The sequence below is a fragment of the Apium graveolens genome, chromosome 3 (assembly GCF_009905375.1).
Source record: "Apium graveolens cultivar Ventura chromosome 3, ASM990537v1, whole genome shotgun sequence".
In the NCBI taxonomy this organism is placed as follows: Eukaryota; Viridiplantae; Streptophyta; class Magnoliopsida; order Apiales; family Apiaceae; genus Apium; species Apium graveolens.
This window is the reverse complement of record NC_133649.1, coordinates 156,999,879-157,144,057: the sequence shown is the minus strand read 5'-3', so window position 1 is coordinate 157,144,057 and position 144,179 is coordinate 156,999,879. Positions and strand designations below refer to the sequence as shown.

At 37.5% G+C, this 144,179-nt stretch overlaps 1 protein-coding gene across 1 annotated transcript; it reads left to right on the top strand.

The window, feature by feature from the left end:
• The first annotated feature begins 88,548 nt into the window (after positions 1 to 88,548).
• Positions 88,549 to 89,772, top strand: LOC141714666 (uncharacterized). Its single transcript, XM_074518171.1, has 3 exons — positions 88,549 to 89,016; positions 89,083 to 89,277; positions 89,356 to 89,772. The coding sequence occupies exons 1-3, from the start codon at positions 88,549 to 88,551 to the stop codon at positions 89,770 to 89,772; spliced, it is 1,080 nt and encodes a 359-aa protein (XP_074374272.1).
• The last annotated feature ends 54,407 nt before the right edge of the window (positions 89,773 to 144,179 follow it).

The window sequence follows — 144,179 nt, the reverse complement described above, 5'->3', positions numbered from 1 at the left end:
GGGAGTTAGTTCAGTAGAATACCATGTATAAGTCTTGATTTAAGTATTTAGTTGTTGTTAGTTGGGTTTGTCAAGTCAAAACCTTGGAAAATGAGAGTTATAGTTTCTGCAGAAAAATCAGTATAGCACCCTGAGGTTTAGAGTGAGTTTTGACCATGTCATTGGTGTGCACTTTGAGGCCCAAGCTACCAGAAGTTAGTATTGGGAGTATACAAAAGGTTTTAGGAGTTGGTTGGAGGTTTGCATGTCATTTGGTTAGGTGCACAAGTAGAATCACAAAATCTGTCCAGCAGGGGACAGTTTTGTTGCAACTTAGAAATAGGGAGATTTGACTATGTCATGGGTAGGCCCTCATTAGGCCCAATTGGGCCTTAGTTAGAGGGAGTGTCAGAGAAGTTTTTCCAACCATAGTTCATAGGATATGAGTTAGAACCATGTGTCACAAGTTAATTCAAGTCAGGGCATTTTCTGCCCAGAAAAATAGGGGAACCTTGGACTTTTAGCTTAGGCCTAAGAAGGCCCAAGCCAGGCCCTTGAGCCAAATCAAGTTTGTGAGATGCCCTTAGGTCAGGAGAGTTTTGTGTAAAAGTTTTGAAGGAAAACCTGTAGTTTAAGAGTGTCTAATGTACTCAAGAAACCATAGTTATCATTCTGAAATTTGCACCAGTGAGCACTTTCACTTATCACATAGTTTTAGAACACTTAGAAGTGAGTATTAGGTCGACCACCATAGTTGTAAGATAGTATAAGGTCAGTAGAGCAAAAGGCACAAGTGAGGGTAAATAGGTTTTGGATAATTTAGAAAAGGCACATCGAGTTAGGAAGCCGAAATTAGAAGACCTTGTCTAGTTTAGCGACCAAGTGACTTAAGTTGTGAGTCGAGATCATCCAAGCCTAGTGTTGCATTATGGTATATATGGTGTTATTTGGTGTTAATATATGATATGTGAATATGTGGCTATGTGTGTGCAATTATAATTTAAAAGTGAATATAAATTAAGTGCATATAGGCCTAAGTGCCATCTGTGTTTAATTTCGAGTTGTAAATAGGTTAAGTTGGTGAGAATATATATTATAATGAGGATTATTAATATTTATGTAGGATCTCGAGATGAGGGAAAACTTGCCATAAAAGTCGAGTGAAGCTCCAGTTGTTGCTCCTACCAGTCAGACCAGACCAGCCTATCTCAAGGCAAGTAATTCAACTTGACCTTCGTATTTACTACGAATTGTTCTTATATATTGATGCAATTATCCTGAGTCATTTGATATATTTAAATCAAGCATATCTTTTGTTTATCTTTGAGTTACATAGAGATGCCATGAACCCTCGAGTACGTATTGCAAGTAGTTCAAAAGTCTTTCATGATAGTTTAATGCCATGATAAAATGAAGAGTTGATATATTACTTGATGGATCCTCTTGATTAACATGTTGATGTTTCCTAAGTATTAATATCTCATCCTGATACTTGAACCCCTATAGAACCTTACTTTGAATTCTGATAGTCAGATACTTACCAGCTTGATTCCTCATTGATTGATACCCTCTTTCTTATCCTAAAGCTTGAGAATTCTGATATGTCCTGAGTTAAAGATCATTCTTCATACCTTAACACCCTTAGTATTCATGAAGCTTACCTTCTTGATGATCCAGCACTTGAACCTTGACGAGAAACCATTGCTTTGAGCCCAAATTGGCATTACCCTTCATATTATCCATTAGCCTCACTAAATCCTCTTGTTCAATCTTTGCTATATAAAAACCATTCAATTACTTGAATAGAGAATAGTCTTGTGAATCATGGCTCTGAAGTTAGCACCAATTCCCCGTATTTCGAGTTGGTCTATAATCCTTTGATAAAGTTGTCTACTGTAAAAAGAGATTTTGTCATATTTCGGCATCGGTTTTTGAAATAAATAAAATATGGGTTTTCAGTCCCAAAGGGGGATAAATGTTTTCTTGAATGGTGGATCTGGACTGAGACGCGAGTCCTTTCCGCACTTATATTAGGCTTAAAAGTTGCCTAGGGATTCCCAATAATGTTTTAGAACCCAGCGAGGTTCGGGATTACTTCGCGGCTGATCACCGGCTGTAATCCGTAGCGTCATAAAATGATTTTGATTAAGACATGATATTAAAATTGTTTTGATGCAAGCAAAATGATGCCATCTCACATAGTTTTTTTTTTCTCTCGTTACCTTTGGTTATGTCTTTCCATTGTCATTCTTAAAAGTATATCTCAATTTATGTTTTGTGTCGTACTGTTAGCACTTGTTGAGCATTTGGCTCACTCCTTGCTTTACCCTTATATTACAGCTAGTAGCTATGGTTAGATTCAAGCAGACTGCCCGTAAGACCTGTGATGCTGATGCTTATGTTCGAGCTCATGTAGAATAAGTAATAATAGTTGTGTGAGGACTCGGTATTTGTAAACAGATGTAATAGTTGGTAGTGTTGGGCTGTTCCAAACCCTAAACTGCAAGATCTTAGATTTTGGTTGTGTATTCTTCATTAAAAAGATGTAATAGCTATATTTATTTTGCTGTTTAAGTTGGGGGTGTGACAGTGTATCGATCCATAAAGTGATAATTATTACAATCCCAAAAGTAATTAAGTCTCACCACGGAAGTAACCTTTAAGTAAGGTTAGTTCGTCGGCCAAATATACATTTCTTGTTTGTTATCTTACATAAGGCATACTTGTAAATAAGCCGGACTAAAAATAACTTAAAACCAATCCAGCTTCCTCGGTCTACATGAGGTACAACACCAAACATCCTACGGAACAACTGACCGTTTTCTCCCCATTTCCTGGCTGTGAGTTTCATGATAGGCATCTTAATTCACTGTTGTGTTGTGTCGATTTAAGAAAACAAGTGTGAGCTATAATGCCCAGCATAATAATGTACAGTATGAAAATATTGTATAAGAAATTCATGTATAATTCCATATACGATAAGTATGTTTATTTAAAGTAGTTTTCCTCGGTGATACAGACCTTCTTTCGAAAACAATTCTTTTGTTGACTTATTATCCCGCAAATACCTTAATGGTAAACCCAATACCTAGGCTTGGGTTACGGTATAACATCATAATTCCAATTGGAAGAATTTGAGACATTCACTGGAGCCACCGCTTACGATGATCAGTCGTAAGATGGAAATTTGTAATCTTTTCTACTAGTAGGGGATGACTTCCAAACTCCTTGTTATCCCCTGGCCGCATACGGGCTATGTGTCCCATTTTAGGTATAAACACACTTCGCAAATCCTTAGGTACACGTAGTACTGTCTCCCACGGTACTGGCAGTCTCCCCAATACACGGAGTACTAGATATCTACCACTCCCTTGTCCCATAAGAAATCCTATCATATCTCAAGAACTCGAATCACATCGAAGTTCTCCAAGCGTTTTGCTTGGTGATAGGTACAACTCATCTCATATGTATATATATATATATGTACTTCCGAAAATTTTCGGAGGAAGTACTAAGGTAATGTGAGTTGACCGTTGTCAACAAATAATTAAATAAGGGGGTGATTCTTTGAAACTATACTCGAATATTTAAAGCATGTCGAGATAATATTCTTCGACATTCTAAAAGTATTAATATGATTTTCTGAAACTCAGAAAATATATTAAATTAGGTTTTATGATTTTTAAATCATATTAAATCATTAAATAAATATTTAATTATTAAATATTAATTATTAAATAATTAGACCTCGACTAATTACATTTTAAAAGAATATTTTAAATAATATTCCTCAACTAATTTATGTTTAAATAATTAAAGTAATCTTAAATAGATATAAGTAATCGAGTTTGAAATAAATAATTGTTGTAGAATACTTCTCTTATTTAAAATGAATATCTGAAATAATATTCATTGTTCGAGTGATTAAATATAGTTGAGGGAATACGATCTTTGAAAATCTTTTTAAATAAATTCGAGGTATTTAATACATCGCAAGTGGACATCGAGTCCTTTAGAATAAAATAAGTACGGACTTTTGATTGTCCAAAATATCACCGGGGTGACTCCCAAGTTTTTATTTTAAAACTCCGACCGACTCTCGGTCATATGATTTATACATCACGCTTATGGTAGTGCTAACATATTCTACAATATATACATCATAACACAATTCCTATTGATGTGAAAACTCAAATTGCTGTTATCATGGCAAGCATGGCATATATACGAAGACTGTAAAAATATTTTGAAAACACAACAGTATATGGAGTTGCGTTTGTAAACTTGCCTGGGTACTTTGAGGTGGAGGATGCTCTGGGATCCACGAAAATCTATAATCATAAACATGTATCGTTTCGTTAGATCCCGTTCTCATTTATGGTGAATCGTACATACGTGATACGTATTAATCGTTCACGCAACTCACTTTACTCTTATTATTTCATTAAGTACCAGTGTTCATTATGTTCACTTTCTTTTCGAAATCCTTTATGTCCATTTATGCCTTTTTAATTTCTATTGTCGGTTTCACTTATGATTCTTAATGGTTTTCTAACCGCGCGATCTCGGCTCTGATATTTTTATAAAATTGAAAAATCCATATTTTCAATTGAAATTCTTATAGAAGATAATAAACTCTATTTATTACTTTTTGTAAATATGTCATGATTTTAATATTTTTAAGTCGGTCATTTCTATTTCCAAAGTTCGTAATTCGTAGCTGTTTTGTCGCGTAAATCACTTTTACTAAAACGGTCATAAATCGAAATCAAGCGATTCAAGTGCCTAAACGATCCTCATAGCATTATCTATCATAATAAAGTCTTATTTTTCAAGAAATTACAGTTTATACAGTCGGGAACTTCTACAAAAACTTTAAGTTGTGTTTTGTTCATTTTAACGAGATTACGATTACGATTCGAGTTTCGTTTACGTCTTAAATCATCATTTAATCACCAACAACCATCATATCATCATCTTAACACTAACTTCTCTCAATAACATCATGTTCTTGAGGCGAAAATCATCAACATTAAGACTAACTAACTAAACATCAAGATAATAACAAATCAACTACTAAAACTAGGTTTATAGCTAAGATTTTAAAGTTTCTTGAAACTTAAACCTTAAATAAAGTTTGATCAAAGATTTATACCTTTCTTGAAAGCTTGTGATGTGTTCTTGTTGATGGTGGAGTCTTGGGGATTCTTGGTCGAGTTTTAAGGAACCTAAATCAAGCCATAAAAATCAAGAAACCAAGAAGAGTTATTATTCATTACTATTCATTATCACTTTTCTGGAATTTATTTCACCCATCAAACCTTAATATAATGATCTCAAAAATTTATCTTACCTTAGTTTAGGATGTATGAAGCTTAGGATTTACTGGTGGAATTTTTCCATGGATAGAAGTTGGATTTTTGAATTTGGTTCCTTGCTTTTTCTTGATTTGGCTGAATGTAAGAGCTTAGAGAGAGAAGGGAGTGTTTTTGTGCTTTCTTGGAAATGTTTCTTGTGAAAGATTGTGATATATGATTTTTTATATATCCTAGTACTAGTAAATCAATAAAATATTTGCTAGCCATCCTAGGTTCCAAGCTATACTACTTAGCTTAGGTACTTGGTTACTATTTGCTAGCTTTTAGGTTATCATTCCTATTTAGCTAAGTTACTATTTGGATACTTAACCATGGTTAGTTTCTTACTCTAGTTAGCTTGTATGGTTAGCTTAGTTTGATACGTTTATTTATTCGTTTACGCGTTCGCTCGATCGCTTATTCATTTTCGTAATAAACTCTTGTAAACGGTTCACGTTGTAAATCCTTTCTTATACATTCTTTATTTTTTGAAGTATCGTACTTGGATTTGAATTTGTAGGATTTTAAATTTGTAATTATATTGTGATTCTCGTAACCTTGATGGTTCAAAGGTATGGTCATTTTTCAATGTTCGTTTTCCTCGAAAACTAATAGCGTTTACATACACTCATTTGGTACGTACATGTTATCGACTCCGAATCTCAATTTCTCATGCACAACATAGCGTGGGCTAAATGGTTTTCCCCGATTGTCAGGGTTACTATTCATCAAGCATTTTACAAAGTCTCAAAAATTCGAGTTATTACAGTCTTCCCTTATAAAAAGGATTCCATCCCGAAATCAATTAGAAAATAGGCGGGGATATCTATTTTTCATTGCGTCTTCTAGTTCCCAAGTTGACTCTTCAACATTCTGATTTGATTCTGACCAGCTTCACAGTCTTGTTCCTTAACACTTGTTCTTTTTGGTCCATCACTCTTACTGGTTGCTCAACGTAGGTCAGGTCTGGTTGTAAGTCTACCTACTCATACTCTATTACATGTCGCGCATCGACATGTTATTTCCTTAGCATCGACACATGGAATACATTGTGCACTTGTTGCAGACTAGAAGGCAAGGTGAGATAGTAAACTAGAGGTCCTATTCTCCTCAAGATCTTATGGGTCCTATGAATCTGGGACTTAGTTTCCCTTTCTTTCCAAATCTCATCACCCCTTTCCATGGAGATACTTTCAACAACACTGAATCTCCTACTTCATACTCTCTATCTTTCCTAGTCTGGTCGGCGTACTTCTTCAGTCTGTCTTGAGCCGCTACCAACCTTTTTCTGATGAGTCCCACCATCTCTCTGGTTTGCTGGACTAACTCAGGTCCTATTATTTTATGTTCCCCAACCTCATCCCAACTTAAGGGAGAGCGACATCTTCTTCCGTAAAGAGCTTTATACGGAGGCATTCCTATTCTAGCGTGATAGCTATTGTTGTAGTCAAACTCGATCAGGGGTAAGTGGTCATTCCAATTCCCTTTAAAGTCAATGGCACATACACGCAATATATCTTCTAGGGTCTGAATAATCCTTTCGCTATGCCCATCTGTTTTGGGGGTGGTAAGCGGTACTCATATTCAATCCAGTGCCTACACACTCTTGGAAGCTTCTCCAAAATTGGGAGTTAAACCTTGGGTCTCTATCTGACACTATGGAAACGAGAACACCGTGCCTCACCATAATTTCTTTCAGGTAAATGTCCACTAACTTATCTATGGTGTACCTTTCGTTGATTGGCAGGAAGTGCGCAGACTTGGTTAGTCTATCTATGATAACCCATATGGAATCATGATTGGTTTTAGTCCTTGGTAGGCCTGTCATAAAATCCATGGCTATATGCTCCCATTTCCATTCCAGAATTTCCAGGGGCTGTAATAGTCCACTCGGTCGCTGATATTCAGCCTTCACTCTCTGGCATGTCAAGCATTTGCTGACCCACTCTGCTACTTCTCTTTTCAAGTTAGGCTACTAATAATATTCCTTAAGATCACGGTACATTTTTATACTCCCTGGGTGGATTGAATACATGGAGTTTTGCCCTTCGTGCAGCAGCTCATCTTTTAGTTCTTGCACACTCGGAATCCAAATACGGGATGCATACCTCATGATCCCTTTCGTATCTTTCTCGCATCTGACCTCTTCACCGGTCAATGTTTCTCTTTCTTCATTCATCTTCTTTTCCTGACACACTTGTATCTTTTCAGCCAGTTTTGGTACTAACTTGATCTCGAATAGTCCTTCTGATCTCTCACCGGTTATTCTCACTTTGATCTCCATCCTTTCAAATTCCTTAACTAACTCCTTAGATGTCATGATCGCTTTGAGTCTCTCTTTCCTACTAAGTGTATCAGCCACTACATTAGCTTTACCTCGGTGATACAAAATTTCACAATCGTAATACTTAATCAGCTCTAACCATCTCATCTGTCCCATATTTAACTCTTTCAGAGTAAAAATATACTTTAGGCTCTTATGGTCTGTGTAAATGTCGCATATTTCACTGTACAAGTAGTGTCTCTAAATCTTTAGGGCGCTGCTAATTCTAGATCGTGGGAAGGGTACCTAATCTCATATTCTTTCAACTGTCGAGAGGCATACACAATAACCTTTCCATGCTGCATAAGCACACATCCTAGCCCTTAGTGTGAGGCATCGTTGTATATCACAAACTCTCCCTTTCCATCGGGAAGAGCAAGCACTAGGGCCGACACCAGTCTCCTTTTCAGTTCCTGTTGTGCATATGTTGTGTACTTGATGATTTCATGAACAAAACACCTTAGTAGATTTTACTTAGTGAAATAATGCAGCATTCGACGGATAAGAATTATAATCCCGACGGATGACTCAATATAGTCCCGGCGGATGATGACTTATTTATCCATTGAGTGAGTAGCTTATGTAATAATAAGTCTGTAGCACATTTCTGCATTCACCATTGTATAAATTATGTAAGTAGTATTCAAGTCATGTTGACTTTAATTAGATATGCAGAATAGGTTGATTAATTGTACATAAATGATGTCTTGTAATTCTGCATAAGTAAAATGAAGTCAAGTGCTAGTTTGCTACCCGACGGATAACCTACAATGAAGTCGACGGATGATCAAATAGACAACCTGATGGATGATCAATATCTCAACGGATGATCATGAACCCGACGGATAAAGAATTCAAATATCAGTTGATAGTGACAACACAGTCACATGCGTCGAGTGGATGCAAATAGAACGTGGTATTATGAAGATATTCAAAGATGCTGGAATAGAGTAATGAAGTAGCATTGTAATAGATTAGATAGTTTTTGTTTCTATTATCTTGTCTTATAACTTTATAATCTTGGTGATATATAAACCAAGAAGTAGCAAATAGAAACAAGTATCTGGGAAACAACAAGAGAAACATTTGTAAGCAGAATTCTTAGCATTTCTCTGTATTCTCAGCAGTTCAATTTTTGTAAGCAGCTGTGAGCATTTTTGCACACAGGGTTCTCTCGATATATAATATATATATCTCTGGCGGAATCATTCAAATCCACCAGAAAGTTTTTAAAGACTCTTGTTTTTAATTACTTGTGTTTTGATTCACTTAAGTTTTATTCCGCATTGTGCTAATCAATACACTTATATTTATATTTGAGTTAGAACATTTTATTTCAAGAAAAAGTTTCAAGAATTCCATTCAACCCCCCTTCTGTAATTCTTGTCATATTGTTAAGGGACTAACAATTGGTATCAGAGTAAGCTCTTAACTTACAAAGAGTTTAAAGATCAAAACAATACAGCAAGATGAACAAGAAGGATGTTGGAGTCAAGATTCCTAATCTGGATAAAGATAATTACCATCATTGGAAGGTAAAGATGCATCTTCATATGCTTTCTCAAGATGAGGCCTATGTGGACTGCATAGAAAGAGGACCTCATGTTCCAATGAGAGCTGCAACAGGAAATGAGCCATCTGATAGGGATAAATAAATCCTGATTGTATAATTAAATATTGCATTAATTATACAAGGTATGGGCTGCTGGGCCCAATAAGAAGATGTATGACATTCAGACCAGAAAGGTTAACATGCTGATCAGGTCTGATGGACCAGATCAGGCCCGATGAAACAAAGAAGGCCCAAAAACCCTGATTATTAATTAATTTCGTAATTAATTAATAAGGGAAAAATCAGCTATCGAGAAGAGTCCCGATAAGGATATAAATCCTTACAGATTAGCCTCAAGGGGACCTAAAAGGATAAGAAATCAGTTTCCTACTATCTAGGACCCCAAAGTCCATTCTAATTATGAGACTTGCCCACCAAGTCTCCTATACCAAGTCCAATTCAAGGACTCCCAACATCTATATAAGGGGCCTCACCCCACACATCAGAACTACATTTTTTGACTTGATCCTTGGCAATCAGCAAGGTACGTAGGCATCTTGTTAAGGCAGATTGAGTCACGAAACACAAGAGCAGTCAAATCGAGCCTTGAAGCTCACGTTCCTTTTTATTAGATACAACAATTATATATATTAGTTTTAATCCATAACATTTGGCGCCGTCTGTGGGAAAGCACAACAACAACCATGGAGAGAACACAGAGAACAATTAGAGCTCTGGAGGAAGGAACACCATCAGGGATAACTCAGGTGATTTCGTCAACCGTGGAGATTCCTCCCCATTCAACTTATGCATCTACTCAAGGTGAAGCCCAGATAGGGGCAACTCAACCTCAGCCACAAGGGACAACTCCCCCGACTATTCAAGGTACGAATCCTCAAGTTCAACAAGTACATGTACCTGTGAATTCTCGACCCGTCGGGTATGAATATTCAACTATTGTTACTACTAACCCCCCTTATGGGATGCCCCTTCACCCTGAGGTTGGAGGAAGTGGATATGCTGGGCGAAGTGAAGCACGAGGGCAGTCGCCCCCCTATATACGAGGTTTGGTTTCTATCCCCGAGGATCGGGAATTTTCTGGTCCTTATACTGAGAGAGACTCCGAATCTTCGGATGATGAAGTGGCCCCGAGAAGGAGGCGTCCTGGAAAAGAGCCAATGGCCAATGAAAGGCAACGCCCTCAAAGCACCCCAGGGGCGAATCCCCAAGAAGTGCAGGAAAGGATCAGGGCTCATGAGGCTGAGATCCAAAGGTTGAGGCGTGATTTGGAGGCTCACCAGGCCACCAGACCCCAGATACCTCCTACGGGGAGAAATCCTCCTCCTGTCATAGACCTGGATAGTCCGGTATGAAGAAGGGCTGTCGTCCCAAGAACTGATCCAAGCAATCTCCTTCCCCTTGAAGATCCTGATGATCCAACTCCACCCTTCACAGAAGAGATAATGAATGCACATATCTCAAGGAAATTCAAGATGCCAACTATCAAAGCCTATGATGGCACGGGAGACCCCGCTAATCATGTTAGGACATTCTCTAATGCACTGCTGCTGTAACCCGTGAATGATGCTATAAAGTGCCGGGCCTTCCCTCAAACCCTGTCGGGTATGGCTCAAAGATGGTACAGTCGCTTGCCCCTAAACTCTATTGGATCGTTCAGAGAATTAAGTCAGGCTTTTATTAAGCAATTCATCAGTGGAAGAGTCCATGAGAAAAGTTCAGCATCTCTTATGAGTCTTGTGCAGGGAGCTAAGGAATCCTTGAGAGATTACCTGAATCGTTTCACAAAGGAGGCTTTAAAAGTCCCGGACCTTGATGATAAGGTAGCCATGATAGCACTGCAACAAGGAACTAGGGATGAGTTTTTCAAGATGTCCTTGGCCAAACATCCCCCCTGAAAGCATGTTGCAGCTCCAAGAGAGGGCAGGGAAGTATATCAAGGTTGAAGACAGTATGAGGAAGACCGTAGTAAGTAATGAGCCCACTGGAGGCAAGAAGCGGAAAAGTGATTTAGAATATATTGCAAAGGACAAATATCCTAGAACCGAACAAAACCCTGATTCAACCCCCAAGAAGGGAGGACCTGGGCAAAAGTTCACTGAATACGCTAAGCTGAATGCTCCTAGAAGTCAGATTTTGATGGAGATTGAGAAAGATAGAGATATTCGCTGGCCTAAGCCCTTGAAGGCTGATCCCGCCAAGCTAGATAAGAGCAAGTATTGCAGGTTTCACAAGGATGTTGGCCATAACACCGATGAGTGTAGGCAGTTGAAAGATGAAATTGAGTTTTTGATTTGAAAAGGAAGATTGAATAAGTATACTGGAGATGGAGGGGACAGAAATAATAATGGAAGGAAGAACTTTGAAGATCGTAGGAGGGACCAAGACGATCAGGGGCGGAATCCCCAACCTAGAGGGCCGGTTATAAATGCAATTTTTGGAGGACCGCGACGCCCTCGAGGACCTGTGATAAACACGATCTTTGGAGGTCCAACTGCTGCTGGATTGTCCAAAAATTCCAGAAAGGCATATACTAGGGAGGTTATGCATATTGTTGGAGAAGCCCCGAAGAGGGCCAGGACAGAAGTAACATTGGCTTTTGATGATTCCGACCTAGAGGGTGTGAAGTTCCCTCATGACGACCCGCTGGTCATAACACCGATAATAGGAAATAGCCCGGTTAAGAGGGTCCTTGTGGATAATGGTGCTTCTGTGGATATCTTGCTCCATGACACCTTTTTAAGGATGGGGTATAACGACTCCCAGTTGACACCAACCGACATGCCGATATATGGATTTGCTGGAGTAGAATGTCCTATGGAAGGGATAATCAAATTGCCAACCACCATAGGTACGGAACCAAGGCAAGCAACGCAGATGCTGGATTTCGTGGTGGTAAAGGCTAGTTCAACTTATAATGCTATCATGGGGAGAACAATAATACATGCCTTCAAGGCAGTCCCCTCTTCCTACCATTCAGTCATGAAGTTTTCCACCCGAAATGGGATTGGAGAAGAGAGAGGAGATCAAAAAATGGCTAGAAGCTGTTATGTGGCCTCTTTGAGAGCAGATGGAGTCGGGGGGCAGGTTCTTCCTATTGAAGATATGGATGTCCGAGAAAATGACGAGAATAGAGGAAGGCCAGCAGAAGACTTGGTTTCCGTTCCTTTAGACCCCGAAAATCCTGAGAGGATGACTTTCATTGGAGCCACATTAGAGGAGCCCCTTAGAGGGCAGTTGGTGAAATTTTTGCAAGAAAATAATGATGTGTTTGCATGGTCAGCAGCTGATATGCCAGACATAGACCCGGAATTGATTACTCACAGGTTAAACGTGGATCCAAGCCGGAAGACAGTAAAACAAAAGAAAAGAAATTTTGCCCCAGAAAGGCAAGAGGCTATAAAACAGGAAGTAGAAAAACTCTTAGAGGCTGGTTTTATTGAGGAGATTCAATTTCCGGAGTGGTTAGCAAACCCTGTAATGGTGAAGAAGGCTAATGGAAAGTGGAGGATGTGTATAGACTTCACTGATCTGAATGATGCATGCCCCAAAGACTGTTTTCCGCTGCCAAGAATTGATACTTTGATTGATGCCACTGCTGGACATGAGATGTTGAGTTTTATGGATGGATTTAACGGATACAACCAGATCAAAATACATAAGGATGACATTCCAAAGGTATCATTTATCACTGACTTTGGTGTTTATTGTTATCTTGTTATGGCGTTTGGTCTCAAGAATGCAGGAGCCACCTATCAAAGGTTGGTGAATAAAATTTTTAAGGATCTTATTGGTAAGACTATGGAAGTCTATGTTGATGACATGTTAGTCAATAGTCTAGAAAAGACTGATCATATAACCCATTTGAGGGAAGCTTTTGAGGTCCTGAGGTACCACAAGATGATGTTGAATCCTACGAAGTGTGCTTTCGGAGTAGGATCTGGAAAATTCTTGGGATTGATGGTCTCAAAGAGGGGAATTGAGGCTAACCCTGATAAAATAAAGGCGATCCTGGACATGGAACCACCAAAAACTGTCAAGGATGTTCAGAAGCTCACAGGAAGGGTTGCTGCACTAGGACGATTCATCTCCAAGTCGGGAGACAAGTGTTTGTCATTCTTCAAGTCACTAAAGAGCATCAAAGACTTTGTATGGAGTGAGGAAAACCAGAAGGCATTTGAAGAGTTAAAGAAGTATATGGCCCATGCCCCGTTGTTGGCCAAGCCAGTTCTAAGTGAAGTTTTATTCTTGTACTTGGCTGTTTCAGAGAGCGCCTTGAGCGCGGTGTTGGTTAAGGAGGAGCTAAAAGTCCAGAAACCCGTGTATTATGTCAGCAAAATTCTGCATGGTGCTGAATTAAATTATTCAACTATTGAGAAATTTGCTCTAGCCTTGGTAATGGCTTTGAGAAAACTGCGTCCTTACTTTCAGGCTCATCAGATTGAGGTGCTAACGAATCAGCCACTGAGAAATATCATTCACAGTCCCAAGGCAAGTGGGAGATTGATTAAGTGGGCAATAGAGTTGGGAGAGTTTGATCTCAAGTATAAGCCACGTACGGCCATAAAAGCCCAGATACTAGCTGACTTCGTGGTGGAATGTACCATACCCAACCAAGAAGTCGGGGGGCCAGAAGATACCATACCTCAAGACAAGGGAGTCGATAACGGGGACAGAGAGAAGGATGATAAGGAGAAAGAATATTGGGTTCTCTATTTCGATGGAGCATCAAAAACAAATTCCAGTGGAGCAGGGTTGGTTTTGCAAAGCCCTGTTGGGTTCTTAATTGAGTATGCTATGAAGCTAGACTTCCCAACCATAAACAATGAGGCAGAGTATGAAGCCCTGATAGCTGGCCTTGGTCTAGCTGGGACACTTAGAGTTAAAAACTTAAAGGTCCTTGGAGACTCGAAGCTGATCATATCCCAGGTAAAGGGAGAATTTGAGGCAAGGGATGATACGATGGCTAAGTATGTCCGCCTAGTAAGGGCTGTGATGACCCAGTTTAATGAATGCCATGTTGAACACATTCCAAGGGAAGAAAATGCTAAGGCAGATGCGCTATCAAAGTTTGCTTCATCTGAGATTGAAGAAAGTTCAGGAAGTGTGTACTTCCGTGTTTTGAAGACACGAAGCATAGATGTTAAGCTTGTGCCTCCCATAGGCCTGGGGACATCATGGATTGATCCTATCAAGGCTCACATTCAAATCGGTTGGTTATCAAGTGATGCAACTGAGGCACGGAAGTTAACTGTTCGAGCACTAAGGTACTCTTTGATAGATGGGATTCTTTACAAAAGATCTTTCGTGGTTCCCTACTTGAGGTGTCTCAGGCCCGATGAGGCACACTTGGCTCTTGAAGAAGTGCATGAAGGTATTTGTGGACAACACTTGGGGGGCAGGGCCTTGGCTCATAAGATAACTCGTTTAGGCTTTTATTGGCCAGAAATGATGGCTGATGCCAAAGAATACGTGAAGAAATATGACCGCTGTCAGAAGCATGCACCTGTTGTTAGACAAACCCCCGAGATGCTAACCTCTATCAACTCGCCCATTCCTTTTGCTATGTGGGGAATGGATATTTTGGGGCCTTTTCCCATGGCCACAGCACAAAGGAAGTTTTTGATTGTAGCCATTGATTATTTCACCAAGTGGATCGAAGCCAAACCCTTGGCCAAGATCACAACTAAGCAAGTTACACAATTCCTGTGGGAAAACATTATGTGCCGATATGGAATTCCCCGTATCCTCGTCACTGACAATGGAGCACAATTCAACAATGAGGAATTCAAGAAATATTGTGAAGAAAATGAAATTGAGTTACGGTTCACCTCTGTGGCTCACCCGCAAGCCAATGGGCAAGCGGAGCTAGCAAATCGGATAATCCTGGATGGACTAAAGAAGAGAATCGAGAAGTCAAGAAATAATTGGGTGGATGAAATACTTCCACTAATATGGGCCTACAGGACTAACTATAGAGTCACGACAGGAGCAACTCCCTTCATGTTGGCATATGGGCCAGAAGCAGTAGTTCCAGTAGAGATATCACATTCCTCTCCAAGGATTCAGGCTTTCAATGCAGAAGAAAATGAAGAAGGGCAGAGGTTAGCCCAGGATTTAATCGATGAAGTGCGAGATAAGGCACATGCAAAGATAGTAGAATATCAGAAAAAGGCTTCATTCTACTACACCCTAAGGGTTAAAGAAAGGTTTTTCAAACAAGGCGATCTAGTCTTGAGGAAGATAGAAGCATCTGGTGTAGGACAAAAAGGGAAACTTGCCCCAAATTGGGAAGGGCCGTACAGAGTCAGGAGTGTTCAGGGTAGAGGAACCTACAAGCTAGAGACTATGGATGGTTTTGAAGTCCCGAGAACTTGGCATGCACAAACCTGAAGGTTTACTATGTGTAGGATAGTTGAAGTACGATTCTCACTTGTCAGTATGACAAGTAGGTTTAAAAGCACCTTGAAGCTTTGCTTGTGTAGGATTTTATATTCCAGTAGAATTTATATTATCGAGTTATTATTGTTAAGGGTCGAACCCATACCATGTAAGGTTTTGAAAAACCAGACTTCATGTTAAAGAGTTTGAAATTATTTCAACCTTTGGATGATTAAGTTATGATAATACCTTGTGTGGGTATAACAAAAATTCATGCCTAAACGCGTATTAAGTATTGGAAAGAAAGGCGAGTAAGAAAAGCAGCATATGAAATATAACCCCGAAGGGTAACAAGTTCTAATATGAATAAAGTTCAAAAAGAAGATATACATAAGAAAACTTAGGCCTTGGAAGGCTGGGATTCCTCGGAACCACTATCCGAAGTCTCCTCGAATGTCTCAGTCGTCCCTTCGGACGTCTAGGTCGTCCCCTCCGAAGTCCCTGTAGAAGTTCCCTCTGCGGGAGATGTTGGTTGCTGAGGCGCTGCTCTTGAAAGCTCTTCCACCCTGACCTTCTTAGTGGCAGGCTCAAACTCCTCTTCGGAAGAATCTTCCTCCTCTCCGTCCTTGATCATATCACCAAGCTTTCGAGGACTTCTGGAAATTCATCTTGTATGGCCTCCACAGCAGCATCCCAGCCTTCTTTATAGCTAACTGGGTGTAGGAGGGCATCGTGCTCCACCATCAAGTCCTTGAACTCCTGGGTGTCCATCCAGCCGTCAAAGGCTTTATCCTTCTGCGCCTTCAAGATAACATTTTCAGCCCAGGCCGTTTCCAGGTCAGAAGTGGAATAGGCCAGTTGAGCTTCAAGGGCCTCTATTATCTGGTTGGCCTCCTCCAACTTCTTGTTGGCATCCTCCAGGCCAACCTTCCAAGCCTTAGCTTGGTGAATCGCCCCTTGGAAATGGGCGTTAGCCTGCAAAAGAAGCAGCAAAAGTATGAGAAAAGAAACGTGAAAAGGCAAGTATAAAGGGCAATAGGAAAAGGACGTACCGTCGCTAAAGCCTGGGCTCCAAAAAGCTCATTCCCCTCTAAGTCCTGTTGAAGGACAAAATCTTGATAGTCCACTGGGGAGATGGAATGCTTAGACCATTCCTTGGACAGCGCCATGCTGCCCACGATTGAATCCTTGCCCCGGATCCCCCAAGCAGGTTGAAAATAAGCCCCTGGCCTCTGCTTGGTGCGTAAAACTTGGTTGGGGCCTTCCTCGCCTGGTTCCATTGCTTGAAGGAGGAACTCAGGGAAGCGGTCACCAAGGCGTGGGTCTTTAAAGACCTTTCCGGCCCTCTTCATCCTGGTTGTCTCCAGGTCTTTAGGCTTGGTAGCCTCCTCAATCTTCTCAGCCACTGCAACAAGCGAAGTAAGTTGAAAAATCAGCGGAATAGAAAATGACGGAAATAAAAAGGAGGTAAGGAAGGGAACTTACTTTTCTTAGGGACGGGCGAGAGGCCGCGTTCTACCAGGATGGTCTCCCGGATAAGGTCCCAAGAATGGGAAGTCCCATTATCTTGCTTAAGGAGGTTGAAAGCTCTAGCCTCCTCCTCAGACAAAGTTATATCATTTGGGCTCCCATCGACGGCCAGCCCAAAAGACGACCGAAATAGGGTGCCCCAATCTCCACCCTCCCAAACGACGAACAAAAAATCTTTTTTCCACCCCAAGTTGTTGTCAGGATGGACTTCCCATTCACAATATGGGGAATAGTGGGGCGCTGGTTTAGAGAAACCCAACCCGGACTTTTATCAGGGCTGTTTTTGAACTGGAAAATTTTCCTGAAAACAGCAACAGAAGTAGGGACCTTGTGCTTGCCCACATCAGCCAGTAACAAGGGAATGAATGGATGAAAATGAAGTCTGATACCTGCCCTTAGAGTATCCCTATAGACGCATAGTGCGTCCTTTTTCCACTGGCAGGCTTTGTCGGCCGGACCCGCAAGAACCAGCTTAAAAGGTTCCTTGATTTTGAAGCAGCTGCTCAACTTTTCCAGCTCCTTGGGATCCCGTAAAGCACTAATATTATCGTGCGCATCCTGATGCGCATCAGACGGGTACTCGTCCCCTCGAGTGTTGATCATGTCGATCAAGGAAGTGTACCTCGATCGAATAGGAAATTCATTGGACTTTCTAGCCACGTTCATCTTGGCCAAGCGAGTCATTTTTTTATCAGCCATCTGAAAAAAAGGGCACGTAGACAGGCTATCTTAAAAGGGCACACAATGGAAAAATAGACACGAAAAGTAAATGGAGGGATTTTACCTGAAGAAGCGCTCCTAAAAAAGGCTTTGAGCTCCGACTTGCTGTTATTGCTCTGAGAATCTTAGCAGGAGGAGAAAGAAGAAAACTTAGAAATGAGAAGGTGAGGAGTAGTAGCCTCTCCTCAGTCATTTATATAAGAGGAAAAGGAAGTTGAAGGGACGAAAGCCCATTAAGGACAAAGGCCCATAGGAAAAAGCCCAGAAAAAGGAATATTTCAGAATATTCCTAGGAATTCTAGAGGATTCTAAACAGGGTATATTAAGCCCAGATCAATGTTAAGCCCAGTAAGATTTGGAAAAGCCCAATAAAAGAGGCCCAGTAAGATTTGGAAAAGCCCAATAAAAGAGGCCCAGTAAAATTTAATAAGGCCCAATAAAGAAGGCCAGGCCCAAATCCAATTAGGATTTGGAAAATACAATACCCTAAATTAAAGCCAAATGAAGAAGGCTAGTGGAAGACCAGAATCCAGGTCGAAATCCAGGTCGTGAATCCTGCCCGAAATCATTCGAGCAGACACCCGAAAATAACGGGTAAAAAAGACCAGAATCCAGGTCGAAATTCAGGTCGTGAATCCTGCCCGAAATCATTCGAGTAGACACCCGAAAATAACGGGAAAAAAGACCAGAATCCAGGTCGAAATTCAGGTCATGAATTCTGCCCGAAATTTTTTGAGCAGACACCCGAAAATTACTGGAATAGCAGGACTGAATTGAGGTCGAAACCTCGACCAGGAACGAGGTCAAAGGAATCAAGCATTTTTCAAAAATGGGGATTAAAAAACACAAAAAAACCCCTGATCGAAGATCGACCAAGATCCTGGTCGAAAACCAGGTCGTGGATCCTAGTCGAAATCCTTCGACCAGGAAGCATACGAATCAAAGAATTCTCGAACAGGATCCAGGTCGAAGTATCGACTAGAATTCTAGTCGAAATCCTAGTCGATAGACTCAAGTCCAGGAATAAAAAAGGGGGTATATATTCGACCTAGATCCAGGTCGAAAGTTCGACTAGGATCCTGGTCGAATTCCAGGTCGTGGATCCTAGTCGAACTCCTTCGACCAGGATTGCAAGGCTGCCCCTTACTTCGACTAGGATCCTGGTCGAAATTTCAACTGGGATCGTGGTCGAAAAAGGGCTGGAAATCTGAAAAATCCCAGAAAATTAGGGAAAATCCAGAAATTAAGGATAAATCCCAGAAAATTAGGGAAAAATTCAGAAAATAAGGATAAATCCCAGAAATTAAGGGAAAAATCCAGAAAAATAAGGATAAAACCTAGAAATTAAGGGAAAAATCCAGAAAGTTAGAGAAAAATCCCGGAATTAAGGGAAAAGTTCCTGGAAATTAAGATAATTCCTGAACAAAAGGAACAATCGTTGTAAACGTGTAGGTCGCTCCACACTTTACGCAAAAATGAAACCCTGCAAAGGAATGAACAGACTTAACTTTTGCGAAACCTAATCAATGTTTCCCAAAAGTTGGGGGGCAAATGATAGGGATAAATAAATCCTGATTGTATAATTAAATATTGCTTTAATTATACAAGGTATGGGCTGCTGGGCCCAATAAGAAGATATATGACATTCAGACCAGAAAGGTTAACATGCTGATCAGGCCTGATGGACCAGATCAGGCCTGATGAAACAAAGAAGGCCCAAAAACCATGATTATTAATTAATTTCGTAATTAATTAATAAGGGAAAAATCAGCTATTGAGAAGAGTCCCGATAAGGATATAAATCCTTACAGATTAGCCTCAAGGGGACCTAAAAGGATAAGGAATCAGTTTCCTACTATCTAGGACCCCAAAGTCCATTCTAATTATGAGACTTGCCCACCAAGTCTCCTATACCAAGTCCAATTCAAGGACTCCCAACATCTATATAAGGGGCCTCACCCCACACATCAGAACTACGTTTTTTTACTTGATCCTTGGCAATCAGCAAGGTACGTAGGCATCTTGTTAAGGCAGATTGAGTCACGAAATACAAGAGCAGTCAAATCGAGCCTTGAAGCTCACGTTCCTTTTTATTAGATACAGCAATTATATATATTAGTTTTAATCCATAACACCATCAGTCCCCAAGCCAATGCATGAATGGTCTGATCCTGACATTGAACAAGTCAGGAAGGATAAAAAGGCCATAAATATCCTGTTTCATGGAGTTGATGGATTTATGTTTGACAACATTATCAACTGCAAAACTGCCAAGGAAGTTTGGGATACAATACAGATCATCTGTGATGGCACTGAGCAAGTTAGAGAAAATAAGATGCAGCTCCTAATTCAGCAATATGAGCATTTCCATAATGAAGAAAGTGAGTCTCTCACTGACATCTTTAGTAGGTTTCAGAAACTACTAAATGTTCTAAAGTTGCATGGAGGGGTCTATCAAACTAAATATTCCAATCTGAAATTCCTTAGATCTCTTCCAAAGGAATGGAAACCAATGACAGTCTCATTAAGAAACTCACAAGACTATAAGAAGTTTACTTTGGAGAGACTGTATGGCATCCTGAAAACCTATGAGCTTGAAATAGAGCAGGATGAAAGGATGGAGAGAGGAAAGAAGAAAGGAGGATCCATTGCACTAGTTGCTGAGGTGGAAAAGGAGAAGGAAGTGAAGATGAAAGCTGTTGAATCAACTTCAAGGGTCTGTGAGAACAAGGGCAAGGGGCTTGCAGTAGAAAGTGAAGATTCATTGAGCCAAGATGACATGGAGGACAATGATGAACACCTAGCTTTTCTTTCCAGGAGATTTGCCAAGCTCAAGTTCAAGAAGAACTTTGGAGCAGCCAAGCTAAATAGAAACATGGTGGATAAATCAAAATTGAAATGTTTCAAATGTGGCTTGGCAGGGCATTTTGCCAGTGAGTGTAGGAAGTCAGATTCCAGTAAGAAAAAGTTTGAGTCTGTGGATTATAAGCAAAAATACTTTGATCTACTCAAGCAAAAGGAAATGGCTTTTATTACACAAGAAAATGACTGGACAGCAGATGGTCTGGATGAAGATGAAGATGTCAGCTATGTCAATCTAGCCCTAATGGCCAAGTCTGATGAGACAGAAACAAGTTCCTCAAGCAATCAGGTAATTACTACAAACCTTGCACATTTATCTAAGGCTGAGTGTAATGATGCCATTAATGACATGTCTACAGAGTTATATCATTTGCGTCTTACACTTAAGTCTCTTACTAAAGAAAATGCTAAAATTAAATAAAACCATTTATTTTTGAGTGAGAGGAATAATGTGCTTGAGTCTCAGTTTATTGATTTTGAGAAATTAAAAATTGAGTGTAAGATTGCCAAAGAGGAATTAACTGAGTCCTTGAAAAATGAAGAAATTTTGAAGAAGCAGCTCGAGTGTGAACAAGAGGTGATTAAGGCATGGAAAACATCAAGGGATGTCCATGCTCAAATCACTAAAGTTCAAGGAATTGAGTCCTTCTATGATGAAGCATGAAAAAAGAACAAAGAGAAACTAGAACCTAATTTGGTAGATGGACTGCTAACAGATGTAGACTCGACAGATGATGAGGATCATCCGTCGGATAACAAAAAGTGCTATCCGTCGAATGATAAAAATCATCATCCGTCGGCTGTGAGCAAGCCCATCAGTAAAGCCAAACTAGTTAAGCTGAATGAGAAGTATGGGTTTGTTTCCAAGAACTTTGTTTCAGGAGAGTCGAGTAAAGTTAAGAAAGGGAAATAGGCTAATGTTGGTCACATGACTGTCAAACAGTTAAGTGACAGACTTGAAAAGATTGAGGTAAAAATAGACACTAAAAGGAAAAACAATAGGAATGGTAAAGTAGGGATTAAGAAACACAATAACTACACACCTGATTAATATGCTCCTAGAAAAATCTGTGTCAAGTGTGGTAGTGTAAATCTGCCATGCCTACTTCCATGTCTGTGCAACCTCAATTTCCTATCATGAATGCCATGCCTCCCATGTCTGTTAATGTTATGTCTACATAGAACATGAATGCACAGTTTGCTAATATGCCATTTTCACCTAATCCTTATTATGCTGCATATAGTATGCCACAAATGCCATTTAGCATGCCTTACTAGAATAACATGTTTACACATAGCATGCCATTTCCTATTAGTCATAATATGCATGACAATTCTGTTGCAATGAATGGTTTCAAAGGCCCAACTCAAATGACTAAGGATGAATTTGAAATCCCTAAGCCAAATGAGATAAAGCCTAGGAAATAGAAAAAGAAAGCTAACAAGGCAGGACCCAAGGAAACTTGGGTACCAAAATCAACTTGATTTGATTTTGATGTGTGCAGGGAAACAGAAAGAATCTTTGGTACTTGGATAGTGGTTGTTCAAGACACATGACTGGTGATTCTACCCTACTCACAGAGTTTAAGGAGAGAGCTGGCCCAAGTATTACTTTTGGAGATGACAGCAAGGGTTATACTGTGGGATATGGCTTGATTTCAAAGGACAATGTCATCATTGAGGAGGTTGCTTTAGTGGATGGTCCTAAACACAATCTGTTGAGTATCAGCCAGCTTTATGATAAGGGCAATTAAGTAACCTTCAACTTAGAAGCCTGTGTTGTAACTAATAAAAGAAGCAACAAAGTGATTCTCACTGGTGTGAGAAAAGGAAATGTGTACCTAGCTGATTTCAACTCATCTAATGCAGAATCTGTAACTTGTCTTCTCAGTAAAGCAAGTCAGGATGAAAGTTGGTTATGGCACAAGAAGCTATCCCATTTAAACTTCAAGACCATGAATGAGCTAGTAAAGAAAGAACTGGTCAGAGGCATTCCTCTAGTGGAGTTTTCTAAGGATGGACTGTGTGATGCCTTCCAAAAGGGGAAGCAGATTAAAGCATCATTCAAGAAGAAACTTGATTCAACAATTGAAGAGCCTCTGCAACTGCTTCACATGGATTTGTTTGGACCAGTCAATGTATTGTCCATCTCAAGGAAAAGATTTTGCCTAGTAATTGTAGATGATTTCTCAAAGTTCTCTTGGACATATTTCCTAAAGTCTAAAGATGAGGCTAGTGAAATCATTATCAATCACATAAGGCAAGTCAATAATCATCCTGATTTCAAGGTTAGAAGAATCAGGAATGACAATGGAACTGAGTTCAAGAGTTCTGTCATGAGAGCTTTTTATGAGGAAAATGGGATTCTGCATGAGTTTTCAGCAGCAAGGACTCCACAACAGAATCGAGTAGTGGAAAGGAAGAACAGATCACTTATTGAAGCTGCAAGAATAATGCTTGAAGAATCAAAATTACCAACATATTTCTAGGCTGAAGCTATAAATACTGCATGATACACTCAAAATATTTCTCTGGTTAATCAAGCAAGATGCATGACTCCCTATCAACTGTTGAAGAACAAGAAGCCAACTCTTAACTTTCTTCATGTCTTTGGCTGTAAATGCTATATTCTGAGAAATCAAACTGATCAAAATGGGAAGTTTGATGCTTAAGCAGATGAAGGAATTTTTGTTGGATATGTTGTTGGTAAAGCATATAGAGTCTACAATCTAAGAACCAACATTGTTGTGGAATCAATACATGTTGTGTTTGATGATAAAAAGATTGAAGGACTGAAAGATGGAGATTACCATGAGAGCCTCAAATTCGACAATGTGGAGATGGTTAGTGATGACAGTGATGATGAAAGTGATCAAGAAACAGTGTCTAAGGATAATGTAGATAAATCTACTACCAATGAAGCACAAAACTCAACATCTGTCGAGTTGCATAATGCTTCATCCGTCGGGAGGCAATCTGTGTTATTCGTCGGGAGACAACCAGCTTCATCCGTCGGTACTCATAATTCACCATCCATCGGGTTATTAAAAGGAGCAGGAAGTCAAGATAGATCACCTATAGAAAGTTCCCCTTTCTCAAATCAAAGATCCACAAACTCAGGGGGAGTTTCTAACAATCAAAACTCAATCACAAATCAAGACAACAATGAGGTCTCTTCATCTAGAGCTAATCTACCTCTACAAAGGAAATGGACAAAAGTTCACCCCTTTGAGCTTATCATTGGTGATGTTTCTTCTAGATTTCAAATAAGAAGAGCAACTCAGGAAGAATGTCTATACAACAGCTTTCTTTCCAAGGAAGAACCAAAGAAGATAGAAGAAGCTTTGTTGGATCCTGATTGGATTTTAGCTATGTAGGAGGAGCTAAACCAATTTGAAAGGAATAATGTATGGAAGCTGGTGCCCAAGCCTAAAGGAAAGAATCCAATAGACACCAAGTGGGTATTCAGAAACAAGATGGATGAAAATGGCATAGTTGTCAGGAATAAAGCTAGATTGGTTGCCAAAGGCTACTGTCAACAAGAAGGAATAGATTTTGATGAAACATTTGCTCCTGTTGCAAGACTTGAAGCCATCAGAATCTTCTTAGCCTATGCAGCTCATGCCAATTTCAAAGTCTATCAAATGGATGTCAAAAGTGCCTTTTTGAATGAAGATTTGGAGGAAGAAGTTTACGTCAATCAACCTCCTGGTTTTGAAGATCCAAATTTTCAAGAACATGTCTATTACCTTCTAAAAGCACTTTATGGACTGAAGCAAGCACCTAGAGCCTGGTATGACACTTTGTCAAAGTTCCTTTTGGAAAATCACTTCACAAGAGGTACTGTAGATAAAACTTGATTTTTCAGAAGTGTTAATGGCTCTAGTATACTTGTTCAAATTTATGTAGATGATATTATTTTTGGCTCTACAGATGAGAAACTTTGCAAAAAGTTTACCAAATTGATGCAAAGCAAGTATGAAATGAGTATGATGGGAGAACTAACTTACTTTCTTGGTTTACAAGTTAAGCAAGTTAGTGATGGAATATTCGTTAGTCAAACTAAATATATTTTGATCTTTTAAAGAAGTTTGATCTAATGGATTGCACATCTGCAAAAACTCCCATAGCCACTGCAACTAAGCTTGAATTAAACACTACTGAAAAGTCTGTGGATATTTCAAGTTATAGAGGCATGGTTGGCTCACTTCTGTACTTAACAGCTAGTAGGCCAGATATAACATTTGCTACATGTTTATGTGCTGGATTTCAGGCTGATCCTAGAGAATCTCACTTAATAGCTATCAAGAGAATTTTCAGATATCTCAAGGGAACACCAAACCTTGGCATTTTGTACCTTAGAGATTCTGGTTTTGATCTAACTGGTTATTCAGATACAGATTATGCAGGTTGTAGAATTGATAGAAAGAGTACAACAGGAACCTGTCAATTTCTAGGAAACAAGCTTGTTTCCTGGTTCGGTAAAAAGCAAAATTCAGTTTCTACTTCTACAGTTGAAGCTGAATATATTGCTGTGGGCAGTTGCTGTGCACAGATTTTATGGATGAGAAATCAATTGCTAGACTATGGTTTGCAGGTTGAGAGGATTCCTATTTTCTGTGATAACACAAGTGCAATTGCCATCACTGAAAATCCAGTACAACATTCAAGGACAAAGCACATACATATCAAGTACCATTTCATAAGGGAACATGTAATGAATGGTACTGTGGAACTACATTTTGTTCCTAGTGAGAAGCAGCTTGCAGATATCTTCACCAAGCCACTGGATGAATCCACCTTTTCAAGGTTGGTAAGTGAGTTAGGTATGCTTAATTATTCTTAAATCTATCTGAGTAATTTGCAAGTTGAAATGCAGCCAGATATTTAATTGATTTTTCAGTCTTGGATGAAATTTTGGCTAAGTCAAAATTTATATCTCGACGGATGACCCTTATCCATCGAGTTTGGTCATCCGTCGAAATTCAATTTGCTAATAAAAATCAATTACTTTTCTGGAATATTTTATGTCTCGACGGATAACAGTTTATCCTCATCCGTCGAATTATCTTAATCTCAGCCGTTAATTCCCTGTACATTATCCATCGAGTATACTTATAGTTTGTAAGCATAACACGACGGATAATGAGTGGAATTTTTATAGTTTATTTTTAAACGGCTATTTCAGGCAATTTCTATTGGTTATTTTATTTTACTTTATCATTTTTATCAGTTATTTTTGAGATAGTATAAAAGCTTATTTCATTGCAATTGCTTTTCTTTTATCATTCTTAATTCAACTGCTCTAATTTCATTCTCTCTCAAAGCACTTATTCTCTTTCTCTTCAAGCTCTTATTCTCTAACAATGGCACCTGTTATAAAGATTATGTCTCAAACTGGGTTCATTTATGAGAAGAACAATTTCACTGCATTAGTGAACAAGGGTATTCACCAATCGGATGATTATCACAAGATGATGGACTTTATGAAGAATTGCAAGCTCAATTATGCCATGCTGGAATCACCCACAATCTTCTGTGAAGTTGTTGAAGAGATGTGGACCACTGCTACCTACAACTCTACTGACAAGACCATCACTCTAACCATTAAAGGTAAAGAATTCTGTATAAATAGTGATGTGATAAAAGCATGTTTCAAAATTCCTGATAACAATGTGACTTCACCACACACTGGCACTGATATAGTCAATATGCTCAATTCGATGCACTATGCACTTCCTACTTCTAAACTGAGTGATATTAGGAGAATGGGTCCTAGGAAAGAGTGGAGTTTCTTGTGTGATATAGTTACAAAGGATTTCTCTGGAAAGATCAGCAATTTTGATTCAGTGAATATTTCCATGCTTAACATGCTATACATGCTAGTTACAGATAAATTTTATAATTTCAGTGATCTTGTCTTGTTTGAGTTAGGTTTTAAATTAGGGGAGTTAAATAAAAGAGGTAAAAATGTGTATTATGCTAGATTTCTTATGTTATTAGCTAACCACCTCTGTGAAGAGATTGTGCTTGAGAACCCTAACAACAAACTGGATTGTTGGGTTCAAGAGAGAAGGCTCATTGTAGATTTGAACAGGGCCAATCATCACAAGGATGTGCCAATGTTCTACTTTCCTGTAATGCAAGCACCTCAGGTGAGTGAGGTAAGTTCATCCATCCCTACAACTATTCCAACCTCCACAATTTCTTTGAGTTCAAGAGTAGCTATGGCAACTGTGCCAGTGACCAAACAGTTGCCTACCAAAGCTGCCAAACCTACTATTATTTCAAAATCCAAATCAAAGAAAGCCCCCTCTGGTATCTCCCAAAAGATGCCAGTTGAAAAATCCACTAAATCCAAAGAGGGGAGTGTGAAGGAGGGTAAGTTAGGTGAGGGAAGGGGTGAACATAAAAGAAACCCCAAGAGTAAGGTTGGAGAGTTGAGTGAATCCCAGCCTAGCCACACTGCAGTTTCCCAACAAACTACAGTGCTTAAAAAGGACAAAAGCTCATTTCTAGTTGCATCCTCCCAAAAGGATGTAGCTATTAAACAAAGCTCTCAACCAAGAGCACAGGCCAGGAGGGTTAGGGACACAAGCTCACCCCAAACTTATGCCAGAAAGAAGAAATAAAAACCTTTGGGGATTCACAGGGTACACACACTGTGCAAACTGGTGCTATAGACACAGTCACTGCACCTTCACAAATTCAGCTTGATGTGACTCCAATAAATGTGGAGTCACAACCAAAATCTCTAGTTATAGAAGCACCTCAAACACCATACTCACCAACAAATTCTCTGGATATGGATATGATAAACACATCAGTTCCTGATTCGCATTCTTTAACTCTGTTGGGGAAGCCAAAATCTAATGCAAGTGAGCATCATCTTTTAGATGATTTGTTGGCTCACTTTCCAATTCTTTGAGGAACTGTTGTGTCATCTGTGCCTAAAATATCTTCAATCAGCACAGAGTCAACAATAGTTTCTATTCCCAGCTCATTCATTTCTACTCTCTCGACGGATATTGCTCATCCATCGAGTAGTGATTGTATCATGATGGATAAGCCTAACAGCAGTTATCCGTCGGATAGCAAAACCACTCACTTGATGGATATCACTCATCCGTCGAGTATCTCTGCACAGCTTCAAACTTCAATTCTTTCAAGTGCAGAAGATTTAGTGGTTGTACAGTCACTCTTAGGATTGAGAGAGAAGAGTGTTTTGAGTGAGAGTCTGGGTTGCTCCCAGAAAAAGGAGAGGAAATGAGTGAAATTCTGCAATCCATTTCTTCAGGATTGGCAAAAGGGAGTGAGAGGAAACCCACCTTAGTAGGTGAAGGTGAGGGTGTGAGGGTGGGGAGCCAGCATGAGACCCTGATGCAACAAAAGAGAGAAAATGAGAGAAATGCAGGTACTGGAGCAATAAGGATGGATGTCATTGCTAGTGTAACACCCCCAGATCCGGGGTCGGGGATCCGGGTCGTCACGAGTTCCATTTCCCTTAATAACACCCAATCTTAATAATTACTCAACTACTCTGTACTGTGACCCCACAATAAACACACACACCACACGTTATAGTCTCAGAGATGAACATCCAAAAATAACCACAAGTCATTTTATTCCACAATTATCTGCCAATACACCTTAAAAGGTTTTCTGAATAAATTTACATTTCTTTGCCATTATTACAATTCATAAATATAAATAAATCTGGTACATCAAAAGTTGAAAGCCTAGCCTATTGGTAGTTCCTACCTCAGCTACGGCGGCATCAATGCTTCTAGAAAACTGTGAAACGTCTCCTAATCGCTTGCGAATCGGGAGCTTGGTTCTGTTCATCTTTTCTATCTGTTGTTGTGTGATGAAAGAAGAAAGCAAGGGTGAGCAGCAAGCCCACCAAAATAATATGTATAATGATTAATAGTATATGAGCCTTCTCATAGTACTCATGAAAGTCTTGGTCAAAAGAAATGAACCAAGTTGATATCTTAATGCGATGAAGTCGCAAAATATTCAGTATATATACATATATACTTTTCAAAATCTTGGAAGTCCTCTTCCATACATAATATACACAGAGTTCCAGTTTATAACTGTATAAAAATATTATTGCAAGGTGATCTCATATATCTAACCTTGTCTCAACGTTTTTTTCTGAAAATCTTTGTCATTCATAAGACAATTATTAATTAGATATAAGTTTAAAAGATGAAGTTACAAGATACCCCAATATACTTATATCTTTCCCAAATACTACTTGAACTACCACCGTTCAAGTTATAATTAGTTCAAAAGTTCATCACATAGATGAGACTACAAGACCAGATTTGAATAGATTAAATCTTTTAAAATATCATCAAAATAAAATGAAGTTACGAGATACTTCATTTGATGTAAACATCATTTTGAAAACTTGACCCTGCCAACACTCAACAATCGCCCAACCGTAGCCTTTCTATCGAAGTGCTCTGGGTAGTGTTGCAGAAATTATCCAATTGGATGATGAACTCATTACGGGAGTTTGCCGCGCCAGGAAGACCACTTACGATGATCAGTCGTAGTAGTACAACCCCACCATTTTCTACATGTAGAGGAGAACCTGTCGGATTTACTTGTCAACCGAACACTGAACTCCTAAGGAATGGACCGCCTTAGCGGAACTTCCAGGCCATTTGGGCCAATATAATAAGGCTGGGCCGGCGCTACTCGGCCACTTACGCCACTCCTAGTTCAGATGAAATCCATGACTCTGAAACGTAAAGCTCGTCCCCACTTTCCCCAAGTAGAAACTTGTTGATACGGCTCCACCAAGAAGTCGTATCTATTTGGAAAGGAGAACTCACCGATATTTCCCAGGCGATGCCTGTTAATGGATTAACTTATTCCAAGAATTTTACTTCCCGAGTGTTGGGTAAGTAATCGATTCATTTAACAAAACAGCAACCTTGTTGCGAATATAAAACACACCACAGAGCCGGATCCCTTAGGTTTTGAGCGAGTATTTAAATCCCCTTCGAAAGGAGAATCTTAAACATAAAAATGAGTTTTAGGATCCGCTCTAACTTTTAAAAATCATTTTAAAGACTCGCAAAATTTTTTTAAGAATGTTTGGAGTGATGCTGATTTAATAAAATAAATCAATCCCCAGAATATTTAGAAAATGTCTGAATATTATTATTTAAATAATATTCCCATAAAGAATAATCTTTATAAAAATAATCGAAGTAGAAGTATTAAAACTTATACTTGAAATGGATATCAAATAACCAAAGATATACTTATATGAAAGTACTATCTTTATTTGAATAATCAAAAATAAGTTTGACTATTGACACCTTATTCTTTAATAAAATAAGGAATATATTTCAGTAATAAGCGGAGTCATAATACCTCGAATGAATATTATAAATAATATTCATTAAATAAAATAAAGGAGTCATACATCCTCAAATGAATATTCAAATAATATTCAATAATAAAATAAAGGAGTCATAAGTCCTCGAATGAATATTCAAAATAATATTCATTAAATAAAATAAAGTTATCGAATAAACCTTATTCGATTAATAGTTTTGAAAACTATAACCATATATTTATATAAATATATATGTATATATATACATATATACAAAATCTACTCGGGATCCTCGACTCCCGGTTTAGAAAATATTTCTACCTTTTGGGTCCCTATACTAAGGGTATATGCAAGTTACCGCTATCCTCTAGCATAGGTATTATCAACTGAATCAACAATTATATATGGAAAGAATATGAAACAGGCATGCATATATATACCATAGCAGCATGCTTCAATATATTGCAACATTTGCTAAAATAAACATCATGCATCTATCGCAAGATAATGCATATACATATATACATCACAACAACAGTATAACGGGTAGAAAACTTGCCTGAGCGACTGGGGGTTACGAATGGCTCGGGACGAGTCTGGTAACCTATAAACAACAAGTAAGTTGGAATTAAACCAAAGTCACTTGTAAATCTATACTTTAACTAACTTAGACTCTAACGCTTGTTTTGCGCTTACTGATTCTCTTAAGTCACTCGAGTACCCTCGGCTCCACCATTTTTAATAATTTAACCTTAACGAGTTTTAAGGCGATTCCTTCGCGAGTGTCTTACCAACTTCCTAACACACTTACCATAAATGTTTCATACATTAATTAACCCTTTTTGGTCTTTAACCTATGTTTCAAAGTAAGGCGAGGGGAAAAGTTTCGTTCGCGAAACGCCATTACTTGAAACGGTTGTTTCTCCTAAACCGCGCATCGGAATCGAACGAACTACATATCAAAACGAAGCTCGTAACATGAGCTATCTAAACATGGCAGTGGTCATAATCTAGCAGGGGGTTCTCGGGTCCTAATTTTATGACAAAAACAGTCCAAAGAAAATCGGACGTTACGACGGCTATGTTTACGCGATTACCAATGTTTAAACTACTCCAATTAACCACCAACCAACTCATAACCATCAATACAACAAAACTTCACCTAAACCATACCACATCAGTCCATAATCTCCAAGGTTTTCAACTCAAACAACCACAATCAAGACCTATGAACTATAATCAAGCTTCAATTACCAAAACACTTCCAAATCAAACCAAACTACTAATAATCACAATCCATGCTTCTCATTTCACAACACCAACCATTAAACTTACTAACAAATAAAGTAAAGGCTAGGGTTTGAAGTTTATACCTTCCTTGGGAGGTGTTAAGTTGCTAGGAAGCCTTAGGGAGCCTCCTACAAGCTTGATCTTTCCAAAAAAATCAAGAACACAAAGTTAGGCTTTGAAGTTTCTAAAAGTCCGATTTAAAGAACTGTAAAAATGAGGGTCTTACCATGATTATTTGGACGAGACTTGTGAACAGGAGTTGTAGGCCATCTCAATACCTTTCCAATGAGCTATAGAACACAATATTTGAGTGAGAAATGAAGGAGATACAGCAGTTTTAGTGTTCTGGTTCTGTTTTGGCCGAGAGCATGAAGAACAATGCCTTGGTTTCTTTTTGATTTTGATGAAAAATGATTTGCTTGGCTTGGTTTGATTTTTGTGTTTGTTTTAGTAAATTACCTAGTTGCCCTTGATTTTGTGTGGTTAAAAAGCCACCACATCTCCTTCCTTCCCATGTCATGCTTGTGTCATCCTCATGATGTCATCCTCCCCTCCTTGTCCTCTTCTCATTGGTTGGGTGACATCATCCTCTCTAATCCCTTTGATTAACTTCCTAATTGTTTGCCTAATGACCGCTGATCTGTTATACGGTTCGCTTAACTTTCGTTTTCGTTTATCGTTTGAAGGATCATACCCGGGATCTTATTACTTAGGTTCCCTTAACCTTTCTCAATATATTATATTCCTTTTATGATCCTCTCCTATAATCCTTTAATTTAAATCCTTTTTATCCTGTTACCTTTTTCTCAAATCTTTCCGTATCTAGTGTATTTCCGGGAAAAATCAAAGTGTTCGGATTTGGATTATGACGATCTTTACATACACTTATATCACATATAAAGTACTAATAAAATCTCAGAATATCCATATCAGAACCCCTACATAGTGTGGCATGAAAAGTTTTCTCATTCAGCAAAAACACTATTCATAAGGGTTTCAAAAATTTCCCAAAAATTGGGGTTATTACAGTCTCCCCTCCTTAAAAGGATTCCGTCCCGGAATCAAATAGAAAACAAACGGGGATACTTTCTTAGCATTGCCCTTTCTAACTCTCAAGTAAATTTTCCCACATTGTGATTCTACCATCAAACTCTTACTAGTTTGATAACCCTTCTCCTAAGCACTCGTTCCTTCTTAATCTATACCCTTCCTGGTTGCTCCATATAGGTTACGTCTGGTTGCATGTCTATGCGCTCATATGCCCCTATTTATCTGGCATCTGAATTACACTTCCTTAACATTGATAAGTGAAACGCGTTATGACTTGCTACATGTTCTGGGGTAAGGCTAGCTCATATGCTAACTTCCCAATACTTCTTAATATATCCAAGGGTCCAACAATTTGGTGGACTTAGCTTTCCTTTCTTTCCGAATCTCATTAATTCTTTTCAAGGGAATACTTTTAACAATACAAGGTTGCCTCCTTCCTATTCTTTGTCCTTTCGTGTCAAATCGACATACTTCTTATGTCCTTCCTGGCTACTACCAGTCGTCCTCTGATTAGATCTATTATATCCCTGGTCCTTTGGACTACTGCGGGTCCGAGCATCTTGCGCTCTACAACTTCATCCTAACATAAGGGAGATCGACATTGTCTTCCCACAAGGATCTCATAAGGCGATACCTCAATACTGACATATGATCTATTATCGTAAGATAACTTAATCCGCGTTAAGTGATCATTCCAAATTCTTTCAAGTCTATTGCACAGACTCTCATTATAGCGTTTAGCATTAGAGCTTTTGCTTCTCAATACCCATTCTTTTCTAGTTCGTAATCGCTACAACCTTCCGTTCCTAATATTATACTAGTTATACTTTTGCTCGTTAGCGTTCTATGACCTTTTAATGACCACGACAACCTTAGTATCACGAATGTGTTTCCATTCCGCATACTACCACCACTTTATTACTCCTTTTTCGGTTGTTTCTATTTTCCAAAATTTGATCAATCAAATAGAAGTAAAGGAATTTGTTGAGAGATCACTATGATCATGAACACTTGTTATATCGCATAGTTAGTACAGAAGGTGGCCAGCCTTTAGTACTTGACAAGCAATTAAACAACATATGGTATCCTACTAGGCTTCTATCACAAAGATAGATAGTCATTCGGCAATACCTCCCCTTCTGGAAGGGTTGTTCTTCTCAGATTACATGAAATGAAAAGAAGAGAAAAGAACGAACTGAAGAGAATTGTATATATAAAAAAAATATATACTGCCACAAAATATCTGGCTTGGAACCTACCTCTGAATTATAGAGGTTTGTTATAGGAGAACAAAACATAAACGTATTTATATCAGCATCAAGTATTATAGCATCGTATTTCCCATGCCTAAATATTTCTATTCCGTTCATCATTCTATGGACCCATGCTCTTCCTCGAGCTTATACACAATCACCTTTGAAACTCCCTCGACATCGAAAATCGAATCTGGGATCTCATTCTAGACCTAATCGTTACTAGAACCCATTTCTATACCGCAACCTTCTTCGTATAATAATACGACTCTCTATTGATAAGAAAGAATAAATATTCACTAGGTAGATACTCTACTTAATTAGTCTATCAATGATAACTTATACACTACCACGACCCGATTAGTGGTACTCAATCTCAACATCCATTCCAATACAACTCTCACGGTTGTAATCAGCTCGTTACTCGCAGAATCATTGCTGCCTTACTATGGTCCACCACTGACCCACTGTCATCATTCACTTTCCATGAAATCTTAATAGCTAACCATACGGAGTCCATACATGTCGTATCAAATCCTTCTAAGGAGGTAACATAATCACCATTCATGATTCATGGAGTACACTTCTGATTCTGACATACATACATGACATGAAGCAGATAAAATTTGCAGAAGAGTTTCGCTCAAAGCAACGATAGCAGGTTAATACCATTCTTAATCATATGCCTTCAATAGAAGACTTAACTCAAAGGTTTGTTTAGTCCTTTTTGAAATATGGTCCTGGCTTATCTCAAGATAGTATTTTCTGAGATAGATAGCCCGCTCATGGCGATTACACGAATTAAACCTTTACTAACTACTATTACGGCTGGGTATTGCACAGTCATCAGAAGGAATGTCAATCTTCCAAACCATAATACAACCTTCAGCTTTTAACCATCATCACTGTATCCTTTGGCACAAGCGCCTACAATTATCCTTTTACCGTTAAAGTGTCGGCCACCTCTTTGGCCTTTCCTGGTAGTAATAGTTCCTTACAGTCAATGTCATTTTAACCACCTCCAAATAAATTTTCTACCTTATTTCAATCACAGCTTATGTGAAAATGCTTTTCTTTAATATCTGATGAGTAAATAAAAAAAAATATCACCATTTTTCCATAAGTTATTGCCTCAATCTTTAGAGGCTAATCACTGTCAAGACTGACTCTTAATCATACTTAGAACATCTTTTATCCTGGGCCCTAATTGCCCTGAACAATTTCGACCTTTACTGGTTCGATTCATACTTTCTCGTGGTTCAACACGTGCCCCACTTGGCAATATTATAATTACGTCATATTTCCTTTATCAACATTTCTATTCTTGAGAATTTTGAATATTACCTTTCTCCTTGTAAAACCTCTAAGGTTATCCTTGAATCGTTCCTCCTGTATTCCCTAGATACCGGGCATATCAAAATACCATATACTAATACTAGAATCATTGTCTATATACTTTTGAAAAAAATTTCTCCACTGATCCTTTAAAGGTTGTTGTTACCTTAACCCTTTCCCAATCATACTGTCAAAACTCATACTGTCCCTATTAAGGGTGAAATGCCAACCTTTATGCATTCCCCTAGGATTCATTTTAAGTTACCGATGTTCTATCCTTAATTCCACCTTTAAAAGGTACCTGCATCCTTCCATGGATAAATCAAGTCATATATCCCTGATAAGGGTGTCTTATTCAATCATTTCCACCTCGATAGTCTATACCGAATTTCACAATAGCATCCTTATTCAAGTTAAGTTCAATCCACATGGCCTCCAAAAGATAAAAATGGTTATCCGCTTTTCTTTCCTGATTTGGTAATGATCACATGGATGATCTGGAAGTTTTTCTACTATCCCGTTTATTAGATGGTATTGAGAGAGTTACCGTGTTCAACGTGAACTTCTTCTTAATAAATCCTTATTTACTTTTGTTTTTTATCTCAACAGTCATCTCAATGTTGGGATATCTTTCATACCTGGCGTCTCCCTTCCTGGGTATCAAGCCACCGGTCTTACACTTCACATTCTTGAAGGTCACTTCCTTCATCCAATTTTCCTAATTTCTTACTTCCTTGTCTCCTCAGTCTATCCGCGTCTCAATATTTATCCTTCGAACTATCTCAAGGTTTTCCTCGAATCCTCCCAACTTAAAGGGGATAAAATATACATAACTCTTATGCCTTCAACCATCAATTTTAACTCATGGTGAATCACCCTCATCCTGGCGATTACATACTCTTCTATTTCTATTTCTACGAGTCTTTAGGGTTTCCTCATACCCAACTCCCTTATCATTCCTCAAACTCTATTGCCTTTATATTCCTTTCCACTTCAGTTTCTTTTTATTTCCCTTTCTCTTATCATTATTTCATGAACCAACACAACATAAGCATTGATTTCAAACATCCCGTCATTCTGGATTCGTGTCCTTAGAACGAATCTTGACAACTTTCACATTTTAGATTCATAATTCATCATACTCGTCTGCCTTTGTTCTGGCTCTAAAGCTTTTACACTATCTCCTTATCTTTGGGAATTACTTTCCCGAAAACAATTGACTGAACTTTAATCAGTTTATTATAATCTCTTGCTCCGTGCCTTCCTTGGCCTTTCACCAGCAGGTGGTCTCTCTCTTAGGAGGGTGAGTGATAAAAACAGTCTTTTGTGATTCGTCAATCATTTAGAATCTTAAATGATTCCTATATTTCCTTTAGCCAGGCTCTTGCCTCGACTAGGTCAACCTGTTCCTTGGAACTCTGAGAACTTAACGATTTAAAGGTCATGAAAGAATTTCCTGCCGCATTGTCCCCTCAGGGTGGTGGTTGGGGATAATAGTCTAAGTTCTGTCTAGACAGGTCCATAAATTGCCATATAGGAGTACCGTCTCGGGTCTCCTTTCCTTACTCGACTTTCTGTTTCCTTAGTATGAAATGTTTCAACCTTCTCCCATAATCGGGGTTATCTTATACATTAAAAACCATGTTTTCCACTCTATTATGTTATGGGTTCTTTCTTTCTTGATGGCAACCTCCCTGACTATCACACTCTGGGTTTGCCCTAAATCCTATTCCTCAACTATGGCTCTCATCTAAGTTCTCATCCTTAAGCTCTTGAACTTTCGGAACCCAAATTCTATAGGAATACCTCATTATTCCCTTATCATCTTTCTCAGTATTAATCTCATATTTATTTGTTGGCTCTCTGCCTTCATTCATCACCTTTTTCTGGCACAATATGCTCTTTTCCAATAATTCGGTCTCTATTGCAATCTCAAACAGCTTTTCGGTACCGGCTCTGGTTACCTTCACTACTATTTCCATTTTCTCAAAATCTCTTATCAACTCTCCCAAAGACATTATCATCTTGAGTCTCTCCTTTTTACTAATGGCATCAGCCACCACATTGGCTTTCCCCGAATGATAAAGAATCTCCCACTCATAACTCTTGATTAGCTCCAACCGCCTCCTCTGGCGTATGTTGAGCTCTTTCTACGTAAAAAGGTACTAGAGCTCCTATGGTTTGTGTAAATCTTGCACTTCTCTCCATACTAGTAGTGCCTCCAATCTTTAGGGAAAAACTATTGCCACGAGCCCAAGCTCATGGGTGGGGATATCGAATTTTATATTCCCTTAATTATCTTGACGCGTACGCGATTACCTTGGTGTGCTGTATAAGAAGCACCCTAATTCCTTATGCGAAGCGTCACTACATTTCACAAAATCTCATTTTCCATCCGGCAACGCCAACATAGGGAACGTCACCAACCTTTGCTTCGGTTCTTAAAATTTGTTCTCGCATTTCTCTGTCCATTCGAACTTCTCAGTCTTACGAGTAAGCCGCGTTAAAGGGGCTACTATCTTTACAAACTTGAACGAACCTCTGGTAGTGACCGGCCAATCCTACCTCTGGTAGTGGACCCAACCAGGGTCATCAATTCATCAGTGGTCCTTTATCCAATCTCGTCAGGATCCTCCATGGGATCCTCCTCAGCAACTATCCCTTCTAGGACAACATCCTCAACCGCTACATCCTCAATATCAACATCATCCGGTCCTGCGTTAGGACGCTCTATTGGATCCACAATCTGATCTCCAATTAGTAATAAAACATCATCGCGTTGATGTTCCTCAACTTCAGGGTTCGGAGTCCCGCTACCATATACGATAACGAACTACGCTTCTATCGCTACATTTATAAGGGTTCCCATAAGGGTTTTAACTGTCAGTACTACGTTAGGTAGTCCGACTATGAACTTGGCAAGAGTTCTTATTATCTTAGTGAACTTATTATCTTAACGTCCCATCATCTCTGAGGTTTATAACGCTTAGCTCTGATACCATTTCTGTAACACCCCCAGATCCGGGGTCGGGGATCCGGGTCGTCACGAGTTCCATTTCCCTTAATAACACCCAATCTTAATAATTACTCAACTACTCTGTACTGTGACCCCACAATAAACACACACACCACACGTTATAGTCTCAGAGATGAACATCCAAAAATAACCACAAGTCATTTTATTCCACAATTATCTGCCAATACACCTTAAAAGGTTTTCTGAATAAATTTACATTTCTTTGCCATTATTACAATTCATAAATATAAATAAATCTGGTACATCAAAAGTTGAAAGCCTAGCCTATTGGTAGTTCCTACCTCAGCTACGGCGGCATCAATGCTTCTAGAAAACTGTGAAACGTCTCCTAATCGCTTGCGAATCGGGAGCTTGGTTCTGTTCATCTTTTCTATCTGTTGTTGTGTGATGAAAGAAGAAAGCAAGGGTGAGCAGCAAGCCCACCAAAATAATATGTATAATGATTAATAGTATATGAGCCTTCTCATAGTACTCATGAAAGTCTTGGTCAAAAGAAATGAACCAAGTTGATATCTTAATGCGATGAAGTCGCAAAATATTCAGTATATATACATATATACTTTTCAAAATCTTGGAAGTCCTCTTCCATACATAATATACACAGAGTTCCAGTTTATAACTGTATAAAAATATTATTGCAAGGTGATCTCATATATCTAACCTTGTCTCAACGTTTTTTTCTGAAAATCTTTGTCATTCATAAGACAATTATTAATTAGATATAAGTTTAAAAGATGAAGTTACAAGATACCCCAATATACTTATATCTTTCCCAAATACTACTTGAACTACCACCGTTCAAGTTATAATTAGTTCAAAAGTTCATCACATAGATGAGACTACAAGACCAGATTTGAATAGATTAAATCTTTTAAAATATCATCAAAATAAAATGAAGTTACGAGATACTTCATTTGATGTAAACATCATTTTGAAAACTTGACCCTGCCAACACTCAACAATCGCCCAACCGTAGCCTTTCTATCGAAGTGCTCTGGGTAGTGTTGCAGAAATTATCCAATTGGATGATGAACTCATTACGGGAGTTTGCCGCGCCAGGAAGACCACTTACGATGATCAGTCGTAGTAGTACAACCCCACCATTTTCTACATGTAGAGGAGAACCTGTCGGATTTACTTGTCAACCGAACACTGAACTCCTAAGGAATGGACCGCCTTAGCGGAACTTCCAGGCCATTTGGGCCAATATAATAAGGCTGGGCCGGCGCTACTCGGCCACTTACGCCACTCCTAGTTCAGATGAAATCCATGACTCTGAAACGTAAAGCTCGTCCCCACTTTCCCCAAGTAGAAACTTGTTGATACGGCTCCACCAAGAAGTCGTATCTATTTGGAAAGGAGAACTCACCGATATTTCCCAGGCGATGCCTGTTAATGGATTAACTTATTCCAAGAATTTTACTTCCCGAGTGTTGGGTAAGTAATCGATTCATTTAACAAAACAACAACCTTGTTGCGAATATAAAACACACCACAGAGCCGGATCCCTCAGGTTTTGAGCGAGTATTTAAATCCCCTTCGAAAGGAGAATCTTAAACATAAAAATGAGTTTTAGGATCCGCTCTAACTTTTAAAAATCATTTTGAAGACTCGCAAATTTTTTTTAAGAATGTTTGGAGTGATGCTGATTTAATAAAATAAATCAATACCCAGAATATTTAGAAAATGTCTGAATATTATTATTTAAATAATATTCCCATAAAGAATAATCTTTATAAAAATAATCGAAGTAGAAGTATTAAAACTTATACTTGAAATGGATATCAAATAACCAAAGATATACTTATATGAAAGTACTATCTTTATTTGAATAATCAAAAATAAGTTTGACTATTGACACCTTATTCTTTAATAAAATAAGGAATATATTTCAGTAATAAGCGGAGTCATAATACCTCGAATGAATATTATAAATAATATTCATTAAATAAAATAAAGGAGTCATACATCCTCAAATGAATATTCAAATAATATTCAATAATAAAATAAAGGAGTCATAAGTCCTCGAATGAATATTCAAAATAATATTCATTAAATAAAATAAAGTTATCGAATAAACCTTATTCGATTAATAGTTTTGAAAACTATAACCATATATTTATATAAATATATATGTATATATATACATATATACAAAATCTACTCGGGATCCTCGACTCCCGGTTTAGAAAATATTTCTACCTTTTGGGTCCCTATACTAAGGGTATATGCAAGTTACCGCTATCCTCTAGCATAGGTATTATCAACTGAATCAACAATTATATATGGAAAGAATATGAAACAGGCATGCATATATATACCATAGCAGCATGCTTCAATATATTGCAATATTTGCTAAAATAAACATCATGCATCTATCGCAAGATAATGCATATACATATATACATCACAACAACAGTATAACGGGTAGAAAACTTGCCTGAGCGACTGGGGGTTACGAATGGCTCGGGACGAGTCTGGTAACCTATAAACAACAAGTAACTTGGAATTAAACCAAAGTCACTTGTAAATCTATACTTTAACTAACTTAGACTCTAACGCTTGTTTTGCGCTTACTGATTCTCTTAAGTCACTCGAGTACCCTCGGCTCCACCATTTTTAATAATTTAACCTTAACGAGTTTTAAGGCGATTCCTTCGCGAGTGTTTTACCAACTTCCTAACACACTTACCATAAATGTTTCATACATTAATTAACCCTTTTTGGTCTTTAACCTATGTTTCAAAGTAAGGCGAGGGGAAAAGTTTCGTTCGCGAAACGCCATTACTTGAAACGGTTGTTTCTCCTAAATCGCGCATCGGAATCGAACGAACTACATATCAAAACGAAGCTCGTAACATGAGCTATCTAAACATGGCAGTGGTCATAATCTAGCAGGGGGTTCTCGGGTCCTAATGTTATGCACAAAAACAGTCCAAAGAAAATCGGACGTTACGACGGCTATGTTTACGCGATTACCAATGTTTAAACTACTCCAATTAACCACCAACCAACTCATAACCATCAATACAACAAAACTTCACCTAAACCATACCACATCAGTCCATAATCTCCAAGTTTTTCAACTCAAACAACCACAATCAAGACCTATGAACTATAATCAAGCTTCAATTACCAAAACACTTCCAAATCAAACCAAACTACTAATAATCACAATCCATGCTTCTCATTTCACAACACCAACCATTAAACTTACTAACAAATAAAGTAAAGGCTAGGGTTTGAATTTTATACCTTCCTTGGGAGGTGTTAAGTTGCTAGGAAGCCTTAGGGAGCCTCCTACAAGCTTGATCTTTCCAAAAAAATCAAGAACACAAAGTTAGGCTTTGAAGTTTCTAAAAGTCCGATTTAAAGAACTGTAAAAATGAGGGTCTTACCATGATTATTTGGACGAGACTTGTGAACAGGAGTTGTAGGCCATCTCAATACCTTTCCAATGAGCTATAGAACACAATATTTGAGTGAGAAATGAAGGAGATACAGCAGTTTTAGTGTTCTGGTTCTGTTTTGGCCGAGAGCATGAAGAACAATGCCTTGGTTTCTTTTTGATTTTGATGAAAAATGATTTGCTTGGCTTGGTTTGATTTTTGTGTTTGTTTTAGTAAATTACCTAGTTGCCCTTGATTTTGTGTGGTTAAAAAGCCACCACATCTCCTTCCTTCCCATGTCATGCTTGTGTCATCCTCATGATGTCATCCTCCCCTCCTTGTCCTCTTCTCATTGGTTGGGTGACATCATCCTCTCTAATCCCTTTGATTAACTTCCTAATTGTTTGCCTAATGACCGCTGATCTGTTATACGGTTCGCTTAACTTTCGTTTTCGTTTATCGTTTGAAGGATCATACCCGGGATCTTATTACTTAGGTTCCCTTAACCTTTCTCAATATATTATATTCCTTTTATGATCCTCTCCTATAATCCTTTAATTTAAATCCTTTTTATCCTGTTACCTTTTTCTCAAATCTTTCCGTATCTAGTGTATTTCCGGGAAAAATCAAAGTGTTCGGATTTGGATTCTGACGATCTTTACATACACTTATATCACATATAAAGTACTAATAAAATCTCAGAATATCCATATCAGAACCCCTACATAGTGTGGCATGAAAAGTTTTCTCATTCAGCAAAAACACTATTCATAAGGGTTTCAAAAATTTCCCAAAAATTGGGGTTATTACAGCTAGTGAGTCAATGAATGCCCAGGATGCATACAGGGAAGGACTATCTCAGCATTCTAAAGCTGTTATAGATTTCACTTCTCTTGATGCTGAGGTATTTACTCACCCTGTTCCAGCTTATCAGATTCTAGCTGAACAGGGCAATGACAATGCAGAAATGATGCTCAATCTGGTGTATACCACCCAGTCTATGCAAAGGGCTAAGGATGCCATCACAGCTTTTCCTTCTACAGCTGGTGATGTGGACTATGAGACTCGGGGTTCTGCTGATTTCTTTGGAGATGGGAGTGGGGATAGTGAAGATGAAGCAATGGACATAGGGGAGAAGTAGGCTCAAGCTCAAGGTCAGGTATGCCATCATGGGCATTCTTAAAGCACTGTGATGAGCATTACTTCTAGACAACCCTGATCCAGTTAATTAATCAAACTCACACTGCTCTTCAAACCACTACCAATTCTAGCACCAAGGAGCTCCTTCAGGCACATCTAGCCTCCCTGCAACTTCAGCAAATCCAGGGCTTCTAGCATGCTAGAGATATGAACACCATGAAGGGTGATATTGAGGAGATGAAGAAGGCCATTTCAGATAAAATAGACTCTACACTTCCAGACACTGCAATGATTGACATCAAGAGGCAATTAAGAAAAAATTCTGTTCTTGCAACCAAGATAGAATCATTGGATACAAGAGTGTCAGCTATGGAAGCCTCTTTGACTACCATTCATCTCCATCAAGCCCAACAGACTGATCTACTTCAAAAACTGGTGGCAGTTCAAACCCCCTCCACAACTCAACTTGATGATAACAAAAAGGGGGAGAAAGGACCAAGTGTGGGGGAGAAGCTTAAGATACAAATCAGTATAGTAATTGTGCCTTCAATTACTATCTCAAAGCCACCAGTCATAGATGGTATAGATCTGATTTCAGCAGCAGCAGCCAACTTGAAAGTTGCTGAGAAGGAAAAGTTGAGTTTGGTCAACTGGGAGAAGATTGATGAGGAGATACAGAAGAAGTTTGAACTTGTCAAAGAGCCAGTTAAGTCATCCATCCATCACTCTCAAGTCAAGCAAATTAGTGTGAATGAGATGAGCATAAACTATCTGGAAAGAGGACAATCTTCCTGCATCAAGTCTCCAAAGGCTAAAATGATTTTTAAACCAAGGGCAAACTACTCTAAATCATCTTTGAAGAACCCCTTTGACACTGTGTATGAGACACCCAAGCCTGATGAGAAGAAGCTTCTGTCAAGATCAATTGCCTTCTATAAAGATCCAGATGATTCAGCTTCTAAAAGGAGGATTGCTAAGATTTTCAGAAATGGGAAAGAAATTTGTGTGATGGCTGGACACCCTCAATTTGCTCAAGCAAAGAGAGAAGAAAAAGCTAGATTGAAGCAGAAAAAGAAGTAGGCTGCTCTAGATGCTAAAAAGGCTAAACAGAAGAAAGAGCAGATTGCTATCTTGGCCAAGCTACATGCTGTAAATTCATCACAACAAATTCTCTCTCAACCATCTGAAGCTACTGAATCAAGGAAACAAGTTGAAGAACAGAAGAAATCTCCAAGAAAGAAAGAATTGGCTAAAAGAACTAAAAGGAGACTAGATATTATTGACAAGGAATTGGAAGATCAATTTCCTAAGGAATCCACACCAGCTACAACGCAAGCAACAAAGCCCTCTGTGGTATTTGAAGACATAAGGGTGGTGGATCCCTACAGGAATATTCATGGTGAACCTATTGTGCCCAAGGATGAGCCAATAGAATGGGAGAACATGCCAATTCCAGATTTCAATCTACCAATCCTTAGCAAGCCAAAAAGGACAAAGTCAAGAGCAGACAAGAAAGTGAAGCTGTCACCTCTCAAATCCAAATCTATAGTCAAAGTTCAGCCCAAAGTCAATAGGGGAGACTATCTGTACTTGTATGACATCAAACAATTTTCTGATCTAAATCTCTATCTGGATGAACTAGATGAAGTAAGAGGTATTGATGCATACAGAAACCTACCTGAAAGGTTAGTGTTCAAGTACAAAGGAGGAAAGGAGATTCAGTGGCCACTTCACAAGATTCTTCAAGAGAGCCAAGTTGTATTGATTAAAGTTTATTCATCCTTCAAGAAGAACTTTGGGTTCAATGTCATTGCAAGAAGACTAGAATTGAAGAAGATTGAAGAACTAAGGAGTTTTAGAGCTAAAGATGCACTCCCAAAGACTCTAGTCATCCCATACACAGGGAGAAGAGTGCATCTAAGGCCCTACTGGCTGATAGAGTTCATAGATGACAAAGGTGTGAGAAGATTCTTCAGATTAGAAGACCAATTGAGCATCTCTAGCAATGAGACTCTTTTGGAAATGCAAGGAAAGCTAAATCTCTCAGAATCTGATGAACTGGAATTCCACAGGCAGCTCCAAAATCAGATTGATGAAAATAACAGAAATCTTGGAAGAAAATCCAGACCTTCAAGAAACTAGATAAATCTGCTCAGGCTAGAGGAGCAACTTGAAAATGACTTTGAGCAAAACTTTGTACATTTTGTTATTTGAAGCACTTTTCACTATTATCTACTTTCTTTTAAAGTTGTATGTTTAGGGTGTTTTGTTATCATCAAGTATCTCTTAATTTATGGCTACAATTCCAGTAGACATAAATTGGGGGATATTGTTATGCATATGTTGTGTACTTGATGATTTCATGAACAAAACACCTTAGTAGATTTTACTTAGTGAAATAATGCAGCACTCGACGGATAAGAATTATAATCCCGACGGATGACTCAATATAGTCCCGATGGATGATGACTTATTTATCCATCGAGTGAGTAGCTTATGTAATAATAAGTCTATAGCAAATTTTTGCATTCACCATTGTATAAATTCTGTAAGTAGTATTCAAGTCATGTTGACTTTAATTAGATATGCAGAATAGGTTGATTAATTGTACATAAATGATGTCTTGTAATTCTGCATAAGTGAAATGAAGTCAAGTGCCAGTTTGCTACCCGACGGATAACCTACAATGAAGTCGACGGATGATCAAAAAAGACAACCCGATGGATGATTAATATCTCGACGGATGATCATGAACCCGACGGATAAAGAATTCAAATATCAGTTGTCAGTGACAATACAGTCACATGCGTCGAGTGGATACAAATGGAATATGGTAGCCTATTCAACTGGGTTTTCGAGAACAAAGAAGCATTGCCATTTCCATGCTATTATGAAGATATTCAAAGATGCTGGAATAGAGTAATGAAGTAGCATTGTAATAGATTAGATAATTTTTGTTTTTATTATCTTGTCTTATTACTTTGTAATCTTGGTGATATATAAACCAAGAAGTAGCAAATAGAAACAAGTATCTGAGAAACAACAAGAGAAACATTTGTAAGCATAATTCTTAGCATTTCTTTGTATTCTCAACAGTTCAATTTTTGTAAGCAGCTGTGAGCATTTTTGAACACAGGGTTCTCTCGATATATAATATATATATCTCTGGTGGAATCATTCAAATCCACCCGAAAGTTTTTAAAGACTCTTGTTTTTAATTACTTGTGTTTTGATTCACTTAAGTTTTATTCCGCATTGTGCTAATCAATACACTTATATTTATATTTGAGTTAGAACATTTTATTTCAAGAAAAAGTTTCAAGAATTCCATTCAACCCCCCTTCTGTAATTCTTGTCATATTGTTAAGGGACTAACAGTTACTAAAAGCTTTCCTCACATTTCTCTATCCACACAAACTTTTCTGTTTTCTGGGTAAGTTTAGTCAATGTACCGGCTATCTTGGAAAAGTCTTGCACGAATCTCCAGTAGTACCCTGCTAAACCCATAAAACTCCTAACCTCGGTTGGGGTTAGTCGGTCTTTCCCAATTAGACACTACTTCTATTTTGGCGGGGTCGACTAAAACTCCTTTGCTACTCACCACATTCCCTAAGAACTGAACTTCCTTTAACCAAAACTCGCATTTCGAGAACTTTGCATTCAATTTCTCATTCCTCAAGATTTCTAAGATTATCCTCAAATGTTCTGCGTGTTCTTGCTCTGTCTTTGAGTAGATTAGAATATCATCTATGAAAACTATCACACATATGTCTAGGTACTTCTTGAACACTATGTTCATCAAATCTATAAAAGTTGCGGGTGCATTGGTTAACCCAAATGACATGACTAAGAACTCATAATGTCCATACCAAGTGCGAAAGGCAGTCTTTGGTATATCCTCGGGTTTAATTTTTAACTGGTAATATCATGTCCTCAAATCTATTTTGGAAAAGTGCACAACACTTTTGAGCTGGTCGAATAGGTCATCAATCCTAGGGAGAGGGTACCTATTCTTGATAGTCAGCTTATTCAACTCTCGGTAGTCTATGTATAATCTCATACTACCATCTTTCTTCTTTACAAACAGTATTGTGCACCCCATCATGACACACTGGGTCTTATCCTCCCGTTATCTAATAATTCTTGCAGTTGAGAAGCTAGTTCCTTCATCTCAATTGGGGCTACCCTATAAGGGGCCTTGGACACTGTTGCCATCCCTGGTACTAATTCTATAGCGAATTCTATTTCTCTGTCGGGTGGAAATCCTGGTAAGTTCTCTAGAAACACATCCTCAAATTCATTTACTACGGGTATGTCCTGTATTTTGGGAACTTCCTTATTAGTATCCATCACATAAGCCAAGTAACCCTCGCTATCTTTCTTTAACAATCTCTTAGCCTGAATCATGGTCAGAAATTTCTGAGTCTGTCGTTGACCTTTAAACACTATTTCATTTCCATTCTGCGCTCTTATCTTTACTTTCTTTTGCTCACAATCTATTTGAGTTACATTACTCAATAACCAGTCCATTCCTAGGATTACATCGAATTCTCCTAACACAAATGGGATGAAGTCAACTTCAAAGACTTTCCCTTCTAGCTTCAACTTGCATTGAGGGAGTACTTGCTTTACAGGGATTATTTCTCAGTTCACTATTTCCACTCGTAATACTTCACGTAAGGGTACAACGTTAAGATTTAACTTCTTAGCAAAATTTTGAGATATAAAGACTTGGTCGCTCTAGAATCAAATAAAACATTTGCACGTTAAGAATTTAACAAAAGGGTACCTGCTTTCACATCAGTGTTCTGGACAGCATCTTGAACGATCATGTTGAAAGTCCTAGCAGCTGGGGGCCGGTTGGAAGCGGCTCTGCTCATTCCAGAGGCCGGAGGTCTAAACATGTGGTAATATTTCTTCATATGACCCATATTTCCATACTAGAAACATGTCAATCCCGGTAGTGGGCAATTTGGAGCAAGGTGTCCTAGTTGGTTGCATCTGAAGCACTTCAAAGGGGTTCTGGCCTGGACACACACCCCCTGGTGTCTCTTTCCGCATGTTCAACATTCTGGTATAGGGGCGTGGTGTTGGCTGTGAAATGTCGCCCTAGATGGTCTACCGCCCTGGCCAACGCTCTCACTTGGGGCCTTTCTAGATCTGGGGCCTCTCGCGGGTTGGGACACCACTCCCTTGACAAACCTGCTTGGAAGGCTCCTGTTCCCTATTCCTCCTCCTCCTCCTCCTTGACTTTCTATCTTCCTTTTCCTATTTTCCTTTTCCTTCAAACTTTGTTCATTATGTGTTTCAACAATCGATGCTTGCTGCACCAAGATGGCATAATCTGTCAATTCTAGCACTGCTACTCGGTTCTGGATCCACTATTTCAGACCAAGCTGAAACCTTCATGCTTTCTTCTCTTCAGTATTCACAAATTCCGGTATAAATCATGACAACTCAGTAAACTTGGCCTCGTATTCCGCCACAGTCATTTTATCCTGTTTCAGCTCTAGAAACTTAATCTCCATCTGAGTCTCCATGAACCTAGGGAAGTACTTGTCTAAGAACAGTCGGTTAAATCTATCCCATGAAATTACAGCATCAGTCTCGAGGTTACGTTTAGACTCCCACCAGTGGTTAGCTTCCCCCTTTAGCATGTAAGAGGCGAAGATGGTCTTGTGTCGCTCTTCAACACCTAGTATTTTGAAGGAATTTTCTATTTTCTTAAGCCAGGCTCGTGCCTCAACGGGGTCGGCAGATCCTAGAAAGTCTAGGGGTTTCAAGGATTTGAATGCCCTAAAGACAGTGGCAGCAGTCTATTAGACAATATGCGGCTGTGGTGGAATGGGCTGTTGGTTCAGATTGGCCCTTAAAATTTCCATAAATTCATTCATGGGGTTCCCTCCTTGATGGGTATCCTCAGCTTCTTCTTCTACATAATCCTCTTCATCATACTCATTATAGTCTAGGTCTTCTTCAATTTCCTCATTTACTACGTGGTCAGGTCCATTTTGTTGTTTGACAGATTCCGCTGGTTGTGCCCTGGTTCCTCTTCTACGGGGTGACATTGTTCTGATAATGAAAATATGTCAATACAGTTGCAAAATTTTACATTTGGAGTAACTTATTCATAGGTAAGCATGTTATTAATTATCTAGCATGCTTTTATCAAGTGCAATAATATGGTAAACAATTTCTTAATAACTACTAGATATATATCATAGGGTCTCCCAGAATATATCTTGTGGACAAAACAACCATCTGAATTCATACATGGTCCTGAATATAATACATCAACTACATGATCTTGAATACTGAAATACAAATACATACACTGGGTACCCTGAAGGGCTAGGAATGCTAGCTACTTCTAGCTATCCTAACATAATTGGTGATAAGTCACCCAGCCCTTTACAAGGTCCATATGTAGTCACTGGCCTCTGAAGGGTTTTTAGCACATAAACACAACAAAAACGTAAACTTAAATCTTAAAAAAAACCGAAACCCTCCGCAGGATCCATGCGAAAATAATATTTAATTCGTAGTTCAGTATGTTTACCTTAAGAAGCTTTACATTAATGGAAAGATGGAGGTCTTTAATAGCGATCCAAGAACTACGAGCGGAGATCCTTAGCAGCTGCTCCTCAAGTGTGAAGCACTCCACCGGTATCCAGCAAGAAAATGATGTAATGGAGAAGGAGGAGGTGGAGATAATTAGGGTTTTGTAAAATTTTTAGGTTGAGGCAAAAATAGGGTTTATAATAGTATATTTATAGGCAAAATTTTCAGCTGAAAATCTTCCCATAAAATATTATTATTATTAACCCTTTATTATTCTCACTAATAATTAAAACACCTTTTAATTATTAATCCTTTTTCTAAACTCTTTAGAAATAATTCTCTCACTTGATTTAATTTCCAAATATTAAATTCTTAATTAATTATATTAAGAACCTTTTCTTAATTAATTTATAATCAATTAAATCTCATTTAATCAATTATTAAATTTGCCAATTAATTATTTATTTCATAAATAAATAATTATCAGCCATTATTAATTAATTCCTCCACCATTAAATCATTCTCTTTTATGGTGTGACCCTGTAGGTTCAATATTAAGCCAGTAGTAGAAATAAATAATAATAAAACTATTTTATCATTATTTATATAAATTCTCTAATTCATTAAATATGATTAATTAATTAATCATATTTATTCTACATCGTGAGGGATACCTCTCAGCATATCGCGACTATCCGGATAATACGAATTCACTATTTAGAATACCAAGAACCTATTTAGTGAGTAGTTACCGTATAATTAATTCCTTCTACCCTGCAATGTCACGATTAAATACAAGGCATGGAACTTGTGTCAAGCCTATCTGATTTAATCACTTGCTTTCCCATTCACTATGCTTAGTTCTATTTAATGTAAATTAGAAACTCCTTTCTAATTTCATTCACTCTGGCCGGAGATTCCTAAACTAACATAAGTGGATCAGCATTGAACATTCTCTTCCTTCACTGGAAGGGGTAGATCCTTTATTGATCATGCACTATCTTCGTGTACAAATTCCTATACCCAGTAGAGCCCTTATAATTGTCTCTGGAGACTAAGAACTAAACCAAAGCATAGTTCTGTGTACACAAGATGACTATGATGACCTCAAGTCTAAGGATACTTGTACAACTATCACTATGTGAACAACTGCTGACACGTGAGTGAACTCCATCAGTTGTTCAGCTGTGTGAGTCATGTTCAGTGAACTTATTCTATAATAAGCACCTACATACTAGCTATAGTGTCACCACACAACTGTCTATGAGAACAGACATCCTTCATAATGAAGCAAGCATAGTATGTACCGATCTTTGCGGATTACTAATTACCACTTAGTAATCCTACGACCAGGAACTATTTAAGTTTAGAGTTATCATCTTTTAGGTCTCATTATTATGATCTCATCACAATCCATAAAAAGCTTTACTCTAAACTGTGGTATATCTTATTTAAACATTTAAATAGATACAGCCCGCAATAAAAAACAAAACAAGTCTTTTATTATTATCAATGAAATCAAAAAAAGATTACATAAAAGTTATTCCTAAATCATCATACATGATTGGACTTAGGACATATCTCTTTCAATCTCCCACTTGTACTAAAGCCAATCACTCTGGTATCTAATACCCATCTTATCTTTATGACGATCAAAATGACTTTGAGAAAGTGGCTTTGTGGGTGGGTCTGCTACGTTGTTATGTGTCAACTCTCTTGACGTTGACATCTCCTCTATTTTTAACTCAGATTCACCACCAAAAACAAGAAAAATGTCTTGAGTCCTTCGCAAGTACTTAAGGATGTTTTTCACTGCTTTCCAGTGGTCTTCACCTGGATTGGACTGATATCTGCTCGTCACACTAATTGAATAAGCAACATCAGGCCTTGTACACAACATTGCATACATGATAGATCCTATTGCTGAAGCATAAGGAATCTTACTCATACGCTCTCTTTCCTCAGGTGTCTTAGGAGACATTTTTTTTCGGAAAGGGGCACTCCTTGGCTCATCGGTATGAGACCTCTTTTGGAGTTTTCCATGCTAAACCTTTTAAGCACTTTCTGGATGTATGTACCCTGGGTAAGACCTATCATTCTTCTAGATCTATCTCTATAGATCTTCATACCGAGAATGTAGGATGCTTCTCCCAAGTCCTTCATGGTGAAGTTCTTTGATAGCCATACTTTGACTGATTGTAGCATCGGTATATCATTTCCTATAAGAAGTATGTCATCCACATACAATACAAGAAATGTTACCGCGCTCCCACTAACCCTTTTGTAGACACATGGTTCATCTATGTTTTTGATAAAACCAAACTCTTTGATTGTTTCATCAAAACGGATGTTCCATCTACGAGAAGCTTGCCTTAAACCATATATGGTTCGCAGCAGCTTACACACTAGGTGTTCATTTCCCTTGGAAAGAAAACCACCCTCTGGCTGTGTCATATACACTTCCTCCTCAAGTTCCCCATTGAGGAAGGCCGTTTTCACGTCCATTTTCCAGATCTTATAGTCGTAGTAAGCAGCAATCGCAAGAAAAATCCGAATTGATTTTAACAGGGCTATAGGAGAAAAAGTTTCATCAAAGTCAATCCCTTGCCTTTGTTTGAATCCTTTTGCCACGAGCCTGGCCTTATAGGTCTCCACCTGGCCATCTGCTCCAATCTTTCTTTTGTATACCCACTTGCATCCAATAGGCTTAACACCTTCAGGCGCCTCAACCAGAGTCCATACTTGGTTGGTATACATAGATTCCATTTCGGATTTCATGGCACTATGCCATTTCTCTGAGTCAACACTACTCATAGCCTCATTATATGTCACAGGGTTGTCATCATCAATGATTGACAACTCATTGTCATTCTCAATGACAAGGTCATAATACCTCTCACGTTGGCGAGACACTCTCCTTGTCCTACGAATGGGCTGTTCCACAGAAGGTTGTTCAGTCTGAACAGATGTTTCCACTTGATCCGTAGTAGTTTGTGCTTCTTGAACTTCATCAAGTTCAATTTTGCTCCCACTGTTTCCTTCAAGGATAAACTCCTTTTCCAAGAAGGTAGCATGTCTGGAGACAAACACCCAATGATCGGTGTAAAAGTAATACCCCAAAGTCTCTTTAGGATATCCCACAAAATTACATTTTACGGATCGAGATTCCAGCTTATCTGGGTCAACTTTCTTGACATAAGCTGGATATCCCCAAATCTTAACGTGTTTAAGACTCGGTTTCCTTTCTTTCCATATCTCATATGGTGTTTGAGGAATAGATTTGGAAGGAACCTTATTCAGTAAATATGCTGAGGTTTCCAATGCATAACCCCATAGGAATACTGGAAGATTCGCATAGCTCATCATGGACCGAACCATGTCTAACAATGTTCGGTTTCTCCTTTCAGATACCCCATTTAACTGGGGAGTATGTGGAGGAGTCCACTGGGAGACTATACCATTTTCTTTGAGATAATCTAGAAACTCTCCATTCAAGTATTCACCACCTCGATCTGATCGAAGAGTTATAATACTGTGTTTGGTTTGTTTCTCCACTTCACGTTTATATTCTTTGAACTTTTCAAAGGCTTCAGACTTGTGTTTCATCAAATACACATATCTGAATCTAGATCTATCATCTATGAAAGTAATGAAGTACGAAAATCCACCCATGGCTTGTGTGTACCAATCCTAGCAAATCTGCAGCCCTCTCTCAATGTCTACTAAATAAAGATTTGGTCATTTTACCCAATAGAAAAGACTCGCATGTAGGATATGATTCAAAATCAAAGGGGTAAAGTAACCCTTCCTTATGCAATGTCCGCAGTCTATTTTCACTAATATGACCTAGCCTACAGTGCCATAAATAGGTCAGATTTTCATCATCTCATTTTCTTTTATTAGTTTGTTCAATCTAAAGTAAATCATGCTCTACGTCACATACATACAGACCATTATTTAAAATGCCACGTCCGAAAAGAATATTATCTCTAAGGATAGAACATTCATTATTCTTAATAATAAATGAAAAACCATCCACATCCAATATAGGAATATAAACAATATTCCTCACAATAGAGGGAACGTAATAACAATTATTCAAAATAATAGTCTTGCCCGTAGGCATATGTAAACTAAATGATCCTACAGATATGATCGCAACCCTTGCTCCATTGCCCTATACGTAGAATCACCTCATCTTTTTCAAGAGTCCTACTTCCCTTTAGTCCTTGCAACGAATTGCAAATATGAGAACCACAGGCGGTATCTAATACCCAAGTAGAAATTTGACTTAGTGACATATTAACTTCGATCATGAACATACCTGAATCAGAAGCGGTAGTCTCACTACCCTTCTTCTTCTTCAATTCTGCAAGGTAAACCTTGCAGTCCCTCTTCTAGTGCCCCACCTTGTTACAGTGAAAGCAAACAGCTTTGCTCTTGGGGTCTTCAGCTTTTGGTGGAACCGGCTTTTTCTCACCTACTTTCTTCTTCTTGGAAGGGTTCTTCTTCCTTTTCTTAGGATTGGAACCTTCACCAATTAGAAGAACAGAACTCTTATTAGGGGGGAAATTCGATTCCGCAGTCTTTAACATGTTGTGGAGTTCAGGGAGGCTGACATCCAGCTTATTCATGAGAAAGTTCACAACAAACTGCGAGAACGAACTCGGAAGTGATTGCAAGACCAAGTCTTGGTTCAGCTCCCCATCCATGGCAAAAACAAGTTGTCCAAGACGTTCAATCAAATTGATCATCTTAAGTACATGGTCATTCACAGATGATCCCTCAGACATCCTACAACCGAACAGCTGCTTCGATATCTCATATCGAGCTGTCCTCCCTGCGACATTATACAACTCTTGTAAATGCATAAGGATAGTGTTAGCATCCATATGCTCATGTTGCTTCTGTAGCTCAATGTTCATGGAAGCTAGCATGATGCATTGAGCAACATTTGCATCATCTTTCCACTTACGATACACAATATGTTCATCATTATGTGCATCGCTGGCAGGTTTAGTAGGCTTAGGTGAGTCAAACACATATTCTAGCTTCTCAACCCTGAGACCAATTCTCAAGTTTCGAAGCCAGTCGGCAAAATTAGGAGCAGTCAACTTGCGAGCATCTAGTATACTCCGGAGTGATAGTGCAGAAGACATGACGAATATAGTAAATCTGTAAATGATAAACACATAACAACACTTAAAAAATATTTAATTTCATTTCAAAACACTATATGAATCGGGTCTTTATTCATAAGTGTCTCCCACTAGTTTATCTAATTTTTTCAACCCCCTAAGTGAAAATTAAGCATTCATAATACTAGTGGGAATAGGGATCCTACATTCCATCACACAACCTCGGCTGTGGCACGAAACATCATGTGATGTTCAATAGGCAGACAACTCTTGTCAATTACATCTTATGTTATTCCCTAATATAAGTTTAGCCTCTTGAATAATTGAGTCACGGCTGTGGCACGACAAACTCAATATTCTAAGTCAAGTCTAACCCAACATTTCGTACAATTGAATCAGTCTCCAACGGCCCACGGCTGTAGCATGTACCGACCTTTAGATTCTAATTCAATGTACACATCTCAATGTAATAGACAAGTATTTCTTATTTCGAAATCAAAGCCCTCGGCTGTAGCACAAAACGAGAATGATTTAAAAATAAGAACCAATTTCTACCATGTTGGAAGGCTATGACCGACACAAGCCCGTTGTGTCATTGGCCAATTACTACTTGATATTATTTAATTTTAGAGGGATTATATTACGTTACAATCATAATCATATTATAAAGAGATTTTTCCTTTTAAATTAAATATTTCAAATCAATAATCGATAATCAGATGATTCCCAGATTGGGTGGAGCATTGTCAAGAGGCATCACTTAATAACCCTTTCTTACAAATATAAATCTGTTGTTGATAGAATCATCCTTTCTCTCAATATTGAAAATTCATATTCAATTACGTGTTTCATAAACAGAAGAATGTCATGATCGTATTCATAATATTTATTGTTAAGGCAAGAAACGATTCATATTCTAGATTTTCTAGAGCACGCCTTATATTGATTTAAGTTCACCTAAATCTATCATCGCTTGGTAAATATAGGCATATATCTCATATATAAAATTAAATAAACAAGTAAATGTAATGTGCAATAAAGTAAATGTGTTTGGTTATGGCCCCATCCTATGTGATCTTTATCAAGGTCAATCTAATATGGTGATGGAAATAAATACAACTACTTATTACATAAGTCTTCTTCTTTGTTTAGACTTCTTGTATGCCTCGTCTTCTTCTTTGTATCACCTCCATTGGATAGCCTTCTTGAGTCTTCAATTACATTACATGATTGAAAGTAAAACTAATCTAATGAACTTACAAGAATAACTCGAGTTACATTCGAGATTGTTAGTCCCTTAACAATATAGCAAGAATTACAGAAGGGGGGTTGAATGGAATTTTTGAACCTTTTTCTCGAAATGAAAATGTTCAACTCGAATATAGATATAAGTGTTTTGATTAGCACAATGCGGAATAGAAACTTAATTGAATCAAAACATAAGTAATTAAAAACAAGAGTCTTTAAAAACTTTCTGGTGGATTTAAAGAATTCCACCAGAGATATATATTATATATCGAGAGGACTCTGTGTGCAAGAATGCTCACAGCTGCTTACAAATTGAACTACTGAGAATACAGGGAAATGCTAAGGATTCTGCTAACAAGGATTTCTCTATTTTTGTATCTCAGCTCTCTTGTTTTGTTTATTTGCTACGTTCTTGGTTTATATATTACCAAGATTACAAAGTCAAAAAGATTGAATAAATATAAAAACTATCAGTCTTAAGCTTTGCTACTTTTCGTCCTCTATTACCCAGTTAATGGGCTTCCACAGTAGATTTGTATACATCTCGACGGTTGTGCTCAGTTTTCACTGTTCAACTGCTATTTGAATTCTTTATATGATCGTCCGTTGGACTTTATGAATATCCGTTGGATATATGATCATCCGTCGACTTTCTGAACATCCGTTGATGGCTTCATTGATCATCCGTCGACTGCTATATTAAACATCCGTTGATAGTCATTTGATCATCCGTCGATGGCTTTGTTAATCATCCGTCGGTAGCTATTTTGGCACTTGACTTCATTTCACTTATGCAGAATTACAAGACATCATTTATATATAATAATCAACCTATTCTGCATATCTAGTTAAAGTCAACATGACTTATAGGCTACTACAGAATCTATACAAAGATGTATACAGAACTGTGCTACAGACTCATTATTACATAAGCTACTCACTCGATGGATAATAAGTTAACATCCGTCGGGACTATAATGAGTTATCCGTCAGGACTATAATTCTTATTCGTCGAGTGCTACATTATTTCACTAAGTAAAATCTACTTAGATGTTTTGTTTATGAAATCATCAAGTACACAACATATGCACAACAATCTCCCCCAATTTATGTGTGCTGGAATTGTAGCCATAAATTAAGAGATACTTGATGATAACAAAACATCCTAAACATACAGCTTTAAAGATAAGTAGATAATACTGAAAGTGCTTCAAATAATCAAAATGTACAAAGTTTGGCTCATAGTCATTTCAAGATGTTCTTCTAGCCTGAGCAGATTTTTCTAGTTTCTTGAAGGTCTGGATCTTCTTCCAAGCTTCCTGTTGTTTTCATCAATCTGATTTTGGAGCTGCCTGTGGAATTCCAGTTCATCAGATTCTGAGAGATCTAGCTTTTCTTGCATTTCCAAGAGAGTCTCATTGCTAGAGATACTCAATTGGTCTTCTAACCTGAAGAATCTTCTCACACCTTTGTCATCTATGAACTCCATCAGCCAGTAGGGCCTTAGATGCACTCTTCTCCCTGTGTATGGGATGATTAGAGTCTTTGGGAGTGCATCTTTAGCTCTAATACTCCTTAGTTCTTTAATCTTCTTCAATACTAGTCTTCTTGCAGTTACATTGAACCCAATCTTCTTCTTGAAGGATGAATAAACTTTAATCAGTACAACTTGGCTTTTTTGAAGAATCCTGTGAAGTGGCCACACAATCTCCTTTCCTCCTTTGTACTTGAACACTAACCTTTCAGGTAGGTTTCTGTATGCATCAATTCCCCTCACTTCATCTAGTTCATCCAGATAGAGGTTTAGATCAGAAAATTCCTTGATGTCACACAAGTACAAGTAGTCTCCCCTGTTGACTTTGGGTTGAGCTTTAACTACTGATTTGGATTTGAGAGGGGACAACTTCACTTTCTTGACTGCCCTTGACTTTGTCCTTTTTTGCTTGCTAAGGATTGGTAAACTGAAGTCAAGAATTGGTATTTTATCCCACTATATTGGCTTATCCTTGGGCACAATAGGTTCACCATGAATATTCCTGTAGGGATCCACCACCCTTATATCTTCAAATACCACAGAGGGCTTTGATGCTTGAGTTGTAGCTGGTGTGGGTACCTTAGGAAATTGATCTTTCAATCCTTTGTCAACAATATCCAGTTTCCTTTTTGTTCTTCTAGCCAATTCTTTCTTTCTTGGAGATTTCTTCTATTCTTCAATTTTCTTCTTTGATTCAGCAGCTTTAGACGGTTGAGAGGGAATTTGTTGAGATGAATTCACAGCCTGTAGCTTGGCCAAGATAGCAATCTGCTCTTTCTTTTGTTTAGTCTTCTTTGCATCTAGAGCGGCTCGCTTCTTTTCCTGCTATAATCTGGCTTTTTCTTCTCTCTTTGCTTGAGCAAATTGTGGATGTCCAGCTACCACACAAATTTCCTTTCCATTTCTGAATATCTTAGAAATTCTCCTTTTTGAAGCTAAATCAGCTGGATCTTTATAGAAGACAATTGATCTTGACAGAAGCTTCTTCTCATCAGGCTTGGGTTTCTCATACACAGTGTCCAAGGGGTTCTTCAAAGATGATTTTGGATATTTTGCCCTTGGTTTAAGAATTATTTCAGCCTTTGTAGACTTGATGCAGGAATATTGTCCTCTTTCCAGATAATTCATGCTCATCTCATTCACACTAATTTGCTTGACTTGAGAGTGATGGATGGCTGACTTAACTGGCTCCTTGACAAGTTAAAACTTTTTATGTATCTCCTCATCAATCTTATCGCAGTTGATCAAACTCAACTTTCCTTTCTCAGCAACTTTCAAATTTGTTGTTGCTGCTTTAATTAGATCTATTCCATCTGCAACTGGTGGCTTGGAGACAGTAATTGAAGGTATAATTACTTTATTGATTTGAACTTGAAGTTTCTCCCCCTCACTTGGTCCTTTCTTCCCCTCACTTGGTTCTCTCTCCCCCTTTTTGTTATCATCAAGTTGAGGAGTTAGGCCTTGTGCTTTAGCCAGTTGGATGAGAACATTTGTCTGAGACTGTTGATTTTGAAGAAGGGTGGCAACTGAATTCTCAATAACTTAAACTCTACCTTCAATCTTGGCCAGCTTCTTTTCAGAATCTGATTCTCTCCTCAGTCTCAGTAATAGATCCTGCATGGTACCAGATGGCATGACTGAATCCAGCTTCTCAGAATTGTATGTCTTCAAGTCACCTATATCCTTTTTGAGTTCATCCACACTCAGATTCTGTCTTAATTGCAGCATCTTCATGAGATGTAGAGAGTCTAGGTGAGCTTGAAGAATAGCCCTGGTACCAGCATCTGAAGTTTCCTGAAGGGCCTTTTGAATAGCCATAACCTGCTTGACCAAAGAGACACCAAATTGTCCTGGTGTGGATTCCTTTGTCCATGTCCATTCAGGTAAATTTGGAACAGAACTTGGGCGTTCATCTCCCCCTAAGTTCATGCTTCCATCCAAAGAAACAGAGTCATCATCATTAGAATTTACTTCAAATTCTTCAGATGGCTCACCAGCTTGAGAAGGCATCCTATTGACAGCAACTTTATCTCTTTGAAGAGATTCTGAAGTGTGTACTAAGTTCAAAGTCTTTTCTGCCTCCACATTGCCCTGAGCAGCCAACAGTTGATAGGCTGACACAGGGTGAGTAAAAGTGTCAGCATCCAAGGATATGTTATCAATTACAGCTTTGTAATGTTGCTGAAATTGTCTTTCCTTTTCAGCATCATCCACAATCATTGACTCACTAGCAATGGCTGGATCCACCCTTATAGCTTCTGTACCTGCTTTTCTCTCATAATCTCTCTTTTGTTGCATTAGGGTCTCACCCTGGCTCCCCACCCTCACACCCTCACATTCACCTACTAAGGTGGGACTCCTCTCACTCACTTTTGCCAATCCTGAATAAATAGATTGCTGATTTTCACTCTTTTCCTCTCCTTTTACCTGGGAGCAACCCAGTCTCTCACTCAATACACTCTCCTCTCTCAGTCCTAAGAGTGACTGTACAACCACTAAATCTTCTGCACTTGAAATAATTGAAGTTTGAAGTTGTGCAGAGATACTCGACGGATAAGTGATATCTGTCGAGTGAGTGGTAATGCTATCCGACGGATAACTGCTGTTAGGCTTATCCGTCGGGATACAGTCACTACTCGACGGATGAGCAATATCCATCGAGAGAGTAGAAATGAATGAGGTGGGAAGAGAAACTATTGTTGACTCTTTGTTGATAGAAGATATTTGGGGCACAGATGTCACAATAGAATCTGAAAGAATTGGCAAGTGAGCCAACAAATCATCTAAAAGATGATGCTCACTTGCACTAGATTTTGGCTTCCCCAATAGAGTTAAAGAAGGGGAATCAAGAATTGAAGTGTTTATCATATCCACTTCCAGAGAGTTTGTTGGTGAGTATGGTGTTTCAGATGCTTCTATTATTAGAGATTTTAGCTGTGACTCCACATTTATTGGAGCCACATCAAACTGAATTTGAGAGAGTGCAGGGACTATGCCTTTAGCACCAGTTTGCACTGTATGTGTGCCCTGTGCATCCCCAGAGGTCTTAGATTTCTTCTTTCTTGTGTAAGTTTGGGGTAAGCTTGTGTCCCTAAACCTTTTGGCCTGTGCTCTTGGCTGAGAGCTTTGTTCAATAAATGCATCCTTTTGGGAGGATGTAGCTAGAAGTGAGTTTTTATCCTTTTTAAGCACTCCAGTTTGTTGGGAAACTGCGGTGTGGCTAGGCTGGGATTCACTCAACTCTCCATCCTTATTCTTGGGGTTTCTTTGATGTTCACCCCTTGCCTCACCTGAATTTCCCTCCTTCACACTCCCCTCTTTTGCTTTTGTGGATTTTTCAACTGGTATCTTTTGAGAGATACCAGAGGGGGTTTTCTTTGATTTAGATTTGGAAATTGTAAAGGGTTTGGAGGCTTTGGTAGGCAACTGTTTGGTCATTGGCACAGTGGCCATAGCTACTCCTGAAGTCAAAGAAATAGTGGAGGTTGGAATAGTTGTAGGGATGGATGAACTTACCTCACTTACCTGAGGTGCCTGCATTACAGGAAAGTAGAACATTGGCACATCCCTGTGATGGTTGGCTCTGTTCAAATCTGCAATGAGTCTTCTCTCTTGAACCCAACAAGCCAGTTTGTTGTTTGGGTTCTCAAGCACAATCTCTTGACATAGATGGTTAGCCAATAACATGAAAAATCTTGCATAATACACATTCTTTCCTCTTTTAGCTAACTCACCTAGTTTAAAACCTAACTCAAACAAGACAAGGTCACTGAAATTATAAAATTTATCTGTAACTAGCATGTATAGCATGTTAAGTATGGAAATATTCACTGAATCAAAATTACTGACTTTTCCAGAGAAAACTTTAGTAACCACATCACACAAGAAACTCCACTCCTTCCTAAGATCCAATCTCCTAATATCACTTAGTTTAGTAGTAGGAAGTGCATAGTGCGTGGAATTAAGCATATTGATAATATCAGTGTCATTGTGTGGTGAAGTCACATTATTATCAGGGATTTTGAAACATGCTTTTATTACATCACTATTGATACAGAACTCATTACCTTTGATGGTTAGAGTGATGGTCTTGTCAACAGAGTTGTAAATAGCAGTGGTCCACATCTCTTCAACAACTTCACAGAAGATTATGGGTGACTCCAGCATGGCATAATTTAGCTTGTAATTCTTCACAAATTCCATCATCTTGTGATAGTGCTCTGATTGCTGAATACCCTTATTGACCAAAGCAGTGAAGTTGTTCTTCTCATAAATGAACCCAGTTTGAGACATAATCTTTACTACAGGTGCCATTGTTAGAGAATGAAAGCTTGAAGAGAAGGAGAATATTTTCTTGAGAGAGAATGAAATAAAAGCAGTTGAATTTGAGAATGATAAAAGAAAACAATTGCTATGAAATAAGCTTTTATACTATCTCAAAAATAACTGATAAAAATAATAAAGTAAAGTAAATTAACCAATAAAAATTGCCTAAAATAGCCGTTTAAAATTAAACTGTAAAAATTCCACCCATTATCCGCCGTGTAATGCTTACAAACTGTAAGTATACTCGATGGATAATGTTCAGGGAATTAACTGCTGAGATTTAGACACTTCGACGGATGAGGATAAACTGATATCCGTCGAGACATAAAGTATTCCAGAAAAATAATTGACTTTTATTAGCAAGTAGTATATAGATGGATGACTAAACTCGATGGATAAGAGTCATTCGTCGAGGTGCAAATTTTAACTTAGCCAAAATTTCATCCAAGATTTAAAGATTAACTAAATTTCTGGCTGCATTACAACTTACAAAATAACTCAGATAAATTTAAGAGTAATTAAGCATACCTAACTCACTTACCAACCTTGAAAAGGTGGATTCATCCAGTGGCTTGGTAAAGATATCTGTAAGTTGCTTCTCACTTGGAACAAAATGTAATTCCACAGTACCATTCATCACTTGTTCCCTTATGAAATGGTATTTGATGTCTATGTGCTTTGTCCTTGAATGTTGCACTGGATTTTCAGTGATGGCAATTGCACTTGTGTTATCACAGAAAATAGAAATCCTTTCAACTTGCAAACCATAGTATAACAGTTGATTTTTCATCCATAAAATCTGTGCACAGCAACTGCCAGCAGCAATATATTCAGCTTCAGCTGTAGAAGTAGAAACTGAATTTTGCTTTTTACTGAACCAGGACACAAGCTTGTTTCCTAGAAATTGACAAGTTCCTGTTGTGCTCTTTCTATCAATTCTACAACCTGCATTATCTGCATCTGAATAACCAGTTATATCAAAATCAGAATCTCTAGGGTACCAAATGCCAAGTTTTGGTGTTCCCTTGATATATCTGAAAATTCTCTTAATAGCTATCAAGTGAGATTCTCTAGGATCAGCCTGAAATCTAGCACATAAACATGTAGCAAACATTATATCTGGCCTACTAGCTGTTAAGTACAGAAGTGAGCCAACCATGCCTCTATAACTTGAAATATCCACAGACTTTTCAGCAGTGTTTAGTTCAAGCTTAGTTGCAGTGGCCATGGGAGGTTTTGCAGATGTGCAATCCATTAGATCAAACTTCTTTAAAAGATCAAAAATATATTTAGTTTGACTAATGAATATTCCATCACTAACTTGCTTAACTTGCAAACCAAGAAAGTAAGTTAGTTCTCCCATCATACTCATTTCATACTTACTTTGCATCAATTTGGCAAACTTTTTGCAAAGTTTCTCATCTGTAGAGCCAAAAATAATATCATCTACATAAATTTGAATAAGTATACTAGGGCCATTAACATTTCAGAAAAATAAAGTTTTATCTACAGTACCTCTTGTGAAATAAATTTCCAAAAGGAACTTGGATAAAGTGTCATACCAGGCTCTAGGTGCTTGCTTCAGTCTATAAAGTGCTTTAAGAAGATAATAGACATATTCTGGAAAATTTGGATCTTCAAAACCAGGAGGTTGACTAACATACACTTCTTCCTCTAAATCTCCATTTAGAAAGGCACTTTTGAAATCCATTTGATAGACCTTGAAATTGGCATGGGTTGCATAGGCTAAGAAGATTCTGATGGCTTCAAGTCTTGCAACAGGAGCAAAAGTTTCGTCAAAATCTATTCCTTCTTGCTGACAATAACCCTTAGCAACCAATCTAGCTTTATTCCTGATTACTATGCCATTTTCATCCATCTTGTTTCTGAATACCCACTTGGTGTCTATTGGATTCTTTCCTTTAGGCTTGGGTACCGGCTTCCATACATTATTACTTTCAAATTGGTTTAGCTCATCCCGCATAGCTAAGATCCAATCAGGATCCAACAAAGCTTCTTCTACCTTCTTTGGTTCTTCCTTTGATAGAAAGCTGTTGTATAGAAATTCTTCCTGAGTTGCTCTTCTTGTTTGAACTCTAGAAGAAACATCACCAATGATAAGCTCAAAGGGGTGATCTTTTGTCCATTTCCTTTGTTGAGGTAGATTAGCTCTAGATAAAGAGACCTCATGATTGTCTTGATGTGTGATTAAGTTTTGATTGCTAGAAACTCCCCCTGAGTTTGTGGATCTTTGATTTGAGAAAGGAGAATTTTCTATAGGTGATCTGTCTTGACCTCCTGCTCCTTTTGATAACCCAACGGATGGTGAATTTTGAGTACCGACGGATGAGGCAGGTTGTCTTCTGATGGATAATACAGATTGCCTTCTGACGGATGAAGCATTATGCAACTCGACGGATGTTAAGTTTTGTACTTCATTGGTGGTAGATTTATCTGTATTATCCTTAGACACTGTTTCATGATCACTCTCACCATCACTGTCATCACTAACAATCTCCACATTGTCGAATTTGAGGCTCTCATGGTAATCTCCACCTTTCAGTCCTTCAATCTTTTTATCATCGAACACAACATGTATAGATTCCACAACAATGTTGGTTCTTAGATTGTAGACTCTATATGCTTTACCCACAACATATCCAACAAAAATTCCTTCATTTCCTTTAGCATCAAACTTCCCATTTTGATTAGTTTGATTTCTCAGGATATAGCATTTGCAGCCAAAGACATGAAGAAAGTTTAGAGTTGGCTTCTTGTTCTTGAACAATTGATAGGGAGCCATGCATCTTGCTTGATTAATCAGAGAAATGTTCTGAGTGTAGCATGCAGTATTTACAGCTTCAGCCCAGAAATATGTTGGTAGTTTAGATTCTTCAAGCATTGTCCTTGCAGCTTCAATAAGTGATATGTTCTTCCTTTCCACTACTCCATTCTGTTGTGGAGTCCTTGCTACAGAAAACTCATGCAATATCCCATTTTCTTCACAAAATGCTCTCATGACAGAATTCTTAAACTCAGTTCCATTGTCACTCCTGATTCTTCTAACTTTGAAATCAGGATGATTGTTGACTTGCCTTATGTGATTGATGATGATTTCACTAGCCTCATCTTTAGACTTTAAAAAATATGTCCAAGAGAACTTTGAGAAATCATCTACAATTACTAGGAAAAATCTTTTCCTTGAGATGGACAATATATTGACTAGTCCAAACAAATCCATGTGAAGCAGTTGTAAAGGCTCTTCAATTGCTGAATCAAGTTTCTTCCTGAATGATGCTTTGATCTGCTTCCCTTTTTGGCAGGCATCACACAGTCCATCCTTTGAAAACTCCACTTGAGGAATACCTCTTACCAATTCTTTCTTTACCAGCTCAATTATGGTCTTGAAGTTTAAATGAGATAGCTTATTGTGCCATAGCCAACTTTCATCCTGACTTGCTTTACTGAGAAGATAAGTTACATATTCTGCTTTAGTTGAGTTGAAATCAGCTAGGTACACATTTCCTCTTCTCATACCAGTGAGAACCACTTTGTTGCTTTGATTATTAGTCACAACACAGGCTTCTTTGTTGAAGGTTACTGAATTGCCTTTGTCACAAAGCTGGCTGATACTCAACAGATTGTGTTTGATACCATCCACTAAGGCAACCTCCTCAATGATGACATTGTCCTTTGAAATCAAGCCATATCCCACAGTATAACCCTTGCTGTCATCTCCAAAAGTAATACTTGGGCCAGCTCTCTCCTTAAACTCTATGAGCAGGGTAGAATCACCAGTCATGTGTCTTGAACAACCACTGTCCAAGTACCAAAGATTCCTTCTGTTTCCCTGCACACATCAAAATCAAATCAAGTTGATTTTGGTACCCAAGTTTCCTTGGGTCCTGCCTTGTTAGCTTTCTTCTTCTGTTTCTTAGGTCTGAACTCATTTGATTTCGGAATTTCAGATTCTTCCTTAGTCATTTGGGTTGGACCTTTGAAACCATTTGATGCAACAGAATTATCATGCATATTATGGCTAACAGGAAATGGTGTGCTTGGTGTAAACATGTTATTCCAGTAAGGCATGCTAAATGGCATTTGAGGCATACTGTATGCAGCATAATATGGATTAGGTACAAATGGCATATTAGCAAACTGTGCATTCATGTTCTGTGTAGGCATAACATTAACAGGCATGGGAGGCATTGCATTCATGTTATGAAATTGAGACTGAACAAACATGGGAGTAGGCATGGAAGATTTGCAATTAACAGACAAATGATTTACACTACCACACTTGACACAGATTTTTCTAGGAGCATATTTATCAGGTGTGTAGTTATTGTGTTTATTAATCCATACTTTACCATTCCTGTTGTTTTGCCTTTTAGTCTCTGTTTTTATCTCAATTTTCTCAAATCTGTCACTTAACTGTTTGACAGTCATGTGACCAACATTAGCTCTTTTTCCTTTCTTAACTTGACTTGACTCTCCTGAAACAAAGTTCTTGGAAACAGACCCATACTTCTCATTTAGCTTGATTAGTTTGGCTTTGCTAATGGGCTTGCTCACAGCCGACAGATAGTCCTCATCATCTGTCGAGTCTACATCTGTTAGCAGACCATCTACCAAATTAGGTTCAAGTTTCTCTTTGTTCTTTTTCCAGGCTTCATCACATAAAGACTCGATTCCTTGAACTTTGGTGATTTGAGCATGGACATCCCTGGATGTTTTCCATGCTTTAATCACCTCTTGTTCACGCTCGAGCTACTTCTTTAAAATCTCTTCCTTTTTCAAGAACTCAGTTAATTCATCCTTGGCAATCTTACACTCAATTCTTAGTTTCTCAAAATCAACAAACTGAGACTCAAGCACATTATTCCTCTCACTTAAAAACAAGTTGTTTTCTTTGATTTTAGCATTTTCTTTAGTAAGAGACTTAAGTGTAACACGCAAATGATATAATTCTGTAGACATATCATTTATGGCATCATTACACTCAGCTTTAGATAAATGTGCAAGGTTTGTAGTAATTACCTGATTGCTTGAGGAACTTGTCTCTGTTTCATCAGACTTGGCCATTAGGGCTAGATTGATATAGCTGACATCTTCATCTTCGTCCAGACCATCTACTGCCCAGTCATTTTCTTGTGTAATAAAAGCCCTTTCCTTTTGTTTGAGTAAATCAAAGTATTTTTGCTTTTAATCCACAGACTCAAACCTTTTTTTACTGGAATCTGACTTTCTACACTCATGTGCAAAATGCCCTGCCAAGCCACATTTTAAACATTTGAATTTTGACTTATCCACCATGTTTCTATTTGGCTTGGCTGCTCCAAAGTTCTTCTTAAACTTGAGCTTGGAAAATCTCCTGGAAAGAAATGTTAGGTGCTCATTAATGTCCTCCATGTCATCTTGGCTCAATGAATCTTCACTTTCTACTGCAAGCCTATTGCCCTTGCTTTCACAGACCTTAGAAGTTGACTCAACAGCTTCCATCTTCACTTCCTTCTCCTTTTCCAAATCAGCAACTAGTGCAATGGATCCTCTTTTCTTCTTTCCTCTCTCTATCCTTTCATCCTGCTCTATCTCAAGCTCATAGGTCTTCAGGATGCCATACAGTCTCTCCAAAGTAAACTCTTTATAATCTTGTGAGTTTCTTAATGAGACTGTCATTGGTTTCCATTCCTTTGGAAGAGATCTAAGGAATTTCAGATTAGAGTCTTTAGTCTGATAGACTCTTCCATGCAACTTAAAAGCATTTAGTAGTTTTTGAAATCTACTAAAAATGTCAGTGAGTGACTCACTTTCCTCATTGTGAAAATGCTCATATTGCTGAATCAATAACTGCATCTTATTTTCTCTAACTTGCTCAGTGCCATCACAAATTATCTGTATAGTGTCCCAGACTTCCTTGGCAGTTTTGCAGTTAATAATGTTGTCAAACATGTCTGCATCAACTCCATTGAACAAAATGTTCATGGCCTTTTTGTCCTTCCTGACTTGTTCAATGTCAGGATCAGACCATTCGTGCCTTGGCTTGGGACTGATGGCTCGTTTCCTGTTGCAGCTCTCATTGGAACATGAGGACCTCTTTCTATGCAGTCCACATAGGCCTCATCTTGAGAAAGCATATGAAGATGCATCTTTACCTTCCAATGATGGTAATTATCTTTATCTAGAAAAGGAATCTTGACTCTAACGTCTTTCTTGTTCATCTTGCTGAACTGTTTTAATCTTTAAACTCTTTGTAGATTAAGAGCTTGCTCTGATACCAATTGTTAGTCCCTTAACAATATAGCAAGAATTACAGAAGGGGGGTTGAATTGAATTCTTGAACCTTTTTCTCAAAATGAAAATGTTCAACTCGAATATAGATATAAGTGTTTTGATTAGCACAATGCGGAATAGAAACTTAATTGAATCAAAACATAAGTAATTAAAAATAAGAGTCTTTAAAAACTTTCTGGTGGATTTAAACAATTCCACCAGAGATATATATTATATATCGAGAGGACTCTGTGTGCAAGAATGCTCACAGCTGCTTACAAATTGAACTACTGAGAATACAGGGAAATGCTAAGGATTCTTCTTACACGAATTTCTCTATTTTTGTATCTCAGCTCTCTTGTTTTGTTTATTTGCTACGTTCTTGGTTTATATATTACCAAGATTACAAAGTCAAAAAGACTGAATAAATATAAAAACTATCAGTCTTAAACTTTGCTACTTTTCGTCCTCTATTACCCAGTTAATGGGCTTCCACAGTAGATTTGTATACATCTCGACGGCTGTGCTCAGTTTTCACTGTTCAACTGCTGTTTGAATTCTTTATATGATCATCCGTTGGACTTTATGAATATCTGTTGGATATATGATCATCCGTCGACTTTCTGAACATCCGTTGATGGCTTCATTGATCATCCGTCGACTGCTATATTAGACATCCGTTGATAGTCATTTGATCATCTGTCGATGGCTTTGTTAATCATCCTGTCGGTAGCTATTTTGGTAATTGACTTCATTTCACTTATGCAGAATTACAAGACATCATTTATATACAATTACTCAACCTATTCTGCATATCTAGTTAAAGTCAACATGACTTATAGGCTACTACAGAATCTATACAAAGATGTATACAGAACTGTGCTACAGACTCATTATTACATAAGCTACTCACTCGATGGATAATAAGTTAACATCCGTCGGGACTATAATGAGTTATCCGTCGGGACTATAATTCTTATCCGTCGAGTGCTACATTATTTCACTAAGTAAAATCTACTTAGATGTTTTATTTATGAAATCATCAAGTACACAACATATGCACAACAGAGATTTATGATTACAAAGATTGACGACATGCAAGTCGCATTTAAAACCAAAACCAAAACCATTACACTAAGGTCGAAAGGCCATAACCATCCACCATGCTCATACAACACATAAAAGCATGTTAAAACAAATAATCTGATCTTAACATATCATGTTATCCATGATCTAATCATTAAAAGAAAATATGACAAAAATCAAAAAAACCAGAATCAAATCAGAAAAAAAAATCACTGTTTACGGGTAGTAAACGATGTCAAACGCCTTACAGACGAGTCGTTGATAGCTTTATCTATCAATTTTGTTCAGACGCTCGTTTACCTATGGAATAGGGTATTCGTTTGCGTAAATCGGACACCAGACCCAGATTTCAGCAAATCTGCAGCAGCCAATTCAGAATCCGTATCTAATATGATTCTCATAATTAGAACAAACATAAATCATGTATATATCAGTTTATATACATATTACATAATCATCTTATGATTATACAACTCACATGAATATCATATATTCAAAACCATACATATATAAGCATATTATATCAACATCAAATCATGGCGAATCACGTACATGCTCATATATCGAAAATAGTTAAACACATAAATGAATTAAAAACTTTTCGCAAGTAGCTCTGATGCCATTGAAGGGTTTTTAGCGCATAAACGCAGCGAAAACGTAAACTTAAATCTTAAAAAAAACCGAAACCCTCCGCAGGATCCATGCGAAAAATAATATTTAATTCGTAATTCAGTATGTTTACCTTAAGAAGCTTTACATTAATGGAAAGATGGAGGTCTTTAATAGCGATCCAAGAATCACGAGCGGAGATCCTTAGCAGCTGCTCCTCAAGTGTGAAGCACTCCACCGGTATCCACCAAGAAAACGATGTAATGGAGAAGGAGGAGGTGGAGAGAATTAAGGTTTTGTAAAATTTTTAGGTTGAGGCAAAAATAGGGTTTATAATAGTATATTTATAGGCAAAATTTTCAGCTGAAAATTTTCCCATAAAATATTATTATTATTAACCCTTTATTATTCTCACTAATAATTAAAACACTTTTTAATTATTAATCCTTTTTCTAAACTCTTTAGAAATAATTCTGTCACTTGATTTAATTTCCAAAAATTAAATCTTAATTAATAATATTAAGAACCTTTTCTTAATTAATTTATAATCAATTAAATCTCATTTAATCAATTATTAAAATTGCCAATTAATTAATTATTTATTTCATAAATAAATAATTATCAGCCATTATTAATTAATTCCTCCACCATTAAATCATTCTCTTTTATGGTGTGACCATGTAGGTTCAATATTAAGCCGGTAGTAGAAATAAATAATAATAAAACTATTTTATCATTATTTATATAAATTCTCTAATTCATTAAATATGATTAATTAATTAATCATATTTATTCTACATCGTGAGGGATACTTCTCAGCATATCACGACTATCCGGATAATACGAATTCACTGCTTAGAGTACCAAGAACCTATTCAGTGAGTAGTTACCGTACAATTAATTCCTTCTACCCTGCAATGTCATGATTAAATACAAGGCATGGAACTTGTGTCAAGCCTATCTTATTTAATCACTTGCTTTCACATTCACTATGCTTAGTTCTATTTAATGTTAAATTAGAAACTCCTTTCTAATTTCATTCACTCTGGCCAGAGATTCCTGAACTAACATAAGTGGATCAGCATTGAACATTCTCTTCCTTCACTGGAAGGGGTAGATCCTTTATTGATCATACACTATCTTCGTGTACAAATTCCTATACCCAGTAGAGCTCTTATAATTGTCTCTGGAGACTAAGAACTAAACCAAAGCATAGTTCAGTGTACATAAGATGACTATGATGACCTCAAGTCTAAGGATACTTGTACAACTATCACTATGTGAACAACTGCTGACACGTGAGTGAACTTCATCAGTTGTTCAGCTGTGTGAGTCATGTTCAGTGAACTTATTCTATAATAAGCACCTACATACTAGCTATAGTGTCACCACACAAATATCTATGAGAACAGACATCCTTCATAATGAAGCAAGCATAGTATGTACCGATCTTTGTGGATTACTAATGACCAGTTAGTAATCCTACGACCAGGAACTATTTAAGTTTAGAGTTATCATCTTTTAGGTCTCATTATTATGATCTCATCACAATCCATAAAAAGCTTTACTCTAAACTGTGGTATATCTTATTTAAACATTTAAATAGATAGAGCCCGTAATAAGAAAAACAAAACAAGTCTTTTATTAATATCAATGAAATCAAAACAGATTACATAAAAGTTATTCCTAAATCATCATACATGATTGGACTTAGGACATATCTCTTTCAGCCTCTCAGTCACTGTCACTGCACGTGAGGTCTCGAACCTTCCTCATCACTCCTGCCAACATCAGCTCTGCATCAACTACCGGGATGTATCCCCCCATCGTCATCATCCTCATCTGTACTCGGGTAAGGAGCTCAATCCCATCATATCCCGATGAGCTATAGCTGGGGAAGCAGCTCTAAAGTCCCCTAGGTATCCTAGCCTGATGGCTCTCTCGGAGGTCAGCGCTTGTCGTAGCTCTAGAATATGGGCAGATGCCACAGTGATCTCAGTGTTAAGCTGGGCCACTATCCAGTCAGGCACGGCTACATGTATGGTCGCTGGGGGTGGTAGAGGTGAGTCCGGGTCACTAGAGGATATGTCATGAACCTTGTAGGTATATGCTTCCATCTCATCATCCTCGTCTTCATCAGTGTAGGGCCAAGGGATCAGCATCCCTGGGTGAGGTGTAAGAGGGTGAACGATCAGGAGAGGGTACATCTTTATATCTGTCCAGTCTACGCCATCGTCTTAGGGCATCTCAACATCATCATCTATGGGGGCAGGGAAGTCAGTCTCCTCCTCCGGGGGATCCTCCGTAGGGTCATCATCTGAGTCATCAATAGGTGGGTCCTCCGGCTCAGGAGTAGGGTCACGCTCAAGGGCCATAACATCCTTAACAGGGTTAACCTCCCCCACAGGCTCCACTGGTACCTGACATAATAGACAAGGTGTTACTAACTTAGAGTCGGAATTCCCTTGAGGGTAAAACTATCAAGACCACCCATGTAGTCTGACGAAAAACTCGACTTGAGTTCTAATTGATTATTATTACTCTTATGTCTACATATTTTATGTCCTATCATTTCCAAGATTTGATAACCTAAGGCTCTGATATCATTTATGTGGCACCCCAAAATCCGGGGTCAGGGATCTAGGAGGCCACGTCAACCTGAATCTTGTTCAACCCTTATCTCATACAACAATATATAAATACTCACACCTTTATAACCCCACACTTATCAACTCACATACATTTACAGGTTATTGTCTTGGAAACGAACCATGCATTACTAGAGTGTATCGATCTATAAAGTATAATTATTATAATCCCAAAAGTAATTAAGTCTCACCGCGGAAGTAACCTTTAAGTAAGGTTAGTCCGTCAGCCAAATATATACGTTTCTTGTTTGTTATCTTACATAAGTCATACTTGTAAATAAGCCGGACTAAAAATAATTAAAAACCAATCCAGCTTATTCGGTCTATCTGAGGTACAACACCAAACATCCTACCGAATATCTGACCGTTTCCTGCCCATTTCCTGGCTGTGAGTTTATGATAGGCATCTTGATTCACTATTGTGTTATGTCAATTTAAGAAAACAAGTGTGAGCTATAACGCCCAGCATAATAATGTACAATATGAAAAGACTGTATGAGAAATTCATGTATAATTCAATATACGATAAATATGTTTATTAAAAGTAGTTTTCCTCGGTGATACACACCTTCTTTAGAAAACAATTCTTTTATTGACTTATTATCCCGCAAATACCTTAATGGTAAACCCAACACCTAGGCTTGGGTTACGGTATCGCATCACAATTCCAATTGGAAGAATTTAGGACATTCACTGGAGCCACCGCTTACGATGATCAGTCGTAAGATAAAAGTTTGTAATATTTTCTACTAGTAGGGGATGGCTTCCAAACTCCTTATTAACATCCTGGGCGCATACGGGCTATCTGTCCCATTTCGGGTATATACACACTTCGCAGGTCCTTAGGTACACATAGTACCGTCTCCCACGGTATTGGCAGTCTCCCTAGTACACGGAGTACTAGATCTCTACCCCTCCCTTGTGCTTTAAGAAATCCTATCATATCTCAAGAACTTGAATCACATCGAAGTTCTCCAAGCGTTTTTCTTGGTGATAGGTATAGCTCATCTCATATGTATATATATATGTACTTCCGAAAATTTTTGGAGGAAGTACTAAGGTAATGTGAGTTGACCGTTGTCAACAGATAATTAAATAAGGGGGAGTTTCTTTGAAACTATACTCGAATATTTAAAGTATGTCGAGATAATATTCTTCGACGTTCTAAAAGTATTAATATGATTTTCTGAAACTCAGAAAATATTTTAAATTAGGTTTTATGATTTTTAAATCATATTAAATCATTAAATAAATATTTAATAATTAAATATTATTTATTAAATAATTAGACCTCGAATAATCATATTTTAAAAGAATATTTGAAATAATATTGCTCAACTAATTTATGTTTAAATAATTAAAGTAATCTTAAATAGATATAAGTAATCGAGTTTGAAATAAATAATTGTTGTAGAATACTTCTCCTATTTAAAATGAATATCCGAAATAATATTCATTGTTCGAGTGATTAAATATAGTTGAGGGAATACGATCTTTGGAAATCGTTTTAAATAAATTCGAGGTATTTAATACTTCGCAAGTGGTCATCAAGTCCCTTGGAATAAAATAAGTGCGGACTTTTGATTATCCAAAATATCACTGTGGTGACTCCCGGGTTTTTGTTTTAAAACTCCGACCGACTCTCGGTCTTATGATATATACATCACGCTTATGGTAGCGTTAACATATTCTATGATATATACATCATAACACAATTGTTATTGATGTGAAAACTCAAAATGCTATTATCATGGCAAGCATGTCATTTATACGAAGACCGTAAAATCTTTTCACAACAGTATATGAAGTTGGGTTTGTAAACTTTCCTGGGTACTTTGAGGTGGATGATGCTCTAGGGTCCGCTCAAAATCTATAATCATAAACATGTATCGTTTCGTTAGATCCAGTTCTCAATTATGGTGACTCGTACATACGTGATACGTATTAATCGTTCACGCAATTCACTTTACTCTTATTATTTCATTAAGTACAAGTATTCGTTATGTTCGCTTTCTTTTCGAAATCCTTTATGTCCGTTTATGCCTTTTTCATTTTTATTGTCGGTTTCGCTTATGATTCTTAAATATTTCATGATTTTTGAATATTTTTAAGTCGGTCATTTCTATTTCCAAATTTCGTATTTCGTATCGGTTTTGTCGCGTAAATTACTTTTACTAAAACAGTCATAACTTTTGTTCCGTAAATCGAAATCAAGCGATTCAAGCGCCTAAACGATCCTCATAAGATTATCTATCATAATTAAGTTTAGTTTTCAAGAAACTACAGTTTATACATTCAGGAACTTCTGTAGAAACTTTAAGTTGTGTTTTGTTCGTTTTAACGAGGTTATGATTATGATTCGAGTTTCGTTTACGTCTTAAATCATCATTCAATCACCAACATTCCATCATATCATCATCTCAACACTAAATCCTCTCAAGAACATCATGTTCTTGAGGCAAAAATCATCAACCTTAAGACTAACTAACTAAACATCAAGATAATAGCAAATCAACTACTAAAACTAGATTTATAGCTAAGAACTTAAAGTTTCTTGAAACTTAAACCTTAAGTAATGTTTGGTCAAAGATTTATACCTTTATTGAAAGATTGTGATGTGTTCTTGTAGATGGCGGAGTCTCGGGGATGCTTGGTTGAGTTTAAGGAACCTAAATCAAGCCATAAAAATCAAGAAACCAATAAGAGTTACTATTCATAACTATTCATTATCACTTTTCTTGAATTTATTTCACCCATCAAACCTTAATATAATGATCTCAAAAATTTATCTTACCTTATTTTAGGATGTATGAATCTTGGGATTTAATGGTGGAATTTTTCCATGGCTAGAAGTTGGATTTTTGTATTTGATTCCTTGATTTTTCGTGATTTGGCCGAATGGAAGAGCTTGGAGAGAGATGGGAGTGTTTTGTGCTTTCTTGGAAATGCTTCTTGTGAGATATTGTGATATATGATTTTGTATATATCCTAGTACTAGTAAATCAAGAAAATCTTTGCTAGCCATCCTAGGTTCCAAGCTATACTACTTAGTTTAATTACTTGGTTACTATATGCTTGCTTTTAGGTTATCATTCCTATTTAGCTAGGTTACTATTTGGCTACTTACCTATGGTTAGTTTATTACTCTAGTTAGCTTGTATGGTTAGCTTGGTTTGATACGTTTATTTATTCGTTGATGCGTTCGCTCAGTCGCTTATTTATTTTCGTAATAAACTCTTGTAAACGGTTCGCGCTGTAAATCCTTTCTTATACATAGTGTGGGCTAAAAAGTTTTCCGATTGTCATGGTTACGATTCATCAAGTGTTTAAAAAGTCTCAAAAATTCGAGTTATTACATGTAAGGTACCATTTTATTATAGAACATGCTGTAAATGGTATTATTGAGCTTATTTTTGTCCCAACAGAAAAACAATTAGCTGGCATTTTCACTAAATCTTTGGATGAAGCAACTTTCACTAGACTTGTAGGTGAAATTTGTATGTTAAATTCTTCATCCTAAAGGCAAGAACCCAACTAATATGTTGCAGTAGATTAATTCCCGATAAATTAAAATTAATTTGATTTAATTAGAAATTAACTGGAATATGATTTATAAATATTTCAGAATTTTCTGTATATTTATTTCTCAAAAAATTCAAACTTAACTTTTCGAATTCTAAGAAAAACTGTCTAATTATTAATTCACATTTATAATATGTGAAATTAATATAAGGCATAACTGAAAAAGAACAAAAGTATGTAGAGAACTGAGTTCTCAATAAGTTTAAATGACTTCTCGACAAGTCATTTTGAGAGTTCTCGATAAGTCTTTTTCATGACTTCTCGATGGACTTCTCGACCAGCCTCATTGTTACTTCTCGATAAGTATTGTAGAGATCTCGATAAAAGAATAAATATGGAGTTCTCTACAAGTATTAATTTGAGATTTATCAATAACTCTGAACTGGAATTATTTAATTCAATAAATTATTTCAGTAAATACTTTTGATATAAAATCATTCTACTTTTATGTTGATTTACTCAATATAAATTGGAATAATTCATTGTAATTAGGACAAACTGGGTATTTGTAATAACCCCAATTTTTGGAAAATTTTTGAAACCCTTATGAATAGTGTTTTTGCCGAATGAAAAAACTTTTCATGCCACACTAGGTAGGGGTTCTTTTATGGATATTCTGAGATTTTATTGGCACTCTATATGACATATAAGTGTATGTAAAGATCGTCAGAATCCAATTCCGAACACTTTGGTTTTTCCCGGAAATCCACTAGATACGGAAAGAATTGAGTATAAGGTAACAGGATAAAAAGGATTTAAATTAAAGGATTATAAGAGAGGATCATAAAAGGAATATAATGTATTGAGAAAGGTTAAGGAAACCTAAGTAATAAGATCCCGGGTATGATCCCTCAAACGATAAACGAAAACGAAAGTTAAGCGAACCATATAACAGATCAGCGGTCATTAGGCAAACAATTAGGAAGTTAATCAAGGAGGTTAGGGATGATGAGGTCATCCAACCAATAAGAAGAGGGCAAGTAAGGGATGATGACATCATAAGCATGACATAAGGGGAAGGAGATGTGGTTGATTTAAAACCACACAAAGTCAAGGTTAGAAAGGTAATTACCCAAAAACAAAACAAAAACAACCAACCAAAAAACAAATCAAAGCAAAAAAACACAAAAATCTCTCTTTCTTCCAAGCTTGCTCTCGGCTTTTCTTCCTTTTCAAAGAAGAAATTTCCAAAATTCAAGATCCAAGGCTTGTTAATTAGTGAGGTAATTATCTAAGGTTCCTTGTACATAGATATGGATGTCCTATAAGTTTAAGCTTCTAATTCCTTCACAATCTCTTCCAATAAATCATGGAAGAAGATGGTGAATAGTGTTTTTCAAGAACTAAAATTTTTGTTCTTGAAGTTTTGTTTAGTTTAAGCTTGGATAAGGACTTTAAGGGTGATTCCAAGCCATTCTCTTGATTCTCCACTCTCCAAGGAAGGTATAAACTCCAAACCCTAGCTTTAGTTTTGAGTAATTAGGAATGAATATGATTGATATAGTATATGTGAAGCATGATGCTTGTTTGTTTAAAGTTTGGTTGAGTTTGTAGAGATTAGTTGGTTTTGTGGTGTTTTTGGAGTTGTAAATCTTGATAATTAGTTAAAGAACTTAAGTAAAGCTTTTAGTTCATGTGGGGAATAAGTATAAATTGTTAATGTTGAGTTGTTGGGGCTGTTATGATATAGTTTGGATGGAGTTTTGATTTGGTTGTGAATTGGGGTTGAATTGTGGTGGATTTGGAATGGTATAAATTTGGGAAATCGCGTAAACATAGCCGTCGTAATGCCCGATTTACCGTAGACTATTTTTGTTCTTAACATCAGAACCCTTGAACCTGCTTGATTTAGATCGGAAAAATCATGCGGTTTTATGATAGGTTTTGACCATTTCCATGTTTAGATAGTTCATGTTACGAGCTTCATTTTGATATGTGGTTCGTTTGATTCCGATGTACGGTTTAGGAGAAACGGCTGTTTTAAGTAACGACGTTTCGCGAACGAAACATTACCCCTCGCCTTACTTTGAAACCTTGGTTAAGGACCTTAAATGACTAATTGGGGTAAGAAAAAATTATGTAAAGTGGATTAGGCAGTTGGTAAGGTACTCGCGAAAGAATCGCCTTAAAAACCTTAATGCTTAATTTATTAAAAATGGTGGAGCCGAGGGTACTCGAGCGACTTAAGTAAATCGTTAAGCGCGAAAGCGAACATTAGGACTCTAAATGGTTAAAGTCTAGTTTCTTAAGCGACCGGGGTCTAATTCCGACTTATGTTGTTGTTCATAGGTTATCAGACCCACTCTAAGCTTAAGTCTATCCGGGAGCACTCAGGCAAGTTTTCTACCCGTATAACTGTTGTTGTGATGTATATGTGTATATGCATGATCTTGTGATAAATGCATATTTGTTATTAGCAAATTCTTGCGATATATTGTAGCATGTGATATGGTATATATGCATGCCTGTTTCATATTCTTGAATTATGTATCTGTTGGTTAAAATGCTTATAGTTGCATAATACCTATGCTAGAGATAAGCGGTATTCGAGTTTACCCTTAGTATAGGGGATCAAAAGGTGAACATATTTCTAAACCGAGAGTCGATGTTCCCGAGTATATTATATATATTTTATATATATATGGTTATAGTTTTCAAAACTATTAATTGAATAATGTTTATTCGATAACTTTAACTTTATTTTATTTATTGAATATTATTTCGAATATTCATCCGAGGACTTATGACTCCTTTTATTATTTATTGAATATTATTTCGAATATTCATTCGAGGGCTTAAGACTCAGTTTATATTATTCAATGATTATTAATTGGATATTCATTGAGGATGTATGACTCCTTTATATTATTTAATGAATATTACTTGAATATTCATTCGAGGACTTATGACTCCTTTATATTATTTAATGAATATTACTTGAATATTCATCCAAGGGCTTATGACTCAGTTTATATTATTTAATGAATATTATTTGAATATTCATTAGAGGATCTATGACTTCGATTATTTGCTGAGATATATTCTTTATTTTATTAAAGAATAAGGTGTCGATAATCACACTTATCTTTGATTATTCAAATAAAGATAGTACTTTCGTATAAGCATATCTTTGGTTATTTAATACTCATTTCAAGTATAAGTTTTACAACTTATACCTCAATTATTTGTATAAAGATTATTCTTTATGGGAATATTATTTAAATAATAATATTCAGATATTTTCTAATATATTGAGACTGATTTACTTTATTAAATCAGCATTACTCCAAACACTCTTTAAAGTGTTTTCGAGTCTTTAAAATGATTTTTAAAAGTTAGAGCGGATCCCAAAACTCCTCTTTATATATTTAAGATCTTCCTTTTTAAAGGGGATTTAAATACTCGCTCAAAACCTGGGGGATCCGGCTCTATGGTGTATTTTATATTCGCAACAAAGTTGCAATTTTGGTAAATGAATTGATTACTTACCCAATGTTCGGGAAGTAAGTCCATCTATCGAGTCGGCATAAGCAACATGGGCTCAGTGGGCGTCCATGATAGTGTAAGTGGCTCAGTGGGAGTCCATCAAATGCATAAGTGGCTGAGTGGCAGTCCAGCATAAGGTCCTATTGCGGCCAGGGTGATGACCAGTGGGGAATTCGTCCATCTACTAGTAGAAAAGGTTACTTATTGGTATCTTTGCCTGATCAGCAAGATATCGGGTTTATGCCACAATTCTTTTTCCTTTCCAAAAATTCATTGGATGTTACAAACTCTGTTCATACCTTACATGACAGAGGTTTTCAGGAAATGTATGAAGAAGATGTATATGTGGATATATATATATATATATATTTCAGAACTTAATGAAGTATATCATAACTTCATTTCCTTCAAAATATTTCAAAGATTGAATCTATTCAAGTCTTATATTGTAGTCTCATCAGTGTGATGAACTTTTGAAACTAATTATAACTTGAACGGTGGTAGTTCAAGTAGTATTCGGAAAAGATATAAGTATATTGGAGTATCTTGTAACTTCATCTTTTAAACTTATACCTAGTAAATGATTATCTTATGCATGTCAAAGATTTTCAGAAAAATGTTGAGACAAGGTTAGATATATGAGATCACCTTGCAACGATAGTTTTATACAGTTATAAACTGGAACTCTGTGTATATTATGCATGGAAGAGGACTTCCAAGATTTTGAAAAGTATATATGTATATATACTGAATATTTTTGTGACTTCATCGCATTAAGATATCAAACTTGGTTCATTTCTTTTGACCAAGACTTTCATGAGTACTATGAGAAGGCTCATATACTGTAAATCATTATACATATTATTTTGGTGGGCTTGCTGCTCACCCTTGCTTTCTTCTTTCATCAACAACAACAGATAGAAAAGATGAACAGGACCAAGCTTCCAATTCGCGAGCGGATGGGAAACGTTCCGCAGTTTCCTATAGGCATTGATGTCGCTGTAGCTGAGGTAGGAACTACCAATATGCTAGGCTTCAACTTTTGATGTACCAGATTTATGTATATTTATGAATTGTAATAATGGAAAAGAAATGTAAATTTATTCAGAAACCCTTTTAAGGTGTATTGGCATATAATTGTGGAATAAAACGACTTGTGATTATTTTTGGATATTCATCTCTGAGACTATAACTTGTGGTGTGTGTGTTTATTGTGGGGTCACAGTACGGAGTAGTTGATTATTTATTAAGATTGGGTGTTATTAAGGGAAATGGAACTCGTGACAGCCCGCATCCCCGACCCCGGATTTGGGGGTATTACAGTATTTATTCTACATCTTGATAAGTCACTATCTAGTTCTCGATAAGAGTCAGGATAGTGATATCTCGACTTGTGTTTTCTAATTCACGTGACTTCTCGATAAACAAATATCAACCGTTTATTCTTACTTCTCGAAAAGTCACATCTCTAGCCTATAAATACCCAGACATATCAACATAACCCCTCTTTAAGCTTTCGAGATCTCAATTGACCTAGTTTCTGCAAATTTTCACCGCTCTCACTCATTTTAAATTTTTTCTCTCTCAAATCTTTTACTCACTCAAACTCAAACACTTTTAATGACTGCTAACAATGTTAGAGATGTTATCCCCAAGGATGGAACCAACTACCTAGCATTTGTGGATGCAAATCAAGCACCTGATAATTTCAAGTGTTTTATCAAATTTCTTTCTGAATCCTATCTTCCAGGAGCCTTGACTGCTAATTATGTGCTCTATTTGGATGTGCTCAATGAGTTTTAAAATTAAGCTGTTGTGAACATAATTGTTAATGAGAATCAAGCAGTCTCCATGGTGGTTAAATGCACAATTCAAGGTATTACTGTGGAGTTTGGTGCTGATAATATCAACCAGGCCTTGGGCATGCCTACAGACAACTTTGTGGAGGCTCCAACAACATAGGAGTGGGATGAGTTTATGGATTTCATAAACTACAGTGAGGAGATTGACATGGCCAGGCTGAACAGGAAGAATCTAAAGAGAGAATGGTCATTTATCTTTTACTCCATCATTAGAGCTTTCACATGCAGCAAGATTGGATATGACAACATCTCAACTGTGGTGTAGAAGCTGGTGCATTCCATAGCATACAACAGGTACCTTAATGTTGGTATGTTGATCCTGGAAGAAATCAGCACAAGGCTGACCATGCCTTTGGTAAGTAGAGGTAAAGAAATCTTATTTCCTAGATTTATAATGTCAACTTTAAATCATAAAGTAACCGACATTTATATGCTTGAAGGAATAGATAGAAATCAGATAGGCAATTGTAAACAGGTTTCCAAAAAATTATTTGGTTCACTAACTACAAAGAATCAGGTAAAGGTAGCTCTAAATATCACTGACTTCATGTTGGAGAGATTTAGAACCTACCCTTACCCTATTCCTGACATGAGGTCTAATGCAATTTCTAGTACAGCTATGGGCCCTGCACCTGTAAAAGTATAAAAACTAGATAGCACATAGGGGTCTTCCACAACTGAGACCCTTCCTTCTCAACCATTAGAAACTAGGAAGCCAACTGCTTCATCCTCTCAAAAGGACGAAGTTAGTAAAAAAGAAGAGAAAAAAACACCAATGGTAATTGTTACTGAGAGTAGTGAGGACCAAACATAAATAGAGTCAAACCTGGTCAGAATGCCAAAGAAGCAAAGAAAGGTTGAGTTGACCACTTAAATAGCCACCTATGCATCTTCTCAAAAAGATGCAGTTGTAACACATGGGTTACAACAGACTATAAGGGCACCTTCTCAACAAGTTGTCACTATTGATCAAATCATTCTTCTCAATACATCCTGTATAGAGACTCCACCACCTCTTGAGCACTCTCAAGAGGTTGAAAGAAGTCTTTTGGTTGGCACACACAATGAGAGCACATCAACTGAAACTCACACATCCATTCAGAAGGAGGTGCCAAAAATCAATTCTGAAATCTCTAATCTTATATCACAAATTTCTTCTTCATATAATGAAATGCTTGAATCCAACTCTCAAACCTTTCCAACATCATGTGACATAGTTCAAGAAACTGTGGTCACCACTCAGAAATAATATTTAGATGGTGAGAGGCTATATGCTAAGGTAGACCTTGATGACCGTTAGTGTGTGTGCCTTATAGAAAACACTATTATGTTTATGAGACATTTGGATTATTAATTATGATTCTATGGATTATTCTTCAAAAATTTAATATATCTTTATTTTTGCGATAAAATGTTAGATTAATAAATATCCTTGGTATATGATATGTAAATCTATATCTCTAAGTACGTGACTTAAAAATGAGATTATGAGAATAGTATTGATATTCCTAAAGGCCAGTCATATAACGACTCGTATATTCTCGCATTATTTAAATGTATAGTTATTACATAATTAAATGAATAAAATATGTATATGGGTTTTTTCAGCAGGTTATTGCTTTGTTATGATGTATATGTGATTACTAGTGTATGGGATTGAATTGCGTAGTTAATTATAGGGTTGTATTGTTTTGTTTCACTTTTAAAAGTGATTCTATTGCAGTTTTATTTTTCATAAATATCTGGGTTATCCCTAAAACTGTTTTTATGACTTTATAATTTTAATAATAATTTTTAGGATTTATAAAATTTAGAAATCAATATTTCATTAATTATTTAACCCTGAATGATTTTCTGATTGTATTTTATTGTAAATTCGATATTAAAATCAGAAATGTTTCAAAAATTACGAAATTCATATTTTTTAAAGTTTGGAATATTTCAAGAATTTTAAAATTACTTTGGAGATTTTTGGGATTAAATTCACTCGCGCGATGTTTCTTTTAATCGTTAAATGCGGGTACGAGTTGCGTTTCAAAAATGCTTTAAAAATTATGAAAATTTTATTTTATTAGTTTCGGGATTTTTTAGAAAATTTTAAGACTATTTTGATAATTTTCCAAATTTATTTTGTGTGCAACTTGGTTCGATAAATTGCGAAACGCGAGTTAGAACCGGGATGCTATAAGAATATCATTGTGCAACGTGTTCATTTCTCAGACCTTCACTGCCACGTGTCGAGTTATTGTTTGTTAAAAAAAGAAATATAAATAAAAACACACGCACATATGCATACCCACCCTCCCCTGTTGATTTCTTGACACTCTTGCTGGAATCTCTCTCTCATATCTCAGTAATCCCTCTCGTTTCCACCTTTCGCTGTTTCCGGTGGTTTCTGTTGCCGTTGCTTGGTAGTTGCCACCGCCGGTATTTGTTTCACTCCGATCTGCTGCTCGGTAACAGCCTCGAATTGATTCCAGTTTGGTTATGTATGTATATATACATAAATATATGCCTCTGTGTGTGTGCAACTTAGTTATCCTCTTCTGTGCCGCCTGAGTTTCTCCATTCCTATTGTGTTTTTCGGCCACTGCCGATTTGCTCTTCCCGGCCAACCGTGCGTGTATGCGCGTAATATTGGCTTATACATTTCTGTTTTCCGCAAATTATTTTGTGATGATAAATTTCGGTGATAATTATTTTGAAATTATTCAAATTAATTTATAAAAATTCGAGTAAATTCCTTGCGGTTCTCTCAGTTGTTTGATTAATTTCCGTTAAATAAATTTAGTTGCGTGCAGGAATTTTAATTATCGGTAAAATCCGTGATTGGAAACCTGAATAGGGTACCTCCGGATTTTTACCGCCGTTGACGATGAACTTCGATGAGTCAACGGTGGACTGTGATGATTGTTATCCCAGTCCTAATTTTTTAAAATAAATAATTAAATTCACATATTATTATTCGAAACGAAAAAGAGTTAATTGTTTTAAAAATTATTTTGGAGGTTGGGCTATGAAATTGGTTTGGTTGTGATTGATTGGATGATTGACGTCAAATTATTTCGACGGTTAGTCCGATAAACAAATGAGACACTGCCCGATTTTTCGGGAGATCAATTCCAAAAATTCAGGAACGTATCATGTAAGTTATCGGGAATATCGGTCGAGCGTATATACTTATATAACTATACATATTTCGCGAGATCTACTTGCATGTCCTGATCAACTATTTTGTATAGTAACTGACAACTCTGTTTTCTGAAGCGATGAGTATATGTATTTTTCAAAAATGATTACAGAACCGGTTTTTGGGCACGTGAACCCTGGTTGTTATGTGTATTATAATAGTATGTATAATTACGAGTCAGGTTGTGATATCGTACGGGTAGATTGTTTGCGAGGATATGTCAAGCATAATCGAATGTCTAAATTAGGGTATTTCGACTCTATAAGTTATAGTCGGAAGGCCCGAGAGTTGACATTGGACTAAAGATAATCTATCGATCACTCGACAAGCGCAGCGAGGTTCCAAGCGAAGGACATGCGCGTTAAAGTCAGATCCAGGATAGTCTGCTAATTAGGTGATAAGCCGAATGTCCGAGTCGATCCAATATCAGTCAGTGATAGTTGTAAAGCTCTGCAAGGCAAGTACCCTTAACCATACTTTTATGGTTCAGTATATATGAATGAACTGTTATTTTATTCTCGTACAGGAACAGAAACGTTTTAAGTTACGTATCCCCTGTATATGAAAAATGTTGTTTAAAATATGTTTTGGGGAGAAGTAACCTTTGAAAATACCTATCTCTAAAATATGATTGAAATGGAAAAGAAGTTTTGAACAGTGTGTTGTGACAGAATTATTTTTAACAAGAGATAGCTAAAAATGATTTTGAAAACTGGATGAGACGAATAAAATATTGGATAACGTTGCGTAAGTGGCTAATTCGGTTGCACACCCTATCTTCACCGATTAGTCCAGCATAGTTAATTAGAGACCTAGCTAGTCTCTGCGGATCCGGTTAATTTGTGTGAAAGTCCGATCAGCTTTCCTAGACAATTTATGTGATAGCCCAACCACCTATCCTAGATAACTTGTGTGGAGGCCTGATCAGCTATAACGATTCGTAAATTTCTGTATTATTTAAATGTGTAATTATTGAATAATTAAATAAATAAAATATATGTGTGGGTTTTGTCAGCTGGATATTACTTTGTGCTGAGTCATAAGTGATTTTTGGTATTTGAGATTCATTTGAGTGATCATTTGTGAACTATGTTGTTTTATTCTTATATTTAAAGGTAATTTTAATATATATTTATTTCCATAAATACTTGGATTATCTCTCAAATCATTTTTATTACTTTATAATTTTATTTATTATTTTTAGGAGTTTATAAAATTTAGAAATCAATATTTCATTGATTATTTAACTTTAAATGAATTTCTGATTGCATTTAATTGAAAAATCAGTATTTAATTCTAGAATTCTTCAAAAATTACAAAATTCATATTTTATAAAGTTTGGAATATTTTGAGAATTGTAAAATAATTTTGGAAATTTTTGGGATTAAATTAATCCGCCCATTATTTTGTTTAATCGTCAAAATACGGGTCCGATTTGTATTTCAAAAATGATTTAGAAATTTCGAAAATTTTATTTTATTAACCTCTAATTATTTCGAGACCTTTAAAACTATTTTTGTGAATTCTCGGGTTATTTTACTCGTTAAATACTCGTTGAATCGATAAATTGCGATACCAAAAAAATCCAGTTTTTCGGGATAGTAATCAGATAAAAGTTATTCTCTTATCATTTTATTTTTCTTTCTCTGTTTTTCTCCAACAACCGCCTGTCTCCCTCTCTTCGGGACCTCATCCTCTCTTCAATTCTTTTTCTCTCGAATCTCTCTTCTCCTCCTCTAACCTCTTTTGTTCTAGTTCTTTTCGATTTCTTCTACTCCCATCCGAACCCCTGTTCTTGGTAAGTGCTGCCTTCATTTCTGTTCAGGCCGCCCCATTGCCGCCGGTTCTCCGGCGAAGTAACGGCGGTGGCGCGTGTTTCATGCCTCGCGTGTGTTTAGTCTGTATATATATGTGTTCCTGTGCAGCCGTATATGTATATATATTTGTGTTTATGTTGGGTCTGTACTCTTGTTTTCTACTTTATAATCGCCGCCCCTCATCGTTTTCCGGTGAGGACGGAGGCTCGTGGTCGCTAATCCCCCGTGAGTTGTTGCCCTGTGATGTTGCCTGTTGTTGCTGTTAATTCATATCGAATTGTTGGTCTTAAAAATTTTATTGATTTTAATTATTTTATTTTCAGCAAGAAAATATTTCAGTTCTTCTAGGTTCCGGTCGAAATCCCTAGCATCCCGGTTAGTGCAAAGCTAGCCGGTGATAGTTGTTAAAGCGTATCAAGGCAAATACCCCTGATCATATTCTTATGGTTCAGTAATATATGAATAATTATTGATTTAAATTACGTAATGGAACCGAACGTTTTAAGTTACGTATCCCCTATGTTCAAATTGTTTTGTTAACTTGTGTTTTGGGGGAAAAGTAAATTCTGAAAGTACCTATCTCTAACCTTTGAATAAAATGAAAATGTTTTGGAAAGTGTGCTGTGATAGAATTGTTTTGAAAAGAGATATGTAAGTGATTTGGAAAACTGGATAAATTGATCAGATAATTGGATGAGCGTGCGCAAGGGCCCGTAACGGCCAGGAAGATAACATAAGAAGCGAAGTGGTTGCGCACCCTATTATAACCACCAGCCCAGCGTGACAGGGACATAGCTAGTCTCTGAGTTCCGGAACAAGTTTCATAGGATGGACAAGATAGAGTTGTCCTATGGAGATAGCCTGATCAGCTATCTCACCAAGGATCATCCAATGTTTTTATATCTGAGCGAGATTTTTTTTTATGGTTCCCGTAACGGAACAAACGGTCTGGGTCCTTGTAACGGGACAAATGGTTTTATGGTTCTTGTAATGGAACGGAAGATTTGGAAATGAAAGTAGCAGGCTAAAATTGAACTCTAGTATTTACACAACACAATTAATGAGATGTTTTATAGAGCATGCTAGCTATTGATATCCAGTTTTTATCAGTTTTCATCGGTTTTCATCTGTTTTCACCTGTTTTACTTATTTTCTATAAATGAGATTGATTTCTGTTCCTACAATTGTTTATCATAAACTGTTTTGATTACTACTCATATAGTGGTACTGCTGAGCGATTGATCGCTCACTCTTGTAAATATTTTGTATATTTTCAGTTCCAGTAAGGGCCAGTTTCCAGTTTCCAGTTTCTCTTGTGTTGAGCTCCTCTGCGTGTGTTGTGTCAGACCAGGTGTGGTCTGTGAGTTGCTGTAGAAAGTTAGAAATGTCTGGTTGTTTTAAATAAGTTGGTTTGTAATAAGTGTGTAACCTAAATTATACTTGAACCTGGAAAAGATCTTGAGAAGGGGTTGTTTATATTTAAATAAAAGTGAGTGGATTGCGTTATAATTGTAATTTGATATTATTAGTAACGTCAACTCCTGACCCCGGGGTTGAGGCCATCACAGGTTGGTATCAGAGCTACAGGTTTACGTCCCTGATTTAGGTTAGGAATAGAGTTAGGAAAGGTAGAATTGGTGTACAGGGTGTGAATCAGCAACTCACATCTAGAGAAGTAAGTTTAAGAGTCTAGTCGAGGGTTCGAAGCTATAACCCTATCATATTTTGATGATCCTGGAACTGCCCTAATCTTTAGTGTGTCTCCCTGGTATAGGTGCCATTGGTAATGGCCGATAGAGATTCCTAGACATCCCTTCCGCAAGAACGAGTCTGATCGTGTAAATTCAGTTAGTAGGTTTTGATATTAGTTAGCGGTTGTTATAAGTATTGGCGTATGTTGTTAATGTCACGCTGTTATTATTGTTGTTACTTTTATTGTTGCATTTGTTGCTAATTTTGTTAAATCTAGCCACTCATTACAGTCGAAACCCAACTAAATGAGGGTGAGAATATTTTATTGCGGCATCATTCTCTTGGCACATGGAAATGTTGCTACCCCGGGGCAAATTTTTTAAACTAAAACCATTTGTTATGTTTCAGGAGAATGCCGCCCAAGAAGAATATCCCGTCCAATTCCTCTAGTAGAGCTTCCGAAGGGGGCCCAGTTATGGGTGAGTTGCTAGATTTTCTGCGCCAACAGTTTAATCAAATGGCTCAGCAGCAAGAACAATTTCAGCAGCAGCAACAACTTCTGCAACAACTACAACAATTCATACAGCAGCAGCAACAGCAAATTCAACAGTAACAACTGCAGCTTCAGCAACAACCTCAGCAAAGAGAAGTAAATCAAACTGTTAGTTTTAAATCTTTCCAGTTGGTATAACCCCTAGAGTTTAGGGGCGAGGTGGACCCAGTTGCTTCCAAAACTTGGCTAAAGGAAAAGGTGAAAGCTTTCACCCTCACACAAGTAAGTGATAATCTCATATCAGACTGTGCAAGGTATTTTCTGAAGGGTGAAGTGAATTATTGATGGGAATCCACTCGTGCCTTGGAAGGAGAAGGTCTTGTTTCTTGGACCAGGTTTACAGAATTGTTTTTAGAAAAGTATTTTATGGCTTGTTTGCAAAACCAGTTGGAGGTTGAGTTTCTGGAATTAAAGCAGGATGAAAAGAGTGTGGCCGAGTATGAGGCCAAGTTTACGGAATTGGCCCGGTTGGTACCCCTGTATGTGAGTACTGAAGCTCAGAAAGAGAAAAGGTTCCAGCAGGGGTTGAAGCTAGAAATCCGTAGTGGGGTTGTAGCCTTGCAGCTCAAGACATATCCCTCTGTAGTTCAGGCCGCCCTAGTAATCGAAAGTGATCAGAAGTTGGCTGCTAGAGAAAAGGGTGATAAAAAGAGAAAGTCTGAACGTATTACTGGTGAGACAAATCCAGGAGGATCCAGTCAGAGGTTTCAGAAGCGATTTGGCCAAAATAGGAACAAAAAATTCAGAAGACAGAATTTTCCTCAGGTTAGGCCCACTACCACCTCAGTTATCTCCACTCCAGCTCAGTCAGCGAACTCAGTGATGGATTGTAAGGTATGTGGGAAAAGACATAGTGGCTCATGCAAAAGGGATGTTTAATGTTTCAAATGTTATCAAAAGGGCCATTATGCATATGAATGCAATTCAGAGAAACCCCCAGTTACCTGCTACAACTGTGGAAAGGTGGGGCATCTTACTCGGAATTGTAAGACAACTACTCAAGGTACTGCGTCTCAAGGACCGGCATCCAACACAGCTAAAGCCAAAACCTTCCAGATGACAAAAAGGCCCAATGCTCAGGACTCGGACGTAGTGGTAGGTACGCTCTCTCTCAACTCCATACCTGTTAAAGTTTAATTTGATTTAGGAGCATCTAAATATTTTATATCAAAGGATTATGTGGTTAAAATGGACTTAATATTAGAAGATTTAGCTGAACCTTTGACTATAGAAGTAGCCAATCATGATAGAGTTTCAGTGAGTCAGTTCTACCCTAGATATCAATTGGAAATCCACGGGCATTCCTTTTCAGCTGACCTAATACCCTTCGATCTAGGAGAGTTCGACGTGATTTTAGAAATGGATTGGTTGTCCCAGTATAAGGAAAATATTAAACGTAAGAAAAAAAATATTGTGGTGTCTACCAGGGATATTGTTATGGTAAATTATCAAGGACAAAGGCAGGAAATGAAACTCCTCTCGATACTACAGGCAAAGAAATTGTTAAGGCAAGGATGCGAGGATTACTTAGCACATGTAGTGGACACTGAGAAAGAAGTACCTAATCTTGTTATTCCCCTAACAATATAGCAAGAATTACAGAAGGGGGGTTGAATGGAATTCTTGAATCTTTTTCTTAAAATAAAAATGTTCAAACTCGAATATAAATATAAGTGTGTTGATTAGCACAATGCGGAATACAAACTTAAGTGAATCAAAACACAAGTAATTAAAAACAAGAGTCTTCAAAACTTTCTAGTGGATTTAAACAATTCCACCAGAGATATATATTATATCGAGAGAACTCTGTGTGCAAGAATGCTCACAGCCGCTTACAAATATGAACTACTGAGAATACAGAGAAATGCTAATAAATCTGCTTACAAATGTTTCTCACTTTTTGTATCTCAGATCTTAGTTTCTATTTTCTACTTCTTGGTTTATATATTACCAAGATTACAAAGTCAAAAGACAGGATCATTATAAAAACTATTGGGTCTAATGCTTTGTTACTTTATTCTCTATTACCCAGTTAATAGGCTTCCTCATTCCATTTGCATACACTTCGACGCATGTGACCAGTTGTCACTGTCAACTGATATTTAAATTCTTTATCCGTTGAGTACATGATCATCCGTCGACTTTATAATCATCTGTTGATGGCTTCATTGATCATCCGTCGACTGCTATATCAAACATCCGTTGATAGCTATTTGATCATCCTTCGATGGCTTTGTTAATCATCCGTCGGTAGTCATTTTGGCACTTGACTTCAATTCATTTATGCAGAATTACAAGACATCATCTATGTACAATTAATCAACCTATTATGCATATCTAGTTAAAGTCAACATGACTTATATGCTACTACAGAATCTATACAAAGGTGTATGCAGAAATGTGCTACAGACTCATTATTAGATAAGCTACTCACTCGACGGATAATAAGTCATCATCCGTCGGGACTATAATGATTTATCCGTCGGGACTATAATTCTTTTCCATCGAGTGCTACATTATTTCACTAAGTAAAATCTACTTAGGTGTTTTGTTTATGAAATCATCAAGTACACAACATATGCACAACAATCTCCCCCAATTTATGTCTACTGGAATTGTAGCCATAAATTAAGAGATACTTGATGATAACAAAATACCCTAAACATACAGCTTTAAAGAAAAGTAGATAATACTGAAAAGTGTTTCAATTAATCAAAATGTACAAAGTTTTAGCTCACAGTCATTTTCAAGATGCTCCTCTAGCCTGAGCAGATTTTTCTAGTTTCTTGAAGGTCTGGATCTTCTTCCAAGCTTTCTGTTGTTTTCATCAATCTGATTTTGGAGCTGCCTGTGGAATTCCAGTTCATCAGACTCTGAGAGATTTAGCTTTTCTTGCATTTCCAAGAGAGTCTCATTGCTGGAGATGCTCAATTGGTCTTCTAATCTAAAGAATCTTCTCACCCCTTTGTCATCTATGAACTCCATCAGCCAGTAGGGCCTTAGATGCACTTTTCTCCCTGTATATGGGATGATAAGAGTCTTTAGGAGTGTATCTTTAGCTCTAACACTCCTTAGTTCTTCAATCTTCTTCAATACTAGTCTTCTTGCAGTGATATTGAACCCAAAGTTCTTCTTGAAGGATGAATAAACTTTAATCAGTACAACTTGGCTCTCTTGAAGAATCCTGTGAAGTGGCCACTGAATCTCCTTTCCTCCTTTGTACTTGAACACTAACCTTTCAGGTAGGTTTCTGTATGCATCAATACCTCTTACTTCATCTAGTTCATCCAGATAGAGGTTTAGATCAGATAATTCTTTGATGTCACACAAGTACAAGTAGTCTCCCTTATTGACTTTGGGCTGAGCTTTAACTACAAACTTGGATTTTAGAGGTGACAGCTTCACTTTCTTGACTGCTCTTGACTTTGTCCTTTTTGGCTTGCTAAGGATTGGTAGATTGAAGTCTGGAATTGGTATGTTCTCCCATTCTATTGGCTCATCCTTGGGCACAATAGGTTCACCATGAATATTCCTGTAGGGATCCACCACCCATATGTCTTCAAATGCCACAAAGGGTTTTGATGCTTGAGTTGTGGCTGGTGTGGATTCCTTAGGAAATTGATCTTCCAATTCCTTGTCAACAATTTCCAGTTTCCTTTTAGTTCTTTTAGCCAATTGTTTCTTTCTTGGAGATTTCTCTTGTTCTTCAACTTGCTTCGTTGATTCAGTTGCTTCAGATGGTTGAGAGGGAATTTGTTGTGATAAATTTACAGCATGTAGCTTGGCCAAGATAGCAATCTGCTCTCTCTTTTGTTTAGCCTTTTTAGCATCTAGAGCAGCCTGCTTCTTCTCCTGCTTCAATCTCGCTTTTTCTTCTCTCTTTGCTTGAGCAAATTGAGGGTGTCCAGCCACCACACAAATTTCTTTCCCATTTCTGAAAATCTTAGCAATCCTCCTTTTAGAAACTGAATCAGCTGGATCTTTATAGAAGAGAATTAATCTTGACAGAAGCTTCTTCTCATCAGGCTTGGGTGTCTCATATACAGTGTCCAAGGGGTTCTTCAAGGATGATTTTGAGTAGTTTGCCCTTGGTTTAAGAATCATTTCAGCCTTTGGAGACTTGATGCAGGAAGATTGTCCTCTTTCCAGATAGTTCATGCTCATCTCATTCACACTAATTTGCTTGACTTGAGAGTGATGGATGGCTGACTTAACTGGCTCCTTGACAAGTTCAAACTTTTTATGTATCTCCTCATCAATCTTCTTCCAGTTGACCAAACTCAACTGTTCTTTCTCAGCAACTTTCAAGTTAGCTGCTGCTGCTTGAATCAGATTTATACCGTCTGCAACTGGTGGCTTTGAGACTGTAATTGAAGGTACAATTACTTTGCTGATTTGTATCTGAAGTTTCTCCCCCTCACTTGGTCCTTTCTCCCTCTTTTTGTTATCATCAAGTTGAGGAGTCAAGCCTTGTGCTTTAGCCAGTTGCATTAGAAGACTGGTCTGAGACTGTTGATTTTGAAGAATAGTGGCCACAGAGTTTTCAATTACTTGAACTCTGTCTTCCAATTTGGCCAGCTTCTTTTCAGCTGACTCTCTTCTCAGTCTCAGGAGTAGATCCTGCATGGTACCATAGGGCATTATTGAATCCTGCTTCTCAGAATTATAGGTCTTCAAGTCAGCTATATCCTTTTTGAGTTCATCCAAACTTAGATTCTGTCTTAATTATTGTAGCTTCATGAGATATAGAGAATCTAGGTGGGCTTGAAGAATAGCCTTGGTACCTGCATTTGAGGTGTTCTGAATGGCCTTTTGGATAGACAAAATTTGTTTTACTAAGGATACATTGAATTGTCCTGGTGTAGACTCCTTTGTCAATGCCCATTCAGGTAGATCTGGAATGGAACTTGGGCCTTCATCTCCCCCTAAGTTCATGCTTCCATCAAATGAAACATAGTCATCATCATTAGAATTTACTCCAAATTCTTCAGATGGCTCACCAACTGTAGAAGGCATTAAATTGACAGCAGCTTTATCCCTTTGTAGAGATTCTGAAGTATGTACTAGATTTAAAGTCTTCTTTGCCTCCTCATTGCCCTAAGCAGCCAACAGTTGATAGGCTGACACAGGATGAGTAAAAGTGTCAGCATCCAAGGAAATGTTATCAATTACAGCTTTGTAATGTTGCTGAAATTGTCTTTCCTTTTCTGCATCATCCACAATCATTGACTCATGAGCAATGGTTGGATCCACCCTTATATCCTCTGTACCTGCTTTTCTCTCATGTTCTCTCTTTTGTTGCATCAAGGTCTTACCCTGGCTCCCCACCCTCACACCCTCACCTTCACCTACCAAGGTGGGACTCCTCTCACTCCCTTTTGCCAATCCTGAAGAAATGGATTACAGATTTTCACTCATTTTCTCTCCTTTTGCCTGGGAGCAACCCAGCCTCTCACTCAAGACACTCTGCTCTCTCAATCCTAAAAGTGACTGTACAACCATTAAATCTTCTGCACTTGAAATAATAGAAGTTTGAGGTTGTACAGAGATACTCGACGGATGAGTGATATCCATCGAGTGAGTGGTTTTGCTATCCGACGGATAACTGCTGTTAGGCTTATCCGTCGGGATACAATCACTACTCGACGGATGAGCAATATCCGTCGAGAGAGTAGAAATGAATGAGATGGGAAGAGAAACTATTGTTGACTCCGTGCTGATTGAAGAAATTTTAGGCACAGATGACACAACAGTTTCTGAAAGAATTGGAAAGTGAGCCAATAAATCATCTAAAAGATGATGCTCACTTGCACTGGATTTTGGCTTCCCCAACAGAGTTAAAGAAGGGGAATCAGGAATTGATGTGTTTATCATATCCACATCCAGAGAATTTGTTGGTGAGTATGGTGTTTGAAGTTCTTCTATAAATAGAGATTTTGGCTGTGACTCCACATTTATTGGAGCCACATCAAACTAAACTTGAGAAGGTGCAGTGACTGTGTCTTTAGCACCAGTTTGTACTGTGTGTGTATCCTGTGCATCCCCAGAGGTTTTAGATTTCTTCTTTCTTGTATAAGTTTGGGGTGAGCTTGTGTCCCTAACCCTCTTGGCCTGTGCTCTTGGTTGAGAGCTTTGTTCAATAACTACATCCTTTTGGGAGGATGCAGCTAGAAGTGAGCTTTTATCCTTTTTAAGCAATGCAGTTTGTTGGGAAACTGCAGTGTGGCTAGGATGGGATTCACTCAACTCTCCAACCTTATTCTTGGGGTTTCTTTGATGTTCACCACTTCCCTCACCTAACTTACCCTCCTTCACACTCCCCTCTTTGGCTTTGGTGGATTTTTCAACTGGCATCTTTTGAGAGATACCTGAAGGGGTTTTCTTTGATTTAGATTTGGAAATAGTAGTAGGTTTGGTAGCTTTGGTAGGCAACTGTTTGGTCATTGGCACAGTTGTAATAGCTACTCTTGAACTCAAAGAAATTGTGGAGGTTGGAATAGTTGTAGGGATGGATGAACTTACCTCACTTACCTGAGGTGCTTGCATTACAGGAAAGTAGAACATTGGCACATCCTTGTGATTATTGGCCCTGCTTAAATCTGCAATGAGCCTTCTCTCTTGAACCCAACAATCCAGTTTGTTGTTAGGGTTCTCAAGCACAATCTCTTCACAGAGGTGGTTAGCCAATAACATAAGAAATCTAGCATAATACACATTCTTACCTCTTTTAGCTAACTCACCTAATTTAAAGCCTAACTCAAACAAGAAAAGGTCACTGAAATTATAAAATTTATCTGTAACTAGCATATATAGCATGTTGACCATGGAAATATTCACTAAATCAAAATTGCTGATCTTTCCTGAGAAAACCTTTGTAACTACATCACACAAGAAACTCCACTCCTTCCTAAGACCCATTCTCCTAATATCACTCAGTTTAGAAGTAGGAAGTGCATAGTGCATGGAATTAAGCAAAGTTATGATATCAGTGTCATTGTGTGGTGAGGTTGCATCGTTATCAGGAATTTTGAAACATGCTTTTATCACATCACTATTGATACAGAATTCTTTACCTTTGATGGTTAGAGTGATGGTCTTGTCAATAGAGTTGTAGGTAGCAGTGGTCCATATTTCTTCAACAACTTCACAGAAGATTGTGGGTGATTCCAGCATGGCATAATTGAGCTTGCAATTCTTTACAAAGTCCATCATCTTGTGATAGTCATCCGATTGCTGAATACCCTTTTTAACTAATGCAGTAAAATTGTTCTTCTCATAAATGTACCCAGTTTGAGACATAATCTTTATAACAGGTGCCATTATTTAGAGAATAAAAGCTCGAAGAGAATGAGAATAAGTGCTTGAGAGAGAATGAAATTAGAGCAGTTGAATTTGAGAATGATAAGAGAAAATAATTGCAATGAAATAAGCTTTTATACTATCTCAAAAATAACTGATAAAAAAAATAAAATAAAATAAATTAACCAATAGAAATTGCCTAAAATAGTCGTGTAATACTTACAAATTGTAAGTATACTCGATGGATAATGTACAGGGAATTAACGGCTGAGATTAAGATAATTCGACGGATGAGGATAAACTGTTATCCGTCGAGACATAAAATATTCCAGAAAAATAATTGATTTTTATTAGCAAATTGTGTGTCGACGGATGACCAAACTCGATAGATAAGGGTCATCCGTCGAGATGTAAATTTTGACTTAGCCAAAATTTCATCCAGGACTGAAAAATCAAATAAAGTTCTGGATGCATACCAACTTGCAAATAACTCAGATAGATTTAAGAGTAATTAAGCATACCTAACTCACTTACCAACCTTGAAAAGGTGGATTCATCCAGTGGCTTGGTAAAGATATCTGCAAGTTGCTTCTCACTTGGAACAAAATGAAGCTCCACAGTACCATTCATTACATGTTCCCTTATGAAATGGTACTTGATATCTATGTGCTTTGTCCTTGAATGTTGCACTGGATTTTCAGTGATGGCAATTGCACTTGTATTATCACAGAAAATTGGAATCCTCTCAACTTGTAAACCATAGTCCAACAATTGATTTCTCATCCATAAAATCTGTGCACAGCAACTGCCAGCAGCAATATATTCAGCTTCAGCTGTAGAAGTAGAAACTGAATTTTGCTTTTTACTGAACCAGGACACAAGCTTGTTTCCTAGAAATTGATAGGTTCCTGTTGTACTCTTTCTATCAATTCTACAACCTGCATAATCTGCATCTGAATAACCAGTTAGATCAAAACCAGAATTTCTAGGGTACCAAATGCCAAGGTTTGGTGTTCCCTTGAGATATCTGAAAATTCTCTTAATAGCTATTAAGTGAGATTCTCTAGGATCAGCCTAAAATCTAGCACATAAACAAGTAGGAAAGATTATATCTGGCCTACTAGCTGTTAAGTACAGAAGTGAGCCAACCATGCCTCTATAACTTGAAATATCCACAGACTTTTCAGTAGTGTTTAATTCAAGCTTAGTTGTTGTGGCCATGGGAGTTTTTGCAGATGTACAATCCATTAGATCAAACTTCTTTAAAAGATCAAAAATATATTTAGTTTGACTAATGAATATTCCATCACTAACTTGCTTAACTTGCAAACCAAGAAAGTAAGTTAGTTCTCCTATCATACTCATTTCATACTTACTTTGCATCAATTTGGCAAACTTTTTGCAAAGTTTCTCATCTGTAGAGCCAAAAATAATATCATCTACATAAATTTGAACAAGTATACTAGAGCCATTAACATTCCTGAAAAATAAAGTTTTATCTACAGTACCTCTTGTGAAGTGATTTTCCAAAAGGAACTTTGATAAAGTGTCATGCCAGGCTCTAGGTGCTTGCTTCAGTCCATAAAGTGCTTTCAAAAGATAATAGACATGTTCTGGAAAATTTGGATCTTCAAAACCAGGAGGTTGACTGACATATACTTCTTCCTCCAAATCTCCATTCAGAAAGGCACTTTTAACATCCATTTGATAGACCTTGAAATTGGCATGGGCTGCATAGGCTAAGAAGATTCTGATGGCTTCAAGTCTTGCAACAGGAGCAAATGTTTCATCAAAATCTATTCCTTCTTGTTGACAATAGCCTTTAGCAACCAATCTAGCTTTGTTCCTGACAACTGTGCCATTTTCATCCATCTTATTTCTGAATACCCACTTGGTGTCTATTGGATTCTTTCCTTTAGGCTTGGGTACCAGCTTCCACACATTATTCCTTTCAAATTGGTTTAGCTCCTCCTGCATAGCCAATATCCAATCAGGATCCAACAAAGCTTCTTCTACCTTCTTTGGTTCTTCCTTGGAAAGAAAGCTGTTGTATAGACATTCTTCCTGAGTTGCTCTTCTTGTTTGAACTCTAGAAGAAACATCACCAATGATGAGCTCAAAGGGATGATCTTTTGTCCATTTCCTTTGTTGAGGTAGATTAGCTCTAGATGAAGAGACCTCATTGTTGTCTTGATGTGTGATTGAGTTTGGACTATTTGAAACCCCCTGAGTTGTGGATCTTTGATTTGAGAAAGGAGAACTTTCTATATGTGATCTGTCTTGACATCCTGCTCCTTTTGATAACCCAACGGATGGTGAATTTTGAGTACCGACGGATGAAGTAGGTTGTCTCCCGACGAATAACGCAGATTGCCTTCCGACGGATGAAGCATTATGCAACTCGACAGATGTTGAGTTTTGTGCTTCATTGGTGGTAGATTTATCTGCATTATCCTTAGATACATTCTCTTGATCACTTTCATCATCACTATCATCACTAACCATCTCCACATTGTCAAATTTGAGGCTCTCATGGTAATCTCCATCTTTCAGTCCTTCAATCTTTGTATCATCAAACACAACATGTATTGATTCCACAACAATGTTGGTTCTTAGATTGTAGACTCTATATGCTTTACCAACAGCATATCCAACAAAAATTCCTTCATATGCTTTAGCATCAAACTTCCCATTTTGATCAGATTGATTTCTCAGAATATAGCATTTGCAGCCAAAGACATGAAGAAAGTTTAGAGTTGGCTTCTTGTTCTTGAACAATTGATAGGGAGTCATGCATCTTGCTTCATTAACCAGAGAAATATTCTGAGTGTAGCATGCAGTATTTACAGCTTCAGCCCAGAAATATGTAGGCAGTTTAGATTCTTCAAGCATTGTCCTTGCAGCTTCAATAAGTGATATATTTTCCTTTCCACTACTCCATTCTGTTGTGGAGTCCTTGCTGCTAAAAACTCATGCAGAATCCCATTTTCCTCACAAAATGATCTCATGACTGAATTCTTCAACTCAGTTCCATTATCACTCCTAATTCTTCTAACCTTGAAATTAGGATGATTATTGACTTGTCTTATGTGATTGATGATGATTTCACTAGCCTCATCTTTAGACTTTAGGAAATATGTCCAAGAGAACTTTGAGAAATCATCTACAATTACTAGGCAAAATCTTTTCCTTGAGATGGACAATACATTGATTGGTCCAAACAAATCCATGTGAAGCAGTTGCAAAGGCTCTTCAATTGTTGAATCAAGTTTCTTCCTGAATGATGCTTTAATATGCTTCCCTTTTTGGCAGGCATCACACAGTCCATCCTTTGAAAACTCCACCTGAGGAATGCCTCTTACTAGTTCTTTCTTTACCAGCTCATTCATGGTCTTGAAGTTTAAATGGGATAGCTTTTTGTGCCATAGCCAACTTTTATCTTGACTTGCTTTACTGAGAAGACAAGTTACAGATTCTGCATTAGATGAGTTGAAATCAGCTAGGTACACATTTCCTTTTCTCACACCAGTGAGAACCACTTTGTTGCTTCTTTTATTAGTCACAACACAGGCTTTTGAGTTGAAGGTTACTGAATTGCCTTTGTCACAAAGCTGGCTGATACTCAACAGGTTGTGTTTGAGACCATCCACTAAGGCAACCTCCTCAATGATGACATTGTCCTTTGAAATCAAGCCATATCCCACAGTATAACCCTTGCTGTCATCTCCAAAAGTAATACTTGGGCCAGCTCTCTCTTTGAACTCTGTGAGCAGGGTAGAATCACCAGTCATGTGTCTTGAACAACCACTGTCCAAGTACCAAAGATTCTTTCTGTTTCCCTGCACACATCAAAATCAAATCAAGTTTATTTTGGTACCCAAGTTTCCTTGGGTCCTGCCTTGTTAGCTTTCTTTTTCTGTTTTTAGGCCTTATTTCATTTGACTTAGGAATTTAAGATTCATTCTTAGTCATTTGAGTTGGGCCTTTGAAACCATTCATTGTAACAGAATTATCATGCATACTATGATTAACAGGAAATGGCATGCTGTGGGCAAATATGTTATTCCAGTAAGGCATGCTAAATGGCATTTGTGGTATACTGTATGCAGCATAATAAGGATTAGGTGCAAATGGCATATTAGCAAACTGTGCATTCATGTTCTGTGTAGACATAGCATTAACAGGCATGGGAGGCATGGCATTCATGTTAGGAAATTGAGGCTGCACAGATATGGAAGTAGGCATGGCAGATTTGCAATAAACAGATAGATGATTTACACTACCACACTTGACACAGATTTTTCTGGGAGCATATTTATCAGGTGTGTAGTTGTTGTGTTTGTTAATCCCTACTTTACCATTCCTATTATTTTTCCTTTTAGTCTCTGTTTTTACCTCAATCTTTTCAAGTCTGTCACTTAACTGTTTGACAGTCATATGACCAACATTAGCCTTTTTCCCTTTCTTAACTTGACTCGACTCTCCTGAAACAAAGTTCTTGGAAACAGACCCATACTTCTCATTCAGCTTAACTAGTTTGGCTTTGCTAATGGGCTTGCTCACAGCCGACGGATGAGGATTTTCATCATTCGACGGATAACACTTTTTGTTATCCGACAGATAGTCCTCATCATCTGTCAAGTTTACATCTGTTAGCAAACCATCTACCAAATTAGGTTCAAGTTTCTCTTTGTTCTTTTTCCAGGCTTCATCACATAAAGACTCGATTCCTTGAACTTTGGTGATTTGAGCATGGACATCCCTGGATGTTTTCCATGCTTTAATCACTTCTTGTTCACGCTCGAGCTGCTTCTTTAAAATTTCTTCCTTTTTCAAGGACTCAGTTTATTCCTCCTTAGAAATCTTACACTCAATTCTTAATTTCTCAAAATAAATAAAATGAGACTCAAGCACATCCTCTCACTTAAAAACAAATTATTTTCTTTGATTTTAGTATTTTCTTTAGTAAGAGACTTAAGTGTAACACACAAATGATATAACTCTGTAGACATGTCATTAATTGCATCATTACACTCAGCTTTAGATAAATGTGCAAGGTTTGTAGTAATTACCTGATTGCTTGAGGAACTTGTCTCTGTTTCATCAGACTTGTCCATTAGGGCTAGATTGACATAGCTGACATCTTCATCTTCGTCCAGACCATCTACTGCCCAGTCATTTTCTTGTGTAATAAAAGCCCTTTCCTTTTGCTTGAGTAGATCAAAATATTTTTGCTTATAATCCACAGACTCAAACTTTTTCTTACTGGAATCTGACTTCCTACACTCACTGGCAAAATGCCCTGCCAAGCCATATTTGAAACATTTGAATTTTGACTTATCCACCATGTTTCTATTTGGTTTGGCTGCTCCAAAGTTCTTCTTGAACTTGAGTTTGGCAAATCTCCTGGAAAGAAATGCTAGGTGCTCATCAATGTCCTCCATGTCATCTTGGCTTAATGAATCTTCAATTTCTACTGCAAGCCCCTTTCCCTTGTTCTCATAGACCTTTGAAGTTGATTCAACAGCTTCCATCTTCACTTTCTTCTCCTTTTCCAACTCAGCAACTAGTGCAATTGATCCTCCTTTCTTCTTTCCTCTCTCCATCCTTTCATCATGCTCTATTTCAAGCTCATAGGTTTTTAGGATGCCATACAGTCTCTCCAAAGTAAACTCCTTATAATCTTGTGAGTTTCTTAATGAGACTGTCATTGGTTTCCATTCCTTTGGAAGAGATCTAATGAATTTCATATTAGAGTCTTTAGTCTGATAGACCCTTCCATGCAATTTGAGAGCATGTAGTAGTTTTTGAAACGTACTAAAAATGTCAGTGAGTGACTCACTTTCCTCTTTGTGAAAATGCTCATATTTTTGAATCAAGAGCTGTATCTTATTTTCTCTGACTTGCTCAGTGCCATCACAGATTATCTGTATAGTATCCCAAATTTCCTTGGCAGTTTTGCAGTTGATAATGTTGTCAAACATGTGTGCATCAACTCCATTAAACAGAATATTCATGGCCTTTTTATCCTTCCTGAATTGTTCAAAGTCAGGATCAGACCATTCATGCCTTGGCTTGGGGACTGATGGCTCGTTTCCTGTTGCAGCTCTCATTGGAACATGAGGGCCTCTTTCTATGCAGTCCACATAGGCCTCATCTTGAGAAAACATATGAAGATGCATCTTTACCTTCCAATGATGGTAATTATCTTTATCTAGAAAAGGAATCTTGACTCCAATATCCTTCTTGTTCATCTTGCAGAATTGTTTTGATCTTTAAACTCCTTATAAGTTAAGAGCTTGCTCTGATACTAATTGTTATTCCCTTAACAATATAGCAAGAATTACAGAAGGGGGGTTAAATAGAATTCTTGAACCTTTTTCTTAAAATAAAAATTTTCAAACTCGAATATAAAAATAAGTGTATTGATTAGCACAATGCGGAATAAAAACTTAAGTGAATCAAAACACAAGTAATTAAAAACAAGAGTCTTTAAAAACTTTCTGGTGGATTTAAACAATTCCACCAGAGATATATATTATATCGAGAGAACTCTGTGTGCAAGAATGCTCACAGCTGCTTACAAATATGAACTACTGAGAATACAGATAAATGCTAATAAATCTACTTACAAATGTTTCTCACTTTTTGTATCTCAGATCTTAGTTTCTATTTGCTACTTCTTGGTTTATATATTACCAAGATTACAAAGTCAAAAGACATGATCATTATAAAAACTATCGGGTCTAATGCTTCGTTACTTTGTTCTCTATTACCCAGTTAATAGGCTTCCTCATTCCATTTGCATACACTTTGACGCATGTGACCAGTTGTTACTGTCAACTGATATTTGAATTCTTTATCCGTTGAGTACATGATCATCCGTCGACTTTATGATCATTCGTTGATGGTTTCATTGATCATCCGTCGACTGCTATATCAAACATCCATTTATAGTTATTTGATCATCCTTCGATGGCTTTGTTAATCATCCGTCGATAGTTATTTTGGCACTTGACTTCAATTCATTTATGCAGAATTACAAGACATCATCTATGTACAATTAATCAACCTATTCTGCATATCTAGTTAAAGTCAACATGACTTATATGCTACTATAGAATCTATACAAAGGTGTATGCAGAAATGTGCTACAGACTCATTATTACATAAGATACTCACTCGACGGATAATAAGTCATCATCCGTCGGGACTATAATGATTTATCCGTCGGGACTACAATCCTTATCCATCGAGTGCTACATTATTTCACTAAGTAAAATCTACTTAGGTGTTTTGTTTATGAAATCATCAAGTACACAACATATGCACAACAAATCTGGATGAGATTCCAATAGTAAGAGAATTTTCCAGACGTTTTTCCAGATGAGTTGCCCGGATTGCCATCAGATCGTGAGATCGAGTTTTCCATTGATTTAGTCCCCGAGGAAGAACTAGTTTCAAAGGCTCCTTATCGCATGGCTCCAGTAGAAATGAAAGAACTAGCCAAGCAACTTCAGGAATTATTGGACAAAGGTGTGATTAGGCCAAGTGTATCTTTGTGGGGTGCACCAGTGTTATTTTTAAAGAAGAAGGACGGAAGTATGAGATTGTGTATCGATTATCGGGAGTAAATAAGTTGACCATCAAGAATAAATATCCCCTACCAAGGATAAATGACCTGTTTGACCAACTTAAGGGAGCGTACTATTTCTCAAAGATTGACTTGAGATCGGGCTACCATCAGTTGAAGATTAAGCCTGAAGACATACCAAATACTGCTTTCAGAACCAGATTTGAACATTATGAGTTCTTGGTGATATTGTTTGGATTGACCAATGCACCAGCTGCTTTTATGGATCTAATGAACCGGGTGTACAAGGAGTACTTGGATAAGTTTATGATTGTATTTATTGATGACATCCTTATATATTCAGAGACCATAGAAGATCATGCTTACCATCTGAGGATTTCTCTACAAAGGCTAGGAGAGAAGCAATTGTATGCTAAGCTTTTGAAGTGCGAATTTTGATTGGATGAAGTTCAATTCTTAGGTCATGTAGTAGGAAAAGATGGAATTAAAGTAGATCCTGTAAAGATTGAGGCTATATCCAAGTGGGAACAACCAAAGACCTCGACGGAAGTCAGAAGTTTTCTTGGATTGGCAGGGTATTATCGAAGATTTGTAAAGGATTTTGCTAAGATTGCGACTCCATTGACCAAGTTGACCAGGAAGAATGAGAAGTTTATTTGGACCGAGAAGTGTGAGAAAAGCTTCCAAGAATTGAAAAAGAGGTTAGTAACAGCTCCAGTATTAGCATTGCCCGATGAGACAGGAAATTTTGTAATTTACAGTGATGCTTCCTTGAAAAGTTTGGGTTGTGCGTTGATGCAATATGGTAAAGTCATTGCTTACGCTTCTAGACATTTAAAGCCTAATGAGAAAAAGTATCTAGTACATGACTTGGAGTTAGCAGCGATCATGTTCGCGTTGAAGCTGTGGAGACATTACTTGTACGGAGAAAAATACGAGATTTACACGGATCATAAAAGCTTAAATTATATATTAACCCAGAAGGATCTAAACATGAGACAACGGAGATGTCTAGAGCTGATTAAAGATTACGATTTTTCTATTAACGAGCACCCAGGCAAGGCCAATATAGTGGCAGATGCCTTGAGCAGGAAGGAAAGATTGAATGCGATCAAAGTTTCTGAGGAACTCGCAAAAGGATTGGAAAAGCTTGAAATTAAAGTTCGAGTGCCAGAGGAGAATAAAGAGCAATTGTATGAGATCACTTTTTAGCCAAAACTGATGGATAAGATTAAGAAGTGTCAGGAAGAAATAGTGATTCAAGAACTCGATAGCTTAACTGGAGAAGAACTTTGTACACAAAAGGATAGCAAAGGAATGTTCATATTTTCCTCAAGAATATGGAACTGAACTGAAGAATGAGATTTTATGGGAAGCTCATAATTCTAAGTTTTCTATTCACCCGGGAAGCACTAAGATGTATCAAGATTTGAAGAAGAACTTTTGGTGGCCAGGAATGAAGAAGGAAATTGCAAATTGGGTTAGCAAATGCCATGTATGCCAGATAGTGAAGGAAAAACATCAAAGACCAAGTATTTTGTTGCGACCTTTGGAGATTCCACAATGGAAATGAGAAGAAGTTGCGATGGATTTTGTAGTGGGACTACCAAGGATGAAGTCGAACCATGATGCTATTTGGGTAATTATCGATAGATTGACGAAATCTGCACATTTTCTCCTGATCAATGAAAAGTATTCCGTGGACAGGCTAGTCAAGTTGGATTTGGATGAGATTATGACCAAGCATGGAGTCCCTGTTTCAATTATGTCTGATCGAGATCCAAGATTTAATTCAAGATTTTGGATTAAATTCTTGGAATGTTAGGGACTAAATTGAAGATGAGTACCGCCTACCATCCCCAGACAGATGGCCAAAGTGAAAGAACAATTCAGACAATAGAAGATATGTTAAGGGTTTGTGCTTTGGATTTTAAAGGGAACTAAGATGATCACTTATCGTTGATCGAGTTTTCATATAATAACAGTTATCATGCCAGTATAGGAATGCCGCCCTACGAAGATTTGTATGGACGTAAGTGCAGGTCCCCGCTCTATTGGGATGAAGTAGGAGAAAAAAGTTGTTAGGTCCTGAGTTGGTTCAATAGACCAAGGATGCAATTGTATTGATTCGAAGAAGGTTAGAAGCAGCTTAAGATAGACAGAAAAGGAACGCTGACCTTCATCGAAAGGACATGGACATGGAAATAGGGTCGTTGGTATTATTGAAAGTGTCGCCCTGGAAAGGATTGGTTAGATTTGGGCAGAAAGGCAAGTTAAGTCCTAGATATATTGGACCTTTTGAAGTATTGAGAAAAGTGAGTAAAGTTGCCTATGAGTTGGAATTTCCACCGCAGTTGCAACATATCCATAATGTGTTCCATGTGTCTATACTGAAACGTTATATCCCCGATTCGAACCAAGTTATTGAGTATGAACCAGTCGAGCTCCAGTCAGATTTTTCCTACGTGGAACGACAGATCCATATCTTAGATCGTAAATAACGAGTCCTTAGAAATAAGTCTATTCCTATAGTTAAAATACTGTGGAGGAATCCTTGAGTGGAAGAGTCCACTTGGGAGTTAGAGTCAGATATGATTGACAAATATCCTCACTTGTTAAGTTAAATCAAATTCTGAGGGCTGAATCTTTTTAAGGGGGAAGGGATATAACGACTCGTACATTTTTGTATTATTTAAATGTGTAATTATTGAATAATTAAATAAATAAAATATATGTGTGGGTTTTGTCAGCTGGATATTACTTTGTGCTGAGTCATAAGTGATTTTTGGTATTTGAGATTCATTTGAGTGATTATTTGTGAACTGTGTTGTTTTATTCTAATATTTAAAGGTGATTTGAATTGAGATTTATTTTCATAAATATTTGGATTATCTCTAAAATCATTTTAATTGCTTCATAATTTTATTTATTATTTTTAGGAGTTTATAAAATTTAGAAATTAATATTTCATTGATTATTCAACTTTAAATAAATTTCTGATTGCATTTATTGAAAAATCAGTATTTAATTCCAGAATTCTTCAAAAATTAAAAAAAAACATATTTTATTAAGTTTGGAATATTTTGAGAATTTTAAAATAATTTTGAAAATTTTGGGATTAAATTAACCTGCACATTGTTTCGTTTAATCGTTAAAATGACGGGTCTGATATGCATTTCAAAAATAATTTAAAAATTCCAGAAATTTTATTTTAGTAACCTCTAATTATTCCGAGACCTTTAAAACTATTTTTGTGAATTCTCGGGTTATTTTACCCGTTAAATACTCGTTGAATCGATAAATTGCTATACAAAAAAAATCCAGTTTTTCAGGATAATAATCAGATAAGGGTTATTCTCTTATCATTTTATTTTTCTTTCTCTGTTTTCCTCCAACAGCCTCCTGTCTCTCTCTCTTCGCGACCTCATCCTCTCTTCAATTCTTTTTCTCTCCAATCTCTCTTCTCCTCCTCTAACCTCTTTTGTTCTGGTTCTTTTCGATTTATTCTACTCCCATCTGAACACCTGTTCTCGGTAAGTGCTTCCTTTATTTCTATTCAGGACGCCACGTTGCCGCCGATTCTCCGGCAAAGTAACGGCGGTGGTGCGTGTTTCAAGCCTCGCGTGTATTCAGTCTGTATATATCTGTGTTTATGCTGGGTCTGTACTCTTGTTTTCTCCTTTATAATCGTCGCCCCTCACCGTTTTTAGGTGAGGACGGCGGTGCGTGGTCGCTAATCCCTTGTGAGATGTTGCCCTGTGATGTTGCCTATTATTGCCGTTAATTCATATCGAATTGTTGGTCTTGAAAATTTTATTGATTTTAATTATTTTATTTTTTGCAAGAACATAATTTGATTAGAATTTCTGAAATATATATATGCATATTTGCGCGAGAAATATTAATTTAATTGGTAAAATTTGCGTAGGATGTCCGGTATACGGGAACCCGCGAATTTTACCGCCGTCGGCGATGAACCACGGCGAGCCGACGGTGGACTATGATGATACGATCTGAGTCCTACGAGTTAAAAATTTAAAAATGATAAAATACAATTTAAAATACAAATATACGAGTAATAATTAATAATTGTATTTGAATTGGCAGTTGGAAATTTTCTGATGTTGGTTGTTGTTAATTGAAATCGGTGGTTGGGAATTGGATTGTAATTGATTGTGGTTGATTGGTTTGACGTCGAGTTGTTCGACGGGACAGTACGATAAATAAAGGGGGTGCTGCCTGTTACGACCGGCATTTTATGTAATATTATTTGTGAATAATATTAAGTTAAATAAAAATATATTCAATGCTTGTACGTTTGTGTGAGTGAAAATTTCTGCATTTTTAAATTTGCTTTGGGTAGTATATGATTTTTCAAAGCAAGAATTTATTTAATTTCTTTATTTTTGATTTATAAGGAATATTCTAAGCTTTGGAAAAATTTTCTTTTAAAAGACATTTTGTTCACAAAATTTTGAAAATGATTTTATAAAGTCTCTAAAAATCCAAGTTATTTTATGGTATAAATTTTATAATTTTTGAACTTGTATTTTATTATATAAAAATAAATCTTTGGAAATTAGTTGCTTAATAATTATCAAATTACATGATTACCCTTGCATGCAAACTCTCTTCTAATCAACCAAGGGGCAAGGAGGGCAATTCCAACCCCACTCACTTTCATTTTACTAGCCACATTACTATTTTGTCCTTGCATGCAAATCTACCTAACTAAGATTGGAAGGTTACTATTGTAATTTCTCTCATCCACTCACTTATGGGCAAATAAAAACCAAGTAAACATGACAAACACACCACTTTCACTCCACCATTTCCACACTTCTCCTCCCTCCTTCCTCTCCTCTCGGCCCTCCCCCTCTCCTCTCGGGTTTTTAGCCGAAAACCTACCCCCTCCCCTTTTCTTCATTCCACAATCAAGTTTCCACCTTCCATACAAGTAAATATTACTTCCTATATCATGATCATTCATATTTCAAAGAGTTTTGAGTAGAAAGTTTAAGTTTAAGGGTTGCATGTAAAGGTTTTAGTGAAACTCAAAATACAATCTTGATTCTTATGGATTTAAGGTTGTTTTCGAGAGGACTACAATAAATGGATAAGTGCCAAGTCTTGAGAAGGAAACTCTTGATGATTTAATGGCCATTTCCATCCATTTCATTCGGCCATGACCATATGGGAGCCGAATGAATGGTCCTTGAAATCATTCTTGTTGTTTTGTTCAATTTTTGCATGTTTATGTGATAATGACTTGAATTTTGTGGTGAAAATTTGATAAAACTCCTTGCATGCTAAGTGATCATCTAGGTATACCTTATGCTAGGCTTGCATGTCAATTTTAAGATGGAATATATGTAGAAAATATGTTGTTTTGGTTTGAAAAACCCGAAGGCATGCATGCATGTGGAATTCTCTTAGTTTGTTGTAAGATTTTGATCATTTGGAAAAGATTTTGTTAGTGAGCCTTAATTTCAGTAGGAATAATGTGATAATATTGATTTATGCTTCTTGTTGCATGGTAATAAATTGTGGTTATCTTTTATAAAAAAATATATATCTTGTTGTTTCAAAAGCATGAAGGTTTGCGATTTGTTAAGAGTAGTCTCTTTTGTTTTGCCATAATTGCACCTTAGGTAAGGATGATCTCACCAAGGTTATTTTGAGAAAAAGGGAGTTAGTTCAGTAGAATACCAAGTATAGGTCTTGGTTTAAGTATTTAGTTGTTGTTAGTTGGGTTTGTCAAGTCAAAACCTTGGAAAATGAGAAGTTATAGTTTCTGCAGAAAAATCAGTTTAGTACCCTGAGGTTTAGAGTGAGTTTTGACCATGTCATTGATGGGCACTTTGAGGCCCAAGCCACCAGAAGTTAGTATGGGGAGTATATAATAGGTTTTAGGAGTTGGTTGGAGGTTTGCATGTCATTTGGTTAGGTGCACAAGTAGAATAACAAAATCTGTCCAGCAGGGGACAGTTTTGTTGCAACTTAGAAATAGGGAGATTTGGCCATGTCATGGGTAGGCCCTCATTAGGCCCAATTGGGCCTTAGTTAGAGGGTATGTCAGAGAAGTTTTTCCAACCATAGTTCATAGGATATGAGCTAGAACCATGTGTCACAAGTTAATTCAAGTCAGGGCATTTTCTGCCCAGAAAAACAGGGGAACCTTGGACTTTTAGCTTAGGCCCAAGAAGGCCCAAGCCAGGCCTTTGAGCCACATCCAGCTTATGAGATGCCCTTAGGTCAGGAGAGTCTTGTGTAAAAATTTTGAAGAAAAACTTGTAGTTTAAGAGTGTCTAATGCACTCAAGAAACCTTAGTTACCATTCTGAAATTTGCACCAGTAAGCACTTTCACTTATCACATAGTTTTAGGACACTTAGAAGTGAGTATTAGGTCGACCACCATAGTTGTAGGATAGTATAAGGTCAGTAGAGCAAAAGGCACAAGTGAGGGTCAATAGGTTTTGGATAATTTAGGAAAGGCACATTGAGTTAGGAAGCCCAAATTCGAAGACTTCGTTTAGTTAGCGACCAAGTAACTTAAGTGGTGAGTCGAGATCATCCAAGCCTAGTGTGGCATTATGGTGTATAAGATGTTATTTGGTATTAATATACGATATGTGATTATGTGGCTACGTGTGTACATTTAAAAATATAAATGTTGGATATGAATTAAGTGTGTATAGGCCTAAGTGCCATCCATGTTTAATTTCGGGTTGTAAATAGGTTAAGATGGAAAGAATATATTATAATGAGGATTATTATTATTTATGTAGGATCTCGAGACGAGGGAAAACTTGCCATAAAAGTCGAGTGAAGCTCCGGTTGTTGCTCCTACCAGTCAGACCAGACCAGTCTATCTCAAGGCAAGTGATTCAACTTGACCTTCGCATTTACTGTAAACAGTTCATATATATATCGATGCAATTATCCTGAGTCATTTTGATATATTTAAATCAAGAGTATCTTTTGTTTATCTTTGAGTTACATAGAGATGCCATGAACCCTCGAGTACGTATTGCAAGTAGTTCAAAAGTCTTTCATGATAGTTTAATGCCATGATAAAATAGAGATGTGTTATAATACCTTATTGATCCTTTTGATTATCATGCTATTGATCCCTGAGAAATCTTGATGTTGCACCCTGATGCTTTGATTCAACTCTTGAAATAACCTCGATAGAAACTTTATCTTGATACCTAAAAGCCAATCTTTTCTTAAATTCATTCATGATTGTTTGATAACCCTATCCTTACCCTAAAGCTTGATACCCTGTTATATCTTGAGCTGATGATCACTTCCTTTATATTTTAGCACCTCTATCCTATTGGAACCAGTGATGCTTATCTTCTTGATGTTCTAATACCTATACCTTGTCTACAACCATTGCTTTAAGCCTAGTTTGGCATTACTCTTTCATATTATCCAGTAGCCTTGCTTAATTTCCTTGTCAAAATTCTTGTTTATGGAAATCTCTCGATTACCCTAATATAGTAAAGTCTAGTGGATCATGGCCCTGAGATTTTGTCATAAATCGGCATCAGTTTTCAAAATGAATAAAAGGTGGATTTTTCAGTCCCAAAGGGGGACAAATGTTTTCTTGAATGGTGGATCTGGACTGAGACGCGAGTCCTTTCCACACTTATATTAGGCTTAAAAGTTGCCTAGGGATTCCCAATAATGTTTTAGAACCCAGCGAGGTTCGGGATTACTTCGCGGCTGATCACCGGCTGTAATCCGTAGCGTCATAAAATGATTTTGATTAAGAATGGTTTTAAAGTTTGTTTTGATGCAAGCAAAATGATGCCAACTCACATAAGTTTTATCTCTCGATTATCATTGATTATGTCATTCCATTGTCATTCCTAAAGGTATATCTCGATTTATGCTTTGCGTTGTATTGTTAGCACTTGTTGAGCTTTTGGCTCACTTCTTGCTTTACCCTGATATTACAGCTAGCAGCCATGGTTAGATTCAAGCAGACTGCCCGTAAGACCTGTGATGCTGATGCTTATGTTCGAGCTCAGGTAGAATAAGTAATAATAGTTGTGTGAGGACTCGGTATTTGTAATCAGATGTAATAGTTGGTAGTGTTGGGCTGTTCCAAACCCTAAACTGTAAGATCTTGGATTTTGGTTGTGTAATACTCATTAAAATGATGTAATAGCTATAATTATTTTGCTATTTAAGTTGGGGGTGTGACAGGTTTTGGTATCAGAGCTACGGTTTAGAGTCCCTGAACAGCCCAAATAGGTTATAGGACTTGTGAGTAGGTTATAGATACTATGCGAGAGAGTAGGTAAAGTAAATTATTATTAATACTCCTCTTATTGGTTATCAGCAAAGGGCGCATTCCTCGTCATCCTCTGGGTCGGACGACACTATTGCTTTCTCCGTGTATGCTGAGTTGAGGCGCGAGTTCGACATGCTTCAGGGCAAGTACGACCGACTGATAGACCGACTGAAGAACGTGTATCCGGACAGCCGAAACTACGAAGGGAAGCCCAAGGAGCAGATGATTGCGAGACATGAGACCTTGGTTGGGTACGTCAACACTAAGCTTGAGGAGATGCCAGCACACCGGGACCGTACCAGCCAGTATGTCATTCAGATGGTGGCGGATGAGCTCCAGAGCATTGTGAAGACGCTTCGAGAGGAAAAGTCTACCAAGCCCCGTTCAGATGGAGTGGAGCCTTAGTTCTTTCCATTTACCTTTCATGTTGTTGTACTATCAGACTCTATGGAATCCCCAGTTGTTTCCGTCTTTCCTTTAAATAAGCCTGTTATTTCTAGAATCAGACTATGTCCCAATCCTATGTACTGTGACCTTTAAAATTTCAATAATTATGTGCTATTGTTCCATTTGCTCTCAACTGTTATTTTATGTTTTTATCATCATATCTGCTTAATTTGGAAACGTGACCCCATATGTAAACAAGAATGCCATGCGATACCCTCGAATCATTTTATCAATTATATTTGTTACAACACAACTCTTATTTCAGGATCATGCCTCCCAAAAAGAAGAACCCAACAACCACCTTCACCACAGACCCGAACATTCTTCAACTACTGGAAACCTTGCAACAGCAAACCAATGCTATAGCTCAACAACAACTAACCCTTCAACAACGAATTGAAAACCAAGATAACCGTGAGCCATATCAACCACCTGAACCACCAGTACCACCAAGACAAATTGTCACTTTCAAGGTTTTTCAGAGTGTGAATCCACCTGTATTTCATGATACCACTGATCCAGTGATAGCAAACACATGGATCAAGGAGATGGAAAGGGCTTTTGAGTTGGTACAGTTAGGGGACGATCAGAAGACGCTGTATGCCACTTACTTCTTGAAGGGAGAAGTCATTTATTGGTGGGAATCAGTAAAAGCTATGGAAGTCACTCAGCAGATTTCTTGGGAGAGATTTAAGAAGTTATTTCTGGACAAGTATTACCCTAAGTACATGCAGAATCAGATGGAGCTAAAATTTCTTGAGTTAAAGCAAGGGAACATGACTGTACTGGAATATGAGAAGAAGTTCACTGAGTTGTCAAGGTTTGTGACAAAGTATACCAGCACTGAGGAAGAAAAGGCAAAGAAATTTCAGCAAGGATTGGAGCCTTGGATCAGAGATAGGGTGGCTATGTTTGAGCTTGAAACTTATGCGGGAGTAGTACAGAAAGCTGCTCTGATTGAGAATAATGGGATGCAGTCAAGGAAAGAGAGGGATAACAAGAAGAGGAAGGTTCCATTTTATGGAGAAAAGTCTGAAGCTGGAAATTCGCAAGATCGGAATGTAAAGAGGATTGGTTTCCAGAAGGGCGGAAATTTTCAAAGGAAAGGAAATTTGGGCAAAAGGCAAGAATCAAAAGGGAACAATCAGGCAGGCCAAGGGCAAGTTGGAGAAAACAGGTTCCAGAGGCCAGAATGCAAGCACTGTGGAAGAAGGCACCCCGGAGTATGCAATAAGCTGAGTATGACCTGTTATAGGTGCAATCAGAAGGGACATTTGGCAAATGAGTGCAAGATGCCGAAGCCAGGAGTTACGTGCTACAAATGTGGGAAGACTGGACACATGGCTAGGGAGTGTAAGGCAACAGGACCAGTCAGAGCTCTGATGAACGTGGCAAGTACCAGTGCAAGCGTGCCAGCTGAGGTATTGGCATTACCTCCACCACCCGCACCAACCCCGCAAGCAACAGCAAGGACATTTGACCTAAAGATGAAAGATGCTGTTCAGAATTCTGAGGTGATAGCAGGTACACTTTTACTCAATAATGTCAAAGCCAAAGTATTGATTGATTCGGGAGCCACAAGATCTTTCATATCAGAATCTTTTGTTGATAAGATCCAATGTGGTAAAACGGTTATGAGTGAGGTAGTAAATGTGGTAATTGCGAACCAAGAGAAGATTCCTGTGAATCAATTTTGTCCAAAATGTGAGATTGATATTTCGGGATATAAGTTCTCGGCCGACTTGATACTCTTCAAGCTGGGAGAGTTTGATATAATTTTAGGAATGGATTGGTTAGGAGAGAATAGCGCTCAGATAAATTGTAAGACCAAGAGAGTGTATTTAAAGACGAAGAGTGGAGAGAAGGTAGTATTTAAGGGACAGAGGCAAGAGCGACTATTTCTTACAATTATTCAGGCTAAGAAGTTACTTAGAAAAGGTTGTGAGTCGTTCCTAGCATATGTAGTGGATTCAGAGAGAGGCAGCCCCAGCATGGAAGATATTCCTGTAGTTAATGAGTTCCCCGATGTGTTTCCCGACGAACTACCAGGCTTACCACCAGATCGACAAATTGAGTTCGAGATCAACCTTGCTCCAGGCACGGAACCAGTTTCAAAGGCTCCGTATAGGATGGCACCAGCAGAAATGAAAGAGTTGGCGAGCCAGCTACAAGAATTATTGGATAAGGGAGTGATACGACCAAGTACGTCGCCATGGGGAGCACCTGTTCTCTTTGTGAAGAAGAAAGATGGGAGTATGCGTCTATGCATAGATTACCGGGAGTTGAATAAAGTAACGATCAAGAACCGCTACCCGCTACCAAGGATAGATGACCTTTTTGATCAGTTAAAGGGAGCAAAATGTTTTTCGAAGATTGACTTGAGATCGGGATACCACCAATTAAAGATCAAGGAAGAAGATATTCCCAAGACCGCATTTAGGACCAGATATGGGCATTATGAATTCCTAGTAATGCCGTTTGGATTGACCAACGCCCCGGCCGCATTCATGGATCTGATGAATCGAGTATTTAAGAAGTATTTGGATAAATTTGTCGTGGTATTTATTGATGACATCCTTATTTATTCTAAATCGGAAGAAGAACATATGCAGCATCTCTGGATAGCATTGGAGATACTCCGACAAGAGAAGTTGTATGCCAAGTTTACCAAATGTGAGTTTTGGTTAAAGGAAGTTCAATTTTTGGGGCATGTTATTGGAAATGATGGAATTAAAGTGGATCCGGCGAAGATTGATGCAGTTATGAGTTGGGAGAGGCCAAGGACTCCTACGGAAGTGCGAAGTTTTCTAGGATTGGCCGGATACTATAGAAGATTCGTCAAGGATTTCTCGAAGATCGCCACACCATTGACCAAGTTAACCAGAAAGAATCAAAAGTTTGAATGGAGTGCAGAATGTGAAAATAGCTTTCAAGAGTTAAAACAGAAGTTGGTAACAGCTCCGGTGTTAGTATTTCCAGATGATCAAGGGAATTTTGTAATATTCAGCGACGCTTCACATAAGGGTTTGGGTTGTGTGTTGATGCAACACAGTAAGGTAATAGCATATGCGTCAAGACAGTTGAAGCCGCACGAGTTAAAGTATCCGACGCATGACTTGGAACTAGCCGCCATAGTGTTCGCACTCAAGATTTAGAGACACTATCTCTATGGAGAAAAGTGTGAAATCTACACGGATCACAAGAGCTTAAAGTACATTTTTACTCAGAAAGAGCTCAATATGAGGCAGAGGAGATGGCTGGAATTGATTAAGGACTATGACTGTTCGATAAATTACCATCCTGGAAAGGCGAACGTAGTGGCCGATGCGCTGAGTCGGAAGGAAAGATTGAATGCAATGATAACATCAAAAGAGTTATCTGAAGCAATCGGAAAATTTGAATTGGAACTTTGTGCTTATGGGAAAGTCAAAGAAGTTTGTCATGCAATGACCTTTCAGCCAACACTAATGGAAAAGATAAAGAAGTGTCAAGAGGAAGTAATGGAAAAAGAGAAAAATCAGTTATCTGGAGAAGAGATTAATACTAAAAAGGATGAGCAAGGAATACTAAGGTTTTCATCCAGAATATGGATTCCCCATGTATCTGAATTAAAGAATGAGATCCTCCATGAAGCCCACCATTCGAAATTTTCAATCCACCCGGGAAGCACCAAGATGTATCAAGACTTAAAGAAGAACTTTTGGTGGCCAAATATGAAAAGAGACGTGGCAGAATGGGTTGCGAAGTGCTATACCTGTCAGAAAGTAAAGGCAGAACATCAACGACCAAGCGGATTAATTCAGCCCCTGAAGATTCCAGAATGGAAATGGGAAAACATCGCTATGGACTTTATAGTAGGACTACCACGAACAAAGTCCGGACATGACGCAATATGGGTTATAATTGATCGTCTTACGAAGTCGGCGCATTTCCTTCCAATAAATGAGAAGTCGTCACTGGACAAGTTGGTTCATCTGTATGTGCACGAAATCGTATTAAGGCATGGAGTACCTGTATCAATAGTTTCAGACAGAGATCCCCGATTTAACTCAAGATTCTGGAAGCAATTCCAGGAATGTCTTGGCACGAAGTTGAATATGAGCACGGCGTATCACCCGCAGACTGATGGCCAGAGTGAAAGAACAATTCAAACAATTGAAGACATGTTGCGCAGTTGTGCAATCGATTTTGCTGGAAGTTGGGACGACCACCTGCCATTAATTGAATTTTCATATAACAACAGCTATCATTCCAGTATCGGCATGCCACCATATGAAGCTTTGTACGGGCGAAAATGTAGATCACCAACAAGTTGGGATGAAGTAGGAGAAGGAAGAATTCTCGGCTCAGAATTGGTACAACAGTTGCATGACTCAGTCAAGTTAATTCAAAAAAGGTTGCTTGCTGCTCAAGATAGACAGAGGAAGTATGCGGATCCAGCGCGTAAGGATGTTCAATTCCAAATTGGCGAAGCTGTGTTGCTAAAAGTGTCACCTAGGAAAGGGTTGATAAGATTTGGCAAGAAAGGAAAGTTAGCACCTAGATACGTAGGTCCTTTTGAGATTTTGAGCCAAGTAGGAAAGGTGGCCTACGAGTTGGCCTTACCACCTCAGTATCAGCATGTGCATAATGTGTTCCATGTGTCGTTGCTTAAGAAGTACAATCCTGACGCTAGCCATGTGATAGAATATGAACCTGTAGAAATTCAGGCAGACCTGTCATTTGTGGAGCAACCGGTTAAAGTACTCGACTGGCAAGTAAAGAGTCTTAGAAATAAATCAGTAAAGTTAGTGAAAGTACTTTGGAGGAACCCTAAGGTCGAAGAGTCGACTTGGGAGTTAGAGTCTGATATGCGTTCCCGGTATCCTCATCTGTTCTCTTAGATTCTGGGGACAGAATCCCTTAAGGGGGAGAGGATGTTACGACCGGCATTTTATGTAATATTATTTGTGAATAATATTAAGTTAAATAAAAATATATTCAATGCTTGTACGTTTGTGTGAGTGAAAATTTCTGCATTTTTAAATTTGCTTTGGGTAGTATATGATTTTTCAAAGCAAGAATTTATTTAATTTCTTTATTTTTGATTTATAAGGAATATTCTAAGCTTTGGAAAAATTTTCTTTTAAAAGACATTTTGTTCACAAAATTTTGAAAATGATTTTATAAAGTCTCTAAAAATCCAAGTTATTTTATGGTATAAATTTTATAATTTTTGAACTTGTATTTTATTATATAAAAATAAATCTTTGGAAATTAGTTGCTTAATAATTATCAAATTACATGATTACCCTTGCATGCAAACTCTCTTCTAATCAACCAAGGGGCAAGGAGGGCAATTCCAACCCCACTCACTTTCATTTTACTAGCCACATTACTATTTTGTCCTTGCATGCAAATCTACCTAACTAAGATTGGAAGGTTACTATTGTAATTTCTCTCATCCACTCACTTATGGGCAAATAAAAACCAAGTAAACATGACAAACACACCACTTTCACTCCACCATTTCCACACTTCTCCTCCCTCCTTCCTCTCCTCTCGGCCCTCCCCCTCTCCTCTCGGGTTTTTAGCCGAAAACCTACCCCCTCCCCTTTTCTTCATTCCACAATCAAGTTTCCACCTTCCATACAAGTAAATATTACTTCCTATATCATGATCATTCATATTTCAAAGAGTTTTGAGTAGAAAGTTTAAGTTTAAGGGTTGCATGTAAAGGTTTTAGTGAAACTCAAAATACAATCTTGATTCTTATGGATTTAAGGTTGTTTTCGAGAGGACTACAATAAATGGATAAGTGCCAAGTCTTGAGAAGGAAACTCTTGATGATTTAATGGCCATTTCCATCCATTTCATTCGGCCATGACCATATGGGAGCCGAATGAATGGTCCTTGAAATCATTCTTGTTGTTTTGTTCAATTTTTGCATGTTTATGTGATAATGACTTGAATTTTGTGGTGAAAATTTGATAAAACTCCTTGCATGCTAAGTGATCATCTAGGTATACCTTATGCTAGGCTTGCATGTCAATTTTAAGATGGAATATATGTAGAAAATATGTTGTTTTGGTTTGAAAAACCCGAAGGCATGCATGCATGTGGAATTCTCTTAGTTTGTTGTAAGATTTTGATCATTTGGAAAAGATTTTGTTAGTGAGCCTTAATTTCAGTAGGAATAATGTGATAATATTGATTTATGCTTCTTGTTGCATGGTAATAAATTGTGGTTATCTTTTATAAAAAAATATATATCTTGTTGTTTCAAAAGCATGAAGGTTTGCGATTTGTTAAGAGTAGTCTCTTTTGTTTTGCCATAATTGCACCTTAGGTAAGGATGATCTCACCAAGGTTATTTTGAGAAAAAGGGAGTTAGTTCAGTAGAATACCAAGTATAGGTCTTGGTTTAAGTATTTAGTTGTTGTTAGTTGGGTTTGTCAAGTCAAAACCTTGGAAAATGAGAAGTTATAGTTTCTGCAGAAAAATCAGTTTAGTACCCTGAGGTTTAGAGTGAGTTTTGACCATGTCATTGATGGGCACTTTGAGGCCCAAGCCACCAGAAGTTAGTATGGGGAGTATATAATAGGTTTTAGGAGTTGGTTGGAGGTTTGCATGTCATTTGGTTAGGTGCACAAGTAGAATAACAAAATCTGTCCAGCAGGGGACAGTTTTGTTGCAACTTAGAAATAGGGAGATTTGGCCATGTCATGGGTAGGCCCTCATTAGGCCCAATTGGGCCTTAGTTAGAGGGTATGTCAGAGAAGTTTTTCCAACCATAGTTCATAGGATATGAGCTAGAACCATGTGTCACAAGTTAATTCAAGTCAGGGCATTTTCTGCCCAGAAAAACAGGGGAACCTTGGACTTTTAGCTTAGGCCCAAGAAGGCCCAAGCCAGGCCTTTGAGCCACATCCAGCTTATGAGATGCCCTTAGGTCAGGAGAGTCTTGTGTAAAAATTTTGAAGAAAAACTTGTAGTTTAAGAGTGTCTAATGCACTCAAGAAACCTTAGTTACCATTCTGAAATTTGCACCAGTAAGCACTTTCACTTATCACATAGTTTTAGGACACTTAGAAGTGAGTATTAGGTCGACCACCATAGTTGTAGGATAGTATAAGGTCAGTAGAGCAAAAGGCACAAGTGAGGGTCAATAGGTTTTGGATAATTTAGGAAAGGCACATTGAGTTAGGAAGCCCAAATTCGAAGACTTCGTTTAGTTAGCGACCAAGTAACTTAAGTGGTGAGTCGAGATCATCCAAGCCTAGTGTGGCATTATGGTGTATAAGATGTTATTTGGTATTAATATACGATATGTGATTATGTGGCTACGTGTGTACATTTAAAAATATAAATGTTGGATATGAATTAAGTGTGTATAGGCCTAAGTGCCATCCATGTTTAATTTCGGGTTGTAAATAGGTTAAGATGGAAAGAATATATTATAATGAGGATTATTATTATTTATGTAGGATCTCGAGACGAGGGAAAACTTGCCATAAAAGTCGAGTGAAGCTCCGGTTGTTGCTCCTACCAGTCAGACCAGACCAGTCTATCTCAAGGCAAGTGATTCAACTTGACCTTCGCATTTACTGTAAACAGTTCATATATATATCGATGCAATTATCCTGAGTCATTTTGATATATTTAAATCAAGAGTATCTTTTGTTTATCTTTGAGTTACATAGAGATGCCATGAACCCTCAAGTACGTATTGCAAGTAGTTCAAAAGTCTTTCATGATAGTTTAATGCCATGATAAAATAGAGATGTGTTATAATACCTTATTGATCCTTTTGATTATCATGCTATTGATCCCTGAGAAATCTTGATGTTGCACCCTGATGCTTTGATTCAACTCTTGAAATAACCTCGATAGAAACTTTATCTTGATACCTAAAAGCCAATCTTTTCTTAAATTCATTCATGATTGTTTGATAACCCTATCCTTACCCTAAAGCTTGATACCCTGTTATATCTTGAGCTGATGATCACTTCCTTTATATTTTAGCACCTCTATCCTATTGGAACCAGTGATGCTTATCTTCTTGATGTTCTAATACCTATACCTTGTCTACAACCATTGCTTTAAGCCTAGTTTGGCATTACTCTTTCATATTATCCAGTAGCCTTGCTTAATTTCCTTGTCAAAATTCTTGTTTATGGAAATCTCTCGATTACCCTAATATAGTAAAGTCTAGTGGATCATGGCCCTGAGATTTTGTCATAAATCGGCATCAGTTTTCAAAATGAATAAAAGGTGGATTTTTCAGTCCCAAAGGGGGACAAATGTTTTCTTGAATGGTGGATCTGGACTGAGACGCGAGTCCTTTCCACACTTATATTAGGCTTAAAAGTTGCCTAGGGATTCCCAATAATGTTTTAGAACCCAGCGAGGTTCGGGATTACTTCGCGGCTGATCACCGGCTGTAATCCGTAGCGTCATAAAATGATTTTGATTAAGAATGGTTTTAAAGTTTGTTTTGATGCAAGCAAAATGATGCCAACTCACATAAGTTTTATCTCTCGATTATCATTGATTATGTCATTCCATTGTCATTCCTAAAGGTATATCTCGATTTATGCTTTGCGTTGTATTGTTAGCACTTGTTGAGCTTTTGGCTCACTTCTTGCTTTACCCTGATATTACAGCTAGCAGCCATGGTTAGATTCAAGCAGACTGCCCGTAAGACCTGTGATGCTGATGCTTATGTTCGAGCTCAGGTAGAATAAGTAATAATAGTTGTGTGAGGACTCGGTATTTGTAATCAGATGTAATAGTTGGTAGTGTTGGGCTGTTCCAAACCCTAAACTGTAAGATCTTGGATTTTGGTTGTGTAATACTCATTAAAATGATGTAATAGCTATAATTATTTTGCTATTTAAGTTGGGGGTGTGACAGGTTTTGGTATCAGAGCTACGGTTTAGAGTCCCTGAACAGCCCAAATAGGTTATAGGACTTGTGAGTAGGTTATAGATACTATGCGAGAGAGTAGGTAAAGTAAATTATTATTAATACTCCTCTTATTGGTTGTCAGCAAAGGGCGCATTCCTCGTCATCCTCTGGGTCGGACGACACTATTGCTTTCTCCGTGTATGCTGAGTTGAGGCGCGAGTTCGACATGCTTCAGGGCAAGTACGACCGACTGATAGACCGACTGAAGAACGTGTATCCGGACAGCCGAAACTACGAAGGGAAGCCCAAGGAGCAGATGATTGCGAGACATGAGACCTTGGTTGGGTACGTCAACACTAAGCTTGAGGAGATGCCAGCACACCGGGACCGTACCAGCCAGTATGTCATTCAGATGGTGGCGGATGAGCTCCAGAGCATTGTGAAGACGCTTCGAGAGGAAAAGTCTACCAAGCCCCGTTCAGATGGAGTGGAGCCTTAGTTCTTTCCATTTACCTTTCATGTTGTTGTACTATCAGACTCTATGGAATCCCCAGTTGTTTCCGTCTTTCCTTTAAATAAGCCTGTTATTTCTAGAATCAGACTATGTCCCAATCCTATGTACTGTGACCTTTAAAATTTCAATAATTATGTGCTATTGTTCCATTTGCTCTCAACTGTTATTTTATGTTTTTATCATCATATCTGCTTAATTTGGAAACGTGACCCCATATGTAAACAAGAATGCCATGCGATACCCTCGAATCATTTTATCAATTATATTTGTTACAACACAACTCTTATTTCAGGATCATGCCTCCCAAAAAGAAGAACCCAACAACCACCTTCACCACAGACCCGAACATTCTTCAACTACTGGAAACCTTGCAACAGCAAACCAATGCTATAGCTCAACAACAACTAACCCTTCAACAACGAATTGAAAACCAAGATAACCGTGAGCCATATCAACCACCTGAACCACCAGTACCACCAAGACAAATTGTCACTTTCAAGGTTTTTCAGAGTGTGAATCCACCTGTATTTCATGATACCACTGATCCAGTGATAGCAAACACATGGATCAAGGAGATGGAAAGGGCTTTTGAGTTGGTACAGTTAGGGGACGATCAGAAGACGCTGTATGCCACTTACTTCTTGAAGGGAGAAGTCATTTATTGGTGGGAATCAGTAAAAGCTATGGAAGTCACTCAGCAGATTTCTTGGGAGAGATTTAAGAAGTTATTTCTGGACAAGTATTACCCTAAGTACATGCAGAATCAGATGGAGCTAAAATTTCTTGAGTTAAAGCAAGGGAACATGACTGTACTGGAATATGAGAAGAAGTTCACTGAGTTGTCAAGGTTTGTGACAAAGTATACCAGCACTGAGGAAGAAAAGGCAAAGAAATTTCAGCAAGGATTGGAGCCTTGGATCAGAGATAGGGTGGCTATGTTTGAGCTTGAAACTTATGCGGGAGTAGTACAGAAAGCTGCTCTGATTGAGAATAATGGGATGCAGTCAAGGAAAGAGAGGGATAACAAGAAGAGGAAGGTTCCATTTTATGGAGAAAAGTCTGAAGCTGGAAATTCGCAAGATCGGAATGTAAAGAGGATTGGTTTCCAGAAGGGCGGAAATTTTCAAAGGAAAGGAAATTTGGGCAAAAGGCAAGAATCAAAAGGGAACAATCAGGCAGGCCAAGGGCAAGTTGGAGAAAACAGGTTCCAGAGGCCAGAATGCAAGCACTGTGGAAGAAGGCACCCCGGAGTATGCAATAAGCTGAGTATGACCTGTTATAGGTGCAATCAGAAGGGACATTTGGCAAATGAGTGCAAGATGCCGAAGCCAGGAGTTACGTGCTACAAATGTGGGAAGACTGGACACATGGCTAGGGAGTGTAAGGCAACAGGACCAGTCAGAGCTCTGATGAACGTGGCAAGTACCAGTGCAAGCGTGCCAGCTGAGGTATTGGCATTACCTCCACCACCCGCACCAACCCCGCAAGCAACAGCAAGGACATTTGACCTAAAGATGAAAGATGCTGTTCAGAATTCTGAGGTGATAGCAGGTACACTTTTACTCAATAATGTCAAAGCCAAAGTATTGATTGATTCGGGAGCCACAAGATCTTTCATATCAAAATCTTTTGTTGATAAGATCCAATGTGGTAAAACGGTTATGAGTGAGGTAGTAAATGTGGTAATTGCGAACCAAGAGAAGATTCCTGTGAATCAATTTTGTCCAAAATGTGAGATTGATATTTCGGGATATAAGTTCTCGGCCGACTTGATACTCTTCAAGCTGGGAGAGTTTGATATAATTTTAGGAATGGATTGGTTAGGAGAGAATAGCGCTCAGATAAATTGTAAGACCAAGAGAGTGTATTTAAAGACGAAGAGTGGAGAGAAGGTAGTATTTAAGGGACAGAGGCAAGAGCGACTATTTCTTACAATTATTCAGGCTAAGAAGTTACTTAGAAAAGGTTGTGAGTCGTTCCTAGCATATGTAGTGGATTCAGAGAGAGGCAGCCCCAGCATGGAAGATATTCCTGTAGTTAATGAGTTCCCCGATGTGTTTCCCGACGAACTACCAGGCTTACCACCAGATCGACAAATTGAGTTCAAGATCAACCTTGCTCCAGGCACGGAACCAGTTTCAAAGGCTCCGTATAGGATGGCACCAGCAGAAATGAAAGAGTTGGCGAGCCAGCTACAAGAATTATTGGATAAGGGAGTGATACGACCAAGTACGTCGCCATGGGGAGCACCTGTTCTCTTTGTGAAGAAGAAAGATGGGAGTATGCGTCTATGCATAGATTACCGGGAGTTGAATAAAGTAACGATCAAGAACCGCTACCCGCTACCAAGGATAGATGACCTTTTTGATCAGTTAAAGGGAGCAAAATGTTTTTCGAAGATTGACTTGAGATCGGGATACCACCAATTAAAGATCAAGGAAGAAGATATTCCCAAGACCGCATTTAGGACCAGATATGGGCATTATGAATTCCTAGTAATGCCGTTTGGATTGACCAACGCCCCGGCCGCATTCATGGATCTGATGAATCGAGTATTTAAGAAGTATTTGGATAAATTTGTCGTGGTATTTATTGATGACATCCTTATTTATTCTAAATCGGAAGAAGAACATATGCAGCATCTCTGGATAGCATTGGAGATACTCCGACAAGAGAAGTTGTATGCCAAGTTTACCAAATGTGAGTTTTGGTTAAAGGAAGTTCAATTTTTGGGGCATGTTATTGGAAATGATGGAATTAAAGTGGATCCGGCGAAGATTGATGCAGTTATGAGTTGGGAGAGGCCAAGGACTCCTACGGAAGTGCGAAGTTTTCTAGGATTGGCCGGATACTATAGAAGATTCGTCAAGGATTTCTCGAAGATCGCCACACCATTGACCAAGTTAACCAGAAAGAATCAAAAGTTTGAATGGAGTGCAGAATGTGAAAATAGCTTTCAAGAGTTAAAACAGAAGTTGGTAACAGCTCCGGTGTTAGTATTTCCAGATGATCAAGGGAATTTTGTAATATTCAGCGACGCTTCACATAAGGGTTTGGGTTGTGTGTTGATGCAACACAGTAAGGTAATAGCATATGCGTCAAGACAGTTGAAGCCGCACGAGTTAAAGTATCCGACGCATGACTTGGAACTAGCCGCCATAGTGTTCGCACTCAAGATTTGGAGACACTATCTCTATGGAGAAAAGTGTGAAATCTACACGGATCACAAGAGCTTAAAGTACATTTTTACTCAGAAAGAGCTCAATATGAGGCAGAGGAGATGGCTGGAATTGATTAAGGACTATGACTGTTCGATAAATTACCATCCTGGAAAGGCGAACGTAGTGGCCGATGCGCTGAGTCGGAAGGAAAGATTGAATGCAATGATAACATCAAAAGAGTTATCTGAAGCAATCGGAAAATTTGAATTGGAACTTTGTGCTTATGGGAAAGTCAAAGAAGTTTGTCATGCAATGACCTTTCAGCCAACACTAATGGAAAAGATAAAGAAGTGTCAAGAGGAAGTAATGGAAAAAGAGAAAAATCAGTTATCTGGAGAAGAGATTAATACTAAAAAGGATGAGCAAGGAATACTAAGGTTTTCATCCAGAATATGGATTCCCCATGTATCTGAATTAAAGAATGAGATCCTCCATGAAGCCCACCATTCGAAATTTTCAATCCACCCGGGAAGCACCAAGATGTATCAAGACTTAAAGAAGAACTTTTGGTGGCCAAATATGAAAAGAGACGTGGCAGAATGGGTTGCGAAGTGCTATACCTGTCAGAAAGTAAAGGCAGAACATCAACGACCAAGCGGATTAATTCAGCCCCTGAAGATTCCAGAATGGAAATGGGAAAACATCGCTATGGACTTTATAGTAGGACTACCACGAACAAAGTCCGGACATGACGCAATATGGGTTATAATTGATCGTCTTACGAAGTCGGCGCATTTCCTTCCAATAAATGAGAAGTCGTCACTGGACAAGTTGGTTCATCTGTATGTGCACGAAATCGTATTAAGGCATGGAGTACCTGTATCAATAGTTTCAGACAGAGATCCCCGATTTAACTCAAGATTCTGGAAGCAATTCCAGGAATGTCTTGGCACGAAGTTGAATATGAGCACGGCGTATCACCCGCAGACTGATGGCCAGAGTGAAAGAACAATTCAAACAATTGAAGACATGTTGCGCAGTTGTGCAATCGATTTTGCTGGAAGTTGGGACGACCACCTGCCATTAATTGAATTTTCATATAACAACAGCTATCATTCCAGTATCGGCATGCCACCATATGAAGCTTTGTACGGGCGAAAATGTAGATCACCAACAAGTTGGGATGAAGTAGGAGAAGGAAGAATTCTCGGCTCAGAATTGGTACAACAGTTGCATGACTCAGTCAAGTTAATTCAAAAAAGGTTGCTTGCTGCTCAAGATAGACAGAGGAAGTATGCGGATCCAGCGCGTAAGGATGTTCAATTCCAAATTGGCGAAGCTGTGTTGCTAAAAGTGTCACCTAGGAAAGGGTTGATAAGATTTGGCAAGAAAGGAAAGTTAGCACCTAGATACGTAGGTCCTTTTGAGATTTTGAGCCAAGTAGGAAAGGTGGCCTACGAGTTGGCCTTACCACCTCAGTATCAGCATGTGCATAATGTGTTCCATGTGTCGTTGCTTAAGAAGTACAATCCTGACGCTAGCCATGTGATAGAATATGAACCTGTAGAAATTCAGGCAGACCTGTCATTTGTGGAGCAACCGGTTAAAGTACTCGACTGGCAAGTAAAGAGTCTTAGAAATAAATCAGTAAAGTTAGTGAAAGTACTTTGGAGGAACCCTAAGGTCGAAGAGTCGACTTGGGAGTTAGAGTCTGATATGCGTTCCCGGTATCCTCATCTGTTCTCTTAGATTCTGGGGACAGAATCCCTTAAGGGGGAGAGGATGTTACGACCGGCATTTTATGTAATATTATTTGTGAATAATATTAAGTTAAATAAAAATATATTCAATGCTTGTACGTTTGTGTGAGTGAAAATTTCTGCATTTTTAAATTTGCTTTGGGTAGTATATGATTTTTCAAAGCAAGAATTTATTTAATTTCTTTATTTTTGATTTATAAGGAATATTCTAAGCTTTGGAAAAATTTTCTTTTAAAAGACATTTTGTTCACAAAATTTTGAAAATGATTTTATAAAGTCTCTAAAAATCCAAGTTATTTTATGGTATAAATTTTATAATTTTTGAACTTGTATTTTATTATATAAAAATAAATCTTTGGAAATTAGTTGCTTAATAATTATCAAATTACATGATTACCCTTGCATGCAAACTCTCTTCTAATCAACCAAGGGGCAAGGAGGGCAATTCCAACCCCACTCACTTTCATTTTACTAGCCACATTACTATTTTGTCCTTGCATGCAAATCTACCTAACTAAGATTGGAAGGTTACTATTGTAATTTCTCTCATCCACTCACTTATGGGCAAATAAAAACCAAGTAAACATGACAAACACACCACTTTCACTCCACCATTTCCACACTTCTCCTCCCTCCTTCCTCTCCTCTCGGCCCTCCCCCTCTCCTCTCGGGTTTTTAGCCGAAAACCTACCCCCTCCCCTTTTCTTCATTCCACAATCAAGTTTCCACCTTCCATACAAGTAAATATTACTTCCTATATCATGATCATTCATATTTCAAAGAGTTTTGAGTAGAAAGTTTAAGTTTAAGGGTTGCATGTAAAGGTTTTAGTGAAACTCAAAATACAATCTTGATTCTTATGGATTTAAGGTTGTTTTCGAGAGGACTACAATAAATGGATAAGTGCCAAGTCTTGAGAAGGAAACTCTTGATGATTTAATGGCCATTTCCATCCATTTCATTCGGCCATGACCATATGGGAGCCGAATGAATGGTCCTTGAAATCATTCTTGTTGTTTTGTTCAATTTTTGCATGTTTATGTGATAATGACTTGAATTTTGTGGTGAAAATTTGATAAAACTCCTTGCATGCTAAGTGATCATCTAGGTATACCTTATGCTAGGCTTGCATGTCAATTTTAAGATGGAATATATGTAGAAAATATGTTGTTTTGGTTTGAAAAACCCGAAGGCATGCATGCATGTGGAATTCTCTTAGTTTGTTGTAAGATTTTGATCATTTGGAAAAGATTTTGTTAGTGAGCCTTAATTTCAGTAGGAATAATGTGATAATATTGATTTATGCTTCTTGTTGCATGGTAATAAATTGTGGTTATCTTTTATAAAAAAATATATATCTTGTTGTTTCAAAAGCATGAAGGTTTGCGATTTGTTAAGAGTAGTCTCTTTTGTTTTGCCATAATTGCACCTTAGGTAAGGATGATCTCACCAAGGTTATTTTGAGAAAAAGGGAGTTAGTTCAGTAGAATACCAAGTATAGGTCTTGGTTTAAGTATTTAGTTGTTGTTAGTTGGGTTTGTCAAGTCAAAACCTTGGAAAATGAGAAGTTATAGTTTCTGCAGAAAAATCAGTTTAGTACCCTGAGGTTTAGAGTGAGTTTTGACCATGTCATTGATGGGCACTTTGAGGCCCAAGCCACCAGAAGTTAGTATGGGGAGTATATAATAGGTTTTAGGAGTTGGTTGGAGGTTTGCATGTCATTTGGTTAGGTGCACAAGTAGAATAACAAAATCTGTCCAGCAGGGGACAGTTTTGTTGCAACTTAGAAATAGGGAGATTTGGCCATGTCATGGGTAGGCCCTCATTAGGCCCAATTGGGCCTTAGTTAGAGGGTATGTCAGAGAAGTTTTTCCAACCATAGTTCATAGGATATGAGCTAGAACCATGTGTCACAAGTTAATTCAAGTCAGGGCATTTTCTGCCCAGAAAAACAGGGGAACCTTGGACTTTTAGCTTAGGCCCAAGAAGGCCCAAGCCAGGCCTTTGAGCCACATCCAGCTTATGAGATGCCCTTAGGTCAGGAGAGTCTTGTGTAAAAATTTTGAAGAAAAACTTGTAGTTTAAGAGTGTCTAATGCACTCAAGAAACCTTAGTTACCATTCTGAAATTTGCACCAGTAAGCACTTTCACTTATCACATAGTTTTAGGACACTTAGAAGTGAGTATTAGGTCGACCACCATAGTTGTAGGATAGTATAAGGTCAGTAGAGCAAAAGGCACAAGTGAGGGTCAATAGGTTTTGGATAATTTAGGAAAGGCACATTGAGTTAGGAAGCCCAAATTCGAAGACTTCGTTTAGTTAGCGACCAAGTAACTTAAGTGGTGAGTCGAGATCATCCAAGCCTAGTGTGGCATTATGGTGTATAAGATGTTATTTGGTATTAATATACGATATGTGATTATGTGGCTACGTGTGTACATTTAAAAATATAAATGTTGGATATGAATTAAGTGTGTATAGGCCTAAGTGCCATCCATGTTTAATTTCGGGTTGTAAATAGGTTAAGATGGAAAGAATATATTATAATGAGGATTATTATTATTTATGTAGGATCTCGAGACGAGGGAAAACTTGCCATAAAAGTCGAGTGAAGCTCCGGTTGTTGCTCCTACCAGTCAGACCAGACCAGTCTATCTCAAGGCAAGTGATTCAACTTGACCTTCGCATTTACTGTAAACAGTTCATATATATCGATGCAATTATCCTGAGTCATTTTGATATATTTAAATCAAGAGTATCTTTTGTTTATCTTTGAGTTACATAGAGATGCCATGAACCCTCGAGTACGTATTGCAAGTAGTTCAAAAGTCTTTCATGATAGTTTAATGCCATGATAAAATAGAGATGTGTTATAATACCTTATTGATCCTTTTGATTATCATGCTATTGATCCCTGAGAAATCTTGATGTTGCACCCTGATGCTTTGATTCAACTCTTGAAATAACCTCGATAGAAACTTTATCTTGATACCTAAAAGCCAATCTTTTCTTAAATTCATTCATGATTGTTTGATAACCCTATCCTTACCCTAAAGCTTGATACCCTGTTATATCTTGAGCTGATGATCACTTCCTTTATATTTTAGCACCTCTATCCTATTGGAACCAGTGATGCTTATCTTCTTGATGTTCTAATACCTATACCTTGTCTACAACCATTGCTTTAAGCCTAGTTTGGCATTACTCTTTCATATTATCCAGTAGCCTTGCTTAATTTCCTTGTCAAAATTCTTGTTTATGGAAATCTCTCGATTACCCTAATATAGTAAAGTCTAGTGGATCATGGCCCTGAGATTTTGTCATAAATCGGCATCAGTTTTCAAAATGAATAAAAGGTGGATTTTTCAGTCCCAAAGGGGGACAAATGTTTTCTTGAATGGTGGATCTGGACTGAGACGCGAGTCCTTTCCACACTTATATTAGGCTTAAAAGTTGCCTAGGGATTCCCAATAATGTTTTAGAACCCAGCGAGGTTCGGGATTACTTCGCGGCTGATCACCGGCTGTAATCCGTAGCGTCATAAAATGATTTTGATTAAGAATGGTTTTAAAGTTTGTTTTGATGCAAGCAAAATGATGCCAACTCACATAAGTTTTATCTCTCGATTATCATTGATTATGTCATTCCATTGTCATTCCTAAAGGTATATCTCGATTTATGCTTTGCGTTGTATTGTTAGCACTTGTTGAGCTTTTGGCTCACTTCTTGCTTTACCCTGATATTACAGCTAGCAGCCATGGTTAGATTCAAGCAGACTGCCCGTAAGACCTGTGATGCTGATGCTTATGTTCGAGCTCAGGTAGAATAAGTAATAATAGTTGTGTGAGGACTCGGTATTTGTAATCAGATGTAATAGTTGGTAGTGTTGGGCTGTTCCAAACCCTAAACTGTAAGATCTTGGATTTTGGTTGTGTAATACTCATTAAAATGATGTAATAGCTATAATTATTTTGCTATTTAAGTTGGGGGTGTGACACTGCCCGATTCCCGGGAAATCAAATTACGGAAATATGGGGGTGTATCCAGGGACTATCAGGACGTCGAGCGATTATATATAAATATTTCATGCGAACCTTATTGTATGTTGTGGTGAAATGTTTTTCGAAAAACAATAACCCTAATTGCATAAAATGACGAGTATACGTATTTTCTGGAAACGAACACCGAACCGACCTTCGAGGACATGAACCCCAATTGATACATGTATTACAATATAAAGTATATTACGAGTCGGGTTTTGTTAACGTACGGGTGGACTGTTAGTGAGGATAAGTCAAGCATGTTCAAACGTCTAATTTAGGGTATTTCAGTTCCTGTAGGTTCCAGTCAAAATCTCTAGCATCCCGGTTGGTGCAAAGCTAGCCAGTGATAGTTGTTAAAGCGTATCAAGGGAAGTACCCCTGACCATATTCTTATGATTCAGTAATATATGAATAATTATTGATTTAAATTGCGTACCAGAACAGAATATTTTAAGTTACGTATCCCCTATGTTCAAATTGTTTTGTTAACTTGTGTTTTTGGGGAGAAGTAACTTCTGAAAGTACCTATCCCTAAACTTTGAATAAAATGAAAATGTTTTGAAAAGTGTGCTGTGATAGAATTGTTTTGAAAAGAGATAGGTAAGTGATTTGGAAAACAGGATAAGTTGATCAGATAATTGGATGAGCGTGCGCAAGGGCCCGTAATGGCCAGGAAGATAGCGTAAGAGGCGAAGTGGTTGCGCACCCTATTATAACCACCGGCCCAGCGTGATAGGGACCTAGCTAGTCTCTGAGTTCCAAAACAAGTTTCATAGGATGGCCAAGATAGAGTTATCCTATGGAGATAGCTTGATCAGCTGTCTCACCACGGATCATCCAATGCTTTTATATCTGAGCGAGATTTTTTTTATGGTTCCCGTAACGAAAAAAACGGTTTGGGTCCCCATAACGGGACAAATGGTTTTATCGTTCCTGTAATGGAATGGAAGATTTGGAAATGAAAGTAGCATGCTAAAATTGAACTCTGGTATTTACACAATACAATTACTGAGATATTTTATAGAACATGCTAGCTATTGATATCCAGTTTTCATCGGTTTTAATCTATTTTCACCTGTTTTACTTTTTTTTTTATAAACGAGATTGATTTCTGTTCCTATAATTATTTATCATAAACTATTTTGATTACTACTCATATAGTGGTACTGCTGAGCGATTGATCACTCACTCTTGCAAATATTTTGTATATTTTCACATTGCAGATGCCTAGGAGATTGTGCTATCTTGGTAAGGGCCAGTTTCCAGTTCCTCCTGTGTTGAGCTCCTCTGAATGTGTTGTGTCACACCAGTTATGTTCTGTGAGTTGCTGTAGAAAGTTAGAAATGTCTGGTTATTTTAAATAAGTTGGTTTGTAATAAGTGTGTAACCTAAATTATACTTGAACTTGGAAAAGATCTTAAGAAGGGGTTGTTTATATTGAAATAAAAGTGAGTGGATTTTGTTATAATTGTAATTTGATATTGTTAGTGACGTCAACTCCTGACCCCGAGGTTGAGGCCGTCACATCAGCCATCCCTAGATAACATCCAATACATATCTAATTGTAATTGTGGTTCCAATAACGAAATAAATGGTTTTATGGTTCCAGTAACGGAACAAATGGTTTTGCACTCCCAGTAACGGAACAAATGTTTTTGTGGTTCCAGTAACGGAACAAATGCTTTTGTGGTCCCCGTAATGGGACATATGGTTTTATGTTTCCTGTAATGGAACAGTGGTATTGGAAATGAAAATAGCATGCTAAAATTGAACTCTGGTATTTATGCACAACACACATATGTTGATTTTGCTTTACAGAGCATGCTAGTTTTGAATATCCAGTTTATACATGTTTTACTTATTTTCTAACGAGTTATGAATTCTGTTCCTATAACTGCTTTATTTTAAATCGTTTACTTGTTATTCATATAGTAGTACTGCTGAGCAATTGGTTGCTCACCTTTGTAGAATGTTTTGTATATATGTATTGCAGATGCTTAAACGATTCTTCCATCGTAGTCAGGGCAGAGTTCCAGTTCTTTCAGTACTAGGCTCCTCTGAGGTAGTTGTGTTGGACCAAAGTGGTCTGTTGAGTTGCTGTATTAAGTTAGTTTTATCAGGATGATTTGTTATAAGTTAGTCTTGTAATAGTTGTAACCTAAGTCATACTTAAACCTGTAAAGGTCTTGGTAAAGGGGTCGTGGTTATGAATTATTAATGATTTGGATTATATTATGTTTACTATTATTGTTGTTGGTAACGTCAACTCCTGACCCCGGGGTTGAGACCGTCACAGTTGGTATCAGAGCCACAGGTTTAAGTTCCTGATTTAGGTTAGGAGTATAGTCAAAAGAGTGTAGAAAGGTTCATATAAAGGTGTGAGTTATAAACTCAATCAGAGGAGCGAGTCTATGAGTTCAGTCGAGGGTTCGAAGGTGTAACCCTGACATCTATTAAGGATTGACTAGAAATGCCCTAGTTTTTAGTATGTCTCCCTGGTATATATGTGTTATTGGTAATATCCGATAGAGATTTCTAGTTGGTGGCTTCTATGGAAGCCAAGTCTCATAGAGTATGGGTATCAGTTGTGCTGTTTATATCTTGAACTCTTACATGCCCTACTTGAAATACATTTTGTTTCCAGAGTAATTGTTTACTATCCCATAAGTTGCTTATTTTCTTGTGAAAAAGTTAAGAATGCGAAGTAAGCAACTTAGGGTCCTGTTGATCTCATTATAAATCAGATTTTCCCCTTCATATTTGTAAGTTTCCTATCTAAACATTGTTTCCTTCATCGGTGATTCTATCAGTTGATTGGGGCAGAAAACGCATATGATTTAACTATTTATCTGTGTGACAAAGGGTCTGGTGGGACGCCACCGAATTATATGTTGTACACTATGTGGTACTAAGACTAGCCATCTTACGTACTTGTATGGGTGCTCTCAGTCATATTTATGTCTTCTTCACTTTTCCTCCTTGTACCCTTGATTCCTTGCTTTTGAAATTTTAATTGAAGTTCCGAGGCAATGAATTGTCAGTAGCTTTTGTAATTAGACAGTCCTGGTTATTGAAAGTAAATAAGAGTTGACTGTCCGGAGGAACAGAAGTTTTACATCTGGGTGCTATATCAGAAATGATTATAGCAAAGAGGATTCATGATTTGATATTGAAGGTTGCAGCTTTAGAAAAGTTAACTTCGTGGTAGATTGGTCATTTGTAAGGGATAAGAAATCTCCTTAGGAGGGATGATTGATTGAAACTCGGACTAGTGCGTCAGCCAAGTCTGTGATTTCTTAAGTTTGACTTGACCTACCAGTTTACCCCTTTTTGGTTGGTGACTAGTAAAGTTCGTCTAGCTTTTCGGTATATCGAATGTGTTAATGTTGTATTTTTAATGGTGCCGGGAGGTTGATCAGTTGTTGTTATATTGAGAAGGCATGCAATAATGTTTAGTATCTTTATATTCCAGTTTTCTGCGCTGTTGTTGAATCTGATATTGTCATTGTTGCTATTGTTGCTAGTATTGTTAATCTAGATATCTTTTATAAATGGATCCCGATAATAAAGACATGGGTACTTTAATTGGGCAGTATTTTCCTGAGCCTGGTGCACCGTTTGAACGGTGATATTTTTGTTATACATCCTCGTTATGTTTTTGAATAAATTCCCTGTTATATTTCAGGAAAATGCCACCCAAGAAAGCTACCCAGTCTAAAGAAAATAGTGGTAGTTTTGTGGAGGGTCCGGCTATAAATGAAATTCTAGACTTGTTGCGCTAGCAGCAACAACAACGGTTGCAGTTAATCCACAGATTCAACAACAACAACGTCAACAAAGACAGCCAGCCCAAGCTACTAGTTTTAAATCCTTTCATTCTGTTAAGCCCCCAGAGTTTAAGGGTGAAATGGACCCTGTCATTTCCAGAAATTGGCTTAAGGAAATGGAAAAGGCATTTACCCTCACGCAAGTAAGTGATGATCTTAAGACAGACTATGCGAGCCACCTTCTGAAGAATGAAGCAAATTATTGGTGGGAATCCACTCATGCGTTGGAAGGAGAAGGCCCTATTTTTTGGACGAGATCTACAGAATTGTTCTTGGAAAAGTATTTTCCCGATTGTCTAAGGAATCAGTTGGAAGTCGAGTTTCTAGAACTGAAACAAGGTGAAAGAAGTGTGTTGGAGTATGAGGCCAGGTTTTTAGAATTGACCCGATTAGTTCCTGAGTATGTAAGCACGGAGACCCAGAAGGCAAGGAGGTTTCAACAAGGGCTGAAGCCTAAATTTCGCAGAGGAGTTGTGGCATAACAACTGAAGATATACTCTTCCGTAGTTCAGGACGCCCTAGTAATGGAAATTGACCAGAAGTTGGCTATTAAGGAAGATGGTGATAGGAAAAGGAAGTCTGAAGGTGTTATAGACAGGCAGACCAAGGAGAATCCAGTCAAGAGTTGCAGAATCGGTTTGGCCGAAACATGAGTAAAAGATTCCGGAGGCGGAGTTTCTCTCAGGCTAGGTCTAGTGCTACTTCAGTTGCTTCCGCTCCAGCCCAGTCAGTCAAGTTAGCAGTGGATTACAAGTCCCGTGATAGGAGACACAGTGGTTCGTGCAAAAAGAATGTTCAATGTTTCAAATATTGTCATAAGGGTCATTATGCATCGGAATGCAATCCAGAAAATCCAGGAGTTACGTGTTACAATTATGGGAAAGTTGGGCATATTGCAAGGAGTTGTGGAGCGGTTACTCAAGATACTACAACCCAAGGGCCAACATCCAGCACAGCTAGAGGCAGAACTTTCAAAGTGACCAAGAGATCGAGCGCCTAGGACTCTGACGTAGTTGCAGGTGCATTTTCTCTCAACTCCATACTTGTTAAAGTTTTATTTGGTTCAGAAGCGTCTAAGCTGTTTATACCAAAGAAATGTGTGAGTAAAACGAATTTGATATTAGAAGACTTAGCTGAGCCCTTAACCATAAGAGTGGTGAATCAAGATGGAATTTCGGTGAGTCACCTCCGTCTTAACTGTCCGTTGGAACCCACGAGTATTTTTTCAACTAATTTGACAACCTTCGAGCTAGAAGAGTTCGATGCGATTTTAGGAACGGATTGGTTGTCCTATCATAAGGCAAAGACTGATTTCCAGAAGAAGCGAATTGTAAAATGTACGGAAGCCAATATTAAGGTAAGTTTTTAAGAGCAGAAGCAAGCTAAGAAGTTCTTATAATCATGCGAGAAAAGGAGTTAATAAGCCAAGGATACAAGTTAGATCCACCATAGGTAGAGATACGAAGAATAAAGTACTTAAACTGGAAGAAATTCGAGTAATAAATGAATGCAGGGAGTCTCTCCAGAGACGAGTGGGAATGAAGTAATTAGTTAAGTAATTACGGGAGTTTTGGAAAGGGAGGTGATCATACCAGATATATCCCCGTGGGGTGCACCAGTAATGCTATGGCAGAAAGGGGATAAAATTGTGAGGTTATATACCAATTGTCATAAGTTTAATAAAATGACGAATAAGTATAAGTAACCCCTATTTAAACTGATTAATTATATGACCTAATCTATGAAGCGTGTTATTTCTCGAAGGATGAATTAAGCTCTAATTTGAGAACATATCAAAGACTGTGGTTATAATAAGTTAGGAGCATCACAAGATCGGGAAATATTATTTGTATTAACAAGTGTATCAGTCATTTCTGAGGATTAAATGAACATGGTGTATAAGGAGTACTTGGGTAAGCATAATTATATTTATTGATAACATCCTCGGCTAATCAAAGATTAAGAAAGTCTTCAAGTATACGTTCAGTTAAGATCATTGAGGAGTTAATAAAAGAATTGGAAAGTATACGTCTAGTTAAGATTATAAGGAGTACATGGTGTAGAATGCCCAAGGACTTCCCCTACGAAGATTAGAAGAGAGGCAACTATACGTTCAGTTTTCAAGTATGAATTTTAGCTGAGATTGAAAAAGGATTCCGATTATTCCATTAAAAACCACCTAAGCAAAGCAAGTGTAATAACAGATGCCCTGTGCAGAAGGGAAGGATTGAATGTAATTAAGATCATTGAGGAGTTAATAAAAGAATTGGAAAGAGTGGAAGTTGAATTTTAAAAACCTGAAGGTGATAAGAAGTGAGTATACGAGATTACTTTCCAGCCTTAACTGATGTAAAAGAATAAGAAGTGTTCGAATGTTTGGAAACTAAGTTGAAAGTGAATATCGCCTATCATCCTTAAACGAAAGGTCAAAGTGAGAAAATGATTCAGACAATATAAGATATGTTGGGAGGTTGTGTTGTAAATTTTACGAAAAACTGGGATGATCATTTGTCGTTAATTTCAGCTTTGGAATTCCACCTTACAAAGCTTTATGTGGACGCAAGTGTAGGTCACAACATTATTGAGATAAAGTGGGAGAAATGAAGGTGTCAAATCCTAAGTTAATTCAGCACACCAAGGATGCAATGGTGTTGGTGTAGAAAAGAGTTGAAGCAGCTCAGAATAGACATAGAAAGAATGTGGGCTTATATCGAAAGGATATAAAGGAAATAAATATGATCAATGGTATTGTTAAAGGTGTTACCGTTTGAGATACTGGGAAAAACAGGTAGAGTCACCTATGAGTTAGCGTTGCTGCCATAGCTGCAGCATACCCATAGTATGTTTTATGTCTTTATACCAAAAGAATATATCCTCAATTTGAATTAAGTTAGGGTATATGACCCAATCTAGAACCTAGATCGTAAAAAAGCGGGGCCTCAGGAATGACTTTATTTCTATAGTAAATATGCTTTGAAGAAATCCACGAGTGGAAGAGTCCAATTGGGAGTTAGAGTCAGATATGCTTGACAAATATCCTCACTTGTTTAGTTAAATCAGATTCTGAGGCCAAATGCTTTTAAGGGGGGAAGGATATAATGACTCCTATATTCTCGCATTATTTAAATATATAATTATTAAATAATTAAATGAATAAAATATGTATATGGGTTCTGTCAATAGGTTATTGCTTTGTTATGATGTATATGTGATTACTAGTGTGTGGGATTGAATTGCGTAGTTAATTATAGGGTTGTATTGTTTTGTTTTGCTTTGAAAAGTGATTCTATTACAGTTTTATTTTTTTATAAATATCTGGGTTATCCCTAAAATTGTTTTTATGACTTTATAATTTCAATAATTATTTTTAGGATTTTATAAAACTTAGAAATCAATATTTCATTAATTATTTAGCCCTGAATGATTTTTTGATTGTATTATAATGTAAATTCGATATTAAAATCAGAAATGTTTCAAAAATTACGAAATTCATATTTTGTTAAGTTTGGAATATTTCAAGAATTTTAATATTATTTTGGAGATTTTTAGGATTCAATTCACATGCGCGATGTTTCGTTTAATCGTTAAATGCGGGTACGAGTTACGTTTCAAAAATGCTTTAAAAATTATAAAAAATTTATTTTTATTAGTTTCAGGATTTTTAGAAAATTTTAAGACTATTTTGATAATTTTCCGAATTTATTTTATGTGCAACTTGGTTCGATAAATTGCGAAACACGAGTCAGAACCGGACTACTATAAGATTATCATTATGCTACGTTTTCATTTCTCAGACATTTACTACCACGTGTCGAGTTATTGTTGGTTAAAAAAAAGAAATATAAACAAAAACACACGCACAGATGCACACCCACCCTCCCCTGTTGATTTCTTGACACTTTCGCTGGAATCTCTCTCTCATATCTCTGTAATCCCTCTCATTTCCACCTTTCGCTATTTTCGGTGGTTTCTGTCGTCGTTGCTTGGTAGTTGCTATAACGACTCGTATTTTTTTTAATATTTAAATATGTAATTATTGCGTAAATAATTAATAAAGAATTTTGTATTAATTATGGTCTCTGTGATTTACTTATTATTGCTTATATGTGATTATTGGATTGCATGGTGTGTTTTTATGATTAACGGTTGCACCATTTTATTTTTATTTCACTTTTAAAAAGTGATTTTATGATAATCTTATTTTCAAAATTATTTGGGTTGTCTCTAAAATTGTTTTTATGATTTTATAATTTCAATGATTATTTTTGGGATTTTATAAAATTTACAAATCAATATTCAGTTAATTATTTATTCTCAAATGATTTTCTGATTGCGTTTAATTGTAAAATCCATATTTAATTCTAGGATTCTCCAAAAATTATGAAACTCATATTTTATTACGTTTACAATATTCTGAGAATTTTAAAATTATTTTGGTAATTTCCGGAATTAATTTTATCGGCGCTCTTTCGCTTAATCGCTAAATGCGAATATTAGTTGCATTCTAAAAATGCTTTAAAAATTTTGAAGATTTCATTTTATTAACTTTCGAGTATTTCGGGAATTTTGGTGTAAAGTTTATAACTTTTCGATATGTTTTAGAGCGCAGCCGGTACGTGATTATAACAGAAAATGATTAAAACATCAGGCTGACAAATAAAACCGGGACATGTGGCATATGCAATACACGTGTCCAGGCCTTATTTCTTTTCTTTCCTTCTCTGTTATTCCCATCCCCAAACGAGCCATGTTTTTGTCTCTCTCTCCTCTCGAATCTCTCTCGGTCTCGTCTCTCCTCTCTCCCTCTTTCACTCAAATCCCTCGGTTCCTTTCAATTTCTTCCCGTTTAATTCCTGGTTCAAGTCGAAGGACCAGTAGTGAAGTCAAGTAGAGTCAAGTCAGTGTCAGTGCAAAGCTTCGCAAGGCAAGTACCCCTGAACTAATCTTTTACAGTTCAGTATATATGAATAATTGTTGATTTAAATTTTGTACTGGAACAGAATGTTTTAAGTTACGTATTCCCCGTATTTAAATATGTTTTATTAATTGATCTTTTGGGGAAAAAGTAACTTCTGAAAATGCCTATCTCTAGATTGTGATTAAAAATTAAAAAGGATTTTGAGAATATGTGATGTAATCGTTTAAAAAGAGATAGGTGTAATTGATTTTGAAAACCGGATAAAAACGAATCAGATATTGGATGATCAGTGGTGTAAGAGGCCCGTTATTAGGTAACGGCCCAACAAGTGGTTACGTAAGAGGCTAAGTCGGATGCGCGCACTGGTAGGCCGCTTAGTCCAGCATAACATAGACCTAGCTAGTCTCTGAGTTCCGGAACAAATTGTGGTGGGATAGACTGATCAGCTGTCCCTAGAATTCATCCACTTTTATATCTGACTTTGGTTTAATGGTTCCCGTAACGGAACAAATGGTTTATGGTCCCCGTAACGGGACAGGTAATTTATGGGTCCAGTAATGGATAGTGGTTTTGGAAAGAAAATAGCATGCTAAAATTTGACTCTAGTATTTTGACACAGCACACTATAAATGATATTATTTTGCAGAGCATGCTAGTTTTGATATCTAGTTTATACATGTTTTTACGGATTTTTTGTAAACTAGTTTTGATATCTGTTCCTATACTGTTTTTATACATCCTGTTTTACTGGTTATTCATATAGAGGTACTGTTGAGCAATGGATTGCTCACCCTTGCAGCTCGTTTTGTATTTATTTATTGCAGATGTCTAGAAGACCAGGTCAGCGTAGAGTGTCAGCCCCCTCCGGTCCCGGCTCCTCTGAGGTAGTTTGTATCAGACCCTAAGGTCTGATGAGTTGCTGTAATAAGTTAGGATGTCGGATCTTGAATAAGTTGGTGTAGTTTTGTAACCTAAATAATACTTGAACCTGCATTGGCTCCTGGTTTGGGGCTGTGTGTTATAATAAAGTTTATTTAGTAGTTTATGTTGTAGTTTATTATATTTTGGTGACGTCAGCCCCTGACCCCGGGGTTGAGGCCGTCGCAGTTGTCGTCGCCGGTATTTGTTTCTCTCCGATCTGCTGCTCGGTAACAGCCTCGAATTGATTCATGTTTGTTTATGTATATATATATACATATATATATGCCTCTGTGTGTGTGCGGCTTAATTATCCTCTTCTATGCCTCCTGAGTTTCTCCGTTCCTTTCCGACTACTGCCGATTTGCTCTTTCCGTCCAACCGCGCGTGAATGCGCGTAATATTGGCTTATAAATTTCTGTTTTCCGTAAATTGTTTTGTGATGATAAATTTCGGTGATAATTGTTTTGAAATTATTCCAATTAATTTATAAAAATTTAAGTAAATTCCTTGTGGTTATCTCGGATTATTTGATTAATTTCCGTGAAATAAATTTAGTTGTGTGCGGGAATTTTAATTATCAGTAGAATCCGTGATTGGAAACCCGAATAGGGTACCTCCGGATTTTTACCGCCATTGACGATGAACTTCAGTGAGTCAACGGTGGACTGTGATGATCGTTATCTGAGTCCTAATATTTTAAAATAAATTATTTAGTTTGCATATTATTATTCAAAACAAAAAGGAGTTAATTGTTTTAGAAATCATTTTGGAGGTTGGGCTTTAAATTAGTTTGGTTGTGATTGATTGGATGATTGACGTCGAACTGTTTCGACGGGTAGTCCGATAAACAAAGGAGACGCTGCCCGATTTTTTGGGAGATTAATTCCTAAAATTCAGGAACGTAACATGTAAGTTATCGGGAATATTGGTCGAGCGTATATACTTATATAACTAAATATATTTCGCGAGATCTACTTGCATGTCCTGATCAACTATTTTGTATAGTAACTGAAAACCCTATTTTCTGAAGCGTGAGTATATGTATTTTCCGAAAATGATTACAGAACCGGATTTTGGGCACGTGAACCCTAGTTGTTACGTGTATTATAATAGTATGTATAATTACAAGTCGGGTTGTGATATCGTACGGGTAGATTGTTAGTGAGGATATGTCAAGCATAATCGAATGTCTAAATTAGGGATTTCGACTCTGTAGGTTATAGTCGGAAGGCCCGAGAGTTGACGTTGGACTAAAGATAATTTATTGATCATTCCACAAGCGCAGCGAGGTTCCAAGCGAAGGACCTAAGCATTGAAGTCGGATCCAGGATAGTCTGCTAATTAGGTTATAAGTCGAACATCCGAGTTGATCCAAAATCAGTCAGTGATAGTTGTAAAGCTCTGCAAGGCATGTACCCCTGACCATACTTTTATGGTTTAATATATATGAATGAACTGTTATTTTATTCTCGTACAGGAACATAAACGTTTTAAGTTACGTATCCCATGTATTTGAAAAATGTTGTTTAAAATATGTTTTGGGGAGAAGTAACTTCTGAAAGTACCTATATCTAAAATGTGATTGAAATTGAAAAGAAGTTTTGAATAGTGTGTTGTGACAGAATTGTTTTTAACAAGAGATAGGTAAAAATGATTTTGAAAACTGGATGAGACGAATCAGATATTGGATAATGTTGTGTAAGTGGCTAATTCGGTTACGCACCCTATTTTCACCGATTATTCCAGCATAGTTAATCAGAGACCTAGCTAGTCTCTGCGGATCTGGTTAATTTGTGTGGAATCCCAATCAGCTTTCCTAGACAATTTATGTGATAGCCCGGCCAACTATCCTAGATAACTTGTGTGGAGGCCTGATCAGCCATCCCTAGAAAACATCCAATATATATCTGATTGTGATTGTGGTTCCAGTAACAGAACAAATGGTTTTGTGGTTCCAGTAACGGAACAAATGGTTTTGTGGTCCCAGTAATGGAACAAATGATTTTGTGGTTCCAGTAACGGAACAAATGGTTTGTTGGTCCCCGTGACGGAGGACAGATGGTTTTATGGATCCTGTAATGGAACAGTGGTATTGGAAATGAAAATAGTATTCTAAAATTGAACTCTGATATTTATGCACAGCACACGACTTTTAATTTTGCTTTACAGAGCATGCTAGTTTTGAATATCCAGTTTATACATGTTTTACTTGTTTTCTAACGAGTTATGAATTATGTTCCTATAACTGCTTTATTTTAAATCATTTACTTGCTATTCATATAGTGGTACTGCTGAGCAATTGATTGCTCACTCTTGCAGAATATTTTGTATATATGTATTGTAGATGCTTAAATGATTCTTCCGTCATAGTCAGGGCAGAGTTCTAGTTCTTTTAGTACCAGGCTCTTCTGAGGTAGTTGTGTTGGACCAAAGGTGGTCTGTTGAGTTGATGTATTAATTTAGTTTTGTCAGGATGATTTGTTATAAGTTTGTCTTGTAATAGTTTTAACCAAAGTCATACTTAAATCTGGAAAAGTCTTGGTAAAGGGGTCATGGTTATGTATTATTAATGATTTGGATTATATTATATTTGTTATTATTGTTGATTGGTGACGTCAAATCCTAACCCCGAGGTTGAGGTCGTCATAAGTCAAGTATTATTGTTAAAGGACGATAATAATACACTAAGACTAGTGTGTTTGTTGACCGATGATCACATCTCATTGATCATAGGTACGGTGATACTAAAGTCAAAACACAGGCACATGTATTAGATACATGGTGCTGGATTAACCCGTTGTGAGATACTACATGTTTATAGTGTCATAAGTTAATGTCACAATGATAATGATGTATTGGTCCTTAGACCTGAAATTATTATATTTCTATACGAGAATTAATACACTTTGAGTCTATTAAAAGTTATCCTTGACCGGGTAATAATAAAAGTAGACATTGAGTATATTATGAATCGTATGAGAAATATGAATGATCTGGATGGGATTTAGCCATTCTATATTAAGGAGCGATATTTTGGCCTCTTGATTGAGTGAGGCTGTAAAATGCATGGTGATAAGTGGATTTTATATCTACTTATAATGCTTCATTACAAGCTTAAGTTGGTGTTTTGGACTCAAGTTATTGGTAATTTTTGATATGTTTTTGTGTTATTACATTCAAACATCAATTAAATGAAGAAAGGAGCTTTTTAAGGAAATATGATGAAAATAGCTAAGAATTGGAAGCCTAGTCCATTCTCAAGTGGAAGAGAATCTCGTTAGCTTCATGTGGGCAGTTGAATCGCCTAATTCTGACGAGCAGAACTCAAGATACGGCCAAAAGAAGAAACTGCAGAAAAGTCCAGAAGTCAGGCGCGGCCACACCCAAAACCAGCGCGGCCGCCCTGCCTTTCTACCAAAAAACCAGCACACCCGCGCTGATTTGAGCGCGGCCGCCCCGCCCTTTTTTCCCCAGAATCCTAATTTTAGTAGAATTTGTTGTTTTTGAGGGTCCAGGTCCATTAGGGGCTTATATATAGTGATAAAAGACATTTTTAACATGAAGGAGCCAAGGGAGAGCATTGAGAAGACCTAGAGAGCACAAGACGGCTATGGAGAAGAAGACTTTGGTATTCTTTAATCTATTCGATACTTGGATGCTTGTTTTTGATTTGTCTTTAAACCCTAGTACTCTTATATTCTTTATCATGTTTTCATTGAAACCCATGGTGACGATGAGTTCGATTATGAACTAATCACTGTCATGGGGTTATAACGGATTTATTTATGGATTTCAATAGTTAATTGTTTTATAATCCTTTGTGTGTGGTGATTTATAATTTCCTAGTTTGGTTGTGCTTATTCGTCTTTGATGCGTAGCTAACATCTAAGATTGTTTGTTAATCTCTATTGAAGTGACATTGAATATAGAGGTTTAGAACTTGCCATACTAGCATAGGTTTATGTATGAATTGACATGCATAATTCGTGGGTAATTTTAACCATTTTATTCACCCTATGTAATCATGATAGATAAGTTGTCCTTAAACCATTATATTTTCAATCTTTATAGACATATAGGGACTAAGCATAATTAGGGTATATTCAACTTCTATCTTAATTATGGATGTTTGATAGTAGGGTATACGTATAATGAAAGTTAGCGTATACTAGTTTCGTGTTATCTGATTAGTTATCATCACCATCGCATGCTAGGGTTAAACAACATAACTTTGAATGAAGTATTTAATGAAGTTAGAATCCCATGTATATTCTCATATAAGTAATTCAATCGTAATTCTCTTAGTTAATTCTATTT

Bases quoted from the DNA above. Each gene is read 5' to 3' on its own strand.
- LOC141714666 (XM_074518171.1), top strand. From the start codon at position 88,549: ATGGCTTGTTTGCAAAACCAGTTGGAGGTTGAGTTTCTGGAATTAAAG. The intron at 89,017-89,082 runs GTATGTGGGAAA...TGTTATCAAAAG, and splicing joins ACTCAGTGATGGATTGTAAG to GGCCATTATGCATATGAATG. The intron at 89,278-89,355 runs GTAGGTACGCTC...TTTATATCAAAG, and splicing joins CTCAGGACTCGGACGTAGTG to GATTATGTGGTTAAAATGGA.